Source organism: Perognathus longimembris, chromosome 6 (assembly GCF_023159225.1).
Source record: "Perognathus longimembris pacificus isolate PPM17 chromosome 6, ASM2315922v1, whole genome shotgun sequence".
NCBI classification, from domain to species: Eukaryota; Metazoa; Chordata; class Mammalia; order Rodentia; family Heteromyidae; genus Perognathus; species Perognathus longimembris.
In genome coordinates this window covers 85,624,741-85,725,701 of record NC_063166.1, presented here as the reverse complement: position 1 = coordinate 85,725,701, position 100,961 = coordinate 85,624,741, and the positions used below count along the sequence as shown (strand labels likewise).

The 100,961-nt window shown below is 64.3% G+C and overlaps 3 protein-coding genes across 3 annotated transcripts in view; all 3 read right to left on the bottom strand.

Annotated features, from left to right (window-relative positions):
* Col9a3 (collagen type IX alpha 3 chain) overlaps positions 1-3,827 on the bottom strand; it is a 19,314-nt gene extending 15,487 nt beyond the window's left edge. The window contains exons 1-2 of the mRNA XM_048349438.1: positions 3,339-3,827; positions 2,986-3,139 (exon numbers count right to left, since the gene is read on the bottom strand). Coding sequence (XP_048205395.1) covers positions 2,986-3,139; positions 3,339-3,827 — 643 coding nt within the window. The remainder of the gene's footprint in view (positions 1-2,985; positions 3,140-3,338) is intronic.
* Positions 3,828-16,768: 12,941 nt separating this feature from the next.
* Ntsr1 (neurotensin receptor 1) lies at positions 16,769-51,546 on the bottom strand. The gene is made up of 4 exons (XM_048347516.1): positions 50,821-51,546; positions 20,541-20,742; positions 17,384-17,474; positions 16,769-17,061 (listed from the first exon to the last, which is right to left on the bottom strand). The coding sequence occupies exons 1-4, from the start codon at positions 51,544-51,546 to the stop codon at positions 16,812-16,814; spliced, it is 1,269 nt and encodes a 422-aa protein (XP_048203473.1). The 3' UTR covers positions 16,769-16,811.
* Positions 51,547-73,383: 21,837 nt separating this feature from the next.
* On the bottom strand, positions 73,384-84,340 carry Slco4a1 (solute carrier organic anion transporter family member 4A1). The gene is given in 21 exon segments (XM_048349706.1): positions 73,384-73,533; positions 74,510-74,607; positions 74,610-74,657; positions 74,914-74,978; positions 75,131-75,153; positions 75,155-75,207; positions 75,210-75,303; positions 75,396-75,530; positions 75,532-75,562; positions 78,139-78,334; positions 78,607-78,613; positions 78,615-78,668; positions 78,670-78,763; positions 80,947-81,023; positions 81,025-81,059; positions 81,464-81,585; positions 82,882-82,972; positions 83,458-83,602; positions 83,604-83,906; positions 83,908-83,934; positions 83,936-84,340. Coding segments are annotated over 21 exon segments (2,166 nt in total). The 5' UTR covers positions 84,260-84,340; the 3' UTR covers positions 73,384-73,389.
* Positions 84,341-100,961: the final 16,621 nt, after the last annotated feature.

Sequence of the window (100,961 nt, the reverse complement as noted above, 5' to 3'; positions counted from 1 at the left end):
CAGCCGCGCCCGCCCACCCGCCCGCGGAACGGGGAGGGGTCGCCATCACCCACGGGTCGCGTCTGGGCTCCGCCTCCCCGCTTTCTTGTTAGACGAAAGGAAAAGCGGTGAAGCTCCTGGCCCAACTGTCTCCCCCCCCCCCAGCAGGGAGGGCGTCGCCCAGGCCCCCGCCGCGCCCGCCCCCGTGCAGCCCCCCCCGCCCTGCCCGCCCCCGTGCAGCCCCCCCCGCCCTGCCCGCCCCCCGCCGCGCAGCCCCCCCGCCCTGCCCGCCCCCGCCGCGCAGCCCCCCCCCCCGCCCTGCCCGCCCCCGTGCAGCCCCCCCCCCGCCCCTGCCCCGCCCCCGCCCGCCGTGCAGCGCCCCCCGCCCTGCCCGACCCCGTGCAGCCCCCCCCCCGCCCTGCCCGCCCCCGTGCAGCCCCCCCCGCCCTGCCCGCCCCCCGTGCAGCCCCCCCCGCCCTGCCCCGCCCCCGTGCAGCACCCCCCGCCCTGCGCAGCCCCCCCCGCCCTGCCTGCCCCCGCCGTGCAGCACCCTGCCCCGCCCTGCCCGCCCCGTGCAGCACCCCCGCCCTGCCCGCCCCCGTGCAGCCCCCCCGCCCTGCCCGCCCCCGCCGTGCAGCCCCCCTGCCCCGCCCTGCCCGCCCCCGCCCCCGTGCAGCACCCCGCCCTGCCCGCCCCCGTGCAGCCCCCCCGCCCCGCCCTGCCCGCCCCCGCTGCCCAGCGCCCCCCGCCCTGCCCGCCGCCGTGCAGCCCCCCCGCCCTGCCCCGCCCCCGTGCAGCCCCCCGCCCTGCCCGCCCCCGTGCAGCCCCCCCCGCCCTGCCCGCCCCCCGCCCCCGTGCAGCACCCCGCCCTGCCCGCCCCCGCCGCGCAGCCCCCCCCCCCTGCCCGCCCCCGCCCTGCCCGCCCCCCGCCCCCGCCCTGCCCGCGCTCCGCAGGCCTTGGCCCGGAGGGTTCACAGGTGGAGGCCGGCCAGGCGCACACGGAAGGCCTCGTCGGAAGAATAATGGGACGCAAAGGCCGGGTGTGCGGCTCAGCCGTCGGTGCCGGCCCAGTGAGGGGCGGTGAGTGCGGTGTGGCCCCCGCCCTAGTGCTGGAAGGAGAAGGCCTCCAGAGGCCACAGTCAGGGTGGCGGCCCGACGACCACGGGCCAAGGCGTGCCGTTAGCAACATCCGCCTGCAGAGGGCGCTGCGCACCGCTCCGCCCTCCCCCTCCGCCCACCCCTCCACCCTCCCCTCCGCCCACCCCTCCACCCTCCCCTCCGCCCACCCCTCCGGAGGCGCCGGGGCCGGGGACCAGGGAGGGTGGCCGGCTGCCTTCCAGTCCCGGGGGCCGCAGGTGGCTTGGCCTGCTGAAGAGAGGACCCCACTCTCAGAAGAGGCCACGGGGGCGGCCACATCCCCGGGAGGTCGGAGGGTTTTCCTCTGAGGGCCGCCCAGCAGCTTGGGCCTCAAGATTCCAGGACCCTCTGGGACCTGGGCCCCCAGAACACGCTGCCCCCCCGCCAGGTGCTGGTCTTGAGGTGCTCCCTGGGGGTGCGGGGCATGCTGCTGCTTCTGTTCTTGTCTTTCCAGCCCTGTGGGGAGGTGAGCCTCACGTCTGCCTGGTGTGTGCGTGCGTGCGTGTGTGTGCATGCGGTGTGTGTGCATGCATGTGTGTGTGCATGCGTGTGTGTGCGTGTGTGTGTGGTGGGGGCAGTCTGTGGGGAGGTGAGCCTCACGTCTGCCTGGTGTGTGCATGCGTGTGTGTGTGCTGCGTGTGTGTGCGTGTGTGTGTGCATGCGCGGTGTGTGTGCGGCTGTGTGTGTGGTGGGGGCAGTCCTGTGGGGAGGTGAGCCTCACGTCTGCCTGGTGTGTGCATGCATGTGTGTGTGCATGCGGTGTGTGTGCGTGTGTGTGCATGCATGTGTGTGTGCATGCGCGTGTGTGTGTGTGCGTGTGTGTGTGTGGTGGGGGGCAGTCCTGGGGAGGTGAGCCTCACGTCTGCCTGGTGTGTGTGTGTGGGGGGGGGGAGGTACCCAATCACAGGCTTTGGTCATCAGGAACCAGCCCTGCCATGGTTTGGAGGTGTGGCTAGCCAGTGTGAGAAGCCTTGAGTTCACCCCAAGTATAAGAAGAGAAAGGAGGAGCTGGGGATATGGCCTAGTGGCAAGAGTGCTTGTCTCGTATACATGAGGCCCTGGGTTCGATTCGCCGGCACCACATATACAGAAAATGGCCAGCAGGGGCGCTGTGGCTCAGGTGGCAGAGTGCTAGCTTTGAGCAAAAAGAAGCCAGGGACAGTGCTCAGGCCCTGAGTCCAAGGCCCAGGACTGGCCAAAAAAAAAAAAAAAAAGTAAAAGCCAGAGAGGAGGAGGAGGAGGAGGAGGGGGAGGAGGATGAGGGGAAGGAGGAGAAGGAGGAGGAGGGGAGAGGGGGAGGAGGAGGGGGAGGAGGAGGGGAGAGGAGGAGGAGGGGGAGGAGGGGGAGGAGGAGGAGTCTATTTGGGCTCTGCCTGGCCACGGGGCTGTTGGATCGTCTGTTTCCACAGGGCGGGGCCTCCTGTTACTTTTTGACCTGGCTTCTTTTTGCTCAGGGCTAGCACTCTGCTACTTGAGCCACAGTGCCTCTTCGGCTCCCCCCCCCCTCTCTCTCTATGGTGCTGAGTAATCGAACCCAGGGCTTCACGTCTGCGAGGCGAGCGCTCTACCACCAGGCCGTACTCCTGGCCCTGACGGTTGTTTTTGTCCCGTGGGCCCCTTTGAGCCCTGCACAGTGATGGGTTTGAAAGCGCCGTGGATGGCGGCGTGGGCGTCGCAGATGGCGCCCACCCTGTGCGCCTGTGTTAGCGAGCACCGCAGCCCCAGGCGGCCTCCGTGGGCGCTAAGGGGGGCTGGGGGGCTTTCCACAGGCGGGTACGGTCCTCAGGAATTCCAGGCCCGGGGTGAGTCCCGGCCGTCTCGGCACACAGGGGAAGGGCAGGGTTCTTTGGGTCAATCCTTGGGACACACTGGAAGTTGTTATCGTGAAGGTGAAGTACAGAGGGGCGACAGCGTCATGGAACAGCTCTTTCCATGGTGGGGAGAAGTTGCTCTGAAATAAGGCTCCTTCTGCCCCTAGGGCGGCCGGCAGCAAGGTGGGCTCCTTGCAGGGAACCGCGCAGGGCTGTGGCCAACCCCACGGGGGTCGGGGGTACACTACAGCTCCATGAGAACAAAGTGGGGGGGCACAGGAAATGTCAGCTGGGCTCCAGTGTGCCCAGCAGCAAAGGGGTGACATTTGGGAGCCTGGAGATAGCGGGAGGGGAGCACAGTGACCCAGGAGCGGCGATCCGTGCCGTTGGGGGGGGGCGTGGCCACCCCACCGCTCGCTGCTCCGGAGCTTTGGGGACCTCGGCCCCTGGCACGGGGGGCGTGGCTTCCAGCCGTGAGGCGGAGCCGGCGTCTCCTGGGGCCCCTGGCTCAGCCAGTGGGGGGGGAGCGGCGTCGGCATGGGGCAGACCCTGGGCAGGCCGACACGGTGCACGTGGACGACTCCAGCTCTGGGACGGGGGTGAGCGCCGGCCAAGGGAGGGAGGCCTCTTGTCCCCTGCCCTCCTGAGGCGTGGACATGGCTGGGGGCAGTCCCCCGGCTCCCTGGGCCCCCGGCCGGGCGGAGGCCACAGGACTGTCCATGTCACAAGGAGGGGCCTCGGGGAAGCCAGGGCGGCAGGGCGGATCCCAGGAGGACTGTTCTTGCTCTGTTGTGACTGGTTGCCGGGGCTGGCTGCTCCACTCCCCTGGGGTGGAGGGGGGTCAGCTGTACCGTCAGGGTTCCCCAAAAGAACCTCTGTTCCCGTGCAGCTGGGGGCCATCCGGAGGCCATCTGTGGGTCTCAGCGCGGCTGGGCCTGGGGCCTCCCTGGCTGCCCTGCACACACTTGACCTCCGCCCCTTTCAGGATCTGGGACAAGAAGACCTGCCTGCTCCCTGGGCCCCCAGGCTTTGGGAAGGAGCGGAGTGTGACGGCTGGGGCAGCTTCCTCCCCTGTGCACACCGAGGAAGCTGCTGTCAGTCTGTATTGTGTCTTCCCCGGACTGGACGCCTCAGCATCAGTGGGCGCCTCAGTCATCCACAGACAACACGCACGCTCACTCGAGACGCGGCAGCACCCTGTGCTCAGGGGCTTCCCGGGGGTGGGGTGGGGAGGGAGAGCCCGCCGCTGACACCAGCCCTGCCCCGGGCCCCTTCTGCTCCCCAGACGGGGGCCCAGGCAAGGACTTTCCCCATCCGTGGGGACGTGGCGTGGGGATGGAGCCAGGGGCGCAGCCTGGACGGGGGAGGGCGGTGGGAGAGGGCGGGAGAGCAAACGGCCTTCCTGCAGCTGCTGCATTTTGAGGCTGGAGGCAGGCGCTGCAGCGCTGGCCCGAGGCTGGGGGAAGCCCCCAAGGGAGGGGAGGGAGGGGCTGCCCCAGGCGAGGCTGCAGGCTGGGAGGGAGGACGGGCTTGGCCCCCTGGAGTTCCTGTCACAGCTCTGCCCTCCGGGGACAGTCCTCCAGCAGAAACTTGCCTCTGGGTGTGGAGGGCCAGGGCGAAGCCTGTGGCTCATGTGCCAGCTCTGTGGCCGGCGCCTGTGCCTGAAGCACTGCTGGAAGCCACGGGGGCGCGTGCTCCCACAGCCACAGGAGACATGGGGCCACGGATGCCACGGGGGCGCGTGCTCCCACAGCCACGGAAGACATGGGGCCACGGATGCCACGGGGGCGCGCGTGCTCCCACAGCCACGGAAGACACGGGGCCACGGATGCCACGGGGCGCGTGCTCCCACAGCCACAGGAGACATGGGGCCACGGATGCCACGGGGGCGCGTGCTCCCACAGCCACGGAAGACATGGGGCCACGGATGCCACGGGGCGGCGCGTGCTCCCACAGCCACGGAAGACACGGGGCCACGGATGCCACGGGGCGCGTGCTCCCACAGCCACAGGAGACATGGGGCCACGGATGCCACGGGGGCGCGTGCTCCACAGCCACGGAAGACATGGGGCCACGGATGCCACGGGGCGCGTGCTCCCACAGCCACAGGAGACATGGGGCCACGGAAGCCACGGGGCGCGTGCTCCCACAGCCACAGAAGACACGGGGCCACCGGAAGCCACGGGGGCACATGCTCCCACAGCCACGGAAGCCACGGGGGGCGCGTGCTCCCACAGCCACGGAAGCCACGGGGGCCACGGAAGCCACGGGGCACGTGCTCCCACAGCCACGGAAGCCACGGGGGCGCGTGCTCCCACAGCCACAGGAGACACGGGGCCACGGAAGCCACGGGGGCGCGTGCTCCACAGCCACGGAAGCCACGGGGGCGCGTGCTCCCACAGCCACGGGAGCCACGGGGGCGCGTGCTCCCACAGCCACGGAAGCCACGGGGGCGCGTGCTCCCACAGCCACAGGAGACATGGGGCCACGGAAGCCACGGGGGCACATGCTCCCACAGCCACGGAAGCCACGGGGCGCGTGCTCCCACAGCCACGGAAGCCACGGGGGCCACGGAAGCCACGGGGCACGTGCTCCCACAGCCACGGAAGCCACGAGGCACGTGCTCCCACAGCCACGGAAGCCACGGGGGCGCGTGCTCCCACAGCCACAGGAGGACATGGGGGCCACGGAAGCCACGGGGGCGCGTGCTCCCACAGCCACAGGAGACATGGGGCCACGGAAGCCACGGGGCACGTGCTCCCACAGCCACAGAAGACACGGGGCCACGGAAGCCACGGGGGCGCGTGCTCCCACAGCCACAGGAGACATGGGGCCACGGAAGCCACGGGGGGCACATGCTCCCACAGCCACAGGAGACATGGGGCCATGGAAGCCACGGGGGCACATGCTCCCACAGCCACGGAAGCCACGGGGGCGCGTGCTCCCACAGCCACAGGAGGACATGGGGCCACGGAAGCCACGGGGGCACATGCTCCCACAGCCACAGGAGACATGGGGCCACGGAAGCCACGGGGGCACATGCTCCCACAGCCACGGAAGCCACGGGGGCGCGTGCTCCCACAGCCACGGAAGCCACGGGGGCGCGTGCTCCCACACCGTGCTCCCGGGCACAGCCGCAGGCCTGCTTCTGTGCTGCAGCTGCCGGAGCTGGCGGTGCCCCCACTTCCAGGCGGAGCCCCGGGAGCCCTCACCGCAGCCCCAAAGCCTCCTGTGCCCCATGGTGGAAGAGGGCGGCTTGTGCTCGGGTTCCCACCCAGGCTACAGCCCCACGCCTCCCGGCCCCCGCACCACGCGGCCCACCGCGACGACTCAGACCTCAGCCAGGGCCTGCGGGTGAGCGGAGGCCGGACCCTGGTGCCCACGATCCCACGCACTCCGGAAGCTGAGCTCTGAGGGCCACAGTTCAAAGCCAGCCCCAGCAGACAAACCCTCGAGACGTTCGTTTAGCTCCAACGAAGAGCGAAAAATCAGAAACTGAGGTTTGACAAATGGTGGAACAGCGGCGGGGAGTGAGAAGCTGAGCTGAGCCGGAGGCTGAGTCCCCGCCCACCACTGGCTCCAGACAGAGAAAGACAGGGGGCCCGTGGTGGGGTGGACCCCAGAACCCGCGCCCTCGGGCAAGAGGAGAGGCCCGGCGGGGAGGGGAGGGGAGGGCCCACCACCCCACCCCTACCCCCACCCCCCAGAGGGCCCACCCCACCCCCACGTCAGCTTTAGTAAACGATGCATATTTAAAATTCTACACACACACATATTAAGTTAAGGGAAAGCTGGGGCTTGGAAGCAAGGCTGGCAGAGAGGCTCCGCGCTATTTGGGCGTCCTGGTGAGCAGTGACTGGAGAGTCCCAGGGTCGCCACCGGGCGCTTCTTTGAAGGCCCCTGGGCTCGGCCTGGAGCTGGCCGGTGGCTGGCGGCGTCTGGTGATCTCTCCATAACGGAAGCGCACGGCTGGCTTTCTGGCTGGGTGGGGAAGCGAGTGCAGGCTTGTTTGGCCGCCGGGGCAGGCGGGCAGGGGGTCCAGTCACTGGGCCAGGGGCGGGCAGGGCAGGTGGGTAGTGCCGGGGCCTGTGGCCCCTTTGACAAGCGTGGGCGTGTTGGGGTCCACACCCTGCCCTCTGAGCAGCGGGGCAGGTGCTTCGTCTGTGGGCATTGGGCAAAGTCAAGAACAATCTGGAAGGCTTGTCAGGAGGGACACAGTGACCAGGGCCCCCGGGGGCTCCTAGTTCCTGTGGAATTGGGGTGACGTGTGCATGTCGGACAACTGTAACTACAGCCCGGAGCTCCCGCCAAAGCCAGAAGCCTCCCCGTGGAGGCGGGGGGGGGGGGGGGAGGAAAGGGTTTGTCTGCGGGTGCAGCCCAAGGGGGCGCCCTGCCGAGAGTCGGCAGAGCCAGAGAGAGCGCCCAGTGGGCACCCGGCCGCAGCCGCCCCGCGCCGCCCGCAGGACCGACCGCGCCAGGCCTCGCGCAGGAGGGCCTGACAGCGCCATTTGTCACAGGCCCTGCATCCAAAACCCGCCTGGGGATTGTGGCCATCTGTGCGGGCTAATCAACTTTTCCCGGGGGGAAATCATCGGCCTCGTCTCTGACGGAAGGGCGTCGGGGGCAGCCGCGGCTCCGGCGCGGGGTCTGCGCAGTCAGAGCACCGCTTCCTGCTCTTGACATTTCAGGGAGATGGACGGCTCCGGGTCCTGCCGGGAGAACTGGCGGGTGTGCGGCTACGTCGTCCTGAGCTTCGGGAAAGACTGACGCCCGTGTCAGTACAGCCCGATTACGCGTTCCAAGTAGAAGCTGAAGGGAGGAGCTGGGTTTCCTTTGGGCCCTGAGGAATGACGATGTTGTCTCTCTTTCTGCTCTGCGCTTATCCAGATGGGCCACCCCTCCGTTCAGCACCGAGGAGCCGGCTAGCACGGGGCACCTGGGTGTTTGTCGGGTGCCTGCCGCAGGTGCGCGGGAACACCGGCCATTTTTCCTGGCCTGCCCGGAGGGCCCAGGCCCCGCGCTCCTTCGGCCTGGCGTGTGTGTGTACTGCAGCTCCGTCCAGGCGGGAGTCAGCGAGCCCGGGGGACACGGCCCTAGCCGGGGGACGCCGCTCAAGGGGCGCAGGGAGGGGCTGAGGAGCATCAAGGCAGGGCCAGGACCCCGGGGCCCGTAGATGGGACGAGAAGCGTGAGGGCCTGGACTCAGCGGCCAGGCACAGCCAGCCCGGGGCGGCTGAGTGGTAAACACACATGCCTGGCAGAGTGCACTGTGGGAACAGGTGCAAAGGCCCCTGGGGACTGTAATCAAGTACTGGGGTCTGTGGGTGCACCCGAGTCACTCCTAGCAGGGTGGGGTCCATGTCACCACTCAGTCAGGCTGGGGTCTTCTGGGTCACACTGCCAGTTAGACTGTGGTCCACACTATCCGTTTGATGTCTGTGACCTGGGGCAGAGGTAGGATATTGGTTCTGCACCTGCCTGGGGTCAGGGGTGGGGTGACTGCGCTGTGGCTGGCTGGGGGCGGAGGTGGGGTGACTGCTCCGCTGGAAACGTAGCTCTAATGCTGATGCAGGAGCAGGCTGTGGAGGAGCCGGACTGTTGGGCGAGGAAGCGGTGAATTAATGGCAATTTGGACTCAAGAGAACTGGTTGACGTGGACACACACAGCCAGTACTGCTGTCTGCTGCCCTGGCGGCTTCTCTGGGGTTTGAGGGTCCCACCTCGGGCTTGAAGACTCCGGGGACCCTGTGGCTGCTGGGAGCCGTGACTTGGCTGTGCACCTCAAGACCTTGAGACGGGAGCCTCCCCCGCCTGACCTCTCCCCCTGGACCTCACCTGACGGGAAGAGGGAGGGGATGGGCCAGGAGCTCTGGCTCCCACCCTTGGGCACCTGAGGGACCAGCCCTGGGCTGGCTGGGACCAGTCGGGGTGACTTTGAAGCTAGGCTCATCTTGTGGTCCTGTGTGTGATGGTCTCTGCACACCCGCGGGGACTCCCGGGTGTGTGATGGTCTCTGCACACCCGCGGGGACTCCCAGGTGTGTGATGGTCTCCACCCCCACCCGCGGGGACTCCCAGGTGTGTGATGGTCTCCACACCCGCGGGGACTCCCAGGTGTGTGATGGTCTCCACCCCCACCCGCGGGGACTCCCAGGTGTGTGATGGTCTCCACACCCGCGGGGACTCCCAGGTGTGTGATGGTCTCCACCCCCACCCGCGGGGACTCCCAGGTGTGTGATGGTCTCCACACCCGCGGGGACTCCCAGGTGTGTGATGGTCTCCACCCCCACCCGCGGGGACTCCCAGGTGTGTGATGGTCTCCACACCCGCGGGGACTCCCAGGTGTGTGATGGTCTCCACGCACACCCGCGGGGACTCCCAGGTGTGTGATGGTCTCCACCCCCACCCGCGGGGACTCCCAGGTGTGTGATGGTCTCCACGCACACCCGGGGGGACTCCCAGGTGTGTGATGGTCTCCACCCCCACCCGCGGGGACTCCCAGGTGTGTGATGGTCTCCACACCCGCGGGGACTCCCAGGTGTGTGATGGTCTCCACCCCCACCCGCGGGGACTCCCAGGTGTGTGATGGTCTCCACCCCCACCCGCGGGGACTCCCAGGTGTGTGATGGTCTCCACACCCGCGGGGACTCCCAGGTGTGTGATGGTCTCCACGCACACCCGCGGGGACTCCCAGGTGTGTGATGGTCTCCACCCCCACCCGCGGGGACTCCCAGGTGTGTGATGGTCTCCACACCCGCGGGGACTCCCAGGTGTGTGATGGTCTCCACCCCCACCCGCGGGGACTCCCAGGTGTGTGATGGTCTCCACGCACACCCGCGGGGACTCCCAGGTGTGTGATGGTCTCCACCCCCACCCGCGGGGACTCCCGGGTGTGTGATGGTCTCCACGAACACCCGCGGGGACTCCCTGGCAGGGAGGGGCAGCAGGCCCTGGCTGTCCTACATCGGAGACGCTGCAGAAGGAGGGAGACTGCACCTGTGCCCCAGGGCCTTGACTCCCCATTTTCCATCAGTTTACCTGCCCTGTGCGGCTGCTGGGCGCTTGAAGTGTGGGTTGTGCAACCAAGGAACAACTTTTATTTGAAATGATTTAGATTTGAAAAAACACAACCACAACAAAACTTGATACTCCATGTAGTTACAAGGAAAATTCAGTAACTACCGTGTTTGGAACAACATACGTGAATTTATTTTCTGAATTGTGCAGTTTACAAAATCTAAATACAGATAAGTATTTCCAATGCAAATTTAGTGTCTAAATTGAGAGGTGCTGAGCATAAAAGACATGCCAGATTTCAAAGATTTAGCAGAAGAAAATGTAGTGCTTTTGGATACTGATTCTACACTGAAGTTACAGGAACTTGGATGTAGTTTGGCTAATTAGCCACATTATTAAGTCAACATGTTCCTGTTTCTCTGGGTGTGTCTCGGGCGCAGGTTTGGTGGGAAGCCGTCCAGTGCTCCCCGAGGCCGAGGACACTCAGCGAGGCTGGGGCCAGGCAGGGGCCCCACAGATGGCACGACCAAGGGGCCCCGGGCTGCCTGGCGCGTCCTGGCCTTTGGTGGAGTTCCGCCAGGCCGTGGTGCCCATGCCCGGCACTCAGTGCTCCTCGTACTTTGTCCGATCACAAAGCCTTTCATCAGAAGAACGGCGAGATAATGGACCCCAATACTAATGCTCGTCAGTCCCCGCTCCTCTGCAGTTCCATCCTCAGCCTGTGAGCCTCCAGGATGGCTGAGAGCCCCGGTCAGCCCCAGGGTGGTCCCCCAAATGCACGGGACCGGCCTCGTCCTAACGCACGGGCTGTCAATGATTAATTATAGCCCCACGATGCAGGGCTACTGGGTTCACAGGCGCTATGGAGGGCGGCAAAGGCCACCGGAGCCCGGGAAGCTGGCTGTGGGCGACCCAGAGGGGAGGCCCGGGAGGCGCCGCCGGCCCAGCCCTGTCTCTGGGGCCGCGGGGGCTGCAGGCGCGGTGGGCAGCAGTCACAGCCGCTGGGGCGGCAGGGGGAGGGCACCTGCGCCCGGACAACGCCCGGCACCGGGCTCCGGGCTGCGGGGACGGAGGCTCGGAGCTGGGGCCTCCCTGCAGTCCCTGCTCACGGCCCCCGGGGGACAGAAGCTCCCCAGAAGCAAGGCGTGGCGGGGCTGGTTTTCTGGGGGTGCTTGGGGGAGAGGAGCCGGCCCCTCCCTCTCTGCCAGCTTCCTGGGGTGCAGGGTGCCGTTCCCTGTCGTCTCCACGGGCCGAGCTGTAGCCGGAGGCTGCCCTGCGGAGGGACCGGCCTGACTCCCAGCCCTGAGAGCTGCGCACAGGAACCCCTTCCTTTGCTCGTGGCCCCAAGGCCTCCTTGACTTCCGTCTGCTCCTCCCCGAGAGGGGCGGGCGGCGCGGGGCCCTTCCCCGCGGGGCCGGGGTGCGTGGACCGCGTCCCTGCGTGGCAGGACTCTGCGGGTGCCGGGCGGCAGCTGTGGGCTCGCGGTGCGGGAAGGAGACTCCCGGGAGTCCCCCAGGCCTGGGGACTCGGGGGCCCTCAGACCCCGGCTCCTGCACGGGTGCAAGGAAGGGCCTGGCTTTAGTCCCAGCCCTGCACCGGAGCCCTAGAGTCCTCTGGAACCCTAGGGCAGCCACTCCTCTTTTCTGGGCCTCAGTGTCCCCAACTGTACAACATTTGTGAGAGGAACAGGGCCCCCTGCAGCTGTGAGGCTGCCTGGCAAAGGAGCCCCCCCCTCCCGCAGGGGGAGGCAGAGGAGCCCCGGGAGAGGCCTAGAACATTCCTGCTGCCTCCCTACCCCTTCCCAGGCCTTACTACAGAGGCCACTGCCCAGGGGCCTCTGCTTTCCTCTCCTTCCCGGCTCCTTCCCGCTCCTTCCCTCTCCCTCCTTCTCTCCTCGTCCTTCTTCCCTCCCTCCTGCTTTTCTCCCTCCGGTCTCCACACCAGAACCCGGGCTGGACCTTCGTCTGCGCCGCTTCCAGGCCCTGTCTGCTCGCTGCCCGGCCTGGGGGGGTGTGGGGTGTTTTTGTCTTGTTTCCCAGGCAACAGACCTGGCCACCAGGGTTGGAGAGTTTGCCACTTATTCACTTAGGAAGTGACTCCAGGAAGCGGGTGGGGTGGGCAGGGGGTCGGGAGGGGAGCGGGCAGGAGCGGGGGCCGTTCAGGTGGGGCGCCCGTGATTGGTCTCAGGGAAGGAGGGAGCGGGGTCTTTCTCTGGCAAGGGCTCAGGGCGGCTCTGGAGCCTGGGTGGCCCTTTGGGGGTCCCTTGGCCTCCTCAGCCAGGACCCACAGACTCGGCTCCGCTGCTGTTTGCCCTCAGCAGACAGGTGCCGGTCCTGGGTTGGGGACAGCTGAGTCTGGGCCTGCTCCAGGCTCTCGGGAAACCCTTGCTTTGGGGTCTGGCCAGGGACTTGGTGGCTCCCGGCGGTTCTGCCCCACATCTCATCCGTGGACTCCCGGGGCGAGGACAGACGCGTCTCAGACGGAGACGAGGGAACGAGGCCCTGAGGGTGAGGAGGAGGGGCGGGGCGCGTGTGCACCTGTGCGCGCGGTGAGGCGGGGTGTGGTACGGGCGTGCATAGGTGTGCTTCGTGAGGAGGGGCGTGGCCCAAGTGTGCCCACGTGTGCATTTAGGTGGGGTGTGGCGGAGGCGTGCACACGTGTGCATGGTGAGGCGTGAGTGGGTGGTCTCATACCTGTGCTCCAGGCGTGCGTGCCCTTGTGTTCACGTGTGAAGCGTGTGGGCCCTCATTTCATGTGCTGTGCCAGTGTGTGCGCGCGTGTAAGTGTGCAGCAGGGAGTGTGTGCACACGCCTGCATGTACATGCAAACGCGCACGCGCGCGTGTGTGTGTGGGGGGAAGGCGCACTGCGGGGCAGGCCCTCCCTCTCGCCGCGTGGGGCAGGCCCGACGGCCTTCCCTCGCCTCTGCCTGCCTCTCGTCCTCCTCGGACGCCATCTCCAGCTCGCCCTCGCCCCAGTCTCTCCGCTTGGCGTCATTCCTTCGGTAAATTCAGCCCGGACATGGTTTCCATGGAGTTCTGATAAAAACCGGAATTCAGCTCGTCATTGTGCGGAGCCGCTGGGGATGTGGGGAGAGGGGAGGGGACCACGCAGGGGAGGCGGGGAGGAGGGGAGAGGGGAGCGGACCACGCAGGGGAGGCGGGGAGGAGGGGAGAGGGGAGCGGGCCACGCAGGAGCTCTGGCTGCTTCTTCCTTTAAGTGCACGTTTGGAACGCATAGACTTGCATATGCGATCCTCTCCTTACCCCGTTGCCTAGCAATGTGGATGGAGATGGTGCCCGCCCCCCCCCCCCCCGGGTCTCAGAACCAGGGTGGAGCTCCGAGGAGCTGTGTGGTGGGGAGGGGCTGCCTGCCGTTGCCCCCTCTCAGCTCAAGCATGGAGCCGCTGGATCGGAGTGTACTTCTATTTCTAGCTTTCTTGAGGACCCTCCATATTGCTTTCCACAGTGGTTGCACAAACACCCATTCCCATTGGCCGTGTAGAAGGAAGGATTCCTTAGTTAAAATGCATAGTGAAGGCGTGAGCGGATGGATGCACACAGGCCCTTGACAATCAGGGGTCCGAGCTGGGGTTTATCATCTCCTTTATTGAGGGGTGTGGGGAGGGTCGTTCTGTTACAGGGAGGCATCTGGAGGATGATTTGGGTTTGCCTGTCGCCCCTGGGCTCCTGGGGCTCTACACTCAATGGCTGGCTGTGCTCGTGGCAGCCGCAGACTCAGTTCCTCGGTGACAAGAGGTCAGAGAACGCAGAGTCAGTGTCCGCTGTGTCCTTCCCCGCGGGGCTGTGCATCTCCACCGACATCAAGGGGTGCGCGGGAGTGAGAGGAGACGGAGCAGTGGACCTCGGGCCTCGTGCGGCCTTGGCGGCGTCGGCCCCGCCCGTCTCCGGGTCTGTGCTGTGGGTCACAGGCTGGGGCCCCGGGGAGGGCGGGGTGGAGGGGGGGTTACGGTCAGAGGAGAGGCGGGGCAGCCCTGCTCTTTCCTCGAGATGGCGACCTCCTCGACTGGTCCTCTTTGTGGCAGTGGTGCTGTGGATGAACTCCGGGCTTTGCGCATGGTGGGAAGCACTCTACCACTTGAGCCACAGCCCCAGGCCACCACGCTTAGGCGGGGAAACTGAGGCCCAGAGAAATTGTGGTGTGCCCCACACTCTGGGAACCTCACAGCAGGGTGTGGGGCGATACCATCAGCCCCAAGTCCAAGACCTTATTCAGAAATCGGGCCTTCTGAGCCTGCTTGCAGAGCAGACCCCAGGCCTGCAGGACTGGACGGGGCTCCCCTACAGAGCAGACCCCAGGACTGGACAGGACTGGACGGGGCTCCCCTGCAGAGCAGACCCCAGGACTGGACGGGACTGGACGGGGCTCCCCTGCAGAGCAGACCCCAGGACTGGACGGGGCTCCCCTGCAGAGCAGACCCCAGGACTGGACGGGACTGGACGGGGCTCCCCTGCAGAGCAGACCCCAGGACTGGACGGGACTGGATGGGGCTCCCCTACAGAGCAGACCCCAGTACTGGACAGGACTCCCCTACAGAGCAGACCCCAGGACTGGACAGGACTGGACGGGGCTCCCCTGCAGAGCAGACCCCAGGACTGGACAGGACTGGACGGGGCTCCCCTGCAGAGCAGACCCCAGGACTGGACAGGGCTCCCCTGCAGAGCAGACCCCAGGACTGGACGGGGCTCCCCTGCAGAGCAGACCCCAGGACTGGACGGGGCTCCCCTGCAGAGCAGACCCCAGGACTGGACGGGGCTCCCCTGCAGAGCAGACCCCAGGACTGGACGGGGCTCCCCTGCAGAGCAGACCCCAGGACTGGACGGGGCTCCCCTGCAGAGCAGACCCCAGGACTGGACGGGGCTCCCCTGCAGAGCAGACCCCAGGACTGGACGGGGCTCCCCTGCAGAGCAGACCCCAGGACTGGACGGGGCTCCCCTGCAGAGCAGACCCCAGGACTGGACGGGGCTCCCCTGCAGAGCAGACCCCAGGACTGGACGGGGCTCCCCTGCAGAGCAGACCCCAGGACTGGACGGGGCTCCCCTGCAGAGCAGGCTTGTGGGGAGCCCTGGGTGGAGAAGCTCACTTCAGGCCGGTCACTTTTCCTTGAGGTCAGTGAGTGGGCCTGGCATGTCCAAACCCTGCCTTTGGTGGCCAGGAAAGTCAGGTTTGCCAGCAGAGGCGTTGTGTGGGGCTCACTAGCATGGCGGCTCACCCAGTAGCCAGTCTGGCTGGCCATGCTTCCGGAGTCTGGAGCAGGCAGTGCGGGTCCTGGGCCAGGGCTAGGCCTCCTGTGACCCAAGGGTGTTCGGCCCTGCAGACCGGCTGTCCATCCCGATTTCCCTCCTGGGAAAGTGGGAGAGTGAAACATACCAGTCCTGCTGCTGCTCTTGCTGCTTGGTCCAGGTCAGGTCTCCTCCCTGGCCAAGGAAGCCTTCTTGGCAAGGGGCCTGGCATGCTGTCCTGCACGGAGGCCCAGGGTGCCCGCTCTCTGCCCTGCACGGAGGCCCAGGGTGCCCGCTCTCTGCCCTGCACGGAGGCGGCTCCCCAGGCCCGAGGGTGTCTGCTCTTGTAGGTGCCTGCAGTCTGGGCCAGGCCACTGCTGGCTGGTGACAAATGCGCATACATGTCAGCCTAGGGCTGCTGGCCAGCTGGGGGTCAGGGTGCTCAGTCCCTCCTCCACCTGCAACAGGAGTCCTGGCAGTGTCGGGCCTGGCCCAGGTCCTCACCCTGGAGGCCCTCTCAGGCCACAGCCCACACAGCTTGTGAAGGAGACCCAGGAGGGCCCCGTGTGGCCTTGGCCCGGGGGACAGACCGGGCACCCCAGGTCTGCAGCCTCTGTACCACCCGTGAGGCCAAGGTCCAAATGCCAACAAATAGCACCCCGTAGGTCCTCCCCAGGCTTGATTTCACGAGGAGAGGCAGGAGAGGGACGGAGCTCCCTCGCCAGGCTTGACTCCACGAGGACAGGCAGGAGACAGATGAGGATTGCTCCCCTGGGCAATGCCAGTCCCCCCTCTTTGAGGGAATGTGGAAGCCTGGTCCCCTCTGTGGACTGTGACTGCCCGGGGTGAGGCAGGAAGATGGGCTTCTTCACCCTCAGCCCTGGGCTCCGGGAATGAAGCGGGGGTGGGGGGGTGGGAGGGCTGCTTGCCATGGAAGGTCTGCATGTGAGGCCCAGAGCCTCAAAGCCCGCTGCTGCTGGGTCTAGACAGAACACTGGGCTGGACCAGAGGCGGAGTGAGGGGTACAGCCTGTGCCCCCTGCCCAGGGCCTGCTCCTTAGACACTGGTGGACAGGACACCCAGGGCCCTGCCTGGGGGGGGGGAGTCTGTGACTCCATCAGCTGCCCCGGGGCCCTGCCTGGGGGGTCTGCGAGTCCATCAGCTGCCCCGGGGCCTGCCTGGGGGGGTCTGTGATTCCATCAGCTGCCCCGGGGCCCTGCCTGGGGTGTCTGCGAGTCCATCAGCTGCCTGGGGGGATCTGTGATTCCATCAGCTGCCTGGGGGGGTCTGCGAGTCCATCAGCCTCCCCCGGGGCCCTGCCCCCCTCCACCCTGGCTCCTTTCCCTCTAAAGTCCATTAGTCTGAGAACAAAGGAAGCTGCCTTTGCCCAATTAGCTTTTGATCAGCGAGAGGAGCCATCTCTGCTCTGGCTTTTGAAGAGGGGGTGGTGAGGGAGGAAGAGGAGAGGAGATGGGAAGGAGGGAGATGGGAAAGACAGGGCCTCTGGGATGAGAGGCCGGGGTCTGGTTTGCAGGGCCAGAGGCCACTGCCTGACCACAGGTGGCTGGCGTGGGGGGCTGGGGCCGCTGCCCCGCTTCGGGGAGAGGCCCAGCGGCCGGCCCTGGGCCTAGTACAGTGTCTCGCGGGTGGCGCTGCTGGAGAAGGCGTGGTTGCTGGACACACTGTTGGGCTTCCTGGAGAACGCCGGCCTCTTCCTCCTGCGCCGCCACGCGGGGCAGAGGCAGGTCAGCGTGGACAGGAAGATCTGGCGGAAGTTGGCGGAGACGAGGTTATAGAGGATGGGGTTGATGGTGGAGCTGACGTAGAAGAGTGCGTTGGTCAGCATGTAGAAGTAATGGTAGAAGTCGTAGAGGAAGCTGAGGGAGGGCGAGAGGGGCTCAGAGCTCAGCCGCGGGGTGCTCGGGGCCACAGCACCCGGCCCGGGGGGGAGGGGTTCTCCAGGGGGCACTGGCAACAAGCCCCAGGTTCCGCCGCTTCTGTCGTATTCCTGTCCGGGCATACCTGCTCCTGCAAAGGCTGGGCCTGTCTTCTTTGTCCCGTGGACCTCACCCACGGTGGGGGGGGGGGGGAGGGAGGCTGCTACAGGGGCTTAGCACCCCTCCCCACTGGCCTGCACGGGGCCCCCGGGCACCCCTCCCCACTGGCCTGCACGGGGCCCCCTGGGATCCCAGTACTCACGGGGTCCACTGCTCATCGGAGACGTAACAGAACATGAGGCGTCGCACGTGGTAGGGGAGCCAGCAGACCACAAAGGCGATGACCACGGCTCCTGAGAGAGAGAGAGAGAGAGACAGACAGACAGACAGACAGAGAGCCTCAGGCGGAGGCCCTGACGTCATGGACTGGAAGAAATGCCATTAAGATATTACTGCACAAAGCTGTCCACAAATTTGTCCATCCGTATGGATAGAGCGGTCCATGCAGTCAATATAACCCCAATCAATGTCTATTTGTGGCAATGATGTTTGTTGCAGAAATAAAAACACCCATCCTAAAACTCAGATGACCAGAGAGGGTCCACAGGGTAGAAACAATGCAAGAGCTTCATTCACAACACTGGGTTTGGTAACGATTTCTTTTTCTCTTTGGCGGTCCTGGGGCTTGAACTCTGGGCCTGGGCACTGTCCCTGAGCTCTTTTGCTCAAGGCTGGTGCTCTACCACTTTGAACCACAGCTCCACTTCTGATTTTCTGGTGGTTGATTGGATATAAGAGTCTCACAGACTTTCCTGCCTGGGCTGGCTTCAAACCATGATCCTCAGCTCTCAGCCTCCTGAGTAGCGGGGATTACAGGTGTCAGCCACCAGAGTCCAACTGACAAAGGATTTTTTGATAAGATAGTTTCAATAAATGGTGCTGGAAAAAGTGGATCTCCACACGCAGGAGGTTGAAACTACCCCTCTGCTTCTCACCCAGCATCACGGATCTTAATGCAAGGCCTGAAACTTAGAAATCACTACAAGAAAGAATAGAGAAAACACTCGAACATATTGGCACAGGCAGGAACTTCCTGACTAGGACTCTAATGACTCCGAAAAGAAGAGCAAGGATTGACAAATGGGATTGCATCAAGCTAAGAAGCTTCTGCACAGTCAAGAAAATAGCCACTGGATTGAAGAGGCAATCTATAGAAGGAGAGAAAAATCTTTGCCAGCAACACATCCGGCAAGGGATTCATAACCAGAATATACAGGGAGCACAAAAAACTAAACTCCCAGAGAACCAACAATCCAATCAGCAAGTGGGTGAGTGAATTAAACAGACCATTCTTGAAGAAGTACAAATGAAGAAACACATGAAGAAACACACGAAGAAGCACTCCATGTCCTGTCCATAAAGGAAACACAAATCAAAACAACCCTGAGATGCCATCCTACTGCAGTCAGCAAGGCCGCCATCAGCACAGATGGTAAGTACTGGAGAGCAGGGGTCCTCGTGCCCTGCTGGAGGGGATGCAAACCATGCGAGCAGGGTGCGAATCAGCGTGGAAGTGCCTCCGAAAAACTGAAAGCAGGAGCACCCCAGGATGGACCCAACACGTGGGGAAGGAACGCGAGTCTGCATGGAGAAGAGCCCCTGCCTGTCCATGTGGGTTGTGGCCCTGTTCACAAGAGTCACGCTCTGGAAAGCGGCCAGGAGCCCTCCAACTGGCAAGAGAAAAGGAAAGGGGGTCACTGCGCACAATGGAGTTCTATTCATCCGTAAGGAAGAGTGCAATTCTGCAGTTCCCAGAGAAGGGGGGGGGGGCTGGACGTCACGCTAATACACTAGCTCAGGTTCAGAGGGCAGAGGTCATAGACATCCTCTCATAGGTGGCTGCGAGACCTAAAGGATAAACATGTACAGGCCGTGTGCGTATACACACACGTGTGCGTATACACACACGTGTGCGTACGTGCATCATGTCTGTGATAAGGGAGCATTTGATGGGGTGAGGGGAAGGGGAAGAGAGTGCTAGGGGTGGACAATGCGGAAATACATGACATCTGTGAATGAAGCTGTTGAGCGGGGGTGGTGGGGTGGGGAAGGGAGAGCCAAGGGGTCCCTCTGACTAAAGCCTGTGCAATGTCACCTGACAGCGAATGTCAGGAACGCAAGACAGGCGCGGTCTAGGATGGGATACTGGCGGGAGAGAGGAGGGCAGGGAGAAAGAGGGAGGGAGGCAGGGATGGCGAGAATGTGTGAAACGCAAGGATGGAGCGGGCTGGGCTTGGCTCGGGACGGGGAGGGGGAGTGAGGGAATGGAAGGAGGCACGAATCCGATCGGGGAGCATCGCATGCACTGTGGAGGTCAGAGCGACCACCTTGTGCAGCTCATCGATGCTAACGCAAGACACAAAGAATCTAAAGTTGCCCGCCAGTGGCCCACGCCTGCAATCCTCGCTACTCAGGAGGCTGAGCTCTGACAATCACGGTTTGAAGTCAGCCTAGGTGGGGAAGTCCGCGGGACTCTTACCTCCAATTTACCACCAGAGAACTGGAAGTGGCCCTGCGGCTCAAGTGGCAGAGCGCTAGCCTTGAGCACAAAAGCTCAGGGACGGTGCCCAGGTCCTCAGTTCAAGCCCCAGGACTGGCGCTGAAAGTGCACACACATACCCCACTTCCCCCCCCCACCAACCCCGACAAATCCTGGGTCCCTGCAAGCGTCATATTCAAGGACAAGAGCAGAGCAGAGCAGTGGGGCGGGCCTGGGGGCCGTAGAGTTAGTGTGTAGACGGCAGAGTTTCAGCAGGGGCAGCAGAAGAGATCTGGAGATGGTGCACTTTATGCTGTGTATTCTTAAGCCCTAATTTAAACCATCCCCCAGGTTCTGGAGGGTCCCTTGAAGCAGAGCGTCCCCAGCGCCCAGCGGTATGGGAGTATCTGAAGGAGTTCGCTCGGGACCCGGCACGCTCCCCAGGTCCCTGCACAGTCGGGAGGGGCCTCTGGACCGGGCTGCCCGTTTTCTCTGACCTCTGGCCGCGGGGACTTTGCACGGCCTGCCGCCCGCCTGACTCGGTGGTCCTGAAGAGTGGACGCCCCCGCTCAGAGCCCTCCCCAGCTGCCCGTCCAGAGGCGCGGCTTCCCTGTCTCCGCCCCTGTGCGTGCCCGTGACCACGCCGGCGCCGGGCTGGCCGTCCACGCCGGGGCTGCCCCCTCCGCTCGCCCCGGGTCTCAAGCAGGAGGCCCGGGTCGAGCTGGCGCCCAGCACCGCGCCCAGCGACGGGGTGGCTGAGGGGCCGGGGGGCGGGCATCAGAGGGGAGCCTGGCCGGGCCGGGAGAGCCGGCGGCCCGCCCCAGCGCCGGCCCCGCGGCCCCGGCCGCCCCGGCTGACCTCCACCCCCGGGGGTACGTACGTAAGACCTGCACGCCGTGCCGCAGGGCCTGGATCCTGCCGGGCTCCACGCTCATGCCGAAGGTGGCGCTCTGGGCCCCCGCGGCGCCCGCCCGGCCCTGCTCCGCCGCCTGGCGCACCATGGCCGTCAGCTTGTTGGCGATGACGGTGTTGAGGACGGAGATGACCACCATGGGGAACACGAAGGACATGAAGGTGTTCGCCTGCAGGGGGCAAGGCGGCCGTCAGAGGGAGGCGCGGGGCCCACGCACCCACCGACCGGCCGCCCTCGGGCCTCAGTGCTGCGGGCCGGGCGGCCCCCTGGCGCCCCACCTGCCCGCCCTCAGAAGAGGGGGGCCCGCGGCTACTTTGGCAAGCTCCCACCTGCTCCCAGAGTTGCACAGACTCCAGGGGTCCTGGTGGCCCTGAAGCTCTGGGCCGAGTTCTCAGGGGCAGACATGGCATGTCTAGGGCCCCAAGTCCAAGGCCACTCCACGGAGGTGGAAGCGGTGGCGCCCCTGCAGGAGGAGAGTTCAAGTCCCTGGAGGTCACATGACCTGCTCCCCTCCCAGCTGCCTCTCCTCAGAGCCTGCCCCCCCACACCTCCTGCGTCCACATCCACTCTGCAGCTGGGGGAAGCAGCGTGGCTGGACCCGGAGTTTTTATCTTTTGGTGGCACAATGGCTAAGCAGGTGTTCTGTCACTTGGGCGACCCCCCAGCCCCTGGGGTCTGGATTTGAACCTGGGCCATCTGAGCTGGAGCCCAGCTCTTTTGCAGCCATGAGGGTTGGCTTGGCCATCCAGGCACCAGCTTAGCAAGGTGGACGGGCACCCAGGCGGGGCGGCACTCTGCCAGCTCCCCCAGCTGCCGAGCTGCCGTTCCTGCTCACAATAGGCACCAACCCCGTGGGTGGCCCTGCCCCAGCGGGAAGCGTGGGCGGGCGTGGCCGCTGGGGCTGGGGGGGGGTTGCCCCGTGCACTGCAGTGAGGACCACCAGCAACTCCTGGACAACGATCATGGCCTCCGAGACCCCAGGCGGCCATCCGGAAATGCCAGGGCTCCCCAGAACATGATTAGCTTTGCTTCCTGAGCTCTTCTGGGTGCGGCCCGGGCACCCCTGAAGGCCCGCAGGCATGCACCCCCCCCCCCCCCCCGGCTCCCAGCCTCAGGCCGCTCCAGCCCCCACTCAGGAGGACTTTGAGGAGACCTGAGTTCACCTTCAAGTCCCATCTGCACGGATGGGTGGAGAGCCCAGAGGGCCGAGCCCCGGCAGCCCAGCCACTCCCTGTGGGACCTGCGGCCCCGTGGGTGGAGGAGGGTCTTTTCCCCCAGAGTGGAGGTCCGGAACCTGTGCCTCCATTGCTTATTTTGTTTTAAATCCTCCTTCTGGCAAGTGGGAGGTCCTCCGCCTGTTCCTGGGTGCTGGGTCTGGTCCCAGGAGACACACGGACGCCTGTGAGTCACGGCAGCCGGGGAGAAGCGAGACAGCAAACATTCCCAGCACAGATTCCAAATGTCAAAACATTTCAAATACCACACACCTCACTGAGCTCAGGCAACGGGAGCCTGTGGGGGCCAGCCGGGGCCAGCGGGGGGCAGGGTGGGGGCCGGGCCCAGGCCTCCAGGGCCCCCAGGAGCCTTCCTGTCCCTCACGGGGAAAAGGCCCTGGCCCGCAGCCCCTGGCCAGATCAGCTAGGTGCGCGGATCGGGCAGAAGCAGCTGGGCCAGGGCGTGCGGAGCGCTGCTGCTCCCCAGAGACAAGGAGCACCACCAACGGGCAGCACTCAGATCCTCGGGGACGCTTCGATGGCACCAGGAGAGGCCCGAGGAGGACGGGGCCCAGGCCGTCGGGGGCTCACAGGTCACACCTCTACACTGGCAGTGGGAAGTTGTGGCATGTGTATACGTGTGCGCACGTACGTGTGTGTGCATGTGTGTCTCTCTCTCTGTGTGTTAACATAGCCCTCACTTCTCATGGCCCTTTTGTTTGGGGTTAGAGCATCTAAGATCCACTCTTGTAGCAAATGTGCACAGAACGGTGTTTTTAGAAACGTGAGCTCAATATCCAGAGCCCGCTCGGCTTGCAGGATGGAAAGTTCCCGTTGTCTAACCAGCTTTGCCCGTGGCCCACCCCCTACCCCGGTGGCCACTGTTCTCTGTTTTCACGAGACCCCCACAAGTGAGGTCGAGTAGCACTCATCTTCCCGGGTCTGTGCTTCTCACTTAGCATACAAGGGCAGACACAGGAAGGGCCTTGGGCCCCTGAGTTAGCCTGGACTACATGCTCCTGTCTCAAAAGAGACAGACCAACGACTAGTAACATGCAAGTTTTCAAGTGAAAATTAGAATTTTGGAAAACGTATGTCTTTCAAAGACTTTTGATAAGATCAATGGTAAAGTTAAGCAATGCGACTTTCTTCTGGTGGTACCGGGGTTTGAACTCAAGGCCTTGTACTGGCTACGCAGCTGCTCTACCACTTGAGCCACACCCGTTTTTGCGTAAGCTGCTGTTTGGAGAGAGTCTTGCATTTTTCCCAGGGACAGCCTAGGGCAGTGATCTGCCCACCTACAGTCTTCCTGTGGAGGAGGAGCTAGCACTCCAGCCGTGAGCCTCCACACCTAGCTTGCTTGTTGACGTGGGGTTCCAGCAAGCAGCACACTAAAAAGATGCGTAAGAACATAAAGCAACTCTCATCAAGTCTCAGTGTGCTTTGGAAAAGACCCCTAAGGCTGATGATGTGGCTCAGAGGAAGGGCACGTGCCCGCACAAGGTCCCTAGCACGAATACTCTGCAGATCTGCATATTTGGGGTCCCTCAGGATCATCTTCCTGCTTCTATGAAAACCACGACTGGATTTTGGTAGGGATTGCCCTGGGGCTTTCTCTTTGTATCTCCTTTTATTCCTGAGCATTTAATTTCTTGTTGCTATCATAAATAGAGTTGTTTTCTTGGTTTCTTTTCTAGATAGTTATTGTTAGTGGGTGGACACACAATCAATTTTTGTTATGATGTAGCATATGAAATGTGGCATTTTTTGCTTCTCTGTATCCCGTAGCCATACTTAATTTGTTCATTAGTTCTAATGGCTTTTCAGTGGAGTCTTGAGCGCTTTCTATAATAACATCATGTCGTCAGCAAACAGACAGTTTCACTTTTTCTTTTTTGCTTTCTCCTGACACAGCGCCAAGGGGAGAAACAGGGCCATTTGTGAACCCAGACTGCAAGCCCAGAGCCTGAGCAGTGGCCCATGCACGGTGCAACCATCTACAAGCAGGCGAGCGAACGCGGAGGCACCTCCGAGCCCAGACCATGAGCCAGCCCAGGGCAGCGTCCTCCTGAGTTGGGGGGGGACACCCCTCACTTCCTGGGGCGTGTCTCTGGGTAGCATCTGATGCACAGGCTGTGTGTCCGTGGGCCTCGCTTAGGCTGACCCTGCTTAGCAGTCTCTGCCCACTCCCCTCAGTCACTCTTTCATCTTCCACCTGGTCCCTGACCTCATCTGTCTTGGGATTTCTGGGAGAAACTGGACTACAGGTTTTGGGGTCACAGTCAAGAGGCTTCAGAGCCCCAGAGAGCCCAGGGAGTCAGCACCATGGACAGCACCCAGAGCTGCCTAGGGGCTGCTGACCAGCTGAGCCCTGGGCCGTGGGCGGGAGTCTAGCTGGCGACTTCTGTGTCTGACGGGACAGGGACTTTTCAGGACCCGCCCAGCCCTGTCCTCTGAGGCGAGGCAGACAAGCGGCGAGGCAGACAAGCAGCGGTGACCCCTGTCTGCTCCACCCTTCCACCCGGCTGCAGCCCGGCCTTCCTCTCCCTCCTGATGACTGGAGCCATGGAGGCCACAGAACATGAGCCCTGTCAGGGCCACGGCCCGTCTGTGCCCGCTGTGCTGCAGGCTGGCACCAGTCCCGCCGCTGGGGGACCACCGGCTCAGCTCAGAGGCCAGGTCGGATTAGAGCCTCCTTCCTGAAAGCCCTGGATGGCTCCACCTGCTCCAAGCCAAGCTCTCCTCACACCCACCCCGGGCCCCCACGGGGAGGGGTGCCCTCCCTCCATGCGGAGGAGCAGGTGCGGGGCCCGCCCGTGGTCAGAGCCTCTGTCCGCTGGGAGGGGGTCGTTACCGACGGAGCGGCTCTGGTGGAGCTTCCGGTCTTTCCAGCGTCGCAGCTGGACCGAAGCCCTCTGGGTCGAGGGCTGTCTGCCGTGCTTTCGATATCTATCGGTCCAAATGCCCATGTGAACGTTCCAGTCTGTGAAGCTGCAGCCGGTGGGTGGGGCTTTGACAGCCGGGCACAGGTCGGTGGCGGTTCAGAGCCACGCGCTGGGACTGTGGTTCTGCCAGGGCCCGGCACCCCCGCCCTCCTCACTCTCCCCTCCCCGCCGGGCCTGGCAGGGGCGTGGCAGGAAGGAGCCCACTGCTGGCCCCCACTCACTCCGTTCCTCAGCTCAGGGAATCACAGCCCACACTGTGCTGGCTGCGGCGGGTTCACGGCCCGGCTCTACCTCTGGTGAGGCTGGAAAGTGTCCCTTGCCTAGCAGCCTCGGTCGTGCGAGGGTCTGCTGCTGTGTGCTGGCCTCCAGAGCGTGGGCCAGATCAATAAAGATTTGCTAAGAAGCCCTTCGTGTGCATTTTCTAAAACCTGGGCACTAATTTGACTGTAAAGGATTAGGCATGGGTCGCGCTCGCCCCGCGCGGCAGGCCTGGAGCCTGGCTTAGCCCGTGCTCCGGACGGAAGCCGACGCCCCCGCCAGGGAGGCGGGGGGGGGGGGGCCCGCGGGCGTGGCCGTGGATGTCCAGGGCTTGTGCAAAGCCCTGAGCCGGGGCCGAGGAGGCGAGGCCGGGAGGGTGGTGGCTGGGCTGCCTGCCCTGAGCCGGGGCCGAGGAGGCGAGGCCGGGAGGGTGGCGGCTGGGCTGCCTGCCCTGAGCCGGGGCCGAGGAGGCGAGGCCGGGAGGGTGGCGGCTGGGCTGCCGGCAGGACTCGGCCACACCGCGCAGAGTACACGCGTCGCCCCTGCCGCGAGCCCCGGTGCCCAGCCCCGCGCTGTTCTCGCGGCTGAAGCTCCCGCCCCACGGTTTCCACGGCTGTCTCGCCTTGCAATTGTGTGGGCCATTTAGCAAATGTCCTGTTCCTCCCGAGGCTTAATTACCAACCACTGGCAAAGCCGGCCACCCTGCTGCCCTGGGGACATCGGGCAATGAGCGCGTGGGCCGCTCAGCAAATCGGATTATGACGGACACACGGCTGAGCGCAGTCCCCCGCCGGAAGAGGCCGGGGGGAGGCGGTGCGGGGGGCAGCCACCCCCACGCCCCTGGAGCCTTCAGCACAGAAAGGGCCCCGCCCCCCCAGCTCTGACTGACTTGGGCTCGCGTCTTCCCAGTTCACGGACCTCACGCTTCCTCCAGGACACGTGGCACCGCACCGTCAGCCCGGCCGGCTCAGGGCTGCAGGACCAGGGGCTCGCCGGCGTCCCCCCCATCCGGAAGGGGGTGAGCAGTCCCCCCCCAGGCTCACACTCGTCTGCAGCCCGAGGCTGTAGCAACAGGGACGGGGCGCCGAGGCTGTGTGCCCTCGGAGGCCCCCACGTGCTTCTCTCCGCTCCGATCACCCCTTCCTCCCCGCTTTGCCCCCCCAGCCGCCACACTGGGTCCCACTTTTGTTTTTCCTTTGCCGCTTTCTCCGCCGCAGCGAGCCGGCTTTCCGGCCTTACGAATGGCACAGCGCGAGAACTCACTTCTCCACGCGGGCGTGGGGGGGGACGGGAAGTGCCTCGTGACTTTTCCTAGCTAGGGGACAGAAGAGAAGGCCGCCCAGGGCCTGCACCGTGCGGAGGGACCCAGCGCCGCCCCGCCCTCCGCAGGGGGGGGGGGCAGGTGCTCTCGGCCACTCACCCGCAGCAAAGCCTGCTGCCAAGGGTGGCTCCGAGGCCGAGCCCTCCCGGAGGCCCAGCGGGTCACCCCTCTGGCTCCCGCTTCCCCTGTCTGTGGGGCAGAGGGAGGCTGAGGCCCGGGGCTGCCCACCCTCACCGTACGGGGTGTTCAAGGAGCCTGGCCGGCCCCCGTGAGCCTCTGCTGAGAGCCCGGACCCTGGCTCTGGGGTCCTGACGCCTGACCCCGCCGAGCCAGCTTCCCGGGGCCTCCACCTGCTCATCAGCTCAGCTCCCCTCCTGCAGGAGCAGGGATGGCGCAGAGGCAATTTCAGGAAACAAGTCTGCGTGCGTGCGCGGCCTCCCCTGAGAACAGGGGTTCTGGCTGATTGCCGCTCCCAGCGGGGGGCGGGGCCCGGCTGCCAGCGCGGCTCTCCCCAGCAAGCGTCCCAGGACCCGCGGGATCCGCCTCCTGTCCCCCCCCCACCCCCGCTCATCCTGCCCCGCCTCCCCCCCCTCGGGCGTCCCCAGCAAGCGTCCCAGGACCCGCGGGATCCGCCTCCTGTCCCCCCCCCCCCGCCCCCGCTCATCCTGCCCCGCCTCCCCCCCTCGGGCGTCCCCAGCAAGCGTCCCAGGACCCGCGGGATCCGCCTCCTGTCTCCCCCCCCATCCTGCCCCCACTCATCCTGCCCCGCCTCCCCCGCCCTCGGGCCTCTAAGCTTCCCAGGACCCGAGGGATCTGCCTCCTGTCCCCCCCCCCATCCTGCCCAGCCTCCCCCCCCCTCAGGCGTCCCCAGCAAGAGTCCCAGGACCCGAGGGATCTGCCTCCTGTCCCCCCCCCATCCTGCCCAGCCTCCCCCCCCCTCAGGCGTCCCCAGCAAGCGTCCCAGGACCCGCAGGATCCGCCTCCTGTCACCCCCCCCTCATCCTGCCCCGCCTCCCCCGCCCTCGGGCCTCTAAGCTTCCCAGGACCCGCGGGATCCGCCTCCTGTCCCCCCCCCATCCTGCCCCGCCTCCCCCGCCCTCGGGCGTCCTGTGCAGCACCGTGTGCAGAAACGCACTTCTTTCCCGCCATCCCGGGCATTCAGGAAGCACCCGCTGTGTGCGAAGTGCCCTGCACACAGAAGTGAGAGGGAGCGGGGCAGGCAAACATGACGCTAAGAGGGTGAGGGCCAAGGCGGGCCCCAGCCGCAGGCGGGGTGATGGGGTGGTTTTCAGAGAAGGGTGCTGACACAGACCTGTGGGTTTGTTAACACGGCGGGAAGGCAGAGAAGGACCGAGTCTGGGCCGGGCCTAGTGCTGAGCACAGAGGCGGGCCGGGCTCCTGGCTGGGGTCTGCCACAGTGCTAGGTCCGTGAAGGCTGGGTCTGCTCTGGACAGGCTCGGGGCTGGTTTGAATGCTCCGTGGACAGGAGCGGCCCCATGGTGGTCCTGTTCCTGCCCCTGGAGTGACAAAGCTAGGCTTTCCGAGCCGTGCTGAATGAGACAGCTCAGCACAGCTGTCCAGTCACAGGGAGACACTGGTCCTGGACCCCCCCCCCCCCACACACACACACTGCTGGTCCAGGACAGCGGCCCCAGATGTTTTCTGTAGAGGACCAGAGAGAAAATGACTTTGGCTCTGTGGACAGATGATCTTTGTCACAATGGCTCAGCTTGGTCATTGCAGCCCAAACCTAGCCGTAATCAATGTGTAAGTGAGCGGGTGGGCTGCATGCCAATGAAACTTTATTTATAACAGTAGACAGGGTCCAGAGCTGACGCATGGGTTTGTTTACTGTGCCCTGTGGGAACCACTTGTGTTCATGGCCATGACACACACAGAAACTGGGGCCAAAGTAACCAGGAAGCATGGTCCACCATCCGTGTCCCATGCAGAATGCCCCCGGGTCTGTGTCCCCGTGTGAGGGACCAGGAACAATAAACAGGAAGGGCCAGATTGTGTGGTTGAGTGTGTGAAGGATGCTTCCCTTTGAGGGCTGTGGGAATACCGCCTCTCTCAGCAGCCTTTCTCTTCCCCACTCTGGTGTTTGGGGGGCCATGGGCAGCTGCAGCGGCTGACCAGGTGCCCCAGCCCGCTCCTAGGGAGCCTGGATTATGGAAGCTCCCTTCTTCCTTTCTTTCTTCTCAAAACAACCCTGAGTATGAAGAACCTCGACAGAGCTAGGAGGGATTTTCTGTCTTGTGGGTTAACCCCGCCTGCTTGCCTCTGGCCGGCCCGGGCCCCAGGGCGCCCCCTGCGGTTGTGCACCTAGCAGCACCCGAGGAGTCTGAGCTACACGTCCTCACCGCTAACGGTCTCCAGGCCAGCGACTCCCGCTGGCGTCTTCCGTCCGACAGCTGGAGTCTTTCCCCATGGAAATGTCCCAGCAGCCTCCTCTCCTGACCCAGACCCGAGCTGTCAGCCAGACTCCCTCCACTCCCCGTCTCTGCAGGAGCCAGCAGCTTAAGTTCCCTCGGCTGCCGCAGGCGGTCGGTCACCCTGCTAGGATGCCTGGCCAAGCGCGCACGAGGTGGACACGGAATGAGATTCGTCCCACTTCCGTAGAGCCCAGAGTAAAGCGTGGCATCCAGGCTTCTCCCGCCCCATCAAGCCCAGACAAGTGCAAACTTCAGGAGTGCAGGAGAGAAGAGGGCGCCCACCTTCTCCCCTGGTGGGCGAGTGGGCGCGACGGCCACAGCGCAGGCTGAACTGCTCGGGCGCCCCGGGCTGCCCGCTTGCTCTGCAGGTGGCCGGCGGAGGTCTCCACCATCGGCCCGCGTGGTCGTGGCAGCCTCCACGCTCTATCCCAGGGGCAGGACGGGTAGACAGCCCCGGCCCCGGTCCTTCAGGGAAGCGGGGCCGCCAATCCCATGGCTGGGCGGGGAGATGGCTTTGAAATGGCCACTTGAAGTCACTCAGGCCGTCGGCTACAATTTCTCTGGGACCATGGCAACTACAGGGAAAAGCGACGCTGGGCTCCGTGCTGAATGTCTGCCACGGAGAGGCCGACTCCAGGTCGCCCTGCGGGTGGGGAGAGGGTCTGTGCGGCCCTTCCCCCACAGTACCTGCGCTGTCCCGCGAGGGGGCCCCACAGGAGGCCGCCTGGCGGCGTGTGGCGTGCTGGCTGGCTCACGGCGGCCCCGTGTCTGTGCCCCGGAAGCCGCGCGGCACACGCGTGCACGCTCGGGCCCACACGCGCGGAGACGCAGACAGGACCACCCGAGCGGCACGGCCACGAGCCGGGACGCTGCGAGCGAGCCCCGATGGAGGCACGGACGGAGGCGGCGTGTCCCGGGCCGCTCTGTCACGCAGAAGAGGCTCCCGGAGCCGCCGCCGGGCTCGGGGCGCAGTCCCTGCGTCTGCCCCCCTCCCCCGCTGTCTCGGGAGAGGCGTGGCCTCGCTCCACCACACCCCTGAAAGGGCCGGTGGGGTACGGCGGGCGGCAGGGCCTCCTCACCCTCTCAACTGCCCCAGCGTTGGGCTGGTTTTAGACGCCGCAGCGACAGCACCGAGCCGCGGCCTCCGGGATGCGGGCCTGGCCTCCTCCATCTTGCGTCCTGCAACAAGGGTTTCATCGGGGCACCCCGCCTACCGGCCCCCAGCTTGAAGAACTGGGGCCTTTGGGGGGGGGGAGCAGGGTCTGCAGCTCTTCACGCTCACGAGGAGTCGGGCGGAAGGGAGCCTGGGGTGCCGGCCTGCTCCTTGGAGGGCGTGGGGGCCGACAGTGTCTCCCCCACCCTCCCGCCACCCCCAGCAAGCGCCCCTCCGCCGCCCCTCCCTGGCTTCGCTTGCACACGTGTGGGGGGGACGGTGTGTCTACCCCAAGTGTTCGAGTGTGTGGGCGTGTTGGTGAGCACATCGGTGTGAACGTGCGCCTGCATGAGCCTGTGTGCGTGTGTATCTGTGCACAGGTGTGCCCCACGGCCTTGTCCTGGGAAGGGGTCTTGGGGTGCGTCTCTGTCCCCGTGGCTGAGGCCCATTCTCGTCCCTGCCCCCCCCCAGCCCCCCTCCTCGGTGGCGGAGAGGAGTCACCAGGAGACCCTGTCTGGATCCACCCTGGGTGGGGCTGAGCTGGGCCTGGAGAGCAGTCTGTCTCCTGCTCGTCCTCCCTCCTCCCCCTCTCCTCTTCTTCCCCTCCTCCCCCTCCTCCTTCCTTCTTTCCCTTCTTTCCGTTTCCGTACTCAGGGCCTGGCGCTCCTGATCAGCCGTTTACTCAGGGTGGCCCTCCCCCTCGGAGCCACGCCTCCAGCCTGGCATTTCGCTGGTTAATTGGAGTCTCCAGGACCCCCCCCCCCCCCCCCCGCCGGCTTGGTGTCCAACTGTGACGCTGCAGGTCTCAGTCTCGCGAGTAGCTAGGATTACAGCAATGAGCGGCAGGTGCCCTGCTCTGTCCCAGGCTTCCAGAGGCTTCCCTGGCTCCCACGGCCTCCTCACTGACCAGCACAGGCCCCAGGCCTAGGCCAGTCCCTCCTGCCCAGCCCCGCCCTCAGTGGGCCCCCCAGGGCACCCCACAGCCCCACAGCCCAGGTCCTGGGCCAGGCCACACCCTGCAGGGATGAGTCAGAGAGCCAGCGCTTTCCACCCCGCCCGCCCCTCTGGAGGGATGGAAACCAGGTGTGGGCAGTGACCACGAGCCTGAGCTCTACCAGCGCACTCAACTCTACGAGGAGCCGGAACCCAAGATCGGAGCTGAGCGACAGACCAGGCTCCTCCCCCCGGCCCGGCCCCGCCCCCGCCCTGCAGCCTCTCCCTCTCCCTCTCCCCCGCGGGGCTGGCGCTGGTCCTGGGCCCACGCCCTGACCCTTGTGGACCGGAAGGGAAGAAGATGGGGCGACAGATGGGAGCCGCTCCCGCGGCATCCTCCCCCACCCACAAAAGGAATCTCATCCCCTCCTAATAACGAGCCTGTCACAAAGACGTAATTGGCTCATTTGTTCGCCTGAGTGTTCCGGGCTGTACGTTGGGCTCTTTGTTGTAGAGACGCACAGCCTCCCTTAGACGCCACCAGGCTTTCAGGAAAGCAAATGAGGCATTCCTCCTCCCCTGCTGGGCCTCCGCCGCCCCGCCTCCCCCTCCCCCCCCCCCCCCCCCCCCCCGCCTCCGCCATCAGGGCTCTGCCTGGCTATGAATGGGCTGCTGGGCGCCCGCGTGGGGACGGGCTGACCGCCCCACAGTCTCCTCTGGGCCGTTGCCGCCACCGCCGGCACTGCCTCTGTGCGGCAGGGCGGCCAGGAGGCCACCTGAGCGCCTGCACCGCGGGGCGGGGCGCCCACCCCCCGCCAGCCCCGCCGGCGCGGGCTCTGAGCTGACCACGGGCCGGGAGGAGCCGGGGCTCTCCCCTGGGGTCCCGCGCGCAGGCCCGTCCGTTCTCCATCGCTGCCTCTCTCCCCCAGGGCAGCGGGGGACAGGGCCTGTCCACCTCACTCAACCGGGGATCCCCGGAGCCATGGAGGAGTCCCCAGGGGGCCATCCCACCTCCGGGGGGCCAGGAGGCTCTGTAAAGGCCCCCGGCACGGGCTGGGGGGGGTGCGTGCGTGTGTGTGCGTGCGTGTGTGCGCATGTGTGTGCATGTGCACGTGTGTGCGTGCGTGCGTGCGTGTGTGCACACGTGTGTATAGGAACAGGAAGGCTCCCATTAGGGAGCAGGAAAGAACTAGGCCAGGACAAAATTTGAAATGTTAGGGAACCCGAACTTCACCTGTGGAAAGAAATCGGTAGAATACGTCGAGCAACACACTGTATCTAACGTGACATACTGGAAGCATCATTTCAACACGAGCCACTGCCGTCCCCCTTTGGTAGAGGCTCGCGGAGACCCACGTGTCCCTCCTGCTCACACTCCTGTGGGTTCACCTGGGCCACAGACATCAGCTGCGTGACTGGGGGAGAAGTCTCGATCTGTGGGGGTCACCCCACAGTGACGGGGCATCACCTGGGCAGGGGTGACGTCTTCCCAGCACCCAGAATCTGGCGGGCTGAGAACCCAGCGTCTCCAAGTCACCCCGAAGCAGAACTCCGCCAGGTCAAGCAACTACAGAGTGACTGGGCCAGGCCGGCGTGGGCCACGCCACCCAGAGCAGGGCTCAAAGTCTCCTTTCTGTCCCCACGGGGCCCCTGCAGGAGCGAGCCTGGCCGGAGGCAGCACGATCTCACCCGGGTGTGGACCGGCAGCATTCCAGAGAAGCTCAGGGAGTTTTGTTCTGGATCGCCCCGTCTCCGCTGGCCCCCCCACCCCCCCTCCCGTCTCCGCTGGCCCCTCACGCCCCCTCCCCCATCTCTGCTGGCCCCTCACACCCCCTCTCTTGCTCCCCCCCCCCCCCCAGCAAGCTTGGGTGTGGATCTCGTTGAGGTTGAGCTCACAGGAGGATGCCGGGAGGGATGGGACGGTGGAGTCACAGGGCCTGCAGACCAGCAGCCCGACACCCGACCCCGCAGGTGGCTTCCCCACCCAGCCTCAGCCCTCCATGCCTACAGGGACAGTCACAGTCACCCCCCGCCCCGGGTCCATGCTCTCGGTCTTCAGTGATATGAGCAATTAGGTTCAGGCCATTAGCAGCTTTATTGAGATGCATGTTAATTATGCACCTGTCACGCCAACTACTCCTCACCGAGTGCTCATTCCGCTCAAAGCCTCTGTCTTTCATCAGCTGGAGCCCCAGTCACGAGTGGGGGGCTGAGGGGGGCTCTCTCCTGCTGCTCTCCTCCCCGCTCATCTTCCATTCCCCAGAGCCCCACCTCCAAGGCCCACCCTGAGCTGCCGCTGAGAGCCCCGCAGGCCTCAATCACGGAGAACTTTCCAGAACTTTTCTCTGACATGGAATAGGAAAGTGGGATGGAATCCACAGGATGGAATTTGGGGTTCAGTGACTTGTTAGGTGGTACCTCGTTACTGAGAAGCTGGTGAGGCAGAGAAGCACAGGATAGGAGCCCATGGCTTCAGCAAGAGCCAGCAGCTGTGTTCTCACCTCATGAGCGCCAATTCGCACTCCCCGGGAGCTGGGAGGGGGACGAGGCCCCTGGCAGGCGGAGCCCAGGGCTGGACGCTGCTGCCCTCTGCTGTGGCTATAATTAAGATGTATTCCTCCGGCAGATCTCCTAAAGATGCCGCAGGCGCTGAGGGTATTTGAGCTTCAGCGCTTGCAAGGGCGGTGTTTACATGCATATTTACAGCAGAGCCGCTCAGGGAGCACACGCCCCCCCGCCCCCCCCCCCCGCCCGCCCGCCCACACGCCCGCCCACGGCTCCCTCTGCTGTTGAGGGCCCCGGCCTGCCTGGGCGCCCGGCCTCTGCAGCTGGGTGTCAGGCCCATGGACGCCCGTGGTGGTGCTCACTGCCCTCGATGTTCAGGCCTGGACTGACCCTGCACGCTCTGGGTGACCCTGTGGTCCTGGACAGACAGCAAGGAACAGAGCAAATCTGGGAAGGAAAGAAGAGTGCTGCTTGCTGCCTACCTGATTGAGGCTCTTCCTAAGCCATAGGCAGCTCTTGGGGCTCTGGCATAGTCTGGGGCTCCTTTCCTTCTGCCACAGCTGGGCCTCTGGCCATGGGGTGAGGCCTGGGCTTGCCCAAGAGACTCCACAGATATAGTAAGCCATGCAAGCTCCTCATCCGTGCTCTGGGAGCTTTAGATGCTTTCCCAAATGGTCCCAGGCACCAAGAGCAGGGCAGGCTGTCCTGTCCCCCACTGGAGCACGCTTGGGGCTGCAGGGGGCAGCCTGGGATCCAGGGATGTGGGAGAAACAGCTGACTTTTAGTGGCAGCTTCTCTACCTTCTTCTACCTTCTGGTGGCTTGCTTCTGGCATCATGGCTCCCTTTCCCTTCCCGCTACGAGCAGGGGCTCAAAACTTCACCACTGTGTGAGTTACGCATATTTCACTGTGAAGGTAAGGAAGCAAGGGCACTGGTGGCCCAAAGGCAAAGTTCTTAAATTCCAGCCTAGAGCATGTGGACCTTCATTTAGAAATACTGACATGGAAGGCTGGGAATGAGGCTTAGTGGTAGCGTGCTCGCCTAGCATACATGAAACCGTGGGTTCCATTCCTCAGCACCACATATATAGAAAAAGCCAGAAGTGGTGCTGTGGCTCAAGTGGTAGAGTGCTAGCCTTGAGCAAAAAGAAGCCAGGAACAGTGCTCAGGCCCTGAGTTCAAGCCTCAGAACTGGCCAAAAAGAAAAGAAAAGAAATACTGACATGGAGCCCAAATGATGCCAGGCACGCCAACTCACTCAAGATCATTCAGATGAGGAAACTGAGGCAAACTGAGGTTAGTCATTGGGTGGCTTGTATGTCCAGGATGAACAGCTGGTCAAGCATGTGCTCGCCTCCCACGCACACTCCCAGGGCACAAGCTCCACTGGAGACTCTTGGTTGCAGCTTCTCTACCATCTCAGCCCCCAGGGCAGCTGTCAGGGGCAAGCAGCACTCCTTGGGACCACACAACTGCAGAGGCAGGTCAACAGTCACCCTGCTCCATGACCACCTGGAGAGCTCGATAAATCAAAACAGAAACAGGCTTCCCGCAGACCAAGACCAATAAAATAAGAATGAACAGGCCTCTAGTCAAGCCAACAAAGAAGAAAAAAAACCAAAGTTTCTCAATCAGAAGCGGAAGAGAGGCCATCACTACAGATCCCATAGGCAGGGGAAGGATGAAGGAATCTGGGAACAAAATAGAAAGCACCAGACCAGAACACTCACTGTTGAGTTCTACCAAATACTTTGGGAGCAGCTGATAAGGGTGCTGAAGAGAAGACAGAATCACAGGGAACACCTTATATTCTATTAAGCTGGAAAGTCTAGAAGAAATAGACAGACTTCTACATATATTTGAAGTATCAAAATTGAATTAGTAGGATACAATCCACTTAAATAGATTTATAATAGGCAATGAGATTGAATAGAGTCTCCCAATAAGAAGAATACAGGACTAAGTGGATTCACTGCTGAATTCTTCTAGGGCTTTAAAGAAGAACCAATACCAATGCTTTTCAAATTATTCCATAAAAAGAGAAGGAACACTACCAAACTCATTCTGTGAAACCAGTATCACCCTGATACCCAAACTCAATAAGAACACACAGAGAAGAAAATTATAGATCAATTTCCTTGATGTATATAGATTCAAAAGTTCTCGATAAAATATTTACAAATCAAGTTCAGGAACACATTACAAAGACCATGCATCATAATCAAGTCAGGTTCATCCCTGGAATGCAAGGATGGTTCAACAACTACAAATCAATAGCATAACACACAATACAACACAAAGAGAGAATCAAGGGCAAAAAGACACTGAAAATACTCAATATCCTTTCATAATAAAAGCTCTGAAGGAACTAGGAACAGAAGGAATATACCTCGTTAGTAAAGGGCATATATAACAAATGTGTAGCTAACATTGTTCTAAATGAGTGAAAATCTGAAAAGAAAAAAAGTTAAGTGGACAATGGGATAGAATCGAGAAACCAGAAATGAAACCATACAAGTACGGCCAACTGATCTTTGACAAAGGGGAAAAATAGACTATCCTGAACAGGTCTTTTCAACAAATGGTGCTGGAATAATTAGATGCCTATATATGAAAAAATAGACAAGTCAAAGTGGATCACAAACCTAAACACAAAATGGAAGAGAAGCAGACTTGAGTGATAGGTGGATAAGGGCCAGGGAGCTGTATCTGGAGGGCCCTGTGTGTTTGATATCAAGTGGCATCTCATGGCTGACTCCCTGCTGCCAGTCCCCAGCTGAAGCTGGGTGGAGGGCTGGACATTCACCTCTTATGCTTACGGCCAGCGCACTCGGGGAATGAGTCACCAGAGGCCTTGAGGTCCTCTCCATCTGAGCATCTCTAGGCTCCTCCGAAATGAAAAAGCACTCCCAGGTCTCCCAGGCTGTCCTGCGTGAGGGAGGGCCTGTGAAGACCAGCTCTGGGGGCAGGCGACAGAGCCCCAGTGGCACCTGACCACATCTCTGGCCAAGCTCCTGATCAGGCTGTCCTGGTAGCCTGGTAGAGGTGCCTTGCCCCCTTTGCACCAAGAAAGTGGTGTTTATTGGACCAAAGCAACTTCCCAGAAATCTGCCTGATGAAGGCGCCAGCCTTCCCACGCCAGCCAGCTCATGTAGGTATAGCTCATCTTTCCTTTGTTCTCATTTTGAGCGAGACTCACGCACAGGCAAACCTCAGCCGGGCCGTGCTGGTCTTTTGCTGAACACTCATCTGGCCCCTGTGGAAACTGCCCAAGACCAGTCACAAAGACGGCTATAAACGCATGTTGGTGGCGATACTGAAGTAGCTCTGGTGAGGGAACATGGCGGGGGTGGGGGGGGAGTCTGCTGCTGATTTTAGGCACGGAAGTTAGGGTCCTCAGGGGTAAGAACAGTGTTGGGAAAGGGACACTTTCTCACGGGCACAGTGGGTCATCACTTGTTCATCTGACAGTGGGATATGGAGCCCTACAGTGCCTGGGCATCAGAGGCATCTGCGGAGCCAGGAAAGCCTGGGCCTTGTGGCTGAGGCAATGCAAGCTTCCTGTGGGAGGCAAGCCTGGGGCCCAGCTGAGCCAGCGGGGATGGGTGTCTGGGAGGAGGGGAGCAGGGGAACCCTGCTCCGAGGAGCCTGAATCTCTCATACTAGATCAAAGCTCAGACACCAGGGTGACCTGGGACTCTTAAACCTTCTTAGTTCTCAGGGAAGTCCCACCCCCTCCTCCCCAAAGTCTGCCCCACTGTCCAGTCCAAGGGACTCAGCAGCCTGGTTCTTCCTCTATTGCACCAGAAGCTCAGGAGGGTGCAGAGAGCCTGTGAGGGGTCTGGGCCGAGCCTGTGCCCGCCTCGGCCCCTCAATGCCCGGGACTTGCTGGGTCCTGGCAGGTCCTGCTAGAGCAGCAGGTACATGCGCACAGGGGATGCCCAGAACACAGGTCTGCTCCTGGTCCCTTCTACCAGCCTTCGCTGGGCACCACGGCTGCCGGCCCTGGTCACCGCTCCACGCTGGTTCCCTGCTCTGCCCTCCTGTGAGATGGAGCCTGCATCCAGCACTCACCCACAGGTGAGCCAGTGGCCGGGGTGCCCGCTGGGCGCAGGCCGCAGCCTCCCTGGGTGTGCCCGGCCGGGCCCCCGGGCCTGTGATGGCACTGTTGGCTCTGTGAGGTGCGGGTGCTGGGTGAGGGCCCTGCGTCTCCCTGGAGACCCCCGTGTGGCCGTCCCCCGCCCCCGTGAGGCCGCTGGCGGGTCGCCTCACGGCCAGGCTGGGTGGACACTTGTCAGGGCCGCTTCTGCTGAGTGCCCAGGCTGGGCGCAGGCCCGCCGCCCAGGGGCCCTGTGGACTCCCAGCATGGCGTCTCGAGGGCCCTGGCACTCAGACCCACTTTCTCCACCGAAGCCGGTTTCCTGACGCGGACTTGCAGGGATAGATGCACGCACGGTGACCCCGTTCCCAAAGGGCCCCAGAGATAGTGGGCAGCATGTTGGGTGCAGGGCACGAGAGGCCATGGCAGCAGGGAGCTGGCGCGGCCCGGGACCTCCACACGGCCGGCAAAGTGGTGAAGAAAACAGCACAGGCCTCGGGTTTGCTCAGAGCTTCCGGGCGGGGAGGGCCCTGGGGTGGGTGCGGGGTCCCGGTGCACCTGCAGGCGAGGTGGCGGATGATGGCTCCACCTCCCCCCCCCGCCCCCCGCGTTTCGCGTTCATTGATGAAGAGCCTAACCTCCCCTGGGCGCTCCCGGAGAGGGGAGAGGTGACCCCAGGTTCACGTGTTGCCTGTAAACATGACCGTTCTCTGGACAGCCGCGGCCAGCCGCCACTCCTGGGCACGGAAGCCTCTGGGAGGGCCGTCCAGCTCCTGAGTCCTGTGCTCGGGTTTTAATCGTGACTTCTACAAGGTGACTCAGAGGACAATTTTGAGTTGCGTACCTCAGGGGACCGGGGCGGGTTGCCCATTTGTTCTGTGAATTAGTTACAAAGGTCAGGGAAGAAAGCCATTAGTCTCAGCAGGAGGCTGGAGGAAAGGCTTGAAATGGGTTCTGTGTCGATCCCAGCTGCTCCCCCTCGGGCTGCGGCGCTGCGGCCGTGGTCCGAGCCTCCGAGCCTGCCCGGGGTCTGGCAGGCCCCAGGCCAGGTGGGCACGTTCAGGGAATGCCCCCTGCCCCGACTGCGAGGCAGGGCCAGGGCAAGGGTCTGCTAGCCCTTGGGAGAACCGTTGAGATCCAGGAGCTGGATAGGGCAGGGATTGGGGGGGCCAAGGGAGACTCCAGTGTCCTCGCCAGGGCCAGCTACCCAGCCATGTCCTCCTGGGGCCTGGAGGGCGTCCACGGATGGCCTGGCCACGGCCTGGACTCCCCCCTTGCTCCTTCCAGGCTGCCCAGGTCCCAGGGTGAAGCCACCATGGGTCGGGTCCTTTGAGGCCCAGGGCTGTGGGGCCTCGTGGTGGCCGCGGGCGGGCGGGGGGGGGGGCAGTGTCGTTGCTGACCTGGGCCGAGGCAGGGCTGCTCTGGGGCCCACCTGCGGGGCCCGCAGGGAGAGCTGGGGCCATGGACACCGTGCCAGCCGGCTGCTGGAAGGACCGTGGGCTGCGGGACCACTGACCGGGCGTGGGCAGCCGGCACCCAGGCGACCCCCACCTAAGGGGGGAAGAGGTACAGACGGCGATGGGGAGGGCTGTTCTACGCCTGGGCTCAGCAGGGCCAGGCAGGCTAGTGAGGCTCCATGCTCAGGGCACAGGGGCCCTGGTCCCACCGTGTGTCTCCTCCCTGGAAGTATGATGTGGTCAACAAACTGGCGGGTCCCAAAACCGTGTGCGTGCGTCCCCGGGGCCTGTGATAGGGCTGATTCTGGGCCTTCACAGACATCACGGAGGATCTGAGGTGCAGTCATCGGGCTTGGCCCAGGTGGGCGATGATTCCACTGGCGCGTGGTCAGGAGGCGCACAGAGGCGGTGACGTAACGACGGAGCCGGGCTGGAGCAGGGCGGCCCGCAGCCACCCGAAGCTGGAAGGGCAGGACGGGCCCCCCTGGAGCCAGCCCCGTGCTCCCTGGCTGGGGGCTCCCGGCCTCTGCCACGGTGAGGGTCTGGAGCAGAGCCTCGCATGAGGAACCCCGTCAGGTCAGCGGGCGCTGGTCCCGGTGCTCTCTGGACCCCGGAGACCCCAGAGCTCTTCGGAACGGCCACGTCGGCGTTGGAGGCTGGAGGTTTTACACCGTCATGCCCTCCCCTGCTGGTGTCAGGGGAGGCTCTGCGAGCTGCTGCGTCTGACACAACCTAGGTATTTTTAATGCTTTAGGCGAGCTTCTTTTAAACAGGCTGTCAGGAAAATTAATTGCAGGAAGTTTAGCAGGCGTTAACCTGCCTGAGAGCCCTACAATTAGCGGCTTCCCGTCGGCAGCGAGCGGATGGCGCGGGGCCTCGGGCGTCTCGCTGCTCCAGGAGCCTTCTCGCCCGCCCCGGGCGCCCGGCCCGGCCCCGGTCCTCGCTCCCAGGTCTCCGTGTCGGGCTGACCTTCGCCTCCAGCTTCCTGGGCCTCCGCTGGCTTTCGGGGGACACTCGGGGAAGGAGTGCCGCACCCCTGTCCGCGGGGAGCCCGCGCGGGGCGCGGGGCTGTCCCCCGAAGACGGCTGGAGAGGGCTGGGGCGCTGCTCCCGGCGTGGCCCCGCCTCGCCGGCGGACGGGGCTGCAGCCTGGTGTCTGCGCGATGTCTGCATCCGTCATCGTCTAGACGAGGCGCTTCTGCCTGGAGCGGCGGGCGCCCACCGCGGCACCGTCCTCATGGGCGCCCGGGGGGCCGCCAGGGAGCCGTGGGCCAGGGATGGGGACGGCGGGCGTGTGTGTGTGTGTGTGTGTGTGTGTGTGTGTGTGACCTGGGGGTGGGCCCAGACGTGAAGGCTCCACCTTCCTCTCCAGGCAATGCATAGTGACCCCCGACAGCCACTTCCTACGAGGGCGTCCTGGCGCGCGCGGCCGGAGGCAGACACACCGGCGAACCATCGGCCTCCAGGCCTGGCCCGCGACGGTGCCGCCGCCGCCCAGGCTCGCTCTGCGCCCCGCCCCGCCCCCCTCCCCCCCACCCAGACTCGCTCTGCGCCCCGCCCCTGCCCCCTCCCCCCAGGCTCGCGCTGCGCCCCGCCCCCGCCCCCTCCCCCCCTCGGCGCCCGGCTTCCCGGTCCTAGCAAACGGGGAATGGTGCGTGGTGCGGGGACAGCGGCCCCCCGCGGTCCTGGGCACCTTGGCCTCCGCAGCCTCCAGACCCAGATTCCTAAGCAGCCCGGCGGAGCCTCTTTAAACAGACGCCGTTTCAGAACACAGAGCTCTCCGGAACGCTGCTAACCTTTAAATATGTCAAAGGAGAGTTATTGAAATTTACAATAAACTCACCTCTTCGCAGACAACGGGCTAAAAATGTTTAAATCCAAACAATGCTGCTCTTTAAAAATATTTTTTTAATAAACCTTAATAAAAGATTTACTCAAACAAGGTAGCCGCCCTGACTGAGTTTCTGGGGCAATTGTGTTTCTCTGTATTACATGCCTTCGCAACATTGTTTTAATAACACTTTTGAGCCCCTCTTTTATCTTCGGCTGCCTCTGATGTTTTTGAGAGTAGGCGGCATTTAAAGTGTACAGAGGACTTTCATTTGGGGTCCTGGACTAGCTCCCCTGCAAGAAACGGCTAGAAAATGGTACAGGCCTTCAGCACCGCATTCAGACGCCACCAGCCCGCACCCTGCGCTCCCGGCAGCATGGGGGTCACCGGCCCTGCTTGGGGGTCACCGGTCCTGTTTGGTGGGGGGCACCGGTCCTGGCCATTGCGGCGGTTATTTTCCTCTCAGAAATGTAAGATTCCGGGGTCCAGACAGAACTCTGCCACCCCAAGCGGGAGGGGCTGGGGCCAGGCCCACCACAGACTTCCTCGTGCCCCTGGGGGCCCTGGGCGCCCCTGTTCTGAGCCAGCACGAGACTAGGCAAGGCTTATTGTAGGACGTCGGGCCTTCAGCAGACTCTGACGACCCCGGGCACGCGTGGCTCACACCCGGAATCCCAGCTCTTCAGGTGGCTGAGATCTCAGGCTCACAATCCGAAGCCAACCCAGGCAAGAGAGTCCTCGAGACTCTCACATGCAGACAAGTTGACCGGCCAAAAGGCAGAAATGGAGCTGTGGCTCAAGTGGTAGAACACCAGCATTGAGCAGAAAAGCAAAGGTGCAGTGCCCAGGACCGGGGTTCAAGCCCCAGTAGTAGTGTGAAGCAATCCTTGCCCCCAAATCCACAGAGAGGAGTTCGGGGCATTCTCAGTGCCCCCTGACATCAGGCAAGGGACGGTCAGTCTGCAGCTGCGCCTCCTGTGGAAACAGAGAACCGCGCTGTGCACAGGAGGCCAGCGGGGTCCAAGCGTCTCCTTACGGCGTCATCCGCGGTGTCCAGTGAAAACTGCAACGTCCAGAGGGGGATGGGACTTCCGAGGGGGGGGAGGAAGCACCGGCAGAGAGACGCCAAGAGCACAGTGTGGACCGCGTGGACCGAGGGCCGGCCCCGGGGGGGGGGGGGGGAGTGGTCCTGGGTGAGCCATGGGCAGACCCCGGGTGGCCGCAGCGCGGGCCCTGGGTGCCCCCAACGGCCCCTGGGTGTGCAACGGGCTCAGCAGCAGGGAGTCAGGGCCCCACCAGCCTCTGGGTGGCTGTGCCGCGCAGCACAGGTGCGGGGCTCCATCCAGGGGTCTCCGGGGACGTAAGACGGGAACACGGGGCTCCTGGGCAGAGCTCAGAGAGGAGAGCGTGGAAAGGACTCTGCACACACTCCCCACCCTCGGCGCCCCCCCACCGGCCCCCCGCCAGCTCCTGTCCAGACCCTCCTGGAGGGCGGAGACTTCGCCAAGATCCGAGCCCGCGCCCGGAGGATGTGTGCCCGGAGGAGGGACTTGAAAACAGCACTGCCGTTGGCACCGCCACCAGCAGATGGTAAATCAGAAGTGGCAGCTCTCGCCGGGCAGACTGCCTGCTGCAAGAAAAACACCAACATTCTCCAAAGGATTTTAACAGAGCCTGAAATACCACAACAAAATTGAAAACGCCCAGGAAGCCAAAGTTACTCACCCTTCAAAGACCCAGGGAAACAAGATTCGCTCTAAAGGAAAAGACAATCCTTACACACCATCCCTCCAGAGAAGGGGCTGACCCAGGCCATGAAGGCAGGCAGACATCTGGAAGGGGTGGTGCATGCCTGTCGTCCCAGCACCTGAGAGGCGAGAGGACTGCAAGTTCAAAGCCAGCCTGGGTTAGGCAGTGGGACCCCATCTCAGACAAAAACACAGGCATTGTGACTACTTCCCCTGAGCTACGAAGAATCTTGAAATGAAGGAAAAGATAAGAGCTCTTAGGAGAGAAGAAGAAACAATGAAAAAAGCAGCAGCAACAACAGTTAGAAATAACTCAACACTGGAGCAAACTGGCCTTATAGAAAAACTCATGGCGTGTAGCAAGCACTCTCCCCGCGTGTGTACTCAGTATTCGCTGATGGGCTGATGCCCTGCGCCTCCAAATAACCACTGACAAACGTAAAGAATCTGCATTGTGAAAGCATGTTCTCTGAGCATAATGGAGTACACAGACAACAAAAGGATATTTGGGAAATCTCCAAACGAGGAAATTTAAAAAGCACATTTCTAAGTGACCCAACAGTTAAAAGAGGAGTCTCAACAGAAATAAGAAAATAGTTCTAACTAAAGAACACAGAACATTTCAAAATGTTTGAGAAGCCATTAGAGTAATGCTTAGCACTATTTATGATTGAAAAGAAGAGAGATCTTAGGGTGAGAGCTATGGGGCATTCCTAAGTCCTGGCCACTTGAGGGGCAGAGATGGGGATTGTGGATGGAGATCAGCAAGGGCAAAGCATGCATGAGAAACCCCCCGTCTCGGCCAACGAAGCGCTGCGTATCACGGGACCCGCCTGGCATCCCAGCTACGAGTGCCGTATACGCAGGAGGATGGCCAACCTAGACCCAAGAGCAAGAGCCTACTCAACAAAACAACGAAAGAAGGACGGGGACGGTGCTGACGTGGCGAGGAGCCTGCTTAGCAGGTACAAGACCTGGAGCTGAGAACTCTAGGACCACCGAAGGAGAAAGAAAGAGGGAAGGAAAAGGAGAAAGGACACGCTGAACTGGATAGCCTAGGCTTCCACCAGAAGAAACGAAGGAAATCCAGAGCAAATCCTCAGCCAGCGTTGGCAAATCAGACCTGGCGACTGCATGAGCAAGTGGAGTTTAGTCCAGGAGTGCAAGCCGGGGTTACAGTAGGCGGGGTTTAGCCCAGGAGTGCGGGTTGGGGTCACAGTAGGCGGGGTTTAGTCTGGGAGTGCGGGTTGGGGTCACAGTAGGTGGGGTTTAGTCCGGGAGTGCAAGCTGGGGTCACAGTAGGCGGGGTTTAGTCCAGGAGTGCAGGCCGGGGTCACAGGAGGCGGGGTTTAGTCTGGGAGTGTGGGTTGGGGTCACAGTAGGCGGGGTTTAGTCTGGGAGTGCGGGTTGGGGTCACAGGAGGCGGGGTTTAGTCTGGGAGTGCGGGTTGGGGTCACAGTAGGCGGGGTGTAGTCTGGGAGTGCGGGTTGGGGTCACAGTAGGCAGGGTTTAGTCCAGAAGTGCGGATTGGGGTCACAGCAGGCGGGGTTTAGTCTGGGAGTGCGGGTTGGGGTCACAGGAGGCGGGGTTTAGTCTGGGAGTGCGGGTTGGGGTCACAGGAGGCGGGGTTTAGTCCAGGAGTGCAGGCCGGGGTCACAGGAGGCGGGGTTTAGTCCGGGAGTGCGGGTTGGGGTCACAGCAGGCGGGGTTTAGTCTGGGAGTGCGGGTTGGGGTCACAGTAGGTGGGATTTAGTCTGGGAGTGCGGGTTGGGGTCACAGTAGGCGGGGTTTAGCCCAGGGGTGTGGGTTGGGTCACAGGAGGCGGGGTTTAGCCCAGGAGTGCGAGTTGGGGTCACAGTAGGCGGGGTTTAGTCCGGGAGTACGGGTTGAGGTCACAGTAGGCGGGGTTTAGTCTGGGAGTGCGGGTTGGGGTCACAGTAGGTGGGGTTTAGTCCAGGAGTGCAAGCCGGGGTCACAGTAGGCGGGGTTTAGCCCAGGAGTGCAGGCCGGGGTCACAGGAGGCGGGGTTTAGTCTGGGAGTGCGGGTTGGGGTCACAGTAGGCGGGGTTTAGTCTGGGAGTGCGGGTTGGGGTCACAGTAGGCGGGGTTTAGTCTGGGAGTGCGGGTTGGGGTCACAGTAGGTGGGATTTAGTCTGGGAGTGTGGGTGGGGGTCACAGTAGGCGGGGTTTAGTCCAGAAGTGCGGGTTGGGGTCACAGAAGGCGGGGTTTAGCCCAGGAGTGCGGGTTGGGGTCACAGTAGGCGGGGTTTAGTCTGGGAGTGCGGGTTGGGGTCACAGTAGGCGGGGTTTAGTCTGGGAGTGCGGGTTGGGGTCACTGTAGGCGGGGTTTAGCCCAGGAGTGCGGGTTGGGGTCACAGTAGGCGGGGTTTGGTCTGGGAGTGCGGGTTGGGGTCACAGTAGGCGGGGTTTAGTCTGGGAGTGCGGGTTGGGGTCACAGTAGGCGGGGCTTAGTCTGGGAGTGCGGGTTGGGGTCACAGTAGGCGGGGTTTAGCCCGGGAGTGCAGGCCGGGGTCACCTTAGGGTGCCACGCACCCACGGGAGGTGCAGAGAGCCAGCTGGGCTCCTGAAGCGCAGGGCAGAAGGGGAGCCGCCAGGCTGGGGCGATAGCGGGGTGGGGGTCATGGCGGACGCAGCTTCCTAACTCCCAAGGCAGGCCGAAGGACCCCTCAAAACAAGCCACACCGCGGCTCTGCTCAGAAACCCACGGCTCCGTATTTTCCCCAGGCGGGGTGCCGGAGGCCCCCACCTTCCATCCTAGCCCCTCAGAAGGCTGAGATCGGAGGCTCACGGTTCCAAGCCAGCAAAAGCCTAGACGTGGACATGTGGATCAAGGGGTAGAGGGTTAGCCTCCAGAAGAAACAGCAAAAGGAAACGAAGTGAGAGTGTGAGGCTCTGAGCTCACGCCCCGGGAATTAGGGGGGGAGCCTGCCCGGTCTGCCTGTGACTCCTGGCGCGGGTTTCATTCCTTGGTTCTGCGGCGGAAGGCGTGCCTGGCACCCAGCAGGTGCTCAGTGAATGGCAGTGAGAAGACAGGGAAGGGTGACGGTGGCAGCCCCAGGGCGGGCGGGGGCTGCCGGCCCCTCGGGTTCTTGGAGCTCTGCCACCTTTGACCTCTGGGCGTGCAGAGGCCCTGCAGAGCGGCCGCCTCGCCTCCTTCCCCCACGCGGGGGGAGGGGGGAGAGGGAGAGGGGAGAGGGAGGGGGATCCAGCTCTTTCCCTGATGTGCGGCCCGCAGGCTGCCAGCCAGACGGTGCCAGCACTTAAACCTCTCCAGCCCACGGCCAAGGAGTTCTGGTGAACACTCAGCGGTGCAGCCCTCGCTGTGCAGTATTTACACACACACACACACACACACACACACACGCTTACTCGCCCTGCTCCGGGGACCCTCAGCCCCCATCTGCCTCCTGCCCCAGCAGCTCTGTCTTTCCCAGAATGTCAACATGAGCCTGAGCCCTTCCTGAACTTGATCTGAACGATCCCTTTGGGCTTCACACGCACACCTGGGCTGCCACATCCAGCTCTGGGAGGGAAGGGGGGAGGGGGGGGAGGGAGGGGGGAAAGTGGGGAGGGAGGGGGAAGGGAGGGTGGGGAGGAATATGGGAAGGTGGAGGGGGGTGGGGAGGGAGGGAGGGAGGGGGGAGGGAGGGAGGTGGGAGCTCGGCCCCGGCTCTGCGGGGACCCTGTTTGCTGGGGACCCAGTCACTCTGGGGAGAGGAAGAACTCTGGCGATTGTCCGTGGTGTGGCTGTGCCCTGAACTGCACCCAACAAATGGCAAATCACAGGTTTCATAGATGTCATCGTGATTAAAAGAAAGGCCAAGGATTTTTCTCCTCCTCAACACAAATCACCGGATCACCCGAGAGGACTGGCTTCCAGTGTCTGGGCCGCAGCCGCCTCCGCCTCCCCGCCGTGGCTCACAGGTCTGACACACTTGCTGGACTCCAGGCTGGCCAGGGGCACCTCTGTCCCGCGCTGACCACAGGGTCCCTCTGCCCAACCACTGGGAGCTTGCGGGGCCGGGTTCTGGGGAGGAGCTGGGAGAAGTCCCTTGCTGTCCTCACCCTCTGAGAACTGAGCCTCGAGACACACCTTGTTCTTGAAGACAAACATCCTCGGAAAGCCAGCTGAGGGCAGGACACATCCAGAGAGCCCAGCACTCAGAACCTGGCACATAGCAGTGACGGTGGTCCCACCCCTCTCTGGAGCTGGTTTCTCCTTGAGGACTCACACCAGCTGGGGCTGGCCTTGCTCAGCTCTGGGTTCTGCACACCGGCCAGCACCGGCCTTGGTCAGCTCTGGGTCCTGCACACCGGCCAGCACCGGCCTTGGTCAGCTCTGGGTCCTGCACACCGGCCAGGACTGGCCTTGGTCAGCTCTGGGGCCTGCATACCGGTCAGGACCGGCCTTGGTCAGCTCTGGGTTCTGCATACTGGCCAGCACTGGCCTTGGTCAGCTCTGGGTCCTGCATACTGGCTCTGAACTCACAGGTTTTCAGCCTCTACCTCTGGATGCTGAGAAATCAGGTGTACACTACCTACCCAGTGGTACACAGCATCTCAGGCTTTTAACAAAGTATGGGGGAGGTGGGGCAGAATGAAGAAAGGGCTGAAATCCATCAAGGTGCATTGCACTTATAAACTAACATGTTGCATAGTGTACAACCACTTAAAGATAATCATAAAGAAAAACCCTGTCGGGCATTCAAATCTTCAGACTACACAACAAATCAATAACCGATTTCACCACCACCAGCCTGTCTGCTTCCTCTGCTCCACACTCCGTGTTCCTTTCCCCAGCGCTCCCTGTCCAGAGGACAACATCTGTGAACGTTTTCACAGGCACCTCTAAGACGCACGACTTCCTTTGTGGTAGTGCTCGTTTGAGCTCAGGCCCTGCACCTGGTTCTTACGCGTGCCAGGCTCCTCCACGTGAGCCATGCCCGGCTGGGGGGGGGGGGGGGGGCTCGCGGTTAAGCCTGGAATTCCGCCCTCTGAAGTGCGCTTCCTGTGCAGCCGGAATGACAGGAGTGTGCCACCTGCTCAACTTTCACCCATTGAGACGGGGTCTCATTAATTTTTTGTCTGGGCCAGCCTTGCCGACCTCTGCTTCCCAAATGACTGGGATTACAGCTGAGCGCCACTGTGCCCGGCTGAGACAGGACGACGTGACAAGTGGCTGTTGACAAGTCTCTTGTGTCTGACCCGCAGTGCCCCCAGCTCTGGAGGCTCAGAATTATACTGCTTAACATTTCCCGCTTCCAATGAAGGTCAAACCAAGACAGGGCCATCTCTGGCTCCTTGGAATTGTCTGTTTATGGACCCACTCTTCTTTTGTAATTTTTTCTTTCTTTCTTTTCCTTTCCCCACTTCCCCTCCCCCCCCCGACTTTGTGCCAGTCGTAGGGCTTGAACTCAGCGCCTAGGCACTACTTCTGAGCTTTTGTGCTCAAGGCTAGTATTCTACCACTTGAAGTCACAGCTCCATTTCCAGCTTTCTTGGTGGTCAGTTGGAGATAAGAGTCTCACAAAGTTTCCAACCTGCATTTGTTTTGAACCTCGATCCTCAGATCTCAGCCTCCTGGGTAGTCAGGAATACAGGCATGAGCCACCGTGCCCTGTTTATTTTGCAGCTTTCTAACTGAAAAAGTTCTGAACTGCAGAAGTTAGAAGAACAATGCAAAGATCTGGGTCCTTTCCCTGGTCTGCTGCTTCTGCCCTACCTGGGTTGATGGCCCGGGAGTGCTTTGCCCCACGCCATCACCATCTGCTTGCCTTTGACTCTGACATCTTTCTCTGAGCTGTTGGGGGATAGGTCAAAGACATCCCGCTACCTAGCCCTCTGCACGTATCTGCTGCCTGCTGAGGGGCCCGCTGGGCGCTGACAGCCCAGGACAGACACACGGAGGAAGTAATCAATGGCCCGACTTGATGGGGACCAATTTTCTTCACTGTGGAAGCAGGTCTCGGTCACCTTTTCCTCCCCGAGACTCTGTCTGCTTCAACAGCCTGGAGACCAAATCACCTTGCCTCATCAGCCGTGGTCTCTGGGCAGTGGCTTGGGCGCCACCTTCCCCTGGGGCGGGGGAGCCTGCGCCCTGCCCGGAGCTGCCACTCAAGCAGCTCCAGTCCCAGCCAGAGCAGCCTCTGCTTGGGCTGTGACAGAAGATGCCCGGACAGAGGCTTGCTGGGCGCACGCCCTCCCCGCGGAGCGTGGCCGTCCTGACGCGGTGACAGAGGAGCCCCGTGGCCTCTGGCTCCCGCCCGACGGAGCCGGCAAGGGTGCAACGCGGCCCCCTCCACTGGTTCCACCCTCCGGCGTCCAGAGCGCGGTGCCCTGCTCCAGCCCTCCCCCCCTCACCAGCCCGGAAGAGGCTGGCCGCCGTCGGGTCAGAGCCCGAGAGCAGGGCCCGTTCACCGGAACCGCCTGGGCGACATCTGGAGCCCGGCCCCAACTCCCGGGACCCGCCGCCTCTCCCGTGCGGGCCGCGCACACGAAGGTGAGGCCCCTCCCACCCCACCCCGCCCGGCCAGGCACGCGGAGCCGCGCGCGCCCCACGAGGCCGGAGCGGAGCCGCCTGCTCTGGAAGACACCCCGGAAACCAGTCACCCCTGGAGCACGGCCTGCGCCCTCCCGGGCACTCGGAAGCCAGCGGGACCCCTGCGGCCTCCACCCCAGAGCAGCCCATCCCAGGCCCGTGCCCCACGAGCGTCCCTGAGCCCACGAGCCGCGGCACGAGGCAATGGCCGCACAGCTGTCGGCAGTGGCACCCATGGCGCTTCAGAGGCCACGTGATTCACTCAGGTCTCAAGCCCCCAGAGCCCCAGTGGAGTCTGGAGGGCGGGGACCCGTCCTGGGGACCCCGGGCAGCTGCCCTCCCCTCTCCTGCCGCTGACTTTGGACATGTGCGTCCACACTGCTCCAGACAGCCCGAGGGTGGGGTCTGAGCCAGGTGCCGGCAGTGACCCTCTGACCTGCCGGAGGGGCGGCGGCACTGGCAGGTGCCCCCAGTTCTCCTGGGGGGGGAGGGGGAGGCTCCGGCCCCAGGCGAAGCTGATCAAAAGCGGAAGCTTGAGGAAAGAAGAATGAGACCTGAAAGCCTGGCGGGCCGGAGCACCGGGAAGGGACTGCCGGAGAGTCAGTCACAGCCCTGAGTCTGACAGACGACAGTCCCTCCCTGGTCTCCTAGAAGCGGCACCTTCTGAGCTGACCACAGAAGTCTGCTGGGCGGCTGAGGGTGCCGGCTCCAGGGGAGGGACGGCGGATGGGGGCAGTGGCCGCCGCCCTCGATGAAGACGGCGCAGAGACCTCCGGGAAACACGCGGCCTCTGCGCCTGCACAAAGCCCAGGTGGGAGACGCCTACCTCCACCGCCCGCCCCAGCCTCAGGTGCGAGCCACAGTCCTGGTGCTTCCCTCTCCTCCCCCTTCTCCTGCCCTTCCTCCTTCCCCCCTTCTTTCTTTCTTCTCTCTCTCTCTCTCGTTCTTTCTTTCCCTCTTCTTCTTGAAACAAGGGTCTCACTATGCAGCCCAAACTGGCTTCAAACTCCTGATCCTCCTGCCCCGCCCCCCCCCCCCTCCCCCGTGCAGGGATTACAGGCGTGAACCACCACACCCCGCTCCACGTGTAACTTTGCCCCAGCTTTCTCTGTGGGCCTTGCCTGACAAGCTCCCTCCGGCACGAGCCCCCGCCCGATGGTGGGCTCCCCGACACCCCTGCCAGGCCCCCCCGGCTCAGGCCCTCGGAGGCCCTGGGGTCACCTCCCTGTCCGGGTACCCAGAGCCTCCCAGCACCCCTAGCCACACACACGCACGCGCGAGAGCCCCCGGGAGTGCTTGCACGCTCACACGAGCAGTGAGAGCCCCTAGGAGCACACACACGAGCAAGGAGTGCCCCTGGGAGAAGGTGCACGCTCCCCAGCTGCAAACACCTCCCACAAGCCCCCCCCCCCCCCCCGTTCTCCTTTCTCGGGCCAACGTCACCAGCATCACACTTCACCAGCCCAAGACAGCAGGGGCTTCAGCTCTGCCTCGGCCTCCAGTCAGGGAGGGGCAGCTGGCGTGGAGGGGGCAGCGGGGGGGGGGGGCGCTGCACAGGGCAGAGCTGCAAGACTTCCCCCAAGGGCACGCTCGGAGCGACCGCAGCTCGCGGGAAGAAAAGCCGGGGCCGCCCCAGAAGCCCCTGGGCGCCCAGGCTCGGCTACCAGCTCTGGGGAGAGACACCCCACTGCCAAGTACTCTGGGGCGCGGGAGGGGAACGCGCCCGGACCCCCAGGGACCTGCGGAGGCCCCGGTGCCCCCCAGCCCTCGCGCGGGGACGGGGCGCTCACCTGGATGACGACTTTGACGGTGGCGGTGTCCACGATGGGCGTGCACACCAGGCCGCCCGGGTGCCGCCCGTCGGCGCTGCGGTTCTGCTGGCCCATGGTGAAGAGCATGGGCACCGCCAGCAGCCCCGAGGCCAGCCAGATGGCGCCGATGAACTTCTTGGTGCGGCTGCGGGACATGAGGGTCTTGGCCTTGAACGGGTGGCAGATGGCCAGGTAGCGCTCCACGCTCAGGCTGGACACGTTGAGGGCCGTGGCGTAGGTGCAGGCGTCTCGCAGGAAGTAGTAGCCGCGGCAGACGGCGTCCCCGAAGGCCCAGGGGTGGTGCACCCAGATGAAGTTGTAGAGCTCCACGGGCATGGCCAGCAGCAGGATGAGCAGGTCCGACAGCGCCAGGCTGCCCAGGTGGTAGTGCACCGTGCTCTGCAGGCTCTGCAGCGACTTCTTGCGCGCCAGCGTGAACGCCGTCACCGAGTTGCCCACCGTGCCCACCACGAAGAGGGCCAGGTAGACGGCCGTCACCAGCACCTTGGAGTAGATGTCCGTGTTCACATCCAGGGCGCTGCTGGGCGCGGCCAGGGCCCGCTCGGACGCGTTGCCGGAGCCGTTACCCCCGCCCCCGAAGCCCGCGCCCAGCAGTGCCGCCTCCAGCGCCGGCTGGGGCGGCGGGAAAGGCTCGACGCCCCGCGCGCCCGCGGTGCCCGGCGCCGTGGAGATGTTGAGGCGCATGGTGGGCGCCGGCGGCGGCCGCTTTGTCCCGCGCCCGCGTCGCGAGTCCCGGAGACGGGCGTGCCCGGGGCGGAAGCGGGGAGGCGAGGCGTGCGCCGGCCGGCGGGGACCGCGCGGGCCGCCCCGGAGCGCTGGGCTCCGTCCCCGCAGGCTCCGCCGCGCGCTGCCGGCTCTGCGCTGCCGGCTCTGCGCTCCCGCCCGCCCGCCGCTCCTCCCGCTCCGCTCCGCCCCGCCGGCCAAGCGCCTGCTCCGGGATGCGGCGACTCCGGGTTCCACGCTGCGCTCCCCTGGGCCCCGGGGCAGCTCGCGGGCCCTCTAGGAGTGCGCCCTTCTGGGCTCGAGCTTCGCGGGGCGCACGCCCGGCCGGCCCCCCGGCGCGCTCCCCGCCCGGGCTCGGCCCGCACACTTCCCGCCGCGCCCGCCCGCACCGCGCTCCTCCACCGAGCCGCCGGCTGCGTGGCGCCCAGCGGTGGGGGGCGTGGCGGAGGAGGGAGGCGGCCCCGACCGTGTCCCCTCCCCGCGCGAGTGCGGGCTCGGGATCGTCCTTGCGCGCTCCCAGGAAGCCAGGTTCCGGATGGGGAGCGCGGGATGTTGGGGCGTTGAATTCTTTCGCCCTCCCGGGCACGCAGCGAGGCGGAGCAGCCGCCTGTTCCCTGGTCGCCCCAGCTTCTCCTGTCTCCAGGAAGGGAGCTGCCCCCAGTTGCCATCACTGGGGCGGAGGGCGGGCTGGCAGGAAGCCCCCCCCTAGCCTCAGTGCAGCTGGCTGTGTAGCTCCCTGGGGTGCCGGCTCTGGGAACAGACTGAGCACCCCGGGGCCTGTGGCTCTGCCGGCTCCTGAATGAGGGGACGCGGACAGCAGGAGGCCCAGGAGCCGGCGGGGCCCCTGTGCCTCATGAAGCCCCGGGTGGCCCTGCAATGGCCACCTCTGGCCCCTCGCGGCTGCCCCTTGGTGCCCTGCAGGCTGAGGGGGGCCGGCCTGGTTTGTGTGTGATGGGAGGTGACTTCCCGAGGCACAGGCTGCCTTCTGAGTTTTGCCAGGGTGCCCCCCCCCCCCGCCACTGGGGCCAAGAGCTGGAGGATCTTTGTGTTTCCCCATGTCCTCCCCTGGTGAGAGCCCAGCAAGAGTAACCAGGTTTGCTGCCCATTTCCGGCTGGGCCCAGCACGTACCCCGCCATCTCTCCACCAGGCCCTTCCCATCCTTTCCCCTGCTCGCCACTCGCACTGGATCCCGGAGTCCATGGCTCCAGCTCAGGGGGCAGGCCCGGGGGACCTGTTCTGCTCAGCAGAGCCCCCGCAGGGTGCGGTGGGGGGGGGAGGGAACAGGAAGGACGAGTGGAGAGGCATCCCACGCTACGGAGGGAAGGGAAATTGAGGCAGGAAATCGGGCCTTGACCTGCCAGCGAGGAGAAGCCCGGGCTAAGAAGCTGGTGGTCGGCTTGGTCCATGCCCAGACTGTGCTTAGCAGGCTTCTGGCTTTCCTGCTCCACCCAAACCTGATGTTCTCCTCTGAGAGTCTCGGCACGTGGCAACCGTGCTTCCACGTTTGATCTTCAAAGGAAGTACAGTGGCTCAGAGGCTGGCGGGGAGCTCTGCAGGACAGCCGGCTCTGCAGCGAAGGGGTGCGATGGATCGTGCTCCAACTCCGCAGGGCCGGAAGCAGAGCCCACAGCCCAACAACACTCCGCTGGGAAACTCCCCCAGCACACTGGACTGTGGAAGAGACTGCCTGCCCGGTGAGCAGCGGCCTGGGGCCGTGCCTGCCTGTCAGGCCATGACAGGCCTTGTGGGGGGCAACGTCCACCGGGCCTGACCTCCAGGGTGCCATCTGCTCACCTCCGTCAGGACCCCCCACGCGGGAGCGCCGTGGCCACTGGGGTCTGCCCCGTGCCCATCAGAGCCCGCCGTGGCCACTGGGGTCTGCCCCGTGCCCATCAGAGCCAGCAGCTGCGCAGCAGGTGGACATCAGAAACTGCTCTTGCTGGCTGTGCGAGCCCATTGTTTGGTTTTCCAGCCCCTGACCTTTTGACTAAGCTATCTAGCCTTCCTTCTAAAGCTTTCTTTCTCACTCGGCTAACCTAGGAGCTAAAAAAAAAATCATAAATGGCAACTTAGCACAAATATTATGACAAGGAACTTGCTTCAAGCCATTCAGGAAAACGCCACCTGGAGCTCCTTCTCTGCACAAAGCGGCCCCAGCCCTTGCCCAGGGCTCCGAGGGCTCCGAGGGCTCCGAGGGCCTCTGGCCCGTGCCAGACGATTCTCCCTGCTCCCAGCCAGAAAGGCTCAGAGCGGAATCTTTCATTTGAAGTTGTTTGCTTCTTCTCTCTCTATACCCCCCACAAGACTGGAGTCCTTAAACAGCAGCTGCTTCTCCTCTTCCTCCTTCTCCTTGTCCTCTTTCGCCTCCTTCTCCTCCTCCTTTCCCTCTCCCACCGCTTTCTTCTCCCCCGTCTCCCCCTTCTGCTTCTCCACCATCACCTCCTCCTTCCTCTTCCTCTTGTCTTGTCTCCTTTGGTTTGAGTCCAGTTTCTCCTACTTGCTAGGCTAGGCTAGCACAATACCACGGAGCCACACCTCCAGTCCTGGTTTTCACTGATTTTTTAGGATAGGCTCTTGCTTCCTGCTTGATACACTCCTGAGGTTCAAACCTGTCTACTTACTTTAAGCTTTCATCCTCTCGGCACTCATGGGTGTGTACCACTGTATCCAGTCTCCCACCACGGAAATGAAGTCTCTCAGACTTTGTGCTGGCTCTGATCACAGCCTTCCACACGGTGTGAGGTGACAGGTACCAGCCACTGCACTCAGTTGGGATTTGAAGAGGGGCCTCACGCTTTTCTGGCCAGGCTGGCTTTGGATTGCTTTCCTCCTCCATTCTCAGCTTCCCAAGTGATTAGGAAAGGCATGAAGCACTGGGCTCAGCTCAGCAGTTGTTTCTTCAGAAAGAGAGAGGGAGGGAGGGAGGGGGAGGAGGAAGGAAAGAAGGAAGGAAGGAGGAAGGAAGGAGGAAGGAAGGAAGGAAGGAGGAAGGAAGGAAGTAGGAAGGAAGGAAGGAAGAAAGGAAGGAAGGAGGAAGGAAGGAAGGTCAGTGGGCAGCTCAAAGGAAAGCTAGGCCCGGCGCAGAGGTGTTTGCTGGTGACCTGGCACCCTCCGCGTGGCACTGACCTTGTGTGGCTTGCTAACTCACCCCGAGTCACCCAGTGCTGGCCATCCGGCCGATCCCCCGCAGATTCCTGGGAGCCGATAGAGGATGAAATGCTGCCCGCGTTGAGCTCAGCCCCGCAGGCTGGACGCCGCCCCTCACCACGGCCGGCGGGCCCCCAAACAGCCAGGCAGCACCCCTCAGGTAACGGCCCTCCTTCCTCCGCTCCCAGACTGTGCTGCACAGAAGGATTCCTAGCCACACGTAAAAGCTTAGGTGAAGCTGGGTGCAGGGGCCCCGCACCCAGGACCCGAGCTACCCAAGAGGCTGAGGTGTGAGGATCGAGGTTTGAAGCCAGTCCCCGGCAGCAGAGTTCTCCACCTAGTCACAGACCAAGATGGAAGTGGAGCCGTGGCTCAAGCGGTAGAGTGCTAGCCTTAGTTCAAGCCCCAGGGCCGGCAATAAATAAACCAATTAAATTAAACACGTTCATAATGATGACTGTATGGGTTACTTACTGCTACATAACAAAGCACCCCACAATGTGGAGGTTTAGAACAGTAACTATGTATTTGCTTATTTATTTGCTTACTTACTATGGCACATGCTTGTCAAGTGCTGCCCCACCGAGCTACAACCTGAGTCCTTTTTACTGTATTTTTCCTGAGCTGCAAACAGTTGTGCCCGGGGATTACACGTTAGTGCGTGGACTGTCTGATCGGCTGATACCTCGCTGATCCTTCGCCCCTGTCTTCCTCTTCCCGGTCCTGTGCGTCCCCACCCTCAGACTCCCTTCCCGTTCCCGCGTCCCGCATCACGTGAGTGCGTTGAGTCTTGGGCTGCTGCACCCCGGGGCCCTCTGCCATCCGCTCCGCCATCCGCTCCGCCCTCCGGCTGCCCACCGAGGCCTCGCTTCAGCTTCCTCGTGATCATTTTGTGACCCGGTTCGTTTCCGAGCCAGGATCTGACTAAGATGTGCCGCTGAGGTTACAGGCGTGACGCACCGTGCCCGGCCCGTGCCGGTTGTGCGGTTCCGAGGTGACTCGGTGCAGCTGGGGCGTGACTGCGTGTGAGCGTGATGGGGCGTGACTGCGTGGGAGCGTGAGGACAGGCAGTGCGCGTGCCTGCACAGTTGAGCGGTAGATTTTCCCTCGCACAGCATGGAAACTGCACATGTTCGGGGCCCTCTGCCTTCCAGGGAGGACTCTTAAAAATAGAGCAACGCATGTGCGTGGGGAGAGGAGGCCCCTCCCGAGCCTGGCTGGGCTCCCCGCTTCTCTGGCTGCTGGCAGGGCTGAGTTCAAGCTCCAGGCCTGAGGCTTCAGCTCCAGTGACTTGGCCAGCTCTGAGTGGTGCTTGGGCGGAAGGGCTGGGGAGGGAGCCGGGTGGCAGCCCTGACAGACAGGCCACCACAGGGCCACAGAGTGCGTGGGACTCCTGGGGACGGAGGGGGCTCCGAGTCCACGCTCCGCCATGTCCCGCCCGCGGCTCGGGGGGGGGGGGGCAGGCTCAGCATCGAGGAAGGTGGGCGGTGTGGCGTGGTCCGGACCGCCCTTCATGCTGCACAGGGGGTGTTCCTGGGGGGCGGGGGGCACGAGCTTCGCTCTCACGGGTCAGCCGTGGAGGCCAAGCACACAGAGAACCACCAGGACTCACTTCCCCCCCCTCTGGGGCCATTGGCTCCTGGGACACGGCCACGGTGGGGGTGCAGCCGGGCGGGAAGCGGTCAGAGGGTGGGGTCTCTGCCAGCTCCACAGACACCTGGGTGAGGCCAGGCCGTCCCCGCGCGCTCCAGCCTCTCCTCTCGGTCAGGGCAAGGGAACCCCCCCCAGGAAATGGGGTGCTCCTGGTTCTAAGTGGAAAGCCCAGAGACTCTGGACACAGAGTGCGCCCCGTTCCAAGTGTGCGGGTGCTGGTGCAAGTCCCATCTCGAGGAGGCCCGTGTGGGGTCCCAGCTACTGGTGCCTCCCCCTCGCAGACACTGCTCCCTCTGTCCCCGCTCTCCCGGCGGACCGCCCCACCCCTCTTCTTGCTAGGACCTGCCCCCCCTCACCCCCCAGGGCCAGTCTCCAGGGCTTCCTTCCTAAGGCCCTAAGGCCCAGAACCCCCCCTGGCTCAAACCTCCAGGCTGCTCGGCCCCCTTGACGCCTCTAAAACCTCTTAAGACCTCGTGCTTCTCTGCCAAGCTCCGCACCTCACGTTTCCCATGCCTGCACCACCCCCCCCCCCCGCCTGCGGGCCCGGGGGCTCTGGTGAGCGGGCCTGCTCTGAAAGTCACCTTCGAGAGTCACTTTCCTCCCGGCCGCTCGGCAGGGCCCTCGCCTCCTGTCTCCGGCTCCTGGGCCTCAGGGCTCCGGGTGTCCGTGGGCAGAAGCATCCGCCCCGCCCTGCTCCCCCTCCCCGCCCTGCTCCCCCTCCCCTGGGCTGGAACCCCACTTTGCAGAGAGCACTGTAGCGGGGCACTAAGGCAGAAGGTCCCGGATCTGAGGCCTGACATGGTGGCTTCAACGCTGGGCTTTATCACCGCCACAGCAAGTAGGTGGCGACAAGGGGCTCTGAGCCTCGCTGTCCTCGTCTAGGAAACGGCTAATGATGCCAACATGGCTGACAACACGATGGCCCCCAAAGGCACTCCCACCCACCAGGACCGAGAGGAAGGCTCCCACCCGGCCGCGGAGGCTGGGGTGGTGGACGCCAACTGCTTCCAGACCCAAAGGAGTCAGGAGAGCCCTTACGGGGGGGAAGAGGGGTGCAGAAGAGGGAACCGGGGAGACGGCAGCTCAGGAAGCCCCCGGAGCGGGAAGGCCACAGCACAGACCCTCTGGCCCCACGCAAGTCCCCTTCACCGGCATGTAGGGGCGCAGGCCCAGCCGCAGGCCTCTCATTCGGTCTCCGGCTCCGGGGGCGCCCCTCCATGCGGGGCTGGTGCGGGTGGTGGGAGGGGCCGGGGGACAGGGCCAGCTGGGGCCGGGGCCGGGCCTCTGCGCTCACCCCACTCCTGCGGGGTCACCCGGTGAGGCACCGGCTCCTGCCGGGCACAGCTCCGAAGGCCTCCGCCGTGGCCTCCACTCGGCTTCTTCCCGGGCCCCCGAGGGGCAGGGAGGGCCCCTCTGGGTCCCGTGTGTCCCCGCTGGCGGCTCCCGTGGGGACGGTGTCCGCCGACCGCGGGCCGTGAGGGCCGGCCTGAGCCCCTGGGTCTTCTCCAGAAACCCGCGCTTCCCGTGTCTCCAGGGAAGGGGGGTCTGCAGCAGGCCGGGCGCACAGCGGGGCCCGGGCCACGGGAGCCCCTCGTCCTGCTCTGGGGGTGCGAGGAGCTTGGCTCTGCGCCTGGCCTCTGGCCGCTGCCTCCCAGCAGGGCGGGCGCAGGGTCTACCCAGCCCTGCTCCACTCCCCGGGGAGAAGCCCCCAGGGTTCCCTCTGGCTCGTCAGGCCCGGGAGGCCAGGGCGTCCAGGGACGGGGACAGAGCGGGGGGAGGGGGAGGCCAGGGCGTCCAGGGACGGGGACAGAGCGGGGGAGGGGGAGGCCAGGTGGCGGCAGCTGCTGGACACCTGCAGGAGCCCCAGAGCGGCCCTCCAGCGGGAGCGGCGGGAAGTGCAGGGGGGTCCAGGCCCCTCCCCAGGGCGGAAGGGGGAGACCTGCTCCCAGACCCCACCCAGAGAAGCAGGCCGGGAGGACAGAAGGTGAGGCCACCCCGTTTCCATGACAACCCCCGCCCACTCACCGGAGTACAGCCCCTTCTCCAGACACGGACCGAAGCCGCCTGTTCACGTGACGCTGAGGTCCCCGAGGGAGCAGGGAGCCCACCCGTGCCCTCCACCCACCCCAAGGCCCGTTGGGAGGAGGCCCCCGTCACCCGGCTCCCGAGAACGGGCGCTGGGGCTTAGGGGTTTACCCTCGGGGAGAAGATGGCCGACTGCCCCTAGCACGTGGGGCGGGGAGAAGGGCTCCGTCTGGTCCGTGTGCAGAGGGCCGCGCGGGGTCTGCTCCCTCGGGGCGGTGCGCGCGCCCGTGCCCGCCCCACAGAGAATCCAGACACCGGGGGCCACGGGGGTGGACGGAGGAAGGGCCGCCCGGTCTGCCTGCGGGAGAGCTGCAGTGCGCGGCTCTGTGGCCCGCGGCCCCTCCGGGAGGTCCAGCTGAGCCCTGGCACTGAGAGACTGTGGGGCCCCGTCCCTCCCTCCCGCCCTCCCTCCCCGCCCCGCCTGTGCCGCCCTAGTGCTCTGGGCACAGCCTTCTCTGAGGACGGCATTTGCACGCGCACGCACCCTTCTGTACCTGCAAACAGGAGTTCCCGTTGCTTGGAAATATTTAAAGAGGAAAAGGCCTTTACATGTGTGCTCCGAAAATAAACTCCCGAAAGCTTCCTCCTTTGTCCTTCTTGCTTGAATCTCAAAAGCCAAGGCACTTTAACCGCTCCGCACAGCACCTGTGAGAGACACACCGAACTGGGGTGGGGGGCGGGGGGCGGGGGAGAGGGGCCCTGGGCGGTGACCCTTAACCCAGAGGAGCTGCGGAGACAGCAAGTGGCCGGTCTCTGCCAGACAGCACAGCCAGGGCCCGGGGGCACCCGAGCCCCGCCCCGCCTCCCCCTCACCCCGGCTCTCAGCTGAGTGTGCTGCTGCCTCCGTGAAGGGGTGAGGTGTGGAGAGAGGACGGCGGCTCCGGCATCCCCCCCCCCCCACCGGTGCCGCACTGGGGGCAATGGCAAGCGCTCACGGGGGCAGGAGCCCCGAGACAGAAGCTGCCGGTGACGGGCACCCGTGTTAGTCCGTGTTGCCCGCTGTAAACACAGCGCCAGAGGCTGGGTGGCCCGTAACTGACAAACGCTCATTTCCACCGTTCTGGCTGCAAGTCCAAGAAGAAGGTGCTGGCCGATTCGGTGTCTCGTGAAAGCCCACTCCGGTTCACAGAGGGCACTGTGTCTATGCCCTCCCCCAGTGGAGGGCACGGGGGCATTCTGGGAGCGCCATAAGAGTCATATTTATACTGTCAGCCCTGATTCCCTCCTGAATCTAATTGCCCCCAGGCCCTGCCTCTGGGTGCCAGTCCCCATCCAGATGCCAATCCCCCAGGCCCTGCCTCTGGGTGCCAGTCCCCCTCCAGATGCCAATCCCCCAGGCCCTGCCTCTGGGTGCCAGTCCCCAAGGCCCCTCCTCTGGGTGCCAATCCCCCAGGCCCTGCCTCTGGGTGCCAGTCCCCAAGGCCCCTCCTCTGGGTGCCAATCCCCCAGGCCCTGCCTCTGGGTGCAGTCCCCAAGGCCCCTCCTCTGGGTGCCAGTCCCCCAGGCCTTGCCTCTGGGTGCCAGTCCTCCAGGCCCCGCCTCTGGGTGCCTATGCCCCAGGCCCCTCCTCTGGATGCCAGGCCTCCAGGCCCTGCCTCCTGGTGTGGGTCCTCTTGGGATATTTGCATATGAATTGAGGACACATTCCATTCGCTGCAGGTCTTCACTGGTTCTGGACTGGAGGGGGCAGGAGGGGGTCTTCCTGGAACCCCTGGGGACTGGTGTGGGAGGGAAGGGAGCCATGCTTCCCGGTGGCCTTGGTCGCTGAGCCCTTGATGGTCTCACGCTGCTCTGCCCAGGCCCCCAGCCTCCGCTGGCTGGAGTCGCCTCTCTCTCTGGAAGGGCTTTAACCCACTGGGGTGGGGCTCAGGGACCAAGCGCTCCTCTGGCTGGGTCTGGGCCCCCGCGTCTTAATCCGTGGTGGGCAGCAGCAGGAGAAGCCCAGGCCTGCTTTGCAGATTCACCCACTGTGGCCTCACGCAAAGCCGGCTGCCCGGGACGGACCTGGGCCCGGCATCAGCCTGGTCTCAGGCTTGCCCTGAGGGCTGGATGTGCCGAATTTGGGCTCCTTTTCTCTACAGAGGAGTTCTGTTGAGTTAACATAGATAATTGAGTGTAAAATTTTCCCTAAAAATAACATGCAGGTGCTGGGCCAGGAACTGGCCTCCTCCTGTGCTCTAGACAAAGAAAGAACTGCGCGCCGTCGCGGGCCCTTTGGCTCTGGTGGGTCCTTCTTGCCCTCTGCCCCGCATCTCCTCCTGCTGCGGGGCTCCTCCCGCCGCTCCTCCCGCTGCTGGCCCTCGGGCTCGGCCCCGCTGGCCCGGCTGGGAAGGAGGGAGCTGCCTGGTGCTCCAGGGCCCCGGGGTGTGAACCACCAGCGCCGGTTTCAAGAGGCCCTTCTTCAAGCGACTAGAAATGGAGCTACCTTTGCGGTGCCCAGGCACTGCTCACGGTGCCTTACTTCTTACATAGGCAGACCCCGGGGCGGCAAGCCAGACAACGTCTCCCTCCTGCGCCCAGCACAGCCCCAGAGCACCCATGGGTGCGGACGCTGTCCTTGATCTCCACACATTCACCCACCGCCCCTCCCAGCGCAGGGGCCCCGGCGACGGCAGCGTTTTGCAGACCTGCCGTGGTCCGGTTTGCTGGGCGTCTCCCCCACGTGGCTGCAGCGAGCAGGCGCCCACGTGCGGGGCCCCGGCGCAGAGCTGGCCCGCCCCGGTCACGCAGGACACGGGGGACGCCCAGGCCTTTGGGCTCCCGCGGCAGCCCCGGCGCAGAGCCCCTGAGTCCCTGTGACGGAGCAGTGGGGCCGTAAGGGAACCTTGGTTCTGACATTTCGTCCTTGGCCCCAAGCCCTTGAGCCCCTAAGACCTTGGTGGCTCTCCGGGTGACAGCAGAGTCTCTGTTTGGGGCGTGCCTCCCCGGGCGGCTGGGGACAGAGCTGGTCCCTTTCGTGACTCCCTGTGGTTAGGGGCAGGACCCTTGGGTCACCGTGGGGACAATGCCCAGCTGTTTCAGGCCTGCAACATGAGCCTCCCTGAAAACCAGGAAGGGCAGGAGGGGGTGTACCCACTCCTCCCGGACAGCACCCCGCCCTCAGCACCCCTCCCCACACCACGGCCCATCTGGATCCTTCTAGACATCCTTCCAGTAACTTGGGAAGCAGCCCTCTCCAAGTCCTGTCAGCCGCGCTAGGACACCAGTTGAGGGGGTGGGGTCATGGGGGATACTGGCTCTCAGTAGGCACCTCAAGTGGGGTGCCTGTGGAGGACACCCCAGCCCGAGGGTCTGCATCATTCTGCTAGATGGCGTCAGAGATGCACTGAATTGGAGGCCAATGGCTGGTACCAGCAGCAGAACGGGTGTGTGGGGAGACCAGATGCATCTGGGGCCAGGGGGCCCGCACACCACGGGTCAGGGGGTCCCGCAGAGCCCGGGTCAGGGGCCCCCCGCACGTCCGGGGTCAGGGTCCCCGCAGACCCCGGGTCAGGGGCCCCCCGCACGTCCGGGGTTGGGTGCCGTGCTAAGAGCTGCCTCCTCTGTCCTCCCAGGCCACCCTACCTCAAGCACACCTGCTGTTCACAGGCCGTGGAGGGGGTGGGGGCTGGCTCTGAGGGCCTGGCCTAGCCCAGGGCTCGGGGCTCACTGGGCTGTCTATGGAGCCTGTCCACCTGGGGGGTCACACTTGCAGGCCAGCGGAGCCCCGTCATGGGCTGCTGTTGGGCTGGGTTGGGGTCTGCACCCCATGCCCCCCTGTGGCCTGGCAGAGTTGGGACATCAGCTGCCTGACTCGCCGGTCCCCGCTTTCCCGCTCCGCGCGTGATCGGCCTGCACGCACGCGGCCTGGGGAACCCCGGGGGCTCACGGGCGAGGACGCGGCAGCCTGGCTGAGTGGGGTAAAGCATCTGAAGAGCTGACAATCAGGATCTCGGGTTGCACGCTGCCGGAGACTCAGGTCTGTTGGGGGGGGGGGGAGCAGCAAAGCGGGCCCACGCCCACCAGGCGGTCAGAGGGGTCTCTGCCAGAGCTGCTGAGGATTCTTCACGGGGCGTCCTGACAAACACCCCCCAGCTGGGGGTCCTGACAAAGGTCCCCATCTGGGTAGCTCAGCTGTCCACAGAGCACAGACCTCACCAGGAGCTGGAGCCCCTTCCGACATCATCTCCCCAGTCCTGGCGGGCAGGACTGCCAGCGCCCCTCCCCCCGTCCCCCTGCCCCCCCCCCCCCCCCCCGTGCAGGGCTCTGGGGAGCAGCCATAAGCAGGCACCTGCTCGGCGTTTCCTCTAGGAAGTCTCTAAGCAGACCCGCTCCGTTCTACAATCTGGCTCTTAAAAATATCACTGGGAGGAAAAAAGGAACAGTAGAGCGCTTATGGAAAACGTGTTCTCGCGTAAATGAGCAGTTAAAACAAAATCCGATTATCATACCTGGCAGAAGTCACACCTCCTCTCTCGATCACAGACCCGGGGACAGGGCGGGAAACCTAGGCACCTGCCACTGCCCCCCCCGCCTCCCCCTCCCGCCTGGGGCCGACACTCCGACAGCATGTGCAGGCTGTATATGAAAAGCACACTGCTTGCGATGAACACAATGGCTAAGAGAGACGGTGTGCTGTTTTATTTTTCTTCCACAGAGGCTCGAGGCTGCTGGACATCACAGAATGAACGATTTCACTGTTGGCTTCTTAACGGCCCTCAGATCTCAGCCTGGCTCCGCCATCTTTCCCAAATGCCACTTGTGTTTAACAAGCCTGGCCTCCGGAGGGGAGGCTGGCAACCGTTTGGTTGGCATACACAACAAACCGGCAGCCCCACTCGGCCCTGGACAGCTGTGCCCAGATCAGGAAGGGACATCTGTTGATCTTGCCTGCCCAGACCTCAGCCTTCTGCTGCGTCCGGGGGTTTCCTGTTCTGGAGCAAAGCCTGCACGGCCCTGGTTGGGGGGCCTCCCTCCTCCCCGCACCGAGAGCCGGGGTCCTCCCTCCCATAGCCGGACACGGCTGCCTTCTGCTGTGCTTGCTGGTGGCTAGTGGGCGGGGCTAGGGCAGGGGCGGGGCAGAAGCACAGCTCCGGTGGCCTGGGCTCAGGCCTGTAATCCTGAGGTCAGGGTTTGAAGCCAGCCAGGACACGAAAATCCTTGAGATTCCTATTTTCAATGAATCACCAAAAAGCCAGAAGCGGAGGTGCAGCTCCAGCCTTAAGCAAAACAAAACAAAACAAAACGAAGGGACAAAGCCCAGGCCCTGAGTTCGAGCCCTTGTATTGGCACCGACCGTCCAGCTGCCGCTTGGGAAGGACATGGGGCGGCTGGGCGGAGAAGCAGAGGCCAGCCGTGAGCTGGAGAGCACAGAAGCCGGCCGGGGCCGGGGCCGGGGCTCAGGGTGGCCCCCAGGACGCCTAGGGTGGCCCCCAGGACGCCTGGCGTGGCCTCTCTACCCGGCAGTGTAGACCTTCGCCCCGGAAGCCAGCGGGCACAAGGGGGCTCGGGGGCATGGCAACGTGTCTCCTCACCAGCTCCTCTGCGGGGAAGTGAATGGCAAATCTGAAATGGTAACGGGGTGCCCCCCCCCCGGTCGTGGGGTGGGGAAGGGAGGTGAGAGTGGTCGCGGCCTCTCCTTCCTGGTAGAATTCTCCAGCACCGGGGCCTCCTGCCACCTGAGTGAGCACGGGCAGACAGGGCACGCGTTCAGGGCCGAGGGGGGTCTGGGGTGAGTGGGGCTGAGACTGAGGTCAGGGGTGCACTGGGGGGATGCTTGTCAAGGATCAGGGGTAAGACCTGCACGGGCAAACCCCAATGCTCAGTAAGTCGTGTGGAGAGTGAAGGGTCCCGGGGGGGGACCCCCAGAGGGGAGGACCTGGGGGAGAGGGGGGACCCTGGAGGGAAGGGTCCCGGGGGAGTGGGCAGGCCCAGAGGAAAGGGGCTCGGTGGAGTGGGGGGGACCCCGGAGGGAAGGGTCACGGGGAGGAGGGTGGTGGGGGACTTGGGAGCAAGGCCCAGGAAGGAGCCCTTGCAGCCCTGGCCGGCGCCCGCGGGGGGGGGGGGGGAGGTCCCCAGCTCAACCCGCCCTCCCCCGCGTCGCGTCTGCCTCCAGAGGAGCTGCGTTTTGGTCAGGGCGAAGCTCTGGAACGCGGCGTTGAGTCACACCATGTCATTAGTGGAGCCGCAGCTCCAGCCGCGCGGCGACGGCTCCGCAGATCGCTAGTCAGCTGCCGTCTGTCACGGGGGGGGGGGGGGGGGGCTGCCCACCGAGACACACAGCTCGTTTTCCCCAGAAAGTCTGTGGGCGACCGACCCGCCGGTGGAGATGGTCTGCCCCACGCGGGCGGCCAAGTTCACCAGCCCCCTCCCACCCGACGGCTCAAGTCCCAGAACGCTTCCCTCCGGGAAGGGGGTCCCCACAGACCCCAGCCCCACCCCGCAGCCGAAGAGCCTGAGACAGCCCACGGGAGGGCCACGGGGGAGGGGCACACGGGGAGGGGGAGGGAGGAGGGAAGAGAGAGGGGGAACATTTGTTTCTGTGCCCCATAACTGCAGCCCAGGAGGGGAAGCGAGGGGGAGGAAGAGGGAAGGGAGGGTGAGAAGGGGGAGGGAGAAGGGGCAGGAAGGAAGGAAGAAGGGAGGAGGGGGCAGGGAAGGGAGGACGGTGGGGAGAGAAAGGGAGGAGAGGAAGGGAAGAGGGGGAGGGCTGCTTTAGCTCCCTGGAGGAGTCTGGGGCGCCCCCCCCATCAGGATTGCCATCATGGGTCTGCTGTGGGACACAGCCCCTCCCCCGTAGCCTCCTGCTCCCTCCCTTCCTCCTGGCCCTCCCCCCTCCTCCCTCCTCCCTCCTGAGCACCCAGCCCCTCCTCCCATCCCTCCTCCACCCCCTGCCTGCCCACTCCTGGTCCTCGCTTGCTTCCTTGACAGCGCACGGGGACGCGGCTGGGAAGAGGGGGCCCTGGGGCTAATTAGGCTCCTAATTAGTGACTTCCAGGTGTGGTAATTGCCCTGCGGCCGGCCGCTGCCGCCTTCATCAGGGCTCCTCCTCGGCTCTCCTGGAAATAAACGACTGGGCGGAGAGCCAGCGGCGGGTCTGAGGACTGGGGGGTGGGGCGCACGCTGGGGCGGGCGGGCGCCCCGGGCTCAAGCCCCCCCCCCCCACATTTGGCAGGTCTCTCCCCGAGGGACTGCCAACCTGCAGCCTCTAACTCAGCGAGAGACGCCGGCCGTGGGCAGAAGCGGGGACGCGCCGGTGCCGGCACCCCGTCGATGCTGCCGCAGGGGTGGGGACCGAGGAGGCTGGGGAAAGGCCCGGGGGCCTGGCGGGCCCCACCCGACGTGTGGCCGCCGCGGGGGTCGGCCGTCCGGGCTCCGCTTCTCCCCACTGAACAAGAACGGCCCGGCCCGTGGTTCTTCCACAGACACCTGCGTGTCCTAGAAACCAGGCCTCGGTCCTCAGCCTCCGCAAAGCCAAGCGCTGGGGCGTCGTCCCGTGTGGGAGGTGGGAACGGCCCGGGCCCCCCGCCATCCCACTGTGCCATCGGAGGGAGACGGGGAGCGCGTGGCCACGCGTGTCACGACACGGGGGATTCTCCACGGACCTTCCTGCCATGCCGCGCTCTCCTGTCACTGCGACACTGCGACCCCACGACCCCACAGCAGCAGGCCCCCCGCAGGGCAAGGGGGGACCCCACAGCAGCAGGTCCCCCGCAGGGCAAGGGGGGACCCCACAGCAGCAGGCCCCCCGCAGGGCAAGGGGGGACCCCACAGCAGCAGGCCCCCCGCAGGGCAAGGGGGGACCCCACAGCAGCAGGCCCCCCGCAGGGCAAGGGGGGGACCCCACAGCAGCAGGCCCCCCGCAGGGCAAAGGGGAGGCCTGCGGCTTCTTCCACCCAGTGACAGGTGGAGCGGGCGGCCCCCCCGGGGGCGTCCCGAGAGCCTGGGGCCTGAGCCCCACACAACTGGGGATCCATGGTGAAGTTATGAATTAAACACAGCAAAATGTAATTACTGTGGGAGCCAGCTGAGAACAAAATGGGTTATCCTACAACAGCCATTAAGTTGTTTTCACATGCGCGTGTCTAATGTGCTGCTGATTACAATCAATCTGCGTGCAAATCATCAGTGAGGGGGTCCTCCCGTTCCTCTCCTCCCCCCCCCCCCCAGCTGGCCCAGGGCTGCCCGGCCACTCCGAGTCCTCATCTGCCCACACCACCTGTGTCATTTCAGGAACCACCAAGCTCCACCATCAAACCAGGAAGGGCCGGTGCTGGGGTGACGAGGTGAGGCCCCGAGGCCCCGGCGCTCGCTGCCCACCCCAGCAGACCCTCGGTGAGCGCCAGCGGAGTGCCAGGCACCGCATGGGGTGGGCCAACAATTTGGGCCGACGGTCAGACATGGCAGACATGGGCGTTCTTCATGTTCTTAGAAGATGGTGGGCACTTGGGAGAAGTCTGAGTGCTAGAACACAGCCAGGGGAGTTCCTACACCGGAGACGAGCTGTGAACTGCAGTTCTGCCCAAATTATAGCTGTGAGATTCCTGGGAAGCAGGAACTGTGTATGCAAAGGCCCTGGGGCGGGCAGGTATGTGTGTGGGGGTAGCAGACTGACTAGGAGAGACTGTGTGTTTCCGGAAGGACCGGGGGACAGATGGTCACTTCAGCAGATAGGGGTGGCCAGGCTGCTTTTCAGGATCCCTCTGGCTGTGGATTTCAGACTAGGATTGTAGGCATGTGCTGTTGGTCCCTGGCTTGCATCTGGTTGTTTTTGTTTTTGTTGAGATAGAGTCTCACTGTATAAACCAGGCTGTCCTTGATCACATGATCTTCATGCCTCAGTCCCTCAAGTGCTAGGATCACAGGCCTGTACCATCAGATCAGCTTGAGTCCCCTCCCCCTTTTAGTGTTGGGGATGGGAGCCCAAGGCCCTTCCCAGGCTGGGCAAGTCTTCTGCCTCTGAGCCACCCCCCCCCCCCAGCCTTTTGGTCAATCTTGAGATCTCACCCCTGCCGCTGTCGAAAGCCACAGAGAGCCCAGCAGCCTGGAGGCTCCCCCCTGCCTTCTTCCGGTCCTGGGATGCTGCCTGTCTTCCCCGCAGGGGTAGCCTGGAGGAGCCCCCGCTGTCCTGGCTCCTCCGAGGCTCTCTCGGGTGCGGAGGAGGCCAGGCTTTGGACGGGGGCTGAGGAGATCCAGGGAGTGAACGGCGTCCAGGCATCTGCTGGGCACGATACCGCGGGACTCAGCATGTCCTGGGCAGGGTGGGCTCCGAGGCCAAGCCAGACCAGTGTCCCCTGCACTGCGAGTTGTGCGCTGTCATTGGGAGGACCTTCAGCCAGCCAGTCTGCATTAGAGCCAGGCAAGTCCCCAGCAGGCCAGGTGGGGGGACCCAGAACCAGGGCACAGCCGGGCCACCGGACCCTAGTGGAGGGCCACAGTGAAGGAAGCAGGCCTCCCGGAGTCTGGGGCAAAAGTAGCTCAAATCTCACTACCTCCGGGGCCAGAGACAGGCCCAACATCCAGAGCCCATCAGCTTGGAGTTAATACACGTGAGCCAATCCGCTTGCAGCTGAACATTCATGAACCAATCAGCTTGTGTCTTGATTGCTGGTGGCCAAAGCACTGGGTGGTGTGGGCCATGGGGGCCGAGGGCACTGCCCAGCCTTCTCCTGATGCCCACAGTTCGGGTTCTTCTCCCATCCCCGGGCACGAGGGCGCAGCCGCCGGCTCCCCGCAACCCTGTGTCTGTCCTCACATCACATGCCTGAAGTCTGCCCCCCGCCCCCCCCCCAGTGCCTCCCCTCCTGGCTCCGGCTGGCTGGCTGGACACCCCCGGCCCCTCGGGGGTCTGCCCGATGCCACCTTGCTGATGGCTGGGCTCCACGTGATGTTTCATTTTGCTTTCAGTGGCGCGGTGCTATTTTCAGTGTGTGTTTCAGGCTTAGAGACAAATCTGCAGGGGTCACAAGAGGCCTTCCTGCCGGCGGGGTGTTTGACTGTCCTGATGGCTGTAAGTGGCGTGCCACAGTGAGTGTCTGTGCGCATGGTGGCTGTCCCTGGACGTGGGGACCACTGCTGGACATGATGAATGTCCATGGACGTGGCAGGTGGCATCACTGGGTGTGGTGGGCGTCTGGGGACGTGGCGGGTGGCATCACTGGGCGTGTGACTCACTGCTGCTCCCAGGTTTCTCGAGGGGCTCGGGAGCCTCGAGAGCTCTGTGTGGCGTGTGACAACCCTGAGGTGAGTCCCTCCAGCCAGCCGGAACTCAGAGCCGTGACGGGGCTGGGAGTCCCGCTCGAGCGTCCACGGAGCTCCAGGCCTATTCTTAGGGTGGCCTCTCCCGCCCCCTGGTGGCCTCAGGGGAAAGTCGCCCCGGGCGGGCCCCCCGGAAGGCCAAGCACAGGCCGTCCGTGCATCCAGGTGAACGTGGTGTGCAGGTAGCGGGGAGGCTGGCCGCGCCTGGCTGGGGGTCTGTCGGGGTGCTGCCACGGCCAGCAGGATGGGGTGCAGGCGGGCGGCTCCTCCACAGGGGACGTTTGGGTGTCGGCCTCTCAACGGCACACAGACAGATGAGACCGGGGAGTGGGGAAGTGTATGCTGGGCATTTGGGGTGCGGATACAACAATGGCGGTGGACTCGGAGGCCCCCGGCAAGCTGGGCAGAGGCAGGGAGGGCCCTGGGGCCTCTCTGGGGAACGAGGGGCTGACAGGGAGCCCTGCTGGCAGCCTGGCGGGCGCCGGAGCCTGGCCCAGAAACGGGGGCGCACGGCCGCTGCCTGAGGAGGCCATGTCCCTGGTGAACCCCCTATGCACGCAGCCCACGGGGGGGACGGGCTTCCCCCCTCCCCCGCGCCTCCGCATCACTAGGAGCCGGGAGAAGGCAGAGCAGGGCTGGCTGAGGCTCAGCTGCTGGCCCTGCAAAGCCACGACTGCTGCTTGGAAAGAGGCCCCAAAGCACAGCACTCTGGCATTTTCTAGCAAGCAGCGGGGCATGGCCATGTGGCGAGACGGTGCCTCACTTGCTCACTCCCAAGGGCCTGGCCGGGCCCTCCTCTAGATGTGGGCTGCCGGTCACAGGTGTCATGGGGCCGGGGGGGGGGGGGACACAGGGGGAGGGGCCTGTGAGTTCTCTGGTGTGTGTCTCTGTGCTGCGCTGTGTGTCTGAGTGTCTGTGTGTCTCTGATTGTGTGTGCGTGTGCCTGTGTTTATGTGTGTCTATCTGTGTGTACTATCTTTCTGTGTGTCTGTGTGTATGTCTGTGTATCTCTCTGTGTGTCTGTCTGCGTGTCTATCTGTGTGTCTGTGTATCTCTCTGTGTGTCTGTGTTTCTGTGTATCTGTGTGACTGTATGTGTATCTCTCTGTGTGTCTCTCTGTGTATCTCTGTCTGTGTGTCTGTGTCTCTCTGTGTCTCTCTGTGTCTCTCTGTGTATCTCTGTGTATCTCTGTATCTGTGTGTCTCTGGGTATCTCTGTGTGTCTCTCTGTCTCTCTGTGTATCTCTATGTGTCTATCTCTGTATCTCTGTGTATCTCTGTGTGTCTATCTCTGTGTATCTCTGTGTGTCTCTATCTCTGTGTGTCTCTCTGTCTCTGTATATCTCTGTGTGTCTCTGTGTATCTGTGTGTCTCTGTGTATCTCTGTCTGTCTCTGTCTCTGTGTATCTCTGTGTATCTCTGTGTGTCTCTCTGTGTTATCTCTGTCTGTGTGTCTCTCTGTCTGTTTCTCTGTGTGTATCTCTGTGTGTCTATCTCTCTGTGTATCTCTGTGTCTCTGTATCTGTGTGTCTGTGTATCTCTGTCTGTGTGTCTCTGTCTCTGTGTATCTCTCTCTGTGTCTCTCTGTGTGTCTCTCTGTGTATCTCTGTCTCTGTCTCTGTGTCTCTCTGTATGTCTCTCTGTGTATCTCTGTCTGTGTGTATCTCTGTGTATCTCTGTCTGTGTGTCTCTCTGTATATCTCTCTCTGTATGTCTCTCTGTGTCTCTCTGTCTCTGTCTCTCTGGGCTGAGCAGTGCCTGGCTCTCACGACCTGCATGATGACCAGGATGGAAGGGGCTGTGGGGCTGGTGGGGAGGTGGTGGGGAGGTCTGGGGCTCTTCCTCTTCCCCTGGGCTGTGGTGCTGAGGGTGGGGGGGAGGGAAGCACTCCCGCTGGCTTTGCCCACTGGATTGTCACCCAGGCAGGTACTTGTTCCAATGAAGCTATGGTTTTGAAGATAGGATTTTGTTTTTTTTTTTGTTTTTTTTGGCCAGTCCTAGGCCGTGAACTCAGGGCCTGAGCACTGTCCCTGGCTTCTTTTTTGCTCAAGGCTAGCACTCTGCCACTTGAACCACAGTGCCACTTCTGGCCATTTTCTGTATATATGGTGCTGAGGAATCGAACCCAGGGCCTCATGTATACGAGGCAAGCACTCTTGCCACTAGGCCATATCCCCAGCCCTTGAAGATAGGATTTTACAAACCTTTCATCCCAGCTGTATTGGTCCGACCCTGCCTGAGGGCAGAGGAGGGGGCGAAGGAGCCTGAGAGTGAGGACCAAGGCCGGCCAGCAGCGGCAGATTGAGGACATGGGTGGGGGAGCCCTGGGTCAGTCCCCAAGACGAGGCAGCTTTCCGGGGCAGGTATCCTCTGGCCAAGTCCCCTTCCCTCCCACCTGGGGTGCCCTGGAGGGGCTCTTACCACACCCACACAACAGGCAGTGGGGGCGCCCTGCCCCGCCCCACCCCACCCGCTGGCAGGTGCTCAGACAGTGCTGTGGTCCACCCCCAGGGCTGTTGCTTGTTTCTCGTTGGCGGCTTTGTCCCATGCCCTGACACTTCCTAGGACAGGGAGAGGGGGCCCCACTCTTGTGTGTGGAAATCCCCCAACAGAGCCGAGGGAGGAGATGTGCCAGCTGAGGAGGGGCCCGGGCACACCCCAATGCACACACACAGATTTGGGGGGGCCTGTGGGCCACTCAGACCCACTGCTGCTAGGGAAGTGTAAACCGAGATCGCGAGTCACTTGGTCCTTACGGTTTGGGTTTCGTGTGGACTTGCGTGGATATATGGTCCTTATGGTTTGGATTTCGTGTGGACTGGCGTGGACATATTCATATTCTTTGTACTCTCTGGCCCAGGTCCCGGAGGCCCTGGCAGCAGGAGGCGCGGCCCGGCCCGGGTGCTGGCTGGTAGCCTTCCTCCTCGCAGCCAGCTCTAACTTCCGGCCTGGACCAGCGACCGGCTCCCGTGGGCTGGGGTCTCGTGCTGTACCACCGCGTCCGTTCTCTGCCTGTCGGCAGCATGGGAGAGGCTGCCGGGGGAAGGGAGGAGTGACGAGGGCCCAGCCACAGGCCCCCCGGAGGACCCCGTCACCGGGGCGGCCCTCATGTGCACCCCTGGCGTGGTCCTACCCCGGACCTCCGCACTGGGTGATTCTGTGACTCAGTGTCCCTTCCGCCCTCAGGTCTCTGCTCAGATGCTCCTTTCCCGGCAGCCTCTCCCTGCCCTTGCCCGGGACAGAGGGAGCCCTGGCCGCCCGGCCGCGCTTCTTTGGGCCACACTGCTGTGGGAACTCAGGCTCCCCTGGGCTCAGAGAACAGGACTCCACCCCGCTGGGGTGAGACAGGGCTGCTGGTGCCGCTGTTCATGTATTCCCGAGCGCCCCCCCCCCCTCCAGCAAGGTGTGTCACACACGCAGATACACACGCTCACACGTGCACAGCCTTGTTTGCAGATGGCCACCTGGGTGCCGCCTTGTGTCCGCTGTCCAGCCCTGAGGGCCCCAGCTGCGCCCACTGCCGCGTCCCAGGGCTAAGGCACCGGGAGGCATCAATACCTGGGGAGGGGGCGTCAGATCGACTCCAGCTCAGAGTAGAGCAGAGGCCAACTCCATCTCCACTAAGCTCCCCGAACCCCACCCAGGGAAGCTCCCCTTGATTATGGTAAGTTATGTAAATTGACCACCTGAGGCCTGGGAGCTTCAAGGCAGCCTGTGCCCTCCCATGAGTGGGCGTGTCCACCTGACGTCAAATCCACGCGCCAATTCTAACTAGAACAATAGGTTGGTTCAAACAGATACTATGAGACAGACTAACTCTATTGGCCAGCTGCGTGCGGCCTAGCACGCGCTGTAAGTGCTGCATCCTCATTGGCCGCCTGTGTGTGGCAAGTTTGGCTGGGATGTTGGCCACACACGCACGCGGTTCCAGCTCCGAGTCTGGGCCTCGACCCTGCCCACGTGGTCGGCAGCTTCGGCTCCCGAGTCTGGGCTGTGACCAAGGCCGGTCGGTTGGCTTTTTGTTCACTTTTTACTTCCCCAATAAACCCATCTTTTTATCATCTTGTAGCTGGAGACTGTGTGGTAGACTCTTGGGGGAACCGGGAATCCCCTCCCTTGGGGGGGACCCCGTTTCATTGTAGCGAACCCCCACTTTACTTCACCGGGCACTTCCCCACGCCACCCAACTGCAAGTTCATAGGAGCGAAGGACACACTGCACAAGAACGTGTATTTTAAATAGTAAAATATATTTACATACGCGGTTTTACCGGAGGATACACAGACACGCTGCCGGGTGCAGGACTCCGCCCGGGCTGGAGTTTGCCCCGACAAACACCACGTCACCAGGTAGAGACGAACCCCATAGGCACGGAGATGTGAAATGTGGGTCCACAAACAGCTATGTACACAGCTGCCCTCCACAGCCCAGCCCCGAGCGCGGGAGGCGGCAAGTCCAAGCACAGCAAGTGGGCTGACGAGATCCGGCCCCCATCAGGGGACGTGCAGGGGGTCAGGGCCAGCCCAGGCCAGGAAGGAGCCATGTGTGGGGGTGTCCCACGTCCCGTCCCCTCGCTGCCTTGAGGCTCTGGCTCTCCCAGCCCCCAGAATCCACAGGAGCCCGCCCCGGCTCGTCCGCCCTCCCGAGGCGGGGGGCTGCTCTCGGGGGCAGGGGCGGGGCGCGTCAGACGCGGCTCTGCAGCTGCGGGTCGGCGGGGCCGTCGGAGGCGGAGGACTGGCTAGGCAGGGAGGTATCCAGGCCGTCGGAAGAGCCCGACGGGGACTTGTACAGGAAACAGGCCGTGGTGAAGAAGAGGAGGCCGAGCACCTGGGGAGACACGAGGCTGCTGGGCCCACACCCCCACCCAGGCCCCCTCGGGGCGAGCCTCATCGGCCAGGGCCGGGATGACATCGGGTCATCCGCACGAGGCCCCGCCCCGCCATGCCCCGCCCCGCCTCTCCGGGCACCAGGCGACCGGCAGCCTGCAGGCCGCGCACCCCCTCCCGGGTCTAAGCGCAGGCGGCACGTGAGACCCCCGTGTCCACGATCTGCCTGCTGCCCGTGGCCCGGGCCTTGCGGGGGGGGGGGTCCCCTCACATGAGCCCCCGCGTCTGTGCTGGCAGCCAGGCCCCGCCCCGCCCCCGCTGGGTGTCGGCGGCCATCGCCCGGCCCTCGGTGCCCATCCAGGGCTGTGCCCCGCTGTTCGCTTTCCGGGCCCCTCTGCCACGGGTGGAGGTGGCACTCAGAGGGCTGTTCCCACCGCTGCACGGCGGTCCCAGGCTGAGGAATCTCGGGGAGCCCAGCTGTACCTGCTTCTAACATCACCACCCCAGCGAGCGCCCTTGCAGCCGCGGCCTGCGTCTCGGGACGCGCTCGTCTTCACCCCCCCCGCCCCCCGCGCCCTCCTCCAGGGCCACAGCACCCCTCTTCCAGTCCCCAGCCAGTGGGGCCTCTGCGCGCTGTGGGTCCTGGGGTCGGGGCTCCCAGCGCATTTGCTTGACAGGGAGTTTCCCACAGGAGCTGGACAGGGAGGGCTGGGCCGAGAAGCTCTAGAATGTCAACACACACGCGTGCGTGCATACACACATACATACACACGTGCGTGCGTGTGCGGCACGGCCTGCAGGATAGTGACACCCAGGGACCCCAGCAGACAGGGGCCCAGCCGGGTGCCGCCCTTCCCCACGGGAGCCATTCCGCACCTCTCCGGGCCTCCCCCCGGCCGGGGGGCGGCGCCCCGCGGGGCCCAGCTGTCCCCCGCCTCCCTCGTGCCGGTCTGCAGAGGCCCCTCGCCGAGCCTCACCTTGTAGGAGAGCCCCGCGGTGAGCATGTAGCGGCTCATGGCTGCGTTCTGGTACACGAAACAGGAGCCCTGCTGGCCACACTGGTCTTGCCACAGCAGCAGGCCTTGTCGATCACCCAGCCGAAGGCGATGGGCCCGGGGATGCTGCCTGCGGAGGGAGTTTGCTCAGCGACTGGGCAGGAATGACGGGGGACGGTAGGACCGGGCAGCGGGAGAGACCCAGACCTGTGGGCTCCGAGGGAGGGGGCGTCGGCCACCTGTCCCTGGGGGGCACGGGAAGGAAACACTCCGGGCCCTTCTAGCGGGCGGCCAGGGAGCGGGGCCCTTCCCAGCCTCAGGCTGGCGGGCCCAGGGCTCGGCGGGGAGCCACGGGTGCGCCCACGGCTTCCTGCGAGGCACGGTACCTAGCGTCCGGACCACGATCCACTGGATCCCGAGGGCGAAGGACCTCTGCCGGTCACGGACGCACCTGCGAGGAGACGGCAGCGTCAGCGCCGGGGGAGCGAGCTGCACACCCGGACTCCCCCTGGCCCCTGGCGGCCCTCGGGGACAGGCCCGGGGACCCCACCCGCCAGCGTCCGCCGAGCGCCACCTGCCGGGGCCGCAGGACGCAGTGCCTACCGGAGCGTGGCGGTCAGCGCGGGGGATGCTGCTGAGGAAGGTGAAGACGATTACGACGAACACCAGGACCAGAAGAGGGGCTTTCTCTGGCAGGCCGAGGCGCACTTCCCTGCCGTAGCGTTGCCCCAGCCAGAGGGAGCGCTCGAAGGGACACAGCTGCAGTCCCGGTACACCTGAGGAGCCCAGCGACAGCGCGGGTCACGGGCGGCCCCGGCGGCCCGTCCCCAGCCGGGCGGGGCGGGGTGGGGGGGGGGGGCACACTCACCTTCCCGCCCCGGGGGCCCGAGGGCGCGGCCCGGGCGCAGCCCGCGTGGCAGGGGGAGTAGTACATGAGGCGGTCGGAGCCGCACACGGGGCTGTAGTGCTCGGGCCGGCAGCCGCAGGCCTCGTTGCACCCGGCCCGTCAGGTTGAGGCGCCCCTGCTGCCAGAGGCTGCGGGAAGACGGGGGGCCGGGGTGAAGCCAGGCCCGGGGGGACCGGGGGACCGGGGGACCCCGGGGCGGCCCGGGCCTCGGCTCCCCGCCCCAGCCTGGGCGGGCACACCCAGAGGCCACCCGCGGTGCCGCTCCAGGGCAGCCCGCCCGTGCTGTGCCCACCGAGCCACCCACCCCCTCCCGCTCAGCACCCCCACCCGCCCTCCTGCTCTGCTGCCCGTCCCACCCACCGCCACCCCACCCGCCCTCCCCGCTCCGCTGCCCGTCCCACCCTCACCGCCCACCACCCCACCCGCCCTCCCGCTCTGCTGCCCGTCCCACCCTCCCGCCCACCACCCCACCCGCCCTCCCCGCTCTGCTGCCCGTCCCACCCTCCCGCCCACCACCCCCACCCGCCCTCCCGCTCTGCTGCCCGTCCCACCCTCCCGCCCACCACCCCACCCGCCCCTCCCGCTCTGCTGCCCGTCCCACCCCCTCCCGCTCACCACCCCCACCCGCCCTCCCGTCCACCACCCCCACCCGCCCTCCCGCTCTGCTGCCCGTCCCACCCCCTCCCGCTCACCACCCCACCCCGCCCTCCCCGCTCACCACCCCACCCCGCCCTCCCGTCCACCACCCCACCCGCCCTCCCCGCTGCTGCCCGTCCCACCCCCTCCCGCTCACCACCCACCCGCCCTCCCGCTCACCACCCCACCCGCCCTCCCCGTCCACCACCCCCACCCGCCCCTCCCGCTCTGCTGCCCGTCCCACCCTCCCGCTCACCACCACCCCACCCGCCCTCCCCGCTCTGCTGCCCGTCCCACCCTCCCGCCCACCACCCCACCCGCCCTCCCGCTCCGCTGCCCGTCCCACCCTCCCGCTCACCACCCCACCCGCCCTCCCGCTCTGCTGCCCGTCCCCACCCTCCCACTCACCACCCCACCCCGCCCTCCCACTCTGCTGCCCGTCCCCACCCTCCGCCCCCACCACCCCCACCCGCCCTCCCGCTCTGCTGCCCGTCCCACCCTCCGCTCACCACCCCACCCGCCCTCCCGCTCCGCTGCCCGTCCCACCCTCCCGCCCACCACCCCACCCGCCCTCCCGCTCTGCTGCCCGTCCCACCCTCCGCCACCCCACCCGCTGTCGCCGACTCCTCCCTCCGCGCCCACCCCACAGCGGGTGCTGGAGATGCTCAGGACCAGCCTCATCCACAGCGGCCCCCCACAGTCCAGGCCACCCTTTTCCTTCCTTGCGTCCAGCCAGGGCTGCCGTGCCGCCCCAGTGCTCCCCAGTGCAGTCAGGGCTGCCATGCCCCGCCCAGTGCTCCCCAGTGCTCCCCAGTGCAGTCAGGGCTGCCGTGCCCGCCCAGTGCTCCCCAGTGCTCCCCAGTGCAGCCAGGGCTGCCGTGCCCCGCCCAGTGCTCCCCAGTGCTCCCAGTGCAGCCAGGGCTGCCCGTGCCCGCCCAGTGGCTCCCCAGTGCTCCCCAGTGCTCCCCAGTGCTCCCAGTGCAGCCAGGGCTGCCGTGCCCGCCCAGTGCTCCCCAGTGCTCCCAGTGCAGCCAGGGCTGCCGTGCCGCCCAGTGCTCCCCAGTGCTCCCAGTGCAGCCAGGGCTGCCGTGCCCGCCCAGTGCTCCCCCAGTGCTCCCCAGTGCTCCCAGTGCAGCCAGGGCTGCCGGGCCCGCCCAGTGCTCCACAGGCTCATGGTGTGGGCACAGGTGTACCCAGGTCCAGGCCAAGCACTCGACCCACCTTCCCCAACTGGTGCCCTCACACCCCACTGCGTACGCGCGCGCGCGCGCACACACACACACACGTGTGCATGCCTCCCTACGCCCAGCTTGGCCTGAGGACCCTGTGTGCTAGGACTATGACTCCCTTTCTTAGAGAACACGGGGGTCAGACAGGGCTGAGCCTCTGGGTGGCCGAGAGCGGGGAGGAGGGGGAGTCTGAAGGGCTGGCCCGGGGGAGCGGGGAGGAGGGGGAGTCTGAAGGGCTGGCCCGGGGGAGCGGGGAGGAGGGGGAGTCTGAAGGGCTGGCCTGGGGGAGCGGGGAGGAGGGGGAGTCTGAAGGGCTGGCCCGGGGGAGCGGGGAGGAGGGGGAGTCTGAAGGGCTGGCCTGGGGGAGCGGGGAGGAGGGGGAGTCTGAAGGGCTGGCCTGGGGGAGCGGGGAGGAGGGGAGTCTGAAGGGCTGGCCTGGGGGAGCGGGGAGGAGGGGAGTCTGAAGGACTGGCCTGGGGGAGCGGGGAGGAGGGGGAGTCTGAAGGGCTGGCCTGGGGGAGCGGGGAGGAGAGGGAGTCTGAAGGGCTGGCCCGGGGGAGCGGCAGGAGAGGGAGTCTGAAGGGCTGGCCCGGGGGAGCGGCAGGAGAGGGCGTCTGAAGGGCTGGCCCTGCGGCGGAGCCCAGCCCACGCCCGGCCCTCCCGCAGGTCTGGGCGCTCACCTCCCCCGGGAGCCCAGCCCACGCCCGGCCCTCCCGCGGGTCTGGACGCTCACCTCCCCCGGGAGCCCAGCCCACGCCCGGCCCTCCCGCAGGTCTGGGCGCTCACCTCCCCCGGGAGCCCAGCCCACGCCCGGCCCTCCCGCAGGTCTGGGCGCTCACCTCCCCCCGTAGCCGGCCGTCACACCCGCCATGGGCACGTTCTCGCAGTGCGTGAGGAAGATGAAGAAGGCCAGCAGGCTGGTCAGCGTGCAGAGCAGGCAGAACCGGATGATGCCGGGGCCGCGGAGCTTGAACCTGTTCACCAGGAAGCCGCCCAGGAGCGTGCCGCCGCCTCCTGCTGGCACCACCAGGTACCCTGGGGGGCGGGGGGCGGGGTCAGGGGTCACCGAGCCGGGCCTGTGGCCTCCACCAGCAGGGGTCAGCCCAGCGTCCACGCGCTTAGCACGGCACCGCGGGGAGAAGGTCGGGGGCCGCGGGGCCGCGGGGAGCCCAGGCTTTGCTGACCCCGAGGGGCCTCGGGGTACGGGCTGTCCAGTCCCTGGGGACAGCCGGACCCAAGCCCTGCCCGTGACGCAGCGGGAAAGGGGACCTCCCCGCCGAGCGCCCCGAGACTCAACGCCCTCTCACCAAACAGGGGTGGCGGCCTCCGAGGCGCTCAGGCTGAACTGGGCCTCCAGGAACTTGGGGGCCGAACGTGGACATGCCGGCGATGAGCGTGGCCTCGGTGGCCCCGGCCAGGCAGAGCAGGATGAACGTGGGGTTCCTCAGGAGGAGCCAGATGGAGCTGAAGGGGGAGCAGAGGGGGGAGAAGCAGCAGCGGTCAGCGCGGGCCAGGCCCCCCGTCTCTCCGCTGAGCGCCAAGGGCGGGAGGGGGGGCGGGCGGAGCCGGGCACGGGCCCCGGCGGGGTCAGCCCACCCGGCCAGGCAGGCCGCTCTGCGGGCACCGCAGCTTCACGGGGCTCGATGGCCACGGCCGCTCCGACTGTGGGGACCTGAACCGAGAGACACAGGGGACTCAGCCCCCGGGGCTGCGCCAGGGCAGGGCCTAGAACTCAGAGCTTACAAGTCACTGCCACTGCCCAGTCCCCGGGGGAGAGAGATGCCTAAATCACCCCGGGGCTATTTCACCAGCGAGTCCACAGGCTCACCCCCCCCCCCAGGGGGCACGGCTGCGGCGGCCAGGCTCCCTCCCCGACCCCAGCACAAGTCACACGGCAGAGCTCAGGCCTCCCCGGCCCCCCCCCCCCGCTTTTACCACCCATAAACCAAGTCCTTTCTTGCGTATTGGTCAGGGGGCTTGAGCCAGGGCCTGGGTGCTGTCCTGGAGATAAGAATCTCGCACGCTGGTGGCTGGTGGCTCACGCCTGTAATCCGGGCTACTCAGGAGTCTGAGATTGGAGGATCATGGTTCAAAAGCCAGCCCGGGTAGGAAATTTCTATGAGACTTTTACCTCCAACTGACCACCAGAGAACTGGAAGTGGCGCTGTGGCTCAAAGTGGTAAGAGTACTCAGCCTTGAGCAAAAAAGAGCTCAGGGACAGAGCCCAGGCTCAGAGTTCAAGAGTCCACTCCGCGGCGCTTGAGCGCTTGTTCAAGCTCGGGGCCAGACCGGGCGTTTCTCCCGAGCCTCCAGCTCAGCCAGGGCTTAGGAGCAGAGGCGGGGTGCGGGGGGGCCCTTTGCTTTCTACGCCGGGCCTTGGCTCTACCAGGCCTGTCCCCCTCGCAGCCAGACGGGGGCCCCTCCCCTCCTCATCGCCTGGGTGGCGAGAAAGCGCGCTCTCCAACGTCTTAAAGGGGAGCAGAAGGACGAAACCAAGGTGCTCTCCGAGGAAGGAGGTGCAGGGAGCAAAGCCGCAGGGCCCAGGGCCCCCGACATGCCCGCCGGCACGGCCGGTGTTCATGCGGGAGGATGGCCGCCCCCTCCCCACACCCTGACACCTGGGGAGGTCAGGGGCAGTCCTGTCCGCGTTCTAACTAACCCCCGCCCGTCGGCCTGGGATTTGAATTCAGGGCCTGGTACTGGTGAGGCCCCCCCGCCCCCCACCGGCGAGGGCTGGGGTCCCGCAGGCCCAGGCGGCGGGCCTCTCCCGTGGCCGGTCCTCCGTGTGGGGCTGGCATGGGGCGGGAGACGCCCCGGTCGTCCTTCCCAGGCGGTGCCCAGCCCTGTTCGGCACGGGGAGAGGATGACCCGGGCGAGGAGCGCGCGCGCTCTGCTCTCAGCCCAAGCCGCAGATTGCTGGTCTGGGGGCCTCCGTGGAGGGTACGGGTCCCGGGAATCGCTAATCAGTAGCCAGGCTGGGAAATTCACTGTGCGCGATGCACCATGCCGGCCCAGGAGCCTGGGTGCTCCCTGGAACGAGGCCCACAGCAGGCGGTGCTCGCCACCCGGAGAAGCTCCGGGTCAAGCCGGCCACCCTGGTCCTGAGGCCCAGGCCAGCTCGCCCTCCTTGGTGGCAGCTTGTGACCCCCTGGGTGGCCCGTGGAGAAGGGCAAAGCCCCGAGGGAGACCTTCTAACCCCACTTCCAGCACGCCAACTCCCCTCCTTCCACAGAGGAGAGCCTGCTGTCTGCCAGGGGCTCCCCCGCCCCCCTGTGCCCTGCATCGAGGCCTGGCGGGCACCCCGTCACCAGAGCACTCCCAGGGGTGGCGCTAGGGGGGCCTGCAAGGGTCCCAGAGCCCAAGGCGTGCCGACCGCCCAAAGGCCACAGCGTCCTCGGAGGGTCTGCGCCCTTGGCCTGGGGGGCGGGGGGGTCTGCTGCTGGTGGGGAGAGCTCACCCTCGGGTCCCAGGAGCCTCGGGGGATTCTGGGACCCATCGCCTGGGGGAGGGGGGCTCTGCTGTTGCTCCCATGTTTTAGGGGTCAGTGTGTCAGGGCAGAGGTCCAGGGGCTGTGGTCTAGGAGACCATGGAGGGCTCACGAACCCCCTTCGTGGGGCCCCGCACCCCGCCACCCAGCAGGTCCTTACAGGGGCAGGTCTCTGACGGTTTTCCCGAAGGCGGGGCTGCTGGCCGCCTTGTGGCCCGCTGTCGTCAGCTGGTGTGTCCTCGGCAGCTCTCATGACCACGTAGCGCTGGGAGCCTAGGACAGAGCCGGCAGAGTCCCACGAGGCCAAGGCCTGTGAGGCCCGTCCTCTCCCCAGCTCCACGCCCCCCCCCCCCCCCCGCCGGCAGGGCTCAACACCCGCGTCTGATACGCTCGTGGGTCTGTGGCCCAAGAAGGGGGGCGGGGGCAGGACCCAGCGGGGTACCCGGGAGGAAGGGTGAAGAGGCCGCCTCGCGGGGCCAGCCCGGCCCCGCGCAGGGGTGGGGGCAGGCGAGGACCGCCGCACAGGAGGGCCACGTCTGCCCTGTGCGCGCCAGGGCCTTCCTCCGGTGGCCAGGGCCCTGTCCTCCGCCTCACTGGTAGAAACGGCCAGAAGGGAGGGGGCGGGGCCCGTCCCGTGTCCGCCCGGGAGGGGCGTCTGGGCTGGAGCAGGGGCCTACCTGGTAGCTGCCGGGGGTAGCCGAGGATGGGGATGGCAATGAGGAACGCCACGGTCCCCGCACCGAGGAAGCCGACCCACCAGGCGCCGACCCACAGCGGGCTCTCCGCGGTCAGCTTCGTCCTGTCGGGAAAGGAGGGGCCCGAGGTCATTCCTTGACCCGCCAGCGTCCTTCTCGGTAAACGGACAAGCGGGGGTGGCCGCTGGGCTCCTCTCCGAGCACCTCAAGCTCCCCGGGCCCGCGCCTCCCTGCCGACCAGATCCCCCCCTGGACGGCGACCGGGTCCGGGGGGGCGGCCCGTGGCTCAGGCCTCGCACGGGGGCGGGGCCCGGGAGGGAGGCCTCCGAGCCGGCCCACCGGTGCCAGGGGACAGGGTGGTGTCCCCAGGGAGACGGAGCTCGGGGACGAAGGGCTCAGCGGGCCCCGGCCGAGCGCCCCGCCCAGGGACCGTCAGGCCTGTGAGCGCCCAAGTGGAAAGAGAAGAAGGGGGAAGCCATCGGGAAGGCAGAGGCCGGGCAGGCCGTCGGGGGTGGGGGGGGAGGACAGGGCCAGGGCCGGCGGGCGGGCGGGAGACGAGAGCACGGAGGAGGTGGAGGGGAGGCGGGACGGCCGCCTCTCGCCCCGGTGCCGGGGGGAATGGCCGCAGCTGCCCCCAGGGCTAGGAGCGCCCTCGGCCTCCCCCGACCCACGTGGAAAGTGGGCACAGCGAGCGAAGCGTCCACACCCGGGGACACGAGCCCCAACCTACCTCCAGGCTCTGCGCAGAATGCGCACACTCGACCCCACATTCTCAACCCAGGGCCAGAGGTGGCTTTTGTGAGAGGGCAGAGACGGGGGCGCCATCTGCAGAGAGAGTCCCAAGGTGTAGCGGTGCCCACGACACAGAGCGGCCATCGGGAAGACGCCAGCAAGGGCCGCCCTCCTCACGCAGGCCAGGGCCTCGGCCGCCCGCACGGCCTGCGGGGCCGCAGTCGGCAAGAGCCCGCCCCCCCCCGCTCCCCTCCCCTCCCCTCCGCTGCCTCTCCCCCTCCTCCGTCCTCTGGCCCTCACGCTCTCCCTCGCCGGCTCGCGTTTCCAAGTGAGCATCACGCACGCAGGAAGACAAGGCAGCGAAAGGGAAGAATCTCCACGTGGTGGCGGGAAAGGGGTCGCGGGCTCACATGGGGAGCGCCGGAAAGCGCCTGGGCCTGACCGCCCCGGGCCCTCGGCCCTCCCTTCCTCCTCCGCTCCCCGTCTCCCCCCCCAGCTGGGCCCCCAAGGCTGCCCACCCACCGACCCGAGGCGCTCAGCCCAGGGCCACCCCCGATTCCTCCCGCGCCAGCCAGCCCACGCCGCAGGCGCCCCCGGTCAGAACTGCCTCTTGGGGGTTGCGGGGCCCAGGCACGGACATGGACGGGCGGACAGGCCCCGTCACTCACCGTTGGCCCATTTCTGTGTAAACGTTCAGCATGGCGCCTCCGATCAGGTAGCCGGCTGCGGGGCCCAGGATGGCGGCCGTGTAGAAGATGGCTGGAAGGCAAGCGCCGTGGTGGGCGTCCACCCCCGGAGCCCTCTGGAGCCCCCCGGGGGCCCTCCGGGTCCGGTCCACCGCACCCGGCTGGGCCGGTCTGACCTTCAGCCCTGCCAACCTAGGCGGGGCTCACGGGGGACAGGGGGAGGCGGGGCTCCGCGCCCTCGCTCATCAGCACGTAGGACCCCTTCCCAGTGGGTGGGAGGCTCCGTGCCGGCTCCCGCACCCCACCCCTTGCCCGAGGACCCAGGGCCGCGCCCCCGGTGGGGTCGGGTTTGGCCCGCGGGGCTTCCCTGGGAAGGCGGCGTCCCCCGAGGCGCCCTTTGGTGCTCTGAGGGAACAGGGCCGGCCTGCCGCCTCAGGAGGAGCTGGGGAGGCCACGGGAACCGCACGGCCGTGCCCCTCCAGACGCCCGCGGGCGCGCCCGGTGCCCGCCTCCGCCCGTCCCACCGTGCTCCCGCCCGCGCCCGCCAGCCCCGCTCACCGATATAGATGGGCGAGTAGCTGGACTTGACGTTCTCGTCCAGGTAGGTGACGCCCAGCGTGTAGAGGGGCGTGGCGCCCACCCCGTGCAGGAACTGGCCCAGCATGAAGACGAGCCGGTAGCCGGAGAGGCCCGGGGGCCCGGTGGGCACACGCCACGCTCTGGTTGGCCCGGCACACCCCCACGCCCGCGTCCGCCTCCACCTCGTAGCGGCCGGCCATGAAGTGGGGCAGCGCGAACACCAGCGAGCCGGCGCCCAGGACCAGGACGCCCCAGCCCAGCCAGCGCGGCTTGTGGCCGCTGCCCCCGAAGTAGCCGACGAAGGTGAGGCAGAGGCAGGCGGCGATGTCGTAGGAGCTGGCGATCAGCCCGCTCTCGTAGCTGTGCAGGTCGAAGCGCCGCTCGATGGAGGTGATGACGGTGTTGATGAAGCCGTTCACCGTCATCCCCTTGCAGGAAGGAGGCGGCGCACAGGAAAGAACAGGAAGCCCTTGGGGGTGTTGAAGGCCTGCAGGCAGCGGGGGGTGAAGCTCCTCCAGCCGCACAGCGCGCCCTGGCCCCCGGAGGACAAGCACCGCACCTCGCCGGCCCCGTGGCCGCCCCGCTTCCCGGCCGGGGGCCGGCACAGGGGCTGCAGGCTGCAGGCGTCCAGGGCACCGCGGCCCGCGGAGCGCGGGGAGGCCGGGGAGCCCCTGCTGTCGGGCGGGCTGGGGCCGCCCCCGTGCTCGGCGGCCGGGGGCTCGGCGAAGAGGAGCCGCGGCACCGACGGGAAGCGCCGGTCGCCCACCAAGTGCTGGGGCATCTCCGGGGGCGGTGGGGAGGGCGTGGGTAGCACAGCGGGAGGGAGACGCCGCGAGAGGCCGAGGGGAAGCCGCCGCCCCGTTCACTCTGCGAGAAGAACGACCAGTGAGCGACCCTGTGCCCCTCCTGCCCCGGCGGCTGTCCCGAGGCCCACCCGGGTCCTGGCGCGGGCCTTCCACCCAGCCCGTGACCGGGGCGGCCCCGCTGCGTGCCGGGGGACCACCCCCGCTGCGTGCCGGGGGGCCACCCCGCTGTGTGCCGGGGGGGCCACCCCACTGCGTGCCGGGGGGACACCCCGCTGCGTGCCGGGGGACCACCCCGCTGCGTGCCGGGGGGGGACCCACCCCGCCTGCCCCGAGGCGCCACCCGGCGGTCGTTAGGACTGTGCGAAGCGATGGCGCCGGGGCCCAGCCAGGACAGAGCCACGGGGCGAAGCCAGACACCACAGGACTGAGCCGGGCCCCGGCGCCCCCCTACCACCCTGAGCTGCATGGACAGGGCAAACACCCCAACAGTCCCCTCTGGGGGTGAACATCAGCCCAGCCCCGGTCTTCCTGAGAATCAACCAGCCATGCTGTGGCTCCTGCCCCATAGGAAGGTGCACCTTTGTTTCAGGGGTTAGAGGAAGTGACTGTGGACTGAAAGAACAGGACCAGAGCCCTACACGCGCTCAGTGCCGCCTCTGGAAACACAGTGCTCAGCCAGGCCCCCTCGGAGTCCCACTCGGGCCCACGACCCTGCCCGGGCTTTATCCACTCCGCAGGCTGGTGGCCAGCAGCCAGTCTGCGCAGTGCAACATCGGAGAGCACCCAAGAGGGACGACTTGTGGATCGTGGAAATGACATCCAAGTTCCCAAAGAAACCCAGCGGGGGCCAGGCCCCACAGACACAGAGGCCGGCAGCAACACTGTGCCCACACGCCAGGCCCCGCACACACGCCCGGTGCACCTGCCTGAGCCACGGTGGCACACGGGACCCAGCCAGGCCGGGGTGGGCACGGCAAAGCCACGCCGCGTACCGCTCACGACACTCGAGTTCCCACGTACAGAACGGCCCTGGGGAGCTGGGACCCACGCACGGGGAAGGCCGAGGCCAGCCTGCCACCTCGCCCTCCCTGGGCTCCTGGGCCCTGGCCTGAGGGTGCACAGGGTGTGGAGGAATCAGAGCGTGACGCCTTCCTAGCCAGCAAGGCGACAGAATGACTCCTACTTGAGAACTCACACGAGCCACCGGCGAAGACTCGTGGGGTCTCACGGCTCCAAACTCGCGGCTCTTCCCCTGGAGCTAAAAGCTCTGACCCAAGCGTATGAGGCTCCGGCTAAAATCAGACTTATCGCTTACACTGAAGTCAGCCATTTAAAATGCTACTTTGAAGCAGCAGTCTTCCAGATGGTCCACCAGGCCACGTAGGCCAGCCTCAGAAACTGAGGCAGGAGACTTCAGGACTATCCTAACAAGACCCTGGAAGAAGTGGGGGCCGGGGGCTCACGCCTGTAATCCCAGCTACTCGGGAGGCTGAGATTTAGAGATCAAGGCTCGACGTCAGTTCCAGGCAGCAAGATCCACGAGACTCTGATTCCTAACGAACCACCAAAGGTCTGGAAGTGGAGCTGTGGCTCAAGTGGTTGAGCCCCAGCCTTGAGTAAAAAAGCTAAGGGACGAGCCCGGGCCCGGAGTTCAAGCCCCAACAGTGGCGTAACAAAGAGTTCTGCACCGTAAGATGGAGCCTTGGTGGCTCCCAGTTCTGGCCCAGCAGCACACCGACGGTGCGACTGTACACTCCGCTTCCTCCCACCTGTTCCGCCACCAGCCAGCACGTGGGTTCCGGTCCCATGGAACCTATGTGCTAGCGGCCTCTGCTCCAGGCAACCAGCCTCCTCTAGTGAGGGGGGCAGTGTGTTCTCTATGGAGACTCATAGAGGCTGGCCTCCCGGGCTGGCCTCCTTACCACGGCCCGGCGGGGAGGGGCCTCACCCAGCCCAGAGTGGGGGCCTCCTCGTGCCCCGCCTGCAACCCTCAATAGTGCCCTGCCTGTGCCAGGGCGGACTGCCTACCTCTGGGCCCCTTTGTTCCCTGTGGCATCATAGCCTTCGTCCAGAGAGCACATCCGAGACCGGGAGCGGCTGCCTGGCGTCTACCAGGTGCTGTTCTCAGCCTGAGAAGGCACAGTCTCCCCCAGTGCTCTCTGCAGGCTCTGCAGGCCCAGAGGGTGGAAGAGGCCCCCGGGATTAGGGCCTGGCGGATTAGAGCTGGGATGAGCTGAGGACATGTACCCTGTGGAGGGTGTGTGTGTGTGTGTGTGTGTGTGTGTATGTGTGTGTATGTGTGTGTGTATATATGTATGTGTGTATGTGTGTGTATGTGTATGTGTGTGTATGTGTGTGTATGTGTATGTGTGTATGTGTATGTGTGTATGTGTATGTGTGTGTATGTGTATGTGTGTGTATGTGTATGTGTGTGTGTATGTGTGTGTATGTGTGTGTATGTGTATGTGTGTATGTGTATGTGTGTGTATGTGTATGTGTGTGTATGTGTGTATGTGTGTGTATGTGTGTATGTGTGATATGTATGTGTGTATGTGTGTGTATGTGTATGTATGTGTGTATGTGTATGTGTGTGTATGTGTGTGTATGTGTGTGTATGTGTATATGTGTGTGTGTGTGTGTGTGTATGTGTGTGTATGTGTATGTGTATGTGCGTGTATGTGTGTGTATGTGTATGTGTGTATGTGTGTATGTGTATGTGTGTGTATGTGTATGTGTGTGTATGTGTATGTGTGTGTATGTGTATATGTATGTGTGTATGTGTGTGTATGTGTGTGTGTGTGTGATGCACATAGTCCATCTGTGTCCTCTATTTAGGAGAAGAAGTCACTGGGACCCCAGTTCCTTTTAGGCCCCCACATTTCATCTTGAGAGCAGCAGGCATTGACTTTTCTATCTGTGCCCCTGACCACTGGCCGGGGTGTTTGGGGGACGATTTCCCCAGCCCATGCCCACCTCTTTGTAGGACGCCAGATGACAGTGGTCTTTTTTGATGGGCCATCCCCCACCTAGTCCTTGAAGGGCGAGGCCTCGGTTTATGTATCTGCGGGGCCGTCCCCCAGCAGGTGCAAAGGACAGGAAGTCTCTGACATACTCAACCCTCCTGCCCAACCCTCTTCCCCAGATGGGACACCGCGGACCCTCCCGGAGGCCTGGAGCCAGAGTGGGCTCAGCCGGGTGACCTCTGTCAGGTTCCCGCAGGCCCAGTTCCCAGCCCCCCTCAGCCCTGGCTGCGGTGGCGGGGCCACAGGTTTCATTTCTCCCCTTGCCCAGGCTCCAGCCGAGAGACCGAGGAAGGAAAGCCCGTCTGTCTGCTCCCAGGTGCTCCGTGGCCCCCAGCCCCCAGGCCTGCTCCTCGGTGGCCCCCACCCCCCAGGCCTGCTCCTCGGTGGCCCCCACCCCCCAGGCCTGCTCCTCGGTGGCCCCCACCCCCCCAGGCCTGCTCCTCGGTGGCCCCCACCCCCCAGGCCTGCTCCTCGGTGGCCCCCACCCCCCAGGCTGCTCCTCGGTGGCCCCACCCCCCAGGCCTGCTCCTCGGTGGCCCCCACCCCCCAGGCCTGCTCCTCGGTGGCCCCCACCCCCCAGGCCCAGCGCCTGCCTCTGCCTCGCCCCTTGACCCTGCATCTCCTCAGGCTCCTGACTAGAGGGACGCGTGCACGTGAGAGGCCATGGCAGCTGGCAGAGCCCAGCTGGCACCCACGGTGACTCCGTGAAGGTGAAGGTGAGGGGTGCCAGCTGCTTTGCATGGAGGCTGACAACGAAAGCCTGGCTGATGCAGAGCCCGAGTGTGGGGCACCGGAAGGACCTGTCCCGGGGGGCCGGTTCCCTCTACCTCTCACCTGGCTCCCACCCAGGAGCCCGGGGGAGAGGAAGGCATGAGCACCTGCCTCCTCTTCCTCCTTCTCCACTTAAGGTGGATGGGTGAAGCAGAGGAAGGCAGAGACTGCCTCCAAGCCAGGCCAGGCAGGCGCTCAGACCCTGCGCAGGTCATGGGCCTCTCTGGGCCTTCCCACCCTACCCCCCCCGCCCCCCGTCCCACGCTCCGGTGCCACGCACCTCTACACAGATGGGCGCAGAAGCTGAAGCCGGGCACCAGCGGGGCTTCCGGCAGGGCTCAGATTATTTGGCAGTCAGAGCCAAAGCGGCTTACTTTGCCCTCGCACCTGTCTCCGGTTGCTCCACCGGCTACCGGTGAGTAAGCGTGGAAGTCAAGGTCATGACCCTGATACCTGCAGGACGTGGCCCCGTTACAACACCATGGACTTTACCTGGCCCGGTGCAGATGAGGAAACCCAGCTGGCTGAGCTGGCCCCCGGCCTCCAGGAGGCCTCCCGAGCGCACGGCTGAAACGCTGCTCCCAGAGTCTGGGGGAAGGGTAGACCCCAGGAGCCAAGTGCAGAGGCCCCAGGCCTGCGGGGTGAGGACTGGGCTGAGGCCAACGGAGGCAAGTCTGTGGCTTGGGTCAGAGAGGTGATCTGGGTACCCCCCCCCAAAAAAAGGAACTTGCCAGATTAAAATGTCACCAAGAGAAGGCCAAGTGTGGGTGGGAGGGGCTCAGACGGAGTCTCAGAAGGGACGGGGAGCCCCAGGAGCCCCAGCTCTCTGCCTCGGCACCCGCACCCCACAGTGCCTCCTGGTTTCTGGGCCACTCCGTGAGTGGCTTTTACAAAAGGCAAGTGGTTTGAAAAGGCGTCCACCCTCCTCCAGGAATGTGGTCCAAGATTCAAATTTGATGTCATGCTGGAGGGAAGGAGGCCATGCCGCGCTGCCCGGGGGGAAAGGAACGAAGGGGGTGAGGGCAAGTCGGAGCCCTCAGTGTTTGAGATCAGCTGCCTGCACCCCAGCAGGGAGAGTGGGGGGCGGGTGTGTCCCCAGCAAGATTGCCCTGCCCTGGCCCTGCTGCTACTTCTGCAGCGACCCACGGGAGGTCACGACCTAGGTCCAGCATACGGGCAGCAAGGCTCCCAGCCACTTGGGCCACGTCCCTAGCACTTTTATATTTTAGTTATTTTCCAGGTAGGGTCTTAGAGCACAGTCCTCCTACCTAGGCCTCCCTTGCAGTTTGGGTCAGAGGACACAGCCCCACACCTGTCCTATTAAGATAGTGTATCTTACTAATTTTTATCCAGCCTGGCCTTGAATCTGTGATTCTCCTAATTGCTTTCCTAGCAGGAGACAGCTGCCAAGCCGGCTCATCTGAGGAATGTTTTTATGGCCCCTGCCCACATCCTATTAGCCTCGAGGAAGTCGGCTTGTGCGGTCTGGTCCAGAAGCAGCAGCCCTTCCAAGGCTCAAGTTCTGCTGTGGTCAGTCGATGTGAAGGCAAAGCCAGAGTTACCTAGACTAAGAACCCTGAGGGCACAGTACTCAGCTCCACAAGCTACCGAGATTTCACAGCAAAGTGAGAAAACCTTTGCATCTGGGAATGAGGAAATGAGCCCAAACAAGGTAGATGGATGGGCCAGCCAGGGGCTGAGAGCTCTGGTCCTGAGTTGGATTGCCCGGTCCTTCCAGTGGGGGAAAGGAACTAGGCTGTGACTTGCTCGGCACCGGCCTCCAGGGCCCCACCCAGTGATCTACCTGGAGGGAAGGGAGTAGCTGGAAGGAATTTTCCAGACAGTACCGGCTAGTTGGGCCTGGCGGGAAAGCCAGAGGTCCTGCTCCCGGGTAGTAAGGACAAGCTAGCTCCAGGGTGACACCAGGAATCCTGCCCCTGAAGCACCAAGGACTTTCAGAGACAGATGCCCTCCTCCTGGGTCCTGGGGTCACTGACTCTCGGGGCCAAATGCCCTATTCCTGTCATTCCCACCTCTTACGCCTAGGTTTCCATTCTTGGAAGAAAGTGGTAACACAGCTCAGAGCCCAAAAGCCTGAAAGTGGATCCAGGTAAACTTCCCCCTCACTCCCAGCTGTGCCATCTTGGCCAAGCCACAACTTTCTGGTGTCTTGGCCTGCTTCTCTGTGTGTTGGTGAGATCATGTTTAAGGCTACAGGCAGAGCCAGAAAATCACTCCTGCTATCCTTGTCATCATGACTGTTAAGGTTCACACAGGAGTCTGTGGAGGCTCTCACTTGAAATCCCAAGGAGGCGGGCTTAAATAAGAGAGCCCCAGGTTAAAACAATAACCGCATGGAGATTCTCACTGAAAAATAGCTAAAGCTAAAAGGCTGGGGGAGTTGGGGCAGGGCTCAAATGGAAGAGTACTTGCCTAGAATTCCAACCTCAGTGGGGGGGGGGCAGAAGGAAGAAAGGAAGGAGGGAGGAAAGGGGAGGACAGAAGGGAGGGGAAGGCAGGGAAGCTCCGTCCGCGGGCGGTGCAGAGAGAAGTCTCCCGGGAAGCAGGGACCCCCCCACCCCCCACCCCCAGCGCTCCGGAGTGGACTCACAGGTGCGGGTCAGAGCTGGTCGCAGCTCTCAGGTCTCTCCAGGGCCAGGGCTGAGAGGGGCCCGCGCGCCACGCCTGGGCCACCGGTGGGAGTCCGGGAGGAGAGCCGGGCTGCGAACCTCGGACCCCCGCGGGGCCCCCGCGGGCGTGTGCCCGGCGACCCCGTCCGGAGGACCGGCGCGCACCTCGTGGGCATTCTCCGGCTCCGCGGGCGCCCAGCCCCTCGGGGCGCGAGGGCGCGGTGCCCGGCGATTCCCTCCTTGACTCAGCAGTCTCCGCAGCCGCCGCCTCCGCAGGTGGGGACACGCCGCCACCTCCGAGCCCCGGCCACCCCCCCCCTTCCCGCCCACGCCGCCGGGGCGGGGATCCCCCCCCCCAGCCTCCCCCTCCCGAGACGCGGGGCTCCGGCCTGGCGCCGGCAGCGAGCCGGGGCGAGCTCTGCGCCCGATCCCCCTCGGTCCCGCTTCCCCACGCCGGGCCGCCGCCACCCGGCGGAGCGCCCCGAGCTCCCCGCCCGTGCCCGGGCCCGCCCCCCCGCCGGGCATCCCGCCCCGCCCCGCGCCGCGCCACCGGCTCCGGCCCGGCTCGCGCGGACCGGTGTCGGACGGCTCCCGACGCCGCGGGGCCGGAGCTCCGCGACCCGCGCGTCCTCCGAGCGTCCCCGGCCCGGCGCCCGCCCGGCGCGCACTCACCTTGCCCAGGCGGCCGCCGCACTGCGCCCCGCGCGCCGCACTCTCAGCCCCACGCGCCGCCCGCTCCCGCTTCATTCATCGCCGGGCCCCGCCCCCGCCGCCGAGGCCGCGCCCCTGCGCGGCGGCCAATGGCAGCGCGATCCGGGCGGGGCCGGGCCCGGGGCCGGCGGCGGCGGGGAGCGCGCGGGGCGGGGCCTGGGGGAGGCGGGGCCTGGGGGAGGCGGGGCCGGGCCTCGGCGGGGGACCCACGGCCGCGCGGTCCAGGCGGCGGGGCGGGGCCTGGGGGAGGCGGGGCCTGGGGGAGGCGGGGCCTGGGGAGGCGGGGCCGGGCCTCGGCGGGGGACCCACGGCCGCGCGGTCCAGGCGGCGGGGCGGGGCCTGGGGGAGGCGGGGCCTGGGGGAGGCGGGGCCTGGGGGAGGCGGGGCCGGGCCTCGGCGGGGGGACCCACGGCCGCGCGGTCCAGGCGGCGGGGGCGGGGCCTGGGGGGCGGGGCCTGGGGGAGGCGGGGCCTGGGGGAGGCGGGGCCGGGCCTCGGCGGGGGACCCACGGCCGCGCGGTCCCGGCGGCGGGGGCGGGGCCTGGCGTGCGAGCCGGGCCGGAGCCGGGGCTGGAGCCGCGTCCCGCCGGGCCGGCGCGGGCGGCCACGAGGTGCCCCGGGGCGCCGCGGGAGCCCGCCCAGCGGTCGCAGAGACGTGCTTTCCACCTGCGCCCGGGGGAGGGGGCGCTGGAGGGGGCGGCCGCGGCGCGGGGCCCGCGGTGGGCGCCCGGGAGCGGGGCGGGGCGGAGGCTGGCGTGGGTCCCAGGCCCGTGCGCGTGGACCCGAGCGCGTCGTCCGTGTCCTCATCCTAAATGGGGCGGTGGGAGGGTGCGCCCGGCGGCCCGGCCTCCACCGCGGACCACGACGCCTCCCTTCGGGGCTCCGTGAGGAAGGCCTCCGCCGTGAGCGCGAGCGCTCCGACCGACGCCCTGGGCGAGGGGCCGGGAGGCGAGCGGACCCCCCCCCCCTTTCCTGCTGCGTGATGGCGGGGCCGTCGGGGCGGCCGGATCCTAGCCGGGAAGGGAAGGGGGTGAGCGGCCCCGTCCCGCTCTTTCCCGGAGCCCGTGCGGCTCGTGACGCCCCCCGGGGCCCGGGGCCTCCGCTTCCCCGCCTCCCGAGCCAGTGGAAGCCGGGCTTGCCGTCGCCCTGCCCTTCAGAGAAAGGAGCAGAAACCGCCGGGGAGCCGGGCTTTTCCACCCGAAAGGAGGCCGGGCCCTGCTGGGAGCAGACCTGAGCACTCTGCCGACACCTCCCAAGGGTGTGAGATCCCTCCACAGGTCAGCAACAGGGCTGGGCTTCTGTTTCCAACGCGCAAGTTTGAATGTGTCCCCTGGAATGGCTACTGGCACAATGTCCTTCCTTTAGACAACGCGTGAATTTTACTGAAAGGGTTAGTTTATTTTAAAGAAGGTCATCCATGTCAGTTATCAGAGAGCAGTCATAAAAATAGACCAAACAAAGTAATATTCATTCTAGCCAAACCTCGGCCTTCCTTGGACCCCCACCAGTAACCCAACAGTCTTCAGAAGTCGCAAGTCAGGGCAAAGGTCCAGGGCAGTGAAGTCAGCACAGGCCTGGTACTGCTGGCTCACACCTGTAATTCTAGCTACGCAAGAGGCTGAGATCGGGGGATCCAGGTTCAAAGCCAGCCCAGGTAGGAAAGTTAGCCACAAAAAGCCAGAAGTGGAGGCATGGTTCAAGTGGTAGACTACCATCCCTGAGCAAAAGAATCTAAGGGACTCTGCTCAGGCTCTGAGTTCATCACCATAAATACACACAAACACATACACGCACATACACACACAAACACACAAAGTACAGGCACTGTCCGGCCCTCAAGGGCCTCTGTTTAGGCACCTCAAGGGCCCCCAGGGCACCTGTGAGTCCAGAGACCTAGATGCAGGCCGCCACCTGGGCACCCTGCCCATGGGACTGTGCCTGAGGGGTGCTGGGGTCAGCCGGGTCTGGCAGTGTGAGGACCAGTGGGGGCCTCGTAGGAGTGGCCGCTCTGCCCGTTGTCTTGCCAGGGAGGAAGAAGGAGGCTCACAAAGGTCAGCCACAGGGCACCGTGGCTGGAACAAGGCAGGCACACTGGATTGTGTGCCCTAGAACATTCTGAACCAGTAGTTTTATCCTGCTGGCGGCAGCGGCAAAAGTTTTTGAAGAGAAAGTAATTAAAGGAAAACTAACCCAAGTCACTGGCTGTCCTGTGGCTTTGGGGGGGGGGGGTTCCTCTGGGAACTGGGGGCTATGGGAGACTGAGCAGGTGCTTGATGGCCAGGTACTGTCCCCTGACCTTGGGTTCACAGACATCCCCAGAAGGGTAAAAAGTGGCCACTGTAGTGACAGGTGCCCCTCTCCCCGCAGACTTCGCTGCCAGGAAAACCCTCCAGACCAGAAAGAGAAGTAGGAGGAAGTTTCTGGGTCCTTACACGGTGCTTCAGCCTGGTCCAGCCTGCAGAAACCAGGGTGGGCTCGGCGGGATGCTGGATTGGAGAATGCTTGGGCTTCAGTCGTTGAAAACTGCCCCGTTGCTCCTTTGCTGGCTTGCAAAAAGACCTTGTGGTCCAAATGGCAGTTGGTCTGCAAAATTATGAAATATGCTGGTAGCAAAGTCCTAGGCTCAACCAGACCCTGGAGGCTCCAGAGAAAATTACTTTAAAGGACTGGAAATGAGGAAATCACTGTTTTGCATGTGAGAAGGAGGGAGGCCGTGGGGTCGGGACCAAGGTCGGAGGAGGGGCTTTTGATTTGTTGGGCCTGCGCGGTCAGAGCAATCTGTTCCCTGCCTTCTTGGTCATTGGCAGCCAAGCGCTTTATCACTTGAGCCACATTCTGCACCTGGCGTCTGGCTTTTTGCTGGTTCGCTGGCGATAAGAGCCGCTCTGGTTTGGTTTGTCTGCATGGACTGGCATTGAATTGCAGTCTTTAGTTCGCAGCCTCCGGAGCAGCTGGGATTTTAGGTGTGAGCCGCGGTGCCCGCTTACCTTCTGAGACAGTCCTGCTTATTCAGGAGTCAGGACGTTGAGAAAGGAGACGCATAAGTGACTGTCAGGGTCTTTGGCAGCAAGATTGCGTGTTCTGTCCTCAAAATCCTAATTCCATTGTATATATGAAGTGGGCCGTCCAGGAGGCTCTGCTTGGACTTCCTCAGCTTCCGGAGGCCTCTGCCTCCTGCCCTCCTCGCAGGCCTCTGTGGCCCCGGGCACGCAGCAAGCCCTCTCTATGTGCCCTGTCACCCTCCTCGTTGCTGCTGACGTCTCTGCTGAACCTCCAATGGACGTGAACTGAGACCGGCCCCGAGCCGTCCTGTGCAAGCTGCCAGTGGGTCCTGGTGACCGTGACCCTGACCAGTGCGAGCATCCCCCTCCTGGCAGCAGCTCTCCCCACACCTCATTCTTGCTCTGTGACTCCTGGGTCAAGCTGACACCGAGAGACGGCGTCAGATCAGCCAGAGACCGCTGCCCTACAAAGCAGCTTCTAGGGGAATCAGCCTCCAGTGTACTGGCCTGGTGGTGGGCATGGGCAGGGACTTGCCCGAGTAAATAACTGACCTAAACATGCCACCCAGGCTGCCCTGAGTGGGCAAGGGAGAGCTTGTGCCTGCCAGAACAGACCACCAGTCAGAAGCATGGAGTCCAGCTTGTGCCACCAGCATAGCTGGGGCCTTAGCACTGGGCGGGTGGCTACCTGCAGTCTGTGTTCTCTGCAGAACACACACAGCTATCTCCCATCCTAGCCCGATCGTCCCTGGGCCGGGCCCTGGGGGTCTGATGCTGAAGATTAGGCTCGGGGAAGCAAGCCGGGAGGACCTGAGCTTCCCGAGCTGGTTGGGCAGCTCCAGCACAGGCCTCTGGGCCTCATGGGGAACCTGAAGCTCCCAGACAAGGGGCAAGGCCGCAGAGGCTAGCAGATCTGGGGCTGTGGCTTTTTTGGAACTACAAAAGTCACCAAGGCACCTGGCCCTACAGAGCCCTCTTCAGCTGCTCCTGTCGTGGCTGCGCGGGCGGAGTATCCGCCCTGCCCCTACCCGGGGCCTTGGCTCTTCTCCCCGAAGCTCGTTTGGGTTTCGTTCCTCACCCACTTGTGTGGTCTTTGCTTGCGTCTACAGAGGCAAATGGCCTTGCCAGCTAGAGGGCACCAGGAACTGTCCAGGCCTGCCCAGCCTTGATGGTGTGGCTAGAGATAGGCGGGGGGGGGGGGGGGGGCGGGGCACGGTGCGGGTGGCAGGACTTCACATCAAGAAGGCCTCCGTGTGAGCTAAGGATGCAGCCCCGCCCCCGCCCCCGTGGCTGACCTGAGGCTTCACAGGCCCTGTCAAGCCTCACCCTGAGCTCCCTGCCCGTAGCTGCCTTGGAACTGGCAAGGTTATGTGGCACCCAGGGTGCTTTTATGTTAAAAACATTAGCTGCAAGCACTCCAAATTACTGCCACCTATTTATAGCCTGTTTGGACATGAGTCCACACCTCTGCAGGGAGCTCCCTGCCTCCCAGGCCTCCCTGGGCTGCTGCCTGCCCAAGCCGAGCGGAGGAGCTGAGGGTTGTGGACTTTGCCTTCTGTCCTTAGCCCCTGTCCTCACTGCATGGGGGGCGGGCATTACCAGCTCTGCCCATCAGGACTCCCTGGTCCTGTGCAGAGCTGGAGGGGGCGGCAGGGCTTCTGGGGAAACTGTTGGGGGGGGCATTCACGTGAGGGAACCCACAGTTCTGAGCTTCCTTTCTGACAAGTGTGTGCTCTCTACAGAGCCCAGGGGTCTAAAGGTGTGAGGACCGTGGCTAGCTTGTACCAACTAAGTCTCAAGTCTATTATCTGAGAAAAAGAATGAAACTATCTTAGAGGCAAGGAAATTGCTAGAACTCCAGTTAGCTGCACACCCGCTGGGTCTTTCCCTGTTGGAGGCGCGGCATTTTCCGTTTCCTGCCCCAGGGTAGAGATGTGATTTTCTAGCTCGCCGAGTGGCTAGGGTGTTCCAGCAGGGACTCGGGGACTCTGACGGGATCTGAAGCTGGCTCGACTTGCAGTTCCCCGAGGGTCTGCTCAGTTCTGGGGCCCTGCCGGCTCCCAGGCCGGGCGGGTACGAAGGCTGGGCCTCTCTGGGAACTCGGCACAACCCCGACCAGCACCTGCGACCGCCTCCCACCTCCCGAGCTGTCCTTCCTCTGCCCGGGCCGGGGCGTCCGTGGTCAGCTCCACACGGAGGCGCCTTCCGCGTCTTCAGCCTTCCCGACCCAGCCCGACTTCTACCTCCGCCTCATCTCGGGCTCCCACTGCAGGCTCCCCGTTCTACAGACACCGTGAGCTTGGTTCCGTCTGCCCCAGAGAAGCTTCCCCTGCCACCACCGGCCAGGCCCCGAGCAGAACGGCTTCTGGGGCCATTTCTGTGTGGTCGGTCTGGTGAGTGGAGTGGACCTGCTCCTCCGGCGTGTTGTCCTTAAGAAGTGTCCCAGAGGCCCAGGAAGGAGCTGGCAGAGGTGATGTCAGCAGAAGGTGGGTGGGGGTCACCCCCAGAGAGGATAATCTGGCTCACTGCAGCCCCCACTGGGGAGCCGTGGGGGTGGGGAGTGGGGCTGGGAGTGAATCGTTCACAGAGCAGAGTGATTGTCACTGAAGGTGAGCGGGCAGCCCAGCGCACCTGCGCCTGTTTTTAAGACGGGCAAAGGGGGCCGGCAGGAAGGCGTGTGGTAAGGATTCTGAACACCTCGTCTTAAAGGTGCCCTTGGCTAAGCCTGTAATCCTAGCTTCTCAGGAGGCTAAGCACGGAGGATCACAGTTCAAAACCAGCCTGGGCAGGAAGGTCCACGAGACTCTTAGGTCCAGTTGGCCACCAAAAAGGCAGAAGTGGAGCTGTGGCTCAAGGGGTAGAGCCCCAGTCTTGAGCGCAGGTTAAGAGAGCATGCCCAGGCCCCTGGGTCCAGCCGCAGGAGCAACACACACATGCACAGCTCTTAGGTGACCCCTCCCAAGGGGGATCACTGAGCCAGGGTGCCCTTGTCCGCACAGCCGCCTCCCAGGACGGCTCTGCCAGGTCAGACCCCCGTCATGGCGGCATCTGCGGTCCTCCGCGAGCACGCCCCGGGAGGCGGCCCCCAGCTCCCCGGCACCCGGCCGGCCCTGGCCCTCGGGCCCCGTCTGTCACGGTCCCTCCCTCCCCGATGTGACCTTGCCCCCTCCTTCCCCACGGGGCTGTTAGCCCCTCGAGCTGCCGTCCGGATCCCCTGTGACCGCAGCTCTTCATGCTGCCCCTCCAGCTCCAGCCCGGCCCCCTTCCCCCAGACCCGTCCAGCTCTGCATCTCCGGGAACCCACTGCCTCTTCCCCCTGAACCCCAGCCCTGGAAGCCCTATCCTCCCCGAAACTGGGGGTCAAGGCCACACCTCCCCAGAGAGGGACCACCGAAGAGCACATAGGGCACGTGTGGAGAGAGAAGGACGCCGAGGGACGGGCGGGGCCTGGGTGTCCACGGCGGGTTCCTTGTGCCAGGCCAGGGCGCCAGCTTCGGGCAGCCCCCCACGAGGACCTGGGCCCACAGCACCTCCCGGCCTGGTCCAGGCCCGCACCTGCTTCCCTGACAGGGGCCAGCAATCCAGCTGCTCTTGTTTACTCCTTTCCGTGGGCATTTGCAAGGTGTTCTCCCTCCAGTGGCTCCCTGCGGGGGGTGGGGGGGTGGGGTAAACCCCGAGGCTGTGTACACATTGTAAAATGATTAAAACAACACAATTCCTGCATCCATGAATTTGTTTCAGGGGAGAAATGTAAAACCGTAGTTTCCAAGAGTCAGCTGGTTCGTACTGCCGCGTGTGACAATTTCACAGCAGAGGTCTGAACTCAGGCCTTTGACTGGGCCACAAGTTCCTCATCTTATAACTGAAATTTTGTATCCTCTGACCAATGCTTCCCCCCCCCTCGCCCCACCAGTTCTCTTGTGGGAAACAACCACACTGCTTTTTTCATGACTTGGCTTTTTAGATTTCTCAGGTAAATAAAATAATTCCTGTAGTTTTTATCTTCCTGCATCTGCCTCAGCCCACTCAGCGTAACACCTCCCGATTCCCTGATGTCATTACAAAGGACAGGATTTCCTTTTGGAGGCTGAATAACATTGCGTTGTTTACCCATCATTTGTTGATGGACACCTAGAAGATTCCATTTCTTAGCTCCTGCAGGTAGTGTAAGCGAGCAAGTTCCCTCCAGCGTGCAGGCTGCTTCCTGTGCAGACGGCCCCAGAAGTGGGCCACAGGGTCCAACAGACGGAAGTTGTCCTACGCTTCGGTCTTCAGCCTCCTCCGCGGCGTTTTGCATAAATGACAGTACTGATTTGCATCCCACCAACTACCCTAAGGGAAATAAGTCACTCACAAGAACAAGTACTGCACAGTTCTGCTCCTAGGAAAACCCTGGATATACACCTTATTTTTCAAAGGCTTTTGGAGAATGCCTAGTTTAGGAAGCGCTTCTTTAGTGTCTGTTGTGGGGTTGGGGCGGCGTCTCCCGCCACTGGAAGCGGATGATTGGCTTGGAGAGATGAATGCCTGCTGTGTGACCTTGAACAGACGGCTCAACTTCCCTGAGCCCCAAGACTTCCATCACAGGGTGAAGGTGGTAAGAACACCGACCTCCAAGGGTCAACCAAACGAGACTCGACATGGAGAGGGCTTTGCTGCAGTCGCGGGCAGGGGCAGGTAGCCTCCTGGAGTGACCGTCCCCTCTAAGGGACGTCGGATCTGGCCGTGGCCAGAGCCCTCCGTGCGCCGTAGCCTGGGCCCTGGGGAACGCCGGTCCCGCGGGAAAGCGGACACGCACAGCCTACGGGCCCCACGGGAAAGAGGATGCCTGTGGCACGCAGAGCCAGGTGGTCCTGGGGCTCTTGGTCTCCTGTCGTGGGCAAAATGCTCGCCTGTGCCTGGCCCAGGCTGGCTGAAAAGCTGCCACCAGACAGCTGTGCCCAGTGGGGTTCCGGGCTGCAGGTTTCACGCCTGGCTGAGTCTTCTGGGGACCCGGGCCCGGGTAGCCAGGGCCTGCTGACCGGTGGCTCACAGCGGGTCGCCTCCATCAGGGAAATGGAAAAACCCCGGGAGTGTTCTGAGCCCTCATTAACCCTGCCCCTGAAAGCCCGACAAAGCAGCTCCCTGCTCTCCTGACTACTGTGGTGGTGAAAACGAAGGTCCAGGGCTGCTCTCACTTCCTGTGTGGCTGTCAGCCACTTCCTGGAGATTTACACTGAGCTGAGACCCTCTCTTGCTCTGTAAGCAAGTGATCATGATGGTGGCGATGAGATAAGGTGGTGGTGAGAGTCTTGATGTCACGGTGATCGTGATGGTGGCGATGGTGAGATCATGTGGTGGTGAGAGTCTTGATGATGTCCACGATGATCATGGTGGTGGTGATGGCGAGATCATGTGGTGAGAGTCTTGATGATGTCATGATCGTGATGGTGGCGATGGCGAGATCATGTGGTGAGAGTCTTGATGATGTCATGATCGTGATGATGGCGATGGTGAGATCATGTGGTGAGAGTCTTGATGATGTCACGATGATCATGATGGTGGCGATGGTGAGATCATGTGGTGAGAGTCTTGATGATTTCATGATGATCGTGATGATGGCGATGGTGAGATCATGTGGTGGTGAGAGTCTCGATGATTTCATGATGATCATGATGGTGGCGATGGTGAGATCATGTGGTGGTGAGAGTCTTGATGTCACGATGATCATGGTGGTGGTGATGGCGAGATCATGTGGTGAGAGTCTCGATGATGTCATGATCGTGATGGTGGCGATGGTGAGATCATGTGGTGAGAGTCTTGATGATGTCATGATGATCGTGATGATGGTGGCAATGGTGAGATCATGTGGTGGTGAGAGTCTCAATGATGTCATGATGATCATGGTGGTGGTGATGGTGAGATCATGTGGTGAGAGTCTTGATGATGTTATGATGATCGTGATGATGTGATGGTGAGATCATGTGGTGAGAGTCTTGGTGATGTCATGATTGTGGTGGCGGCATGTTGGGGATTCAGTCTCGGCCTTAAAGGGGAAGGGCACAGAGCTCCCAAGATGCTGCCCTTCCCCCCAGCTCTGGGGTAGTGTGAGAGGAAGTCCCTCCCACCTTCTGGCCTCAACCGGAAAAGAAAGCCTCCCTGGGAGGCAAACAAACACGTGCGTGCCACCATGATGGGGCTGTCCCGCCCACAAAGGAAGTTTCGTGATATCACTTGATGGACATGGTCCTTAGCCTATGACTGGCCCTTTGGCCAGCCCCCTTTCTTTCCCGCCATTGCCTCTATATAAATTCCTTTCCCTATTAAAGATTTTGAGACGCATCCCACCATAGCAGCATGTCCCTGATGCCTTCTTTCCACCCCCGCTCCTGGTAACATGTGAGGGGACTGGGGGGAGGGGAGGCTTCAGCAACCTTTCCTCAACTTAGCGCAAGTCCATGAGAGTACGCCTTTGGCCTTCTGTCGGCGAAAGGCAAGGTTGAGTGCTCTTTCATAGATTTTGGGGTTCAGCCATTTCTCCCCAGGAGTTTGGGGAGAAAGG

Bases quoted from the DNA above. Each gene is read 5' to 3' on its own strand.
- Ntsr1 (XM_048347516.1), bottom strand. From the start codon at position 51,546: ATGCGCCTCAACATCTCCACGGCGCCGGGCACCGCGGGCGCGCGGGGC. The intron at 17,475-20,540 runs GTACGTACCCCC...TCTCTCTCTCAG, and splicing joins GCACGGCGTGCAGGTCTTAC to GAGCCGTGGTCATCGCCTTT. The intron at 17,062-17,383 runs GTGAGTACTGGG...GCCCTCCCTCAG, and splicing joins TCCGATGAGCAGTGGACCCC to CTTCCTCTACGACTTCTACC.